This window comes from Anomalospiza imberbis, chromosome 1 (genome assembly GCF_031753505.1).
Source record: "Anomalospiza imberbis isolate Cuckoo-Finch-1a 21T00152 chromosome 1, ASM3175350v1, whole genome shotgun sequence".
In the NCBI taxonomy this organism is placed as follows: Eukaryota; Metazoa; Chordata; class Aves; order Passeriformes; family Viduidae; genus Anomalospiza; species Anomalospiza imberbis.
Genome location: NC_089681.1, coordinates 13,471,375 through 13,593,270, shown reverse-complemented (window position 1 = coordinate 13,593,270; position 121,896 = coordinate 13,471,375). Strand labels below are relative to the sequence as shown.

The following is a 121,896-nucleotide window of genomic DNA, read 5'->3' as shown; positions in this document are numbered from 1 at the left end:
ACTGCCAAGGCGCAGCCCGCACTGGCTGATCGGGCAGCAGTCGCATCTCCTCCCGCGCGGTCGGATCCGCTTCTCCCGGGCTCATTGCTCCTCCGAGCAGCCCGTCCTCCCGGCAGCCCCGCGCGGAAGGGAGGACGCAGGACTCTGCACCCGCGGGAAGGAGCCACGGGCACAGAGCGCTGCGCTCCCCCGTGCGCGGCCGCTTTCTGCCTCCCGGGCCGGGGCTGGCGGGGAGGGCAGCGGCAGCAGCCGCTTGGCTCGCAGCCCCCGGCGGAGAGCCGGCCCCTTCCCGCGGGGGCAGCGCCGACCCTGCCGTGTGACAGCCGGGGGGGGCCGCTGCTGCCTCGGCGAGCCCGGCTGCGGCGCGGCGGCTGCAGCCATGTGTTTCTCCGCCTGCCAGTGACACAATAACACGGGAAGCGGCGGGAGGGATCCGAGCCTGCCGTGGGGAATAGTGACCTGAGGCGCTCAGGTGAGCCGGAGCGGCAGGACGTGGCTGTCGCTGCCCGCCACCCCCGCGAAGAGCTCCGGAGCCGGGCGGGAGGCGCCCCGGAGCTGCCGGCGGGGGCAGCGCGGCCGGGGGGCGGCGAGTCCCGGTCCCCCCTCACCCGGCGGTGCTGTGCACGCAGGTCGGCGGCGATGGAGGAGGGCATGAGCAGCATGCAGCAGAAAGCAGCGGAGCTGGAGCACATGGCCGAGGTCCTGCTCACCGGCGAGCAGCTCCGGTAAGCGGTGCCTTCCTCCCGCTTTGCCGGGGACGCGTACCCGGGGTCAGCAGCAGCCCCGCTGACGGCGGGAGGGGGAAGTTTGGGAAGCGGAGGGCGAGGGTCTGTCCCCGCGGACATTCTTTGCACCGGAGCACCTGCCCTGCTTCCATCGCGGCCCCGGGCTCCGGCCGAGGGCCGCAGCCGGCGCTGCGAGCCCGGGGAGGTGAAGCAGCGCACGGGGGCTTCTGCCGCGGGCACCTCTGCTCCCCTGCGTGGAACACGAGGCGGCTGGGGAGAGGCTGCTGCGTCACTAAAGGCATCGAACGCTGCAGGAGAGCGGCGTCTGTAAAGATAAAAAACCACAAAGAAACCATAAGAGATAAAGTGTCTCAGCACCCCATGGAGAGCCAAGGCGAGCGCAGGGCAGCGCTCCCGCACAGCCCGGCCGGCACTGGCAGCGGCGCCGGGCACTGACCCCGCACTGCTGCGCCTCACTCCAAGGGACTGTTTTTATTTTGCATCAGCTGGTCCCGGCAGATGGAAGGGGATCCCTACTGTCAGTGCCAGCAGCAATTAACAGTGCTGTGTGACTGGAGTTGTGAGCAGCACAGGAGTCTTGAACAAAAATGCCTGTCTCAGTTAATTTTTAATTCTGTGGTGTGTGCTGGCTGTGTATGCTGGCTGTACCTATACAGTACAGAGAAGAAAAAGTAATTTTAATAATGTTGGTTTGATGATGGACCATCTTGTGATTCAGGAAGAAAAATCTCACTATAATGTGTTATATAAGTAACTAGGAGGGGATAGAAAAAATATTTTCCCAGTAGTTTTTCTTGAATTTTTAAAAACTTTTTTCTCAGATGCCAGACAAACATTGAAAAGTGATAGAAATGTTCCCTACTTTGGCAGATGCCATCATTGCTTCTAGTACAGACACTGTTACTGTTTGCATCCACGAAATAAGGAGAAGTGCCGCTTTGTGATGCACACCAGTGATACTCCTGTTTGGCAAGTAAATGTTATTTTGGTGATCTGGCTGCAGTACACACCAGTGCCTCCTTCAAGCTTGAGATTCTGCTTCAAAGTAGCCTTTAGGCTGACAGAGTGCACTGGCACAGGTCCTGCATGGTGGATTTGGTGCAGAGTTGAGCATCCCAAGTGTCAGATAAGATTTCTGTTGTTCCTAATTTATGTTACTGAAAGTTGAAGATTTCAGGCTAATACAAAATTTCTATAAGGATCACATTAATCTTTCTGTATACCTCTTAGTTAAATGTAAAAGCAAAAGCTTTGCAATCTTTCCCGAAGGAGAAACTGAGAAATAGAGTCAGCTCATCTGTGTTGTTATCAAGAATCACATTTGTCATTTTATTTATTAAGGTTTTGAAACACAGTCATCTTTTTGGGCAAGATGATTTGCAGATACAAAATAATTTTTGCCCATCCTGTGAAGTTACCTATGGACATTCCTTCATGACTCTATAAGAAGTGGCTTAGATCTGCTTGGACTGGGAGTTCATGAACAAGTCAGTGTGCACAATGTCTGGCTGCTGCTGAACAGGGAGATCCGCTCTTCTTCTGGCCCTTTTCCTACCACCCAGCAGTGTAGTTCCACCTCCTCTTTGTGCCTGCTCAGGTAACTTCTTGGACTTTTTGAAAGTAGATCCAATGTGGTGATTTGGTGCGTAGGTTAATTTTCTGATCTGCTGACTTCCAGAAGCCACAGAAAATAGGTTGGGAATGTGGAGCCAGGAGGAAGAAATGGGATGTGGTGGAGAAGACACAAAATTTCCATTTGGATAGCAGTGAGCTATTGGGTCAGCTGGAACTGTATTGTGAAACTGCACCCAAAATTGTCTGCTTCCCCCCAGTTTTTTCTTAACTTCATTCTGTTTCTCTGTTGGGATATTCTGTGCAAAGGATTTGTATTCTTCAGTATTCCAGGCAGTAAAAGCCACAAATAAGTGATAGAAGAATGGCTGGCAGACAAGTTTTTGCCAACCCTGCATTTAAAGTTTCCCTTTTCCTGTCCAAGATAAGCGTATAATTGTTAATGCAAAATGAAAATGTGGAGTGTTTTCAGGATCAAAGGCAGTGTATATCAGCAGCCTTTGGGGCAGGCAAACAGATGATAGAAAACCAGCACACACGTGCAGTCAAGGCAGCATACTGTACTCTATTCTTAGGGATGCTTACAACTGCAAGATTCCCCAGTGGGATTGATACAGCCAGACAGGTGATTATGTGTGTATTTGGGTGAAAGTGCATGCAAGATGAGCACATAACTGAGGAGTAAAAGTGTAAAATGAAACTGTGGGCATGGTGTAACTTAACACAAACCCAACCAAGCAGAGGTATTTAAAGCACTCTTGTACTAGACCAAACAGCATGTGTGTTTAAACTCAAATACTTACCAGAGCTGCTTGATTTAAATTCCTTACGAAGTTCCTAGTGCCTGTCTCACTCCGGCCTCATGAGTTGCCTCACAGCTCTCATTCCCATGGGCTGTTGCATGTCTGTCCTTCTCTGGCAGGGATCTGATGCAGTGAGGGTCAAAGTTGTCTGAGCAGCACCTTGGCAAGCCTGTCTTTGCACACTGGCAGTGCCTGTGGTGGGAATGGAAGCCCTGTGCCCTCTTTCACTCCCTAGACAAGTGCACAGTGGCTGGGGGAGGGAAAGGAGTAGGACAAAGAGTTTTATCCTTCTCGTTGTTCCTGTCTCTTGGTTGCTTGTGATGTGTGTTTTGCCTTTGCAAGGTCAGGATCCTCTGCCCTGTTGTGTGCAATGTCAGCTAGCACCCAGGAACTTGGCTGCTGGCACAGCTGTGATGTAAATCCTGGCCCATGGGTGGGGTGATTTATGGAAAAAGAAATGAGAGCTGTATGTTAGATAACATGTATGTTAGATAGATGTAAATTTTTACATTCAGTAGTGTCCTTTGCCTCGATACCCAGTAGCTGTCTGAGCAAATGCCTCTTACTTTTGGTTAATAGAAACATATCTTTTAAAGTGAAGACTTAGAAGTTTGGCTCTTGGCGAGCCTTTAAATTATGAAGCTGACAGCTGTGAAGGAAAGCTGAAGATTTCAGCAGTGTGACACACCAGCACAGACCCTTTGGCAGCTTCTGTTGCCATGCAAGAGATTCACAAGAGCTGGGCGAAAGCTGAGCTGGGCATGACCCGGCTATAAGCTTTGGCGTAGATGGTCCTGCAGAGACAAACTGCAGGCTCTGGCTGCCTCACAGCTCCAGCCACCCAAAATCTCAGCTCTTCCCTTTGTTCTGCTGCAGAGACCCTACAGCTGTTGAGTGGTGAGCTCTCTCGTCTCAGGAGGTTGCAACAGCACTGCCCTTAAAATGCTTGAGAGGATCTCGGGGCCTTCAGATTCCTCAGGAGTGGGAGAGCCCTTGGAGGCCTCCACCCTGCTACATCCCTGCCTGCAAATCCGTGCCTGGGACAGCCCTGGGGAAGTGAATGTCCCTGAGCTTCCTTGGTCTTGCTGGGAGTGCCTGAAGGAAGGTGTCGCATCCATAGTCATTGTTGGAAGCTTAATAATGGCACTACTGAAGTTGTTAAGAATTTTATCAGAAGCAGAGTAATTCCAAGCTCATTTCCCTCACAGCTGAAGGCAACAGGCTGTGCCCATTTCAGCACTGTTTGGCAGAAGGATTAAAGTATTATGTCTGGGTTTGAGCACTGACTTGGATAGAGCTGATCTTGCCCTCTGGCAACAAAAGCAGTTTCAAAGGGCATGTTTTGATATAGATGCTGGTTGCCTGTCTTCCAAGGTAAGGGTGTCTGAAACCTCCTCATCTGCTGATTGTTTCTTGATGCCAGATCGTCACCAAAATCTTGTGTATCTCCCAAGAGTCCCTCATTTCTTGCAGAAAATGTGCCTAGTAATTCAGGAATCCTCAGGCTTCAGTCAACTGAGCAGCAATATTTAAACACCTATTACTGCCATTGTATATGGTGTGCAGTTCTCTCTAGTAGGTGTAACTTCAATGACATTTAATGTCTCTGCAGACTTTTGGATCCCTCTTTGTCACCAGCTTTCACAAGAAACTTCGTATTTCCCTATCCACACTTCTGTTAAATAGTTGGATAAATAAATATGTTTTATTTATGCACACTTCTCTAGATGAGGCAGTGATTTTGATAGAATAGGTTTTATAATCAGCTTCGTCTTTTTTTCTACTTAGATATGAAGCTTGTTTCTTAGAGATTTTTCTTTCTTTTGGAAGAGACAAAAGTTTCAACAGAAATTTATTTCCCTTTTTGTCAGAGTTGGTGTATGAGTTTTGATTCGCAGAGTTAAATGTTTTACATGATAAATAGCTACACATTTTTAAGCTGTAAGACAAAAACAGTTTCACTCATCTTCCACTTTACTTCAGGAACCTTACCAATTTCAGAAGCCATATTTGAGTGCATAACTTTCAGAGTTACTAACTTCTGAAGGGTGGCAGCACCTACAGGTTCATAACTTTTTTTCTTGTTCTAAGCAATAAGCAGTCAACATTTTTTTCATGGGGGTAGGATTGAAAAGTTCATTAGCACTCTAAGGTACAGAAATCCCATGGCACATAACAATGATAGTTTCTAGAGCAATTATATCAAATGACACTTAGTGTTAATGTATTGCTATGATACAGGATTATACACACAGTAGAGTTACAGAATTTATACAATGCTATCACTGTGTTTGAAAGTGTGTTAAGACTCTGGTGTAAGCTTAGACTCTAAAAGGATTTGAGATACGTAATTGTCTAGAGGTCACTTATTCTCAAGTCACATCCCTAGATGTTAAACAAACATCTGTGCCATTTGAAGAACTGACAGATTTTCTTAAAATGAGATTTTGTAATCTGCCTGTTAGAGACAATCCAATTTTGTACTTCCTCCTCAGGGAATGATTGTTTTTCTACCCCTGAACACTTTTCTTGCAACTTCCTTAGTTTTTCACCAGTGTTTGCATTTCCCAAGCACTGATTGGGTTCAAAACTAACCCTGAAAAAATTAGTTTTCAATTGTCTCACTTGAGAAGACCCTTGTATGCTCACTTCTTCAGCATGGATAGAACACAGAGATTATATCATCAGATCTCTGTGGAACAGACTCCTCCAGAATTCTCTGTACAAATAATTTCACTTCCGTCAATTTGTTTTCCAGAATCAAGCACCCAAAAAATTGTCATTTTTTCTTTGTGAGGTTTCACCAGAGTGATACATTGAAAGAAAAAATGTCAAAGTGAAGGTTGGTAAAGCTGCAAAATGAAGTGTTCTGAAATCAGGTTTCCCACTAACTCTACTCTATCCCAACAATTTCAATTACATATTTTTTTTACTATAAATTATTTAAATTTTACAAAAAAAGTGTTTCTCAAATTTATATGGTCATTTTTCCTAGAGTCTTTGATTCTTCGTCCTTTCATGTGTTTCAATCTTGCCTGTTGGTACTAATTCTAATGACAAACCCCATTTTTATATGTATATATGAAATTCCTGGGCCAGGAATTCCAGTTTCTCATGTCCTTCAGTACAATCTGGGCTATTCAACATTTGTAGAAATGAAGATGTAAGGCTTGTTTTCTTATTTCTTTCCTTGTAGCTATGCCTTTTAATAATTCAGTTGTTGCCCTCAGCAGCTTTCCTCAAGTGCAGCTCAGAGATCAAGTAGTTAACAATGCATGTGCAAATAGTGATCATTCTTTCACTATGTACATAAGAAGGCAAATGTTGTATGAGTGGTTTGTGCTGTATATTTTATGTATTCCATTCCAGATGGAGTCAATCATTAACTTTTGTCTCAGGTTAGCAGAGATTGGCAGGCATCCTGGCAGAGCATACTTGTGGAAGTCCTTTTGCTAACTCAAAGATACTTTTTTCCTGTGTTCAAGGCCAGTCATCTCCTCAGAATAAATTTAAGTGTGAAGAGGTTAAACTGATGAAGAGCTGGCAAAGGGGATGAAAGACTGGGGAAGAAGCAAGAGCTAATCAGGTTTGGTTTGTGTATCTGGTCTTTGAAGAAGAACTGTGTTGAGGCTCTGAAGGTTAATAAAGACAGAAGTGTAAAGCTTGAAGTTTCAGCAGAACCACTGGGATTTGTTGAGGGAAGGATGCATTTCATATGTTAATCATGGGTTGTTGGTTTTATTCTTAAGCAAGATCAGGACACGTAAACCATGTATTTTAAACAATTTTAATGTATAAACCACTGGAATTAAATAGGTGTTCTTGCCTTCTGGTTCCCTTCTCTGTGTTTCGCAGTTCTTTGGACTGGCTTAAGCACCTCTGGAGCATCACCATATAGTGACCTGCAGTGGGGAGTGATCAACAGAGCTTTTGGAATGCTGGTATTTCAGTTGGGTCAGTTTTACAAACCAGTTTACCACATGACCACAAAAAACTTTCTCTGAAGAAGTTCAGGGGGAGAAATGGGTTCTGGCTTTCCCCATGTACGGTTTGAGGCTGTGGTTTACTGATAGAGCAGATCCAACTGCAGGCTGCTACTGCCCCACTCTTATCACTTCCCTTGCACTTTGCACTGGTGTTTGTCTGGGATCAGAAGTTCAGGGAACTGAAGCAGCTGAAGCCAAATAAGAAAAAATTAACTTTCTGAACAGGTTTGGCATGAAATCAGACCAGTGCCAACACTGGGGTGAAGGAGAGAGTGGAAACACATGGTCAAGTACATGGGAGAGGGAGTGGTGGCAGCATCCACTGCTGAGTTTGCCTGACCACTCCCTCAGGGCTTAATTTGCTGAATTCCCATTAAAAAAATTCAGACTCCTGTAGAAGACATTGTAAAAATGGTGTTGAGTTTAAAATACCCAGTGTACATGCTGTTATTGGACAGGAACAGAGACTAAGTTTGACAATGGTTTTTTCTTTCAAGGCTTTTACCTTTACTTCTGCACTCTTGTCACAGTATTGTACATGAATGGACGTTCAAATACTGACATTTCATGTGTTTTGAAATTTGTACTGTGCAATTTGCATGACCAGCTTATCACCAGTGTGACAGCACTGCTTCAGAAGGCAACCCTGACCTTAATTATCAGCCTTTTACAGTTTTCATAGTTTGCATCTTAGCAGTGCCTCAATCTAGTAAATACATTCAGACCTCAAAGGTGCAGTTGCAAATAATTAAAAAATGTTTCTGATTGCATTTGCTAATTCAGAGTGAATATAGAAGCACGTTTTCACATCACAAGGCTGTAATTCTCCATTTCCTTGCAATTGTGTAGTTGGGTACATGGGCTACCACAGCTGTGTCACAGGGATTTGCAGACAGATGAGAGTTTTCTGGTTTCTGTGAGGAACCAGGGGAAGGTCATGCTGTGGGTTTTATAGGATTGTTGATTCAATCTGTCTGGCTACTGCTGCAGAAAGGAGCAGCCCAATTCCCTTGGACTGGGGATTCTGCTGCATGACTGGTGCAGTGCATTGGTGCATATCTGAGCCCATGGTGAACAGTCTGTGGGGCTTGGCCAGGGTATCAGCCTGTCAAACTAGCACTAGTGACCATGTAAAGGCTAAGATCAGTTGGCCTGAGGTCAGGGGATGGGGACCCCTCAGAGAGATTGTCTTCTCAGGGAATCAGTTCTTAAAAGTACAGCTCTGTCAGTCCAGGAGCCCCTTCTCACCCCTGTTCTTGCCCTGCTCGACCCTCATTTACATGTCAGGTTTTTGGTAGAGATCATAGTAATGCTAGACAGGATTTGGGTGACTCCATCCAAATGGATCTGTGGCTGTTTGGATGGAGTTGCCGTCTCTTTTAAGGCAGAAAGTACAGTGATGCTCACTTGAAGGTAAAAAATCAAATTACAAACTGTTACTAAATGGCTGATCAGAGCAAAAGCCAACACACCTAAGAGATGGTGATAGCAAAGATGTGAGCTTGAAAGTCAAGTATGGTAATACTGTTTGGTGTGACAGAAGAGGAGAAGGCAGTGGAAGGAATCCAGGAGATGGACACTGTTATTCTCAAGAGCTGTGGCAGCTATATTTCCAAGCTGTAATGCTAGATAAGATTCAAACAAGGTCATGTTTGTTGAGGACAGTGCATAGAAGACTTGAGGTGGAAAATAATAGGGAAGAAGAGCTTGAAACAGAACTTAAACTTTCTGGGGGAGTGGTATAGCTGTCCTGAAAGGGACACAAGGAATCTGCACAAGGAATCTGCAGGGACCAAAGTTCTGCTGATGCAGCACTATGATATTTATCCTGTTTGAATCTTATATGCTGTGCCTGGTTTGGGAAGATTCTCCCACCCCCAGCAACACAGGGGCCATCCAGCACAACAGCCTTTGACTGCATATTAGGGAGGTTTGTGTGGGTTTGCTTCCTTGCTTCTCACACTAAGTACTGTTGGGTGTTTTTCTGTAGTGTTTCTGTTGGTGTCCAGCTGAACAGCTGTACAACTCAGCTCTGTGGGTCCGTGTCTGCACCTCTCACCTGCCTATTGGGCCAAATGGGTTTATTGGCAGTTAAAAAGAAGTGTTTGTATGTCATGTCTGTTGCTTTTCACATTGTGACTTGTGTCTTCAAGGCATTGTGGCTGTTTAAAGCAGGCCTGCCTGTCCCTTTGTGTTTGTAGAAGCCAGTCTTGGCCCTGATTTAAGAGGCAAAGCGAATGCAAGACATAATTACAATAAGGTTAGTAAAAACAATGATTTTTTTATTTAATTCCAATGAGTATTGCAAAATATTCATAGGAAGCTGAATTTTTGAGGGTTTATCTGAAGAATCAGTCCAACATTTATGCTCATCCTCTCTGGAAGGAGAATCTGACAACACACAGCCAACACATCACTCAGGATTGCAAATAATGGAAATTACTTCTGAAAAGATATTAGCTAGGCATTATTTATATCACTGATTGTCAGCAATAGAACAATTTCCTTTCATTTTTTTCTGAAAAGATCCTTGTCTTGATAATCATGCATCCTTTTCTGCAGTAGCATATAATTGTATAGCTTAGAAATTAGGGTGATGTAATAGAAAGCTGTTAATTGTTTCCTGATACTCAGGATATAATTAACTTACACTTTCCTCTAGCTGAAATTAATTTATTTTTACTAAGATGTAGAAAAAGTAACTCTTAGCTTAAACTGCTATTTTGCTGGTTGTTCAGTGCAAACAGAGGGAGATTGTCACGGGAAGAAACTCAAAGTAGAATTATCATGTATAAATCCCAAAAGGCATTGTATAAATACCATTTTGAGAGTGTCTTAAAGACTTGCCTTGGACACTTATTTTCAAAACTCTTAGCATGTTAGACAAACTCACACCTTTCAAGTCTTTGGGGAAATGGTAGAAATAGGTGAGATTAAATGAGGTTAATAAATAGATCTCAGTGACAAGAAAAATGGTCCATAATAGGAGCCATTGGTATCATGTTACTACATGTCTAATTAGACAAGGGATGAAAATGGGCTCTTAAAAACACACTGAACAAAAGAAATAAAATAAGGTTTATTAAAAGCTTTATTTTATTTTAATACACTTTATTTATTTATCTTTAATTTAAGAAAAATTATGCAACTCTAAATAGACTGCAAAAAGTTGTCTTTGTACAAGACTCAAGCCCCAAGGAGAGCTGGCTCTCAGGCTGGGGTTGGGTCAGGGCATGTGATATACAAGGAGGTGCTGAGGGCTGGGTCTGCTCAGCCTAGAGAAGAAAGGCCTGGGGGATTCTCTGGTTGCAGCTACTAAAATGAGACGATGTAGGGAAGAGGGGAGAGAATTTTCCAGAGTGCACAGGAATGGTACAAGAGGCAGCAGTCAAAATTTGCAAGGGACTTTCTAATCAGATATCTAGAAAGAATTATTGTCTGTGAGGCTAAGTAAAAAACTGAAATAGGAGTCCAGAGAAGCTCTGAAATGTTAAAATCTTGCCTGGACATGACCCTGAGCAACTTGTACTAACTGGTTATGCTTTCAGTGTAGGTTGGACCAGATGACCTCCAAAGATCCCTTCCAACTGAATATTTTATGAAGGCATAGTACGTTGTCTTCTTTAAGTTGTGATGGCTGATATTATCAGCTTTTTCTTATTGGCTGGTAACCAGAGAAAATTATCCACTCAGTGGCACTGGTGGGAGGGCTTCTAAGAATGCCTCCTAACCTACTCCAGTGCAAAATTAGCTGAGTTAGTTTGTACCACTGCTCTTACATTGTCCAGCTTTACAAGCAAATTTAAGGATGAGAAGTGTATCCATTTCCAAATGAATCCAAAGAACTTTTGAAATCTCTCCATTTCAACTGAGATTTTCAGGAAGATGTAAAGGTGACAACCTGGCTTCCTTGACCTCAGTGTCTTAAGTTAGGCTAGGATTTTACCTCAGATCATGTGAGATTCATCAAATGCCAACATCACAACTCTTCCCTCCATCAGATTTCTTTCCAAGATGTTTGTGTTCTGTAGATTCATGTCTCAAGAGCTTGGGGTACAGAAACTAGAGCACACGTATTTGGGACATGCTGGTTTTGTAGCAACCCTTGAAGAGTGAGAATAGGGAAAAGATTGGAGACAGTGTGGAGAGTAGTATGTGCTGTGAGGCCAGTAGGTCACGGTGCCAGAAATGCTGCTGGCTGTGCTGTGTTGGCATTACAGGAGGAACAGTAATCTCAGGGCCAGCCACCTGCTCCTCTTTCCCGCTGCCTGCATGACATTCTCAGATCCCCTCACACTGTGCACAAAGGAAGGACCAGTTTGGGCATTTGTTTGTGTGCACACTGTGTGCACAGGTTCCTGTGTATAGTCCTGCAGCTCCAACTTTGCTTGTAGAAATAGGATTTTCATTCACAGATTGAGGGAGGAAGGTATTTGAACTATTAAAATTTTCTTCCCTTGGAGAGGCACATCTCATCCTGTAGTCTGTCCTGCAATCAAAGACATGCTTATATCAAGCCTGTGTCCTACCATTATGCCACCTATTTAAAAATAATAATATTTCTTTCAACACACACAAAACAATGAGATTTTTGCTTTCTATATATACCATTGTGCTTTATCTCAAAGTTGCAAGGCCTAGGTCCTTTAAAAATATTTCCTCATGGGGGAAAATCCAATCTCCTTAGTTTTCTATAAAGTGGTAGTTTTTCCAAGTGCTATGCTTTGGGCCTACTGTGTCAAACACCAGTGGTTGAAAGATAATTGCTTGCATTCACTTTGTTGGGCTACAGAGGGGCTAGAGCTGCTCCAAACTAATGTATTAACAACTTCATCTTACTTTTTTTGTTTGAATCTGTAAATCAACACCAGCTGAAACAGTGTTTCCTACATAATTTCACACAAAATATGTTGCTTGCTTTTCTGATGAATATGGGACATCTAAGTTTAGATAGGGCCAGTGACAACAGTACTCTTGGGAAAGATATTATAGGACCAAAGGAGGAAAAAAGAAAGGATTGCATAAACAGTTCAGGAGAAGCACAATAAAATGGAGAAAAGAATTTATTTAAACATATAGTGGATAAGGAAAAGTTCCAGTGGTGTGGAAATTGTGAAATTTTGTTTGCAGGCAGAAAATTACACAGGACTTCTTTTTATGTGAAATATCAGTATTCCCTCTCAGAAAATGAAAAACCTGTCGTAAAAGGCACAGAAAGGCATTGGCCACTTGATCAATGGTTTCATGTCTTCAGGGGCTACAAACCTATTGCAATTTCAGCAGTTCATGTCTGCACAGCCTAGTTACATATGGACTGAAATGTTGCATATCGTTATCTACTATCTGGACGAGGGGATCAAGGGCACCCTCAGCAGCTTTGCAGATGATACCAAGTTGTGTGGGAGTGTTGATCTGCTGGAGGGCACGAGGGCTTTGCAGAGGTGTTTGGACCGGATGGATCAGTGTGCTGAGGCCAATTTTATGAGATACAGCAAGGCCAAGTGTCAGGTCCTGCATTCTGTTCACAACCTCATACAAGGCTCCAGTTGGAGTTGAGTGGCTGGAAAGGTGCTCCTTGGAAAAGGACCTGAGGATGCTTGTCAACAGCTGCTGAACATGAGCCAGTGTGTGCCTAGGTGGCCAAGAAGGTCAATGGCATCCTGGCCTGGAGCAGATACAGTGTGGCCAGCAGGACTGGGGCAGGGATTGTCCCCCTGTACTTGGCACTGATGAGGCCACACCTCGAGTGCTGTGTCCCTCACTGCACGAAGGACATTGAGGGGCTGGAACACGTCTAGAGAAGGGCAGTGGAGCTGGGGAAGGGTCTGGAGCACAAGTCTGATGAAGAGCAGCTGAGGGAGCTGGGGGTGTTTAGCCTGCAGAAAAGGAGGCTCAGAGTAGACTTTTTCAATCCTTACAACTCCCTGAAAGGAGGCTGTAGCTGGGGTGGGTTGGTTTCTTCTCCCAGGTGACAAGCAGTAGGACAAGAAGTAATGGCCTTAGGTTGAACCAGAGGAGGTTTAGATTGAACATTATGAAAAATTTCTTCACTGAAGTGGTTGTCAAGCACTCTTAACAGGCTGCCCAGGGAAGTGGTGGAATCATCATCCCTGGAGGAATTTAAAAGATATGGCACTTAGGAACCTGGTTTAGTGGTGGACTTGCCAGGCTTAAGGTTTGGACTTGATGATCTTGAAAATATTTTCAGCATAAACATTTCTATGATTCTGTGATTCTCTCATTCAACTGGTTTTGGTTACATTCAAATGAAGACCTAATGAACACTGTACTGTGCTTTGATAGCCAGCACAGATAAAGGACTAAACCTTGCTACATGCTCTAGCCATGCTCCATGTGCCTGGGTAGCTGCAACAAGAAGTGCCTCTGGTCTGTCTGCCCAACTGTAGTTGTCCAAACCATCTGAAGAGCAACCATAGCCAAGCTCCAACAGACCTTCCTTTCTTCAGGCAGGTGATATCATGGCTGGTCTTGAGATGATGAATTGGAATAACACACAGTATTGGGCCATTTACAGCAGTGATAGGTGAATATCTGAGTTTGTGTAAAGGCACTGTGCAGGCCTGAACCACTCAGCTCCTCTGTTGCCCATCTAAAGTCTATCTCTAACTGTCTGTGCAACATTTGTTTTGGATTCTAGTTGAGGCCCAAGACGAAGTTTGGGGTATGCTGTAAACAACCATGTTGTTATAATCTAAATCCAGCAGCATTCTACTGGGGCTGATGAATGTGTAAAGGTGATACTGTTACTTGGTGAATAAGGGTCAGGAGTCATGGTCTGAGTTATTAAAGCAGTAAGAAGTCACATTTTGAATTTATTGTCAGAGCACATAAATACCTGTTCATTGAGCTTTCTGCATGTGTGGAGAGAGAATATTGCTTACAAGGAGAAACGGCAAACACATGGCCCAGAAATGGGAGCAAGCTGTTCAGTAGAGCAGCAGAACTTCTCTGGACTCCTTAGGGATTTATTTACTACTTTAAAGGAAAACTTCCATTTAATCTTAAGAGGAGAGGAAGAATGCTTCTGTAATATTAATCTTTTCAAAGCTTATATACTTGTGAGCTTTTGACAAGGCCTAATCAAACAAGACAAGATCCTTGATAGCGTCCGGACAGAAGGAACTATTCATAAAGAGTGGTTGTGCCACAGCTGTGTATCCGTTCATATCATAACATATGATACATAGAAAAATGCTGAACTAATCAAATAAAACACTCTCCAGGCTAGATTTTTGCAAAAGGAAAATATTTTAAATAGATTCAGTATTTAACTATGATTTTTAATAATAGATTTTCCCTAATGATGAAGTTCTTTATTAGTCTACCAGAATTTAGGCAGTGAGTAAATTCATCCCATTAAATAATCCCCTTAAATTCACATACCATAATTCTTGCTGTTACGTGTTTGCATGACCTAGATAGAGATTTAAAGCAGATAGGATGGGTTTTTGCCATTAAAACATTTGTGTCAGAGAGCAGTCTTTTCTGTGTTTAAAAAAATAAATGCAGTAGTGTTATGTGGCAAAACTGTTGAGTAAAATCATTGTTACCATTGGCATGCATTCATTTGTAGCTCAGTGTAGTCTGGGGCAGTCAGTAGATTTCCGAGACATTTTTCATTTTTTCATCTGCACATGGTGGTTTATTTTTTCTTTTTCTTTTGGCAGTGAGACATTATTGAATGCTGCAGGATTTTCTGTAAGAAGAAAATGTATAAATGAGCAGAATGTTAATTAGGATTATGCTACTTTGTTGCCTCCAGCTGACTGGAAAGGTCATACTGGCTTATATTTTACTCTCAAAGACAAGACAACTTAAGGGAACTCGAAAATGCTGTAACACCATTTGATTCACACTTCTAACCTATTTTGATTTATTCACTTTAATAATTACGTACTCTATATTATTTCAATAAATAAAATAAAATTATGTGCCACTATATAGACACACATATTAGACACTAATATAGACACTATATTAGACAAATTCCAGGCTAAGACCAAGCTGACTATAACTATATAGACATGTTCTTTGCAGTAACTTCACAAGATCCCAGGTTAGAGGCTGGAGGTCCCTGCAAACCTGGTGGTCTGGATCTCAAGAGGATGAGTGAGTGCATGCTCTATGCATGCTGCTACCAAGCTGATGGGTTTCCTCACAGCAGATCCCCAGCTCTGTCCTGACACAGTTGTATGCCACAAAGGTTTCCTTCAGATGCTGGAGGAGAACATGGCACTAGTTTGGTGTTGGCTGGCCAGTTAAATCCCCATCCTTCCAATCAGCCAGGTAAGGACTATTAGATGCTTGCACAGTAGAAATGGAAACCAGGGAACACCTTGTGGCAAAAACAGGGAAACATTTCCACAAAATGGGGTCATCTCTTGTACTTACAGCTCCTGAGCTTTGGCAAACACACAAAGAATGTCTCTATATCTGTATATACACTTGTAATAAAAGCTTTGATATAAACAGCAAGTGTCTGAATATAGGTAGCATTTGAACTTTCCTTTTTTGCTGCTGACATGAACCAGACTTTAAAAAGGCTGAATCCTGGTATAGTGCATTCAAAGGTCAGCCTCTGATATTCTTCCACCTTACACTATTCCCAAGGTTGTTTGGAGATAGCAGTGTAAATCATGTAATTATAAACCACAGGACTGGAAGGTCATCTGAAGAATATCACAATACATAATCCTTTTATATATTTATAATTATTACTCTTGCCTTAAGTAAGAATTAGAAATCTTTTCTCCAAAACTTTGTCTAATTCTTACGTTAGGATCCTTCAGCATTACTTAAATAGCTTTTCTTGCTCTCTGCTTTCAACTCACCTGAAAGATTATAGACAGCAATTCTGCTCTTCTCAGTTTTTGTCTAGGTGAGGCCAGACTCCCAGTCCGGTATCTTTTTCTCTCTGCTGATGAGACTGGCTCGTCACTTCTCATACCAGAGTAGAGCTACGTCATTGCATCTCTGAGCTGCTCATTCTTGAATGAGATGTCATGAACAAAGCACAGTACTTAGATGATGTTCTGTAGTATCAGATACAATGACATAAGCAATTGGTTTTCCCATAATTTCTGGAAACATCTCTGTTAGTAGAATGTGAGGTTCCTCTTGGTTTTTGCATGGTCTCAGCCAGTACCCAGTGAAAGTTTCACTACTGCATATTAAGCTACTTCTTATTCTGTTGCTTTTAAAAGCCTCTGAGTTCCCAGTTTTCAGCAGAGCATTTTGTTGTTAGAGCAGAGCCTTACAGTTTATAGTTTTACCTGTTCCTCCATGTCTATTTATGAACTGTGAAGGTCATCCTCTAACAATTTAATTGCCTCTAGGCTATCCAGTCAAATGGATCATTACCTTCAGTGTTTAAAAATATGCAGCAGTTTTCCAGCTTTGTTTTACAGTTTAGTAGTCAACCACTGAATTTCAATAGACTTCTGGAAGACACTGGAAAGAACTCCCTTGAATCATGTCTTTGGTCAGTGTAGCATCCTGCATATTGTGGTGCTGCCAGGTGGAGGAGGTAAAAAAGCATGTATCAGTGTCAAAACATGGCAGATTTTTTTTTTTAATTAAAAAAATTCAGTGCAATTTTCCTTTTCTAGTGAGTACTTTTGCACTTACTGCTATCACAGCTTCCTTCAAAATAAAGATAAATCCTAGAAATGCAGTTATAATTAACATGAAAGAAAGGAAGCTATTCATTTAGAATGTGAACAGATAAACAAAGTTTGATGGTTTTAATACAACATATTGTATATTGAAATAATATTTCATCTCTATTCATTTTAAGATGGATCTACATATTTTTTGGAAGTGAATAAAAAAATTTGAGTCATAGCCCCAGTACAAAATCAAATTTGTTAACAATTGTACGTAACAGTAAGCATTTTAATACTCATTATCTTACCTGTTAGTTACTGGATATTTATGCTTAATGATTCAGTCATTATTCAGCACTGTATTTGGGTAAGAATTTTGTGTGGAGGTGGAAAACAATTGTGAAAAGCAGTTGAGATATTACTGCAGTATGATGCTTTATTAATGATGAAGGCAGATTTTTTATTCTTGTGTTCAGCAGGGTTGCCAAGAACCACTGAAAGAAGTCCAAACAGTTGATGCTTCTCTGAGAAGTGCAGAATATCAGGGAGAAAATCTCCTGCAGGTCTGTGGTTCTCAGGCTGAGAGCAGCCATTCCTGGAAGGACTTTGAGCTCAGAGTTACCCATATAATGTCCCAGCAAAACTATTTGTCACTTTTTGACAGGGTGGGAGAAATACCAAACTGTGCTCAAGATTAGGCACTTGACTGATTTCAGTTCTCCCGTGGATTTCTTGGATTATCTCTGGCACATAACAATCCCTTTTACTGTTTGCACTCCAGGCTTGTTCAGTACTGTGCTGCATTCTGGGTGTTACAGATCTGCTCTTCCCCAGATGTGCTGAGAGATGGGTGTTTCTTGTTTCTCAGCTGGTCTGAAACTTGCTGCACACAGTGCAAGTGCCCACCCAGGTTAAAGTCAGCTTTGCCGTCTGGGTAAAAGATATGTCACCCTTGCTGCATAAGGGACCTCAGTCTGTAACTTTTTTGGTTCCCCTACCCCCATGGCATGCCAGATGCATCCAGGAGAGGGGTTCTCACACAGCAGGGCTTTCTGCTACCCACACCTGTTTGTGTCCTTGGTGCAGCCCCTCTTCTTGACTCCAGTGATGAAGGCCTGTAGCTGAGCATCCTATTTCCTACCTGCTGGTCTGTCTCTCCAGGTTCCTGAATGGCAGTGCTAGCAGGAATATCTGTAGCAGTAGAATTTGGGCTCTCTGACCTTATTTTCTCTGTTTAGCCAATTTAGCATTTCAAAAGAACATTCTCTTCTTCCAGCCATGTTACTGAGATAGGAGGCCTGCATTCCCTGACACAAATTTAATTGATTTTCACTGGCCTCCCTTGGGACCTCACTGCATCTCCCTGAGTTTGCTATCCATAAAATAATTCCTTTATTGAGAGGCATTTTTTCATAAGTCAACAAGAGCTGATGAGCTTATTACCATGCTAATCCAGCCATAGGATCTCTGTAATAACAATTCTGCTACGGTTTCTGGTCTGTACTTTGAAATTTTGGTGGTCTTCAGTTTAGATTTGGGAAAATATCGTTGCAAAAATATTATCCTCACAGTACACATTGATTTAATAAGTCTAAGAATATCCGTGCAATGGAGACACAGAAAATTAATGTGGATACAAAACCTAGCTAATTGATATTAACAAAGATGGCTTATTTTTGAGTGAAAAGTACATCAGTTCTTTTGGGGATCCACACAGTAGTATCCCATAGACTTTGACCTGCATACATTTGTCCCATGGTGCATCCCAGCTCATTCATAACTGAGTGAGAAGCACAATTATGTCTGACTTCCATTTAGAGAGGGAGGGCTGTGATTTGCTGAGTTCTGACTGCTTCAGCCCAAAAAGTGCCTGACTGAGACGGGCAGGCTTCCACTTTCCTTATATGACTAGGGGCAGGTGAAATAAAAACTTGACTGTATTCTGTGTTTTCCTATTTATAAAACCCAGTTTTATGCTTTCCAGCAAGACAGAATCTCTCAAGGTTCAAGTGCACAGGCAGTTAGATATATTATTCGTGTTTGAACACATTTTACTTTAAATTGATATGCAAGTGAAATGGCTTGGCAGGCAGGGAGATTAGTCACTTCACAGCTTCTTTAGGTTTTATAGGGATCTCTAGTTTTATGACAGATCAATACAAACATACAGATTTAATTTCTTCTGCAGTCTGGGGTACTATGGAGGCTGTGGCTCTGAATTTCTGGCCTGAATTTGTGGGCTGAAAGAGAGTCTCTGAGAGACATCATGTTGATTTCATCCCAGACCCTGAGCAATGCCTGTGTCTGTTCCCTAGAGTTTGCTTTGATCCCTGACAGTGTTAGTAAGATGTTAAGAGTATTGGGGATGTCCTTGAGCACCTTTGGGTGCAGGTTTAGTGGCCTTAGTACTTTCTGAATGTATAAAAAAAGACTTCATAAAAGAGGCAGCCACAATATTTTATTTAAAGCCACAGGGACACTGGTGAACTGTCATTTCTTTGGAAGCTTTAGGATTTCCTCTGCAGTGCACCAAGAGATGGTTTATGGCTCAATGTTCTGGCATCTCCTCACTTTGACTACATACATGGCTGTGGGCAAAAAAGGGGAGATTGTCACAGTGATGAGAACTGCTATCAGGAGCTGCTTTGAAGACACTCTTTTTAACTGTATTTGAAATGGCAGAATTCCTGCTCTGCTACAGCTACCAAAACAAAAATATCTTCATCCTATTTCCAGTTCGACCCCATGTTTTAAAGGGTAATTTAGCTCCTGTGAATATCAAGTAACAGAACGAAGTGATTGCGGAGCTGAAGCATAAATAGAAAGAGGAACAGGCAGCAGTGAAATGCTGACACTTCAGCTGAGACTTGGCAAGCCCAGCTGGAAATGCTTGTCCCAGCAACACACACTGGATTCACAGAGTACCTTCACGATTGCTTCTGTGTACAAAGTTCATATCCTCACTGACCTATTTTACTTTTTTGCTGACAGTGCAAAAGTTTAGTATAAAGGACATTTTAAGTGGTTTTTTTCCTGGGTGTGTATATATACATAAATGCCACCTTATACTCATTTATTTTGTAATGAATCAGGTGTGTAACTGACTTGTAAGTTTTAAATTTCAGTGGGACTTCTGCTTCTAAGTCACTGAGACACTTTGGAAAATGTGATCTTTTAGTAAGATGCCCATCTACCATCCTGTAGACAGGTCATATGCTTATGTTAGAATCACCAAACTTTGTGGCCTCTGGGAGGATACAGAACTGTTCTATTTCAAACAGAAAGGGGCAAATCTACCTACCAGTGGAGGATGTAGGATGTCCCTTGAGAAGAGGTGTGAAAAATCTGTCCTCTTTGGCCACCATGAATTGTCCTTATCTTTGGCAAGATGCTTCTTTTGTCCATGCATGTTTCTCACAAAGGACATCATGACTTGTTTTCCTTGGAAATAAGTAAATCCTTCTCTTATAGAAGTTCCATAAATACATGAAACTTGTGAAAGAATTTTAAGATGGCAGAAACCACCTGCAGGGCTTTGCCTCTCTGCATATAGCTGCTAATTTTCAAGGGAACTAATACAGTTTTGTTCAGTTTACCCAAATTTGATAAAATTGCAGTGGTTCAATGAGTGCTGCCTGGCAGTGCTCTGGGATAGTCACTGCAACCAAGGGTGCTATGCAGGGTGTAACACATGAGCAGTAACCCATGAGCATGCCAGAACTCCTCAGCAGCAGTTGAGCATGCTGAGGCAGGACATGCATTGTGCTGTGACTAATTACATCATCAGTGTGTATTGTTCAATAATTAGTGAATTCTGATAGGGATTTCTGTTTTAAGTGATCTCTTCACTGGTGTTTTGTTCTTCCATTAAAAAACACATTGTTTCATCCAAAGCATTTCAGACAGCAGATTGAGGGAATTGGTTCTGCCCCTCTACTGCGCTCTGATGAGACCCCACTATAGTGCCGTGTCCAGCTGTGGAGTCCTCAGCACAGGAAGGACATGGACCTGTTGGAGCAGGTCCAGAGAAGAACCCTGAAGATGATTAGAGAAATAAAGCATCCATTGTGAAAACAGAAACACAGGCTGAGAGTGTCAGGGCTGTGCAGCCTGGGGAAAAGACCTTATTGTGGCCTTTCAATACTTAGAGGGGGCTTACAAGAATGATGGGGACCAACTTTTTAGTAGGGCCTGTTGCAATAGGACAGGGGTAATGGTTTAAATTAAAAGAGGTAAATTCAGACTAGATATAAGGAAGACATTTTTCACAATGAGGGTGGTGAAATACTGGAACAGGTTGCCCACAGAGGTGGCAGATGCCTCATCCCTGGAAACATTCAAGGTCAGTGTGGAATGGCTCTGAGCAACTTGATAATAATGGAAGATGTCTCTACTCATGTTGGACTAGATGACCTTCAAAAAGGTCCTTTTCAACCCAAACTGTTTGTGTGTTTGTGATTCTGTGGTTCTATTATATGTACATTTAATTTGTGTGTGTGATTGTCTCAGGAAGGCTAAAAGAGGTAAAAGGTTGGAACACATTATGAAAGTCTTCATACCATGTTGTTTATTTAGTGTCAGGGACCAACATGTTCCTTGCACATTTTTTTGAGCCTTGCTAGGATAAGCATAGGGACTATATAGGATGTAGGAACTGACAGATTAATTATTCAGAAAATTACCAGGAAGAGCAGGAGGTTGTTTTTTTTCTTTTTCTCATTCATAGAACTCAAGATTGGATAATGCTTTTTAAGATCTATGTTAGCCAAGCACAATCTACTAGACTTAATAGAGGGAAGTAGCTGGGTAAGATATTTGGACTGTGGTTCAGTTAATGATATGTATTCATCCAGCATGTTGGCCTTTTCTGGGGTTGGAAAGGAAAGCCAATTGTGCAGGCACTGTCCCATAAACCCTTACCCACTGGTTTAGAAAAGAGACAAGGAACTTCAGAATGCATAATGTCCCCGGTGGAAATAAAAATGTCCCCATTGATGAAAACCAAAATGCAAGTTTCATGTAGCTGCAAGAGCAATTTCATCCCAAGTTAGTGCCTGATTCTTAATTTCTGGGCAAAAATTTAGATGTTTCCATTATCATGAAAGTGCCTAATGGCATCTCAACAAATGACATTGTTCTCAAAAGCTCTGAAAACATTTACTGCAAAGTAGGAGCAATGTGTTCCAAGTTATCTTGTTCCATGCTATGTAGGAGGAAAACACTTCTGTTTGGAGCAAGTGTCCCTACATATTATCAATTAGGAGCAACTCCTGTTTAGACAAACCCCCAGGAAAACTATTCTGGCGTGCATGCTTGCAAATACAGCCTTTATTTGTTGTAAGCATGAGTAAGGGCCATGGATATAATTTTGTAAATATTAAAGGCTTGCATATGCCTGTTGAGCTTCACAGGCAATTGCTCAAATGCTCCTGATCTCGCTCACAATGTTTTCCTCAGGTAGGGCAGACTGTGGCCTCACATGCAAAATCTGTCAGGTGATCTTGACTAATATATGGAATTATAGATGGGTGAGGTAGTGGTACACACAAAATTGTTTTCTGGTGTTAAGCTATTAAGTTGCAGAAAGTGGGTCAGTGTTTCAAAGGCTTGTTGAATCAAGGTGGCCCTCTATCACCACTTCTTGTTTGCCTATCTTCTCCCCCTTCTCCTCTCGAACTGGTCAGGATTTGTCAGTCAGCTAATTCTCTTGAACAGCTCTTGAGAAAAACTTCTTCTAGTGAGGAAAATGTGTTTGATGCTAAGTTAGGTGTTTTCCAGTCATCATGCAGACTAGCTGACATAGAGTGATTCACATTACTTAAAGGGAAAACATCAAGGACTTTGGGTGAGAAGCCTACTTCTCAATGCCAAGGGATAAAGAATTTACCACTTCACTTGAGTATTGGTTCCAGTGTATAATTGTATTCACTGGTACATCTTATTCCTTTTTGTTCCATTTAACTTGGCTTCTGATAAGTACTTCTGAGCACAGATGCATTTTTTGAATTCCTGCCTGAACCTTTGATTAGCACACTGCAATATAGACTCAATAACTTTACCTGAGGCTTCTATATTTGTAATTTAAACTATGTGCAGTGTCAATTTATTGAGCTACTTCTCCTCCATAGAGTTTGATTTTTAGCAGATTTGTAGAGTTGAGGGAGCATTGACAAAGAGAACAGCATACACTACCAAAGAGAAAATCTGAATATCTTTTGTTTGTTATTCCAAATAAATAAGCCTGGACATAATTCAGTATGGACATAATTGGCATAGACTGCAGAAGAAATTCACACATTCATGTGGAAATTCAGGTTTGTTAAGGATTATGTGGTCATGTTTTCTTTCACTTAATGATTTTGTATCCTCTTAGGAATTTTGGATCCACTTAAATGAGTGGAAATAATTCAGATTATGAAATACCTGTGAGTTTTATAAATATAGAAAAAGAGGTATACAGAGAGACCCTTTTTCTGAGTGAGCCAAAATATTGTAGTGGGAACCTGTGTCTTTTGACATGACAGAGGAATTGAAATACTTATAAGCCCACCAACTGCAGGAAAGGCTGAAGTTGGAATTTAAGAAATAAATGCTCATTTCTGGGGCTCTTGACTACTGGCTTGTTTGTGAAATGTCAGACCAGTCCTGTTATGCTCCTATGGAACATGTGGACAAAGAATTTTGTAGAAGGGGTTTTTCCTCTTGTGTCAGATGAACTCCATCCAGTTAGACTTACACTGCTGACTGAAAGCTGGATTGAGCTGTCTGCCTTTGTATGATAAACTTTCTGTAGTTTTGTTCTTGCAGGTTATTTTGTGACATAAGACCAGATGAACATTAACAAAACCTGGAATGTACTTTAATTGTAAAGCTCCATCAGACATATTGATAATTGCATGTTTTGTAATAAAAACTGTGAATGCTTTTCTTTCTAAGCATAGTGACAGCTGTTAAAGCACATCTGGAAAATATGCTTTAAGCAAAAATATTTTAGCACAGAGATTTTCACAATCTGTGGGCTATTTATCAGCATTTTTTTACAGAATACTAATCTGATTTATCAGTATTTTTAATATTAAAGTCTTGCTTTTTTAAAAAAATGATGTTTACAAATCTGGTTTTGAATTCACATCATAGACTGGCAATTCCAGTGTACTTCAAGGCTAAATGCTGTAGAACAAAGCATTGCTTTGCTACTATTTTTAGGTAGAAGCCTATATAAGTCTTGTCTGATGCCCTCATAAATTTCCTTTATTGATTTCAGCCAAATATTTTCCCTTTTTATGATTTTAAAGAGAAATTATTTTTTTTATACTGGAATTTCATTGAGAAGAAAATTTCTCATACACCTGCTCTGTGCTTCTTGAGGCTCATGTCATGTGCTATTACCCTTGTACCATCTACAATTATTATAGCATTACACATGACTCGTTGCAGTCAGTGAGAGTGTTTACAAAATAGGACCCTGGCCACTTGGAAACGAACAGCAATGTTTCTGTTTTTGATAGAAGCCCAAGCATTGTCATTTCTTTACTTTCCTCAGAACTGTCATATGAGCATTACAAAACCAAATTTTCTGATATGATTCATTAAAATGGAACAAGAAAGCGTAAAACTTCAAGCAACTTTAAAACGTCTAACTGCTACTTCATTGCTATTGTTGCTTATTTTTTTTATTTGGAAAAAAAGGACTAAATATAAAGAGGCGGAACCTTAAAACATCAAGGTATTACTTTAATCAGGATCTTGCATTCTGACCCAAGCATCTCAACCAACTTGCTTTCAGGATGATGAGGGCAATTTTGCGGAGAGCATTTGTCAACAGATGCCTAAGTGAGAAATCAGTTTCCTTTATTTGGAGTAGGAGGCAACTTTTTAATGATAGATTACACTGTGTTGGAGCAGCTTCACACCTGAATTTTAAATCATAAGTGCTGTTCTTGTGCAGTTGGAGGAAAAATGCAGTTACGCAACCAAGTGAGAAGCTACAGCTGCAAAAACGAATGAGATTAAAAAAAAAAATCTACAGCAGCGATACTATAAAATAATATGGAACACATTAGTGGTAATATGGGAAAATTAATTCCAAATTATTGACAGTTTAATTGACCTACAGGAAGTATTTTAATGGACATAATATGCTGTTCTGTTTTTCAGTTTTTTAAACTTTTCCACTGAGAAGAAAACAAGTTTTTCCAATTATGGGGTTTAAAGTTGTAACAAATGGTTGCTGTGGGTTCCCTGGTTGTGAGATGGCAGCACTGGATGTGTGACTTTTCTGCCCAGCACCTGCAAAGCCCATCCTGTGAGCAGGCCGTGGGTGCCACTGCTGCGCTCTCATCCTAAACTTGCTGTCACAGAGGCTCTTTGCAAATGGTACTCACTGATTTGACCCCCAGGCTCCGGCTGCACGAAGAAAAGGTCATTAAGGATCGGCGACACCACCTCAAAACGTACCCGAACTGCTTCGTCGCCAAAGAGCTGATTGACTGGCTGATCGACCGCAAAGAGGCCTCCGACAGGGAGACAGCCATTAAACTGGTGCAGAAATTACTGGATCACAGCATTATCCACCATGGTAAGTGCAGTATCACCTGCTAAAAACTTCTAAGCTGAATTTATTGACTGCTGTGAGACAAAGGGAAATCCCACTCCTGTTCTTCAGCCAAGGATAGGACAGGTAGGATTCTTTCTCTGCCAGATATGGAGCATCTCTTGAACTGTGCTGCTATGCAAGGTCACCTGTGTCCTGAAGGAGATGAGATCCTGAAAAGGTGTGGAGTGATGTTCCCCATGGCAGGGGGGAAACTTACTGGAGAGTGTGATGGTGCTTCTCTGTCTCCAGAGCAGCCTCAGCTGGATCGTGTTCCCGTGTTCCCCCTCACCCTGCAGCCTTCATTTCCCTGCTCCTAAAAGCACTGTTCTCCATCTGAAAAAGCCATCTGAAAAATCAGCCAGCAAAAAAAAAAAAAAAAAAAAAAAAAAATATTTCTCACGTGGATTAATTCCCTGGCCCTGGCCCTCACAGCAGCTGCACAAACATTAGTGCTGGTACAGCTGCAAGAAAGTTAGTGGTCTGGCTGTGCCCTGATTAATTTTCTCCTAAACTTGTTGTCTATTTGAGATCTGCTCCTTTCAGCTTCTTGAATAAGAATTCATGCTGATGAAAAGACTTCCAATTCACTGGTAGCATTTAGTTGCCTTTTGGGGCACAAAGAGGCTGGGAGGCACACGAGCAAAGAAGATCCAAGGCCTCAATTTCAAGCTTTTAGTATTGCCCATTTCAGGATGGCAAATGTACCATTTGTTTCCTTTTAAAGAGAAAACTGAGTGATTATGAACAGACAAATGTTGACTTTATGCAGAGGTCATTGTATGTGCAGCAATGCTGCTGCTGCTGTCTGCAGTACATTAACAACACCTTAATTAAAGTCAGAAATGCACATATTGAATGAATGCCACTTTTACAGCTTCTGCTTGGCTATTAAATGAAAATTCTGCGTTGTTATGGAAACTGGGACTCACGGTAGATAGTTAAAGAATAAAGTAAATTATAGGGTATTCAAATCTGTCTACTTAATCCTTTATTGAGAAAATGTCAGTGAAGAGTTGCGTGCATGCCTGTGTGACTTAATTTAATTGAGCAATAGAGATTTTATTGCTGAATGCTTGTTGAAAGCTCTAACAGCCTTCAAGTATTTTCTACCCTACCATCCAATTGAAAACAGTAGAAGAAATTTTATATATATGTGTGAAGATATTAGAAATGGAACAGGTGTTTCTTGAAAATGTTCATGTATTGCACTCTAATAAAATACTTTGTGAAGTGAGCTTGGGCAGGTGAATTCAGAGAGGTTCTGTCAGGTTCTGCAGGATGCTTAGTACATTCTTTCAAGTGCCATGTCAAGTAAAAGGGACACCAGTTCCCGCTTCCTACTTCGGTGCAGAAGTTCCCCCATGTATGTGGGTTGACAGCTGTGTTAGGAGCACCTTGCTTGGGATAGCTTTCCCATCAGTTTATGCCCTTGATGGGGTTTGTGCTGCATTTAAAAGAGCCCATGATCAGCTGCTCTTCTACAAACCTAATCTGGCATTTCTCGGTGTGCTCATGTTGTACCTGCCATTTGCTAGCTGGCATGGCAGAGCAATTGAGACAGTTTTAAGAAGGCAGAATGCTTTGGTTTTATCTCTTTCTTTAGGAACTCTCAGGTTTCCTACAGCACGGTGAACTGGTATGAATAACTTTAGGAAGTTTGGCAAACCTTAAATTATTGGGCATTCTACTCTGGTGGCCTTTTAAACAAACAAGACAACAGACTGTTTTCATCAAAAGGTTTTCTGGGTATGTAGTGGATGGATGCTTTTTTGCTCTTTATGTTTGCAGTAATACTTACAAAACTGATGGACACTTCTCCCCCTCACCAAGAAATTTGGTTACCTCTCAATGTTTTCTCCAGCCTTTCATTAAAACGGAGCAAAACTGTGTGCTGAGAAATACAGGGGTTAGACTCTACACATGCTTGCTTTGAAGCTCAGCGGTGGTACCTGCTAAATGGGTCCTCAGCTACTTAACATGTGTGTGAATTTTTTTTTGTTTAATTATTTTATGTTTCAGTCTGTGATGAGCATAAAGAATTCAAGGATGTCAAACTGTTCTACCGCTTCAGAAAAGATGACGGGACGTTTCCACTGGACAATGAGGTGAAGGTGTTCATGAGAGGACAAAGACTGTATGAAAAGTATGTTGCATTCAGTATTTGTTATATGTTGACAACAGTGCCATGTGAGGCAAATAATACTTGTTAATCTATTTCTGAATCACCACAGGCTTTCAATTCATGCAGGAATGGATCTGGGCAATTCCATTACTTCAGCTGGGAGTCCTTCCCTCTCCTATTTTTCTTTTGCTTTTCTACCATATTCACTTGAGGCATTTTATTTAAAATCTGATGCCCCAGATTGTAAATACATCCTATATGAGAATTCAGTGTGAATTGAAGCCCTTGAAATCTATTCTTTAAAAATAATTACAGATTTATTTGTCAAAATAATTCAAATAATTACAGAATTATTTTATATGTAAAAGCATAATTATAATTCCTAAAACATTATTGAAAAAGCAGCCACATGTCTGTGAAGACTCCATATCTACAGCTTCACAGAGAGGCACAATTTTAAATCATCTGTGAGATGAATCTTCAATGTTCCAGCCTGCAAAGTTTCAACATCAGAAAAGTTATGTTAAAAGCAATTTCAAAAAAAACCACCAAACTAACCAAGAGCATCTGATTATCTGATTTAAACAGATTACTATACTGAGATACTAAATATCCCACTGGATTACTTGCATCAAGTAACTAGGTATCTTAACAATGCTTCCTAATATTAAATTAAAGACATTTTTATTCAGGATGTAGAGATTTTGACATGGTACTTTCAAGCAGAGAGAAGAAAATGCATGTTAGCATATGCTACAAATTAATGCAAAAGTTGTGATGCGTTGTTTACCAAAAAGCTTGGAGTATTGCTCTAGACTGAATACCACCCACTTTCCTGCTTGTTTGGAGCAGAAGCGTGCAGCAGCCAGGAGAGATGCTGCATTTTCTCAATGAAGGAAATTTGTTTCCTTCTGAGAAGAAAGCACTCAGGAAACTCACAAGTTTAAAAGCTGATAATAAATATTATTTTCAAGGTTAGTTGGCTCTGAAGATCAGTTTGGTGAAAGAGCAGTGGACCCAAAATATAAACAAATGCTTGTAAATGCCACTCCTTTTGTTACACCCATCATATAAAATTCCCCAAGACACAGTGGCTGTGACTATTTAAAGTAAAAATATAATAAATTGTATAAGACATAAGAAAATGCATCACTGGAGAAAATCCTCCATTCTATGCACTGGGACAGGTGAAATGAATCAGCTACCTTCAAACTCCTCTGTGCCTTACTAAGCACAGCATTTGCTCTTTAGACTTAGTAAACATGCAGTGTCTACAAGCCTGACCCATACTCTGAAAAGCAGATTAGAGTGTCTACAGTGCTTTTTTTTGTCTATATTTCTATTGAAATTATCCATAAGAAAAATATTTTTTGTTGGCAAGGCTGATGTCAATCTTCTGCATGAAAGGAGCCATAGTAGAAAGAACTGTGTTCTAATAGTGTCTGTTTCCATCACCATTTCTCTGAATGGAGAACTATCCCCAAACCAATGTCTGTGATCCACTTTGTCTAACTTTGTAGTAGCAGAAAAACATTCATAGCTGTAGAGAGTGTTCCTATCTTGGCAAAGGAGTTAATGCCAAAAGCAGCATCCCTATCTGAATATAACTGCATTCTTAAGAGGTGTTTGCTCCTAGGCAACGTATTTGAAGGGTTCAGAAACTTTTAAAAACAGCCCTGAGTGCTAAATATAGTATAAATTAAAAATACCTGTCATTTCAAAACCAGTATGTGACAGTCAAAGGTAGTCAAAATTCTCCATGGATCATCGGAAGTATTTTATATTCTTGGGAGATTATAAGGCATACCTGGGCTATCTGGGCTTCACTTTGTTTATTTTAGCAAACCTCCTGTGCAGAGATTTCAGACTTTGTTAGTTTCCTTGCCTATTCACCTTTATTAGCAACACCTTCACAATTTCTTTGGATAACCTTTAAACTCAAAATCTAATGCTGAAAGTCAGGAAGAGCTCTACAGTGAAATGTGTGATTGTGTAATATATCTGTTGTATCAGTTTGCTAATAGTCTTAAGAAAGAAAATATTAATTCAGTGCTATTAAAATAATTACTAAATGGCAGCAACCAGAGAAAAGTATTCATGCACAAACATTAAGTCATTTACCACCATATTCAACTTGTTTATCAAAATGCCTATGGGCCTGGTTGCAACAGAAATGCAGCTATGCCAAAGGAAATCTATCCAAATCCAACACATTTTGAAAATCTGTGACTAATTTTGTAGAGTTTGCTGATCTTCACTAGGCTTTGCTAATTCAAGATAGACATTACAATTATTTCCTGCTCTTTTCCATTCTCTGATTGGGGCTGGAGTACCACTAGGTTCAGAAGCCAAGGTAATTTACACTTGCCAAAATTGCAGACATTACCCAGCACCAGTCCATGCAGTTCTGTACCCTCAGTGGGTAAAATGAGCAAAATGCTTTAGGAGGATCAACAGGTTGTTGCATGGGTGTCTCAGGCAGGTTCCTTACATTCAGACAGCTGTTTCGGGTAAATGCCTTGTTCTGTGCCCTGGGACATGGGGACATCAGGGCTGTCCCTCTGCTGAGGAGCTCCCTTTCCCGTCTCTCTTCTGCATGACCACGAAGCTCCTCATAACCGGAACTCTCCTCTCTTGTGTATTACCCCCTTCACCCACTGTGGGCATCTTTGGTGGCTGTACCTGTGGGATTAGAAGATTTAAAATCAGTCTCTGATTGTATTCTCCCTTCATTTGCACTGAAAATCATGAATCAGTTCAGATTCCCAGCACATTGTTGGAAACTTGGGTAATCCTTTCTGTGAACATGCTTTGAGGCTTAGGTTTATAACTAGAGATGAAAACTGCTGGATTTCCTAGAATCTTGTCTGAAATTGTTGAATAGTTTATAAGATCTAAGGTTGGTATCAGCTTTCAAGCTCTACAGGACTGCCCAGATAGGATGAATGAGATAAACATGTTTTCTGTTCAACAAAACTCTCCCTGCAAATCTTTTATAAATCCAGTACAGACCTTTTGTAGCTTAAAAAAAAATCAAATTGTTGCAGGCACCTTATTTTTATTATGTTTGCTATTCTCAGTAGGGTTTGGTCAGACACATAAGATTGTTTTTTCTGGTGCAGTCATACATAGGAGCTATAAGTCATTTCATGATGCTGACATCAACTGAGACTTTTGAACCAGATTTCACTGTGAAAGAAGTGCAGATTTATGGTTTTAATGTCAGGAAATCTTTCAGATAATTTTGAGACTGCATTCTTGGCATCATTTTTGGTTTAACTCATCAGCGGTTGAGTTGCTTTTATCCTCTGGCGCAGTTATTTTGATAAAAACAAGGTTAAAGATTTCTTTTGAAAAGGAGTTTGAATTTCAGTGCTTGGATAAATACGTTCCTTTAATGCAGGACAACACCAGTTTTAGCAAATAATGCGTTTTGGCATTAACAGCCTCGTTTTTTTTGAACAAGGAGAAAATGGAAGAGTAAAAGGAAGTTTCCAGTTCTGCCTAACAAAAGGCCAGGTTTTTGATTGATGTAAATTGGTACAGTTTTGTTGACAGCCATGGAGCTACAGTGATTTACTTCAGTGAGTGACGTGAGTCCATGGATTGCTGTGTCTGGGCTTCTTAAACTGGCAATTTGTCGTGTCTGTTTGTTCACAAGTCCAAATCCTTTGCAGTGCTATTCTGGGCTTATGCAGAAGGGTGTGAAATGTCAAACTGAGTGTTTTTCCACTTGGTATTTTTCCAGATTTCTTTTGTGTCTCTGTAAAAATCTAACCATTAGCACTGCCTTTTCAAGGACCTTTCTATCTGCGATTTCAATGAGGCGGTCAACTAATTATAGACTCATCAAAGAACAATTAACACAATCCTAAAGATTTTTTATTTGGTGCCTGCAGAGCCTGGGTAACCAGTTCTGGGTAGCCATGTAGCAGATGGTAGGAAAAGACACAAGCTTTGGGTTTGCATTTTTTTTTCTGAGGGGGAAAAAGCCTGGTGAACGAGACACATTTAAAGATAGCCCCTTGGAGCATAGTAGGTCTGTATTAGAGGTGGTGAGTGTGGGACAAAATGCTGTGGGACAAGATGCTTGTAAATCAAAATATTAAAAAAGAATGAAGTCTGCAAGAATTCTGGAGTCAATACATTATCCTCAGCTAATTTGGCTTTCTCAGTTCTTACTCAGCTCAGAGGTGCTGGCAATGACACACCATCTAAACAAGCAGTTCATTGTGCTACCACCGACACACAGCTGTGGCTGAGCAGCCTTGGCCTGGTTTGATGATCTGCTACCTGGTGGTCAGATCCAGTAGGTTCAGGCCTCAGGTTAGTGCTCATTAAAATCAAGAGAAGAGTCTTTTAGGTGAAATAACAGAGGTTGGACCATGTCAAACCTCTTCACTGTAATTTCAAATGAAACTTCTCTCTGGGTTCTTATGGCACAGATTTTTTTGATGCTTCCCAAAGGAGATGAAGTTATATTCCATAATCTCTGGACGTGCTGTCAGTTTAAGAAGCAGATGGCTTGTGTATGGATTTACTTGAATTTCAATTTCTTTATCAGAAGGGCAAAGATTCAGCACTGCCAGAATATGACTGTTGTAGTTCAGTTGTGCCCTCATTTCCAAATAGTTGGTGAAAGAAAGGGACCTGTTACTCTTACCTGGAAAAAGCATCTTTTGAACTATTTCTCTGAAAGTCTTACCACTAGTCCTATTATTAGCCTATAATAAATAATATAGTTATGAAAAAAATTAAGTTAATAAGGATGCTATGGTGCTCAGTTTCCTCCCAAAAAGTGGAATTCTGTATTACAAAGAAATTATTCTCATTTATTCTTTAAAACTGCCTTTTGCATCAACAAAATATTGAGGCTTTTTTTTTTAAGACCATGTAATTTGCATAGGTATCTTGAATAGAGAAGAGTTTCATTAGTATCCTTCAGCTACTCCCATGCCAGTTGCTAGGAGATTTTGGGACATCTCATGGTGTTCCTCTGGCTGGTGTTACAGAGAGCCAGCTAAGGCACAGAGAACTGTGAGCCTCAGATGTTAAAATGTGCTCAGGTTCATGTGCAATTCGCTAACTGCAGCTGCATCATCAAATGTTGGATGCACAATATTTATCTGCCTCCAAACCACGGGACTACCTTTTTTCCTCCTCTTGAATTTTTCTGCAGCTGTTTTAGAGCTTATGGAAAGAATTTTCAAAGTCATCTAAATGACTTTGGGGCATAGTCCTGCTAACAGTAAATATTAATTAGGAAGCTTTGAACACATTAGTCACATTCTGGTGCTTTTAGGCTAATTTTTTTCAAAGCTGATTATACAGTAACTTTTAGAGAATGTTAAACACTAAATAGGGGAAATGCAAAACCTAAAAATCTAATTTTCTTTCAGGGAAAAAAGAAGAAAGCATTAACTTCACACAGGGATATAAAGTCTAAATTTGTTTACTCTGCAGTTTTCATTCACTTCCTAAGTAGATTGATAGCTTGAGGAAAGATTTAGTAAGTCAGTGAAAGCTTCATATGCATTTGCTTGATATAAATGAGATTTGCCAGAATAGATCTGGAACTGCTTTTCTGAAGAACCATTTTCCCTACCAATTTTCCCCCCCACCACACCAGGCTGATGAGTTCTGAAAATACCCTTCTGCAAGCCAGGGAAGAGGAAGGAGTCAAGTACGAGCGGACCTTTGTGGCGTCAGAGTTCATTGACTGGCTGATCCAGGAGGGAGAGGCCGCGACACGAAGCGAAGCGGAGCAGCTCGGCCGCAGGCTTTTGGAGCACGGCATTATACAGCACGGTGAGAAATCTACTGCCAAGCAGTAAAAGCTACACCTACTGTAGCACTTTCTTCAGCTCAAATCACGTGGAGAGGCCCTTGTCTTCCTGATCACAGTATATTTAGGTTCTAAATTATTTCAGACAGGAGTCTAAGTAACTTTGTTTAGTAGAAGGGTGGCTTTTTCAAAAGTGCATTGTATTAGCTCTGAAAATGCTTCCTCAAATGCAGAGTCTGGCTGGAATTTGAAACTATAATAACAACTTAAGGATGTGGATGAAAGTCAGTATTCCTACACTTGTAGTAATTAACTTGTAGAACTTGCTATCTGCAATGTGTGTAATTGAGGTAAATAGATTTGTAAGGATCAAATAGGGATTAGAACCTTAAATTAGCTAAATTCTGTGTGCAAGATAAAAATTTCAGGGTCTATATATGTTCCTACTTGTAGGCAGAACAGAGCATAGTCTGATGCCAGAAAAGCAGCTTTTCCTCTTGGGCATGTAACAGAGTTCTAGTATGTTTGGGCAGGAAGGAGGATGTCACTTTTGGTTGAAGTGTTACTTTATTTGTCCTGGTGGTATAACTTTGAGGCAGGAATCAAATATTTCTTCATGGTCCAGTATAATGTGTCTGGCAAATACACCTTCATCAAGAAGCTCCTTCACTTAAGGGTGGAGGAGACAGAGTTTTCTCTCTCTATTGCCCAGAGGGTGAAGAAATTAACACCCCTGGCCCCATTTTACATGTTGTCATTATCTGTTCTCAGTGCATGTTGCCCTTCTGTGACCAGGCATTTCCCACCATAGAAGTGGCAGTGCCTCTGGGAGCAATGAAGGGGTGCAAAGAGATGACAACAGAATGGCAGAAGTTGTTACCTACATTACTTAGTGCACAATGGGAAAATAATCATATCCTGGTGGTCCAAGTGTTGTTGCATCAAACCTAATTCTGGCAGAGAACAAAGAGATTATATCAGCATGTTGTTAGTACACAAGGTGCTAGATTGACTAGGTTGCTTGTTACTTCACAAGAAAACCTAGCTTTAATGAATAGAGAAAAGTGGGCATGAAAGTGATCTGCACAGTTCTGTCATGGTTCTAATCATGTTCACATTAACTTGCAATTACTAGGAGCTACTTCTGAATGTTTACAGTGATCAACTTCCAGTTCTATAATTACTCCTGTACTTCCTATGATTTATAGAGTGCCAACTGCTCAGAGCTTGATGGACAGGAAAGGTATGCCACCCCTCCTCTTTACAGCAGCAATGATTTCATTCCTATTTTTACTTGAACATTTTCTGTGTATTACATATGTGGTAAATTTTCCTTACTATCCTGTGGTCCCAAACCAGGACACTTACAAAAAAAAAAATTAAAAAATGTGGGATTTATGCTGATACAGATGTTTTTTGCAGAGAAAATAGTCAGGATTTAATATTTGGTGCAAAGCTGGTTTTCTTAGATACTGAGATCTTTGCAGAGCTAAGAAAGTCAGGATGTGGCTTTTCTTGCAGATCAACCATTGTTTCATTAACTAAGGCAAATGCTCAGCAGGGCACGTTTGCAGGGAAATAATTTTGCCCCTGTCAAGCCAGGTTTCAAGGGTCATTCCTGAGTGACACTGGCCCTGCTCCTCTATGCATAGGCCTGGCCATTCTGCAGGTTTATCCCCTGCCCATCGTTTTCTTGTAGTCAAGAGCATGTACAAAGTGCACTCTAGGAAAGAGATTTGAAATTCATGAAGTAAAGACAGGGTTCTGGGAATTAGTTGATTGCTGAGGAAGTTGTCTTCTCACTTGTCCATACCAGGTCATTGCTGCAACGTACTGTCATCTTCCTCACCCAGTTTTTAATAAAACAAACATAACTGAGTGGGGATTTCACAAGGACTTGATGGCGATGCTGGGAGTAAAGTAAAACTGAATGGTGTCCTTGAGATTTGTCTTCTATGAGTGAACATGCTTTGTGCACACTTTCTCCTTTGTGAAAGGAGATTTCACTGCAACAATTTGTCTAGACAGTGTCAGGAATATTGATGAAAGTACTGGCAGAATTAACATGGAGCTGGTTTGGGGTTCATTTTAGCAACTGGATATGATCTGTGCACATTGAAGGTTCTTGGAAATCTGGCTTCCTCTGAGAAGGGAGCTCGAAATGAGAACTACTGGTACAGAATTAGGGATATAAACTGGAAAAGAGCAGGAAAGGTATTCTCTCCCCAACACCCTCCCACCCATCTTACAGAGTTCTAGATCCAGTTAAAAAACAAAAGAAAGCTATTTTTCTGTGTCTTAGTACCATGAATTCATTTCACCATACTGTGCTTCCATTGTTTTGTCTCTCATCAGCAATACCAAAATTTTACTGGACACTAATTGGCATCCTTGTTGGCAGAACCAGCAGAAAGATTCTTGACTGAACAGCAGTGGAGAATAAAACATTTCCTGTCCTATAGGCAATCATTTTCTAGCAGTATTGTTTGATATACACAATATGGAATAAAATAAAACCTGCTGTATTATTTTTATTAAGTATTTCTTACCCCACCTAATGTGATGGGATGTAATAGAAATAGTTGCATCAAGTTGCCAATCTCAGTGGTAATTTTCCAGCCACAACTGAATTACGCAATGTCTTTTTACTGACTTTCATTTCAATTACTCAGAGAAGCTGTATTCTGCAACTGAGGCACTGTATTCAAAATGGCTTCCTGACACATTTTTCTTCACTTTAATTGGTCAGATGCAAACCAGGTTTCACACAGGAAACAAACACCAATGCTAATTTTAAAAAGGAAAACAGTGGTTTAAGAGGAATTGTATAAATGCTGCAAAAGCATCAAATTCTCAGTTTTAAAATAATCTTCCTGATCTCTTTGGACATATGTAACCATACACATTTCCCCTGCCATGCATGAAAATGATGAAATGTGCTTAAGTGCTGAATTGCTTCCTGCCAAAATCTCACTGGCCTACACAAATCACCGAGATTCGCTCCATTGGTTGAAGCGTGGTGCTAATAATGCAGAGTGGGTTTGATCCCCATATGGGCCATTCACATAAGAGTTGGACTCAATGATTCTTGTGGGTCCCTTCCAACTCAGAATATTCTGTGATTCTGTGAAATCATAATCCACAAAACATCATTACCACCATTTTCACAAATAGGACCCAGATTGCCTTTGCTATGTATTGGTACCCCATGTAATATGGAATAAAGCCCCCATAAGTAGCAGGGAATTGTGCATTTTTAATTTCTTGAAGGCTGGTGTTGGGATTGTAGTTGCCAGTAGTTACTTGGCATTTGTGAACACTGATGGCCTTCATCCAGAATGTAGCAATAAAGACTGTAGGAAAATTTATAAGTTTGGTGATGCACATAAAATAAAGGCAGGGACAAAAGGTGTGCAGAACACATTTCTCAGCTGTAGAAAAGCCCATAAGAGCTTGGTGTTGTTAATAGATAAAACTTCCCTCCAGGACACTGGATCTTTTTTAGTTCTTCTTCATATGGGCATGGTGGGACAGATTAGCTACTGTGGTCAGAATTCACATGCAGCAGGAGAAGTTGTTCTCTGCCAACTGCCAGCTCCCAGGTAGATCAGGCCAAAGCAAGGATGGTCGGGGGGCAGGCAGAGGACAGTGTGATCATCCACACATAGTCACAGCCCTTCCTCAGTCTGGAAAACAGAGATACTGAGATGACCAAGGACAAAAGAGGGTATTCACAGAGCTCTTTATGGAGTTGTTTTTGGCTCATACTTGCTTATAGCCCTTTCTGAAGAGCTTACCCTGCACCTGCAGCCACAACAACAGAGAACTGCTGACATGACAGGCAGAATCTTCTTGTCCTCCTCCAAAGACTCATTCAGTATGAAAGCTTGAGGGATGGAGAAACATCTGCCTGCCTTGCAGAAACTTTTAAAGTCTGGAATCTCCAGTGATAAATATGTTAAATTTAAATCTGGTTAATACTGTTAAGAGAAACCAGTGCTGTCCTAGTATAGCACCTACAACTTGCAAGATGAATATTTGCATTTCTTCCATGGCAGCAACCATGGCAGCAAACCATAGCTTACTTATGAATACTTTTCAATATATTGTGGGATGCAAACACACAGGGATTGCCTTGTACCACAGATGGTACCGGTACTGTGTGTGCTGACAGTTGAGCCTGCGAGAAATGGGGGTCCTGGGCAGCCGAACTCATCTCATGCCACATCACATTCTGTCTGTTTTGTTGTTGTGGCTTCCCAAGCTGCTGCTGACCTTCACGTCCATGTGCTTGGTGTGATTCTTCCCTGACATGCCCCCAGAATCTTACCTGAGCAGTGACCACAGCACAGTTCAGCATGAGGCATTTTGCAATGGCTGTCCATTCTATTCCAGAGGGTTGGGATGTGGATTCCCAGGCTCAGACCAGCAGCAGAATAGGTGTGGTGAGGCTTTGCTTTCCTGAATGATTGAGGGGTGTAAGAGTCTCTTTTAGAGATGACAGCCTAGCAGTTGTCTTCTTTGGAACATATAGTCTGCCTGGACTTCATTAAAGTCTGTGATACTGTTTCCTGTGATGTTCTTCAGAATCTGTATTCCCATGCTGTGGATGGGTGCACTCTTCACAGGGCCAAAACTTGGCCTGGAGTATCCCCCAGGGCTCAGTATTGGGGACAGGACTCATTACTGGGGCCAGCCCTCTTAATTATCTTTATTAAGGAGATCTTTATCCAGGGATCAAGGGCAGCAAAGGTGACTTTGTGGATGACACAAAGTTGGTTGGGAGTATTGATCTTTTGGAAGGTAGTAGAGCTCCACAGAGGGATCTGGACAGTCTGGAGTGATGGGTCAAGGCCAGTGGTGTGAGGTTCAACAAGGCCAAGTGCTGGGTCCTGCACTCAGGTCATAACAACTCCAGGCAAGGAACCCCATCCAACACTCCAGGCTTGGAGATGACTGGCTGGAAAGGTACCCATTGGAAAAGGAGCTGGGATGCTGGTTAACAGCAGCTGAACATGAGCCAGCAGTGAGCCCAGGTGGCCAAGAAGGTCAGTGGCATCCTGGCTTGTATCCTCAACAGTGTGGCCAGCAGGACAAGGGCAGAGATTGTTCCCCTGTACTCAGCACTGGTGAGGCCACACCTCGAGTGCTGTGTCCGGATCTGGGCCCCTCACTACAAGGACATTGAGGGGCTGGAGCATGTCCAGAGAAGGGCAGTGGAGCTGGGGAAGGGTCTGGAGCACAAATCTGATGAGGAGCAGCTGAGGGAGCTGGGGATGTTTAGCCTGCAGAAAAGGAGAGGGGAGACCTTATCACTCTCTACAACTGCCTGACAGGAGGCTGTAGCCAGGTGGGGGTCAGTCTCTTCTGCCAGGCAACACGTGACAGGGCAAGAGGAAAAGGCCTCAGGTTACACCAGGGCAAGTTTAGGTTGGGTATTAGGAAAAATTTCTTCACTGAAAGGTTTGTCTTGATTTGGAACCGCCCAGGGAAGTGATGGAGTTACCATCCCTAGAAGAATTTAAGATGTGTAGATGTGACACTTAAGGACATGGGTTAGTGGTGAACTTGGCAGTGTCAGGTTAATTGTTGAGTTTCATGACCTTAGAGGTCTTTTCCAACCTAAATGATTATATGATTTTGTCAGTGCTAGGATTTTTTGATGGTAATAAATATGTGATAAGATACTGTAGACATGACATCAGTATCTTTGGCCTCCACCCTCCTTTAAAATACATTTCAACTTTAAAAAGTTTTATTGACAGACTTGCACTTGATCAGACCTGGTGTGTTCAAGGTAAACATGTGTTCTGCTGGCTTAGCACAGAAGCAGGTCCTTATCTCCTTTCAAGAGTTAATCTTTTATCTGTGAACTCCACTGTGCAAATTACTTTCCAAAACGAAAACCAACACTTTGGAGTGACTTAGTGAGAACAGTTAATGTTGACATGTGCTATGTCCCTGTCTCTGCAGGAAAGTCTTATATCTGTGTTTAATTGTCCCTATTCTTTGCAAGGACTCTGTACCTTTATACAGCAGAGTTTCCTTTCCGAAGATGATCAGTGCATTTAGTTTTAAGCATCAAGACACATGATGAAATTGAAAGTTTGTTATAATTGTGGAGGTGGATTAAATATCTAACAAAGTATTATTTCTCTTGCTTTTATTGAAAAGCTTTCCTTCTCTTTTAAAATTGCAGTGAATAATGAAGTATGTGCTGCTATATTTACCTTAGGTGTCCACTGCTTATGGTTAGCTGATTATGATTCACTTACAAAGTGAAAACTTGCCATGTATGTGAAATGTGCTCTTCTTTAATTCAAGATTTCTCTTTGGAGCCCCTTTCTTGGAAATATCAACTGCAGATAGAAGTTTACAAGTGTCATTGAAACATACCATAGATCCTTGACTTAATTGATCATAGGCTTTCTTTTCCAAAATCAACACATATATGTCTAGTTGATCTAAAACCTGAATCACATCAGCCCTTGGATATATCCAAGCTTTCATTATATTAAAAATTTTAAAACATCACATTTTTACAGATGATGCATTGATTTATCTCAGTAAAAACACAAGGCTTCAGTTAGTCTATGATGTCCTGAAATACAACTTTGTTTTTCTAAGTCCTGTTGCCCCCATGCTAATGCCAGGCAGAAGCACTCAGTTGTTCGTGTGGCAGTTCCCATGTGTAGGGACAGTAACCTCACCCACAGTAATTCAGCTGCTTATGCTAAATCTGGAGACCACTCTGCATATTTTTTATGATTTTGCCCTTGCAAGAAGTCAAAGAATAAGAACTTCATATGTAATTGTAAAAACCCCCAGCTCCTTAGTATGTCAGCTTCTCATTGTGCTCTTCATGCAGTTGTCTTTACAGCAGAAATGGATTTGGATTTTGAAAGAGGCACATGCTTTATGTAAATAACATATGAAAAATTCTTTTCATATTGACTATTGAATTTTATTTTTCTGACAGAGAATGGGTTTCAGTTTTTAACAGCTGCAAAAAAAAAAAAAAAAAAAAAAAAAGAGATACCCAGATGGGCCTTTTCATCTTCTGCTTCCCTTGCCACAGACTGTACTTTCCATACTTTATTTGGAAGCAAAGAAAAGCAGTTGGCTATGTTCTGTAAACTTACTAAATTAAAGATGATAAATCCTCATATACAAACCAAAAAGACTGCTGAAATGTGTGTGATTCAACACTGGCTTTTCATGTTAGAGTAAGTAATGTGTATTTGAAAATATACTGCAAATAGATGGCATACTGGCTGGAAAGACAAAATGTATATCGAAACACATATCTGCATTCCTATTTTAAGGCAGCAGAAATAACATATTAATGCACTGATCAGAATATACCACCTTAATAAGAACAGGATACTCTGAATTTCAGTTCCCAAGGAACTTTTGGACAGTTGACTGTAATCCTGATGCTTTAAAGACGGTATAAAAGTTGTCTCGACTTTTGTTGGACTACATGAATATACTACAGTTCATTGAAACAGCTCAGAAAGCCTTCCTTTACTTATAGCTCAGAGAGCTGTAGTTATAGCACAGATTTTTTTTTTTTTTTGGACCTACTTACAGTCACAGGACCTATTTATTTCTGGACATGCTTACTGACTTTACCCTTAGTAGGATGAGCTGGAACAGCTCTCTGGGTTTTGTATTGCAGGGCCAGAATCTGCCCTGCAGTTTTATACAAGGGGATCAATGGAATCAAGAGCAGTTCAAACTTAGATCCATTGTTTGTTCAAAGTGAATTCCTTGTAATCCAAATAAGAAAAAAATACAATTTAGTACAGCTGCACTGCTGAGAGTTTAATGTGATGGTTGAATACATGCACAGGTGGGCTTATCTACAGTCTGTGTAGCATATAAACATTCATAAAAGGTGGAAATGCAAGTGTTGTGTTTATGCAGTGCAGGGAATCCAAGACCCACGATCCAGGGCCCTGTGCTCACTGAACATCTGTGGTCTCTCTCCCTGGATTTGTGGGAGATCCAAGCAGGTGGAATTCATCAATGTGTAGAAGGAAACTAATCTGAATAGGTGCCATGATTAAAATGCATTTGCAGTGCCAGATTAGCAGAAAAACAGGAAGGCTTTGAGAGGAGTGGGAAAAGCATTGTCCAGTGCTGAATAAAGTGCCAGTTCCTCTGCTCCAGCCACACGTGTGTCGGTGCAGGGCAGAGTGGAGAGGGGCAGCACAGCAGTGCCTGGGTGTGTGGCAGAGCTGGGGGCTGGGGGCTGGGGGCTGGCTGAGCCCTGCGCAGCCGCTCTGTGCAGCTCTCAGCAGCCGTCGGTGTTTGCCAAGCCCACGGACTCACCACTGCTTTGTGAAAGCCAAAGTGGACACACACTTCACTGCTTGTCTGGCAAGGGACCAAAACTATGCTAGCCAAAGGCCTGAGGCACAGAGGAGGCTGGCTCAGCAAGCTGTGTGCTATCCACAGACAGAGGCATTTTTTTGAGGAACTCGTATTTTGTTTCCTTCCCTTTTAAACACTGGTTCTGCTTTGGAGAGGGGAGGTAGAAAGCAAAATGACATGGAGTGGGAGCCAGACTCTTCCCTGGGCACACTTTGGGTGCAGGTGGAAGCAGCTCCAGCTGTACTCTCCTCCGGATAGCCCCCCAGCCCCTGCCGGCCCCTGCAGCCTGTCGGCGTGTGTCTCATCATCCTGCATTTGTTCTTGGCATGATGTTGCTCTTTTGGGGTAATATCCTGCCACTCTAGAGGTCAAAACTGATATGGTCATCTGTGACTGGCTGTATGAAGGCACAGACTATTGCAGCCAGTAATAGTGAAGGTCTAGAATGATCTGCAACTTCAAACTGCATTTCACATCATTTTAATAGAGGAAACTACCTCATTAAAAAGATAAAGTGTACTTGTGAATATACTGGGGCTGCTGCCTTGTGCAAAGACTTGGAAATATGTTGTGCACTGTTGGAAAGAGTTCAGTGCTGCTTTTGTCTTTAAGTGGAGGAAGATATGACATATCCACACTGAAAAAATCCATATACTCTGCTCATGTTTTATAGCCTCTTCCTCTTAACCCTAGCACAGGCACACTCACACAAACAAGCACACTCTTCAATGTGTCCTCTGCTCTCTTGAGAAAAGCTGCTCATCTGGCTCCTCGTAACTTTGATCTCCTTCCCACTGCTCCCTCAACATGGAACAGCCATTCCCTGGCTGCAGCCACGAGCTTGCTTGGTGGCAGTGCTGTTTCTGGGGACGTGCAGAGCAGCTGGAATGCCTCACTGGATGTGTCCTACTGGGGACTGCAGCTTTCGGCTGGGAGAAAGCATTAATCACCACGGTGGAGATGTACACAGATTATCAGCGCTAAAAATCATGGGGAATTGAAGTGGTGGGAGGGATGTGGGGGAAAAGCCAGTTATGAAAATGGCCTGATTTTTCAGGCATGAGTCATACCATTTATTAAAATAGGCTTTTGTACTTTCTAAAGCTTCCTTGGTCCTATGTAATCAGTGTAAAGCTAATATTTCTGTCTCTGCTGTTCATCAGCCTCCTTGAAAAAGTGGAAAAGAAAAGGTTGTGAGCTCCATGCCGATCTGGGATTTTATGTCAGAATCAGAAGCTGAAAGAAGATTTGCATGGATGTTACTATTTATATTTTATGTATGTGAACAGAACAGGAACAAGAAGCACCAAAGCTGCAACATTAAATGCTCCCAAAAAATCCAAAATGAATATCCTGATTTTTCTCATCTGAACAGTAACATAAATGGTGAATGACCAGCTAAAATCCTTGGCAATGAAATTTGCAAACTCTAGGGATAGATGAGACAGTAAACAAATAATTGAACTCAATTAAATGGTCATTACCTCAAAAGAGATGGATTTTTTGTATAGCTAATGGTATAAATACAAGGCAATGCGTCTAGGAAATGAGAATACGGGCTCCGCTCATTGCTGTGGAGCAGTGCTGTGCAGGGCACAAATTATTCCCTTTTTATGCTATTTGTGCAGTACAGTGCAGCAGTAATAGTGGGCCTGGGATGTACAAAAAGAACAACACCCAGTTAGAAAAGGGGAGTAAGGCTGTAATTGGGGGCCTGCAGTTCTGAGAAGTGGATTTTTAGGAGAGATAAAGAAGTTCTGAAGAGGACTCCAGGAGGGCTAAAAAAGATCAGAATTTAGGGGGTAGTATTTATTCAGTTGATAAAAGATATGTTTGAGAGTTGGCTTAATCTCTTCACAAATTTCTTTGCAAAGATTTTTGACCAGATTGTACATAACTTTCTAATGAAGGTGTGACAAAATCCAGGGATTAGCAGCTAAAGTTACGCAAACTCAGCTTTGAGCTGAATCGTTATTTTCTGTCAGGGCAAGTGACTGAAGGCTTGTATAGCTTGTAAAAGGAAGAGTAAAGTGGTCAATAAATGCTTTAAAGTATGAGTAAACCAAATTTTTTGTAAGATTAAAAGATAATTGTTAAATTCTGTTTCTGGGAGAAATTTTGTGGCCTGTGTATGTGGGAGATTAGACTGGTGGGTTATGACTCTACCTCCAAAGTTTGACATTGGTGAGTATATATTAGTGTTGGTGCCTTTCCTTCCAGGACAATAAATACTCTTGTATACTTTGATGGTTTTGGAGGTTTTCAGTTGCCATATTTTTACTTTACTCCCTTTGGTGCATTTCTTTCTGTTGCATAAGGTGCACATTGTAACATGAACATGTTGCCACCTGAACAGCCATGAATTAAATTGGAGCAAGAAACATGAAGTCACCCCACCTTGCTTTTTGCATCACCCTCATAATGTACAAATGCAGGTCCTGACACTCATCAGCCATGGCTTGACTGTAAAAGACAAACTGAAATGGGTGCCAGTTTGCTTTCCCATGCTGCACTATGGAGGGCAGTGAACTAATTCAGAAGTAGTAATGTTAATCCCTTTCTAGAATAGCAACTTGCATGAGAGGTACCTGGAGCAAGAACTTTGTCAGCTGCCACAAGTTTATCTGCTACTGCCTCTGAGTCAACACCCAGAGGTAACAACCTCTAAATTACCTTTAAAGAAACTGCTCCTGGGCAAGTCTGTGCAACACTCTCAGCACTGTGCCATTGGTTTGGAAAAGCTTTTCACTCGCACTTTTCTCTGCTGCTTGCAGCAAAGTGTGCGCTGCTAAAGCAGCTGGGCTGAGCCCCATGACTGCACCTGTAGCTGTCACCCAGCAGCTGCCAGTGTAACAAACCCAACCTTCTATGTGTGCTCTGCATCCAGCATTCCCAGAACTGTGATTTACCAAGGACAAGGGCATGTGTCCCTTCTCCTGGCTCTTGCTTAAAGCCAGCCACTGCACCTGAGGTGTGCTTTCAGCGGCAGCCAGCACCCACATCTGCCTCCCCTTCCTCAACTTCTTCCTTCTGATCTGTGGTGTGGAAATTCCTTTTTCCACACCTTTCCAGATACACTCTTCCTTAAGCAGAGTCACAGCTCAGACATTTAATCACAAATCATGAATAACTCAGAAGATTTAACAAAAAACAAAAAAAAAAACACAAAAAAAACCAAAACAAAACAAAAGCCTTACGAAGCACAGTAATAGTTTTGGTGAGAGACTTTATTTGAAGATGTATGTACAAGGAGAGAGTCTGAGCTATATTGCTCCTATTTCTATTTTTAGTTTATTTTTAAATATGTAAAAAATTACATGATGTTACAAGCACATGATATGTGAACTGTCCTTAAAAATGAGGAGGTTAAAATATGAAAGTCAAGGAGCATGCCAAATTCTATACTGATGCTACATGTCCTAAGCATTTTGGCTACAAATCCTTTGTTGTGTAAATCATATACAAATATTCTCCAACACACAGTCATTGGACTTAGCATTTCCACTTGCACTCATCTATTGTATAAAAAATTTACTCTTCTATAGACTGAAACAATTACAGCAGAGATTAATGACTTAAGTGGGAAACCTAAGCCTTGCTGGTTTAAATATATAAATATGACAATATTTAATTCAAAACTATCTTAATTCAAAACATTAAAATATGTTCAGTATCATGGCATAAAATGTTTACATTATCTAGTTTCATGGTCAGTAATTCTTGAATTTCAGAGTGCTTGACAATGTCTGCAGCATGAGAGTGTGTTTATCTCTGATTATCATAATTTCTGAGTACTGTCAGAGCACTTCAGTTAATGACACAAACAACAGAATAATTTTTGTTAAAAACAGTGGCGTCATAATATTTAACTTGACTCAGAAACCCTACTGATATTTCTTACATTGTGAATGGTTGGCCACAGCAGTTATATTTCCAAGGAAACATTTATGGAGCCCTCTTTCATTTAAGATTATGAATCTCAATAGTGCTGAATAAGTAGAGCTTGCCTTTTTAAGATTGAGTTTGAGATGGCCTCAAATTTTTTTTCTGTCTTTAAATTAGGTTATTCTAATAATGTGGTAAGATATTGATAGATATTGCTACTTTTACTTATCATGTCAGGGATCTTAAAATGAAACTGGTAGCTGCAAACACCTACGTACTAACTCTGCCTCTGATAGCAAATCCTTTGGGGGATGTAGGCAGATTGCCAAATCTCTCCTCCTCTACTTCCGTTCTTCAAAAATAGTGGTTGTTAGTAAGTGTTGTTTAATAGTATTGCATATGATATGTATCCAAAATGGGGAGCACAGCAGCAGCGTGTGCCTGCAATATTTAATGTGTCAGAACACAGTAACGAGGTACTTGTGATGCTAAATTTGACTTAACAATGCCATTTTGCATCCCTGAGGACCCAAGAGATTCAGCATCAAAAGGAAGCAGACAAAAGCCAAATTGCACTGGCTCTTCCAAAAATCTTTGACAGAGCGGGGCAACCTAAGGGATGCCTTAGAACCTGTGCCATGCGACTCTGGGGCAGATGGTCTGTGTGGCAGCTTGGGCACCAGCATGAGCAGTTCAGAAAGCTCCTGTGTGCTGATTATTCCTTGTGTCCCAAAGGTAGAAGTCCATTTGTACCGACAGTGGTCTCTCTGACAGTGACCCAGGCAGGCAAGGGAAATGCTTCTTCACAAGATGGTCTGACTTCATAAGGCAGTTTCTGCATCCACATAGAAGACAGTGCCCTCAGGATCATATCTAGGACTGGCATCTTCCTTATTGTCTGGGTGACTTGACATCCCTGGAGGTGACTGGACCAGATTTTTTCCTCTTTGAGGTTACTTCTTCAGCTCACAAACATCACATGACTTACTGGCAGTTTATATATAAATACAGCCTATTTTGCAAGGTTGTCATGTGTGGTATAGTTCTATAGTTCCGTGAAGAGTAACCTGAGACACAGGGAGTATTCAAAAGGGATGAGAGCAAGAAAGACTGTGTTAGGGATGAAATGAAAGGAAATCAGCCAGCAGGGCTCCAGGCTCTGGATCTTGTGCAGCACCTTGGACTCTGCTGGTTTTTGGACCCTGTGTACTGGGCAGAACAAAGAGCAAGGCAAAAGTTCTGTGTCTGCAGCAGGAGGCCAAGTGACTGAGACGTAATCATAGACTTGACTGACCTCAATGCATACCTGTGTTGTTCTTTACACTTTACACATAAATATCTATAGCCCACCAGTTCTTACAATTCAGCTTTGCAAGAAATGCAATTTATGAACTAGGAAAATCCAGAAGCTGGATTCTTCATTGAAAAGGTCAAATGTGGGAAATTATTTCTGCAGAATGTTGTCGCAGAAGCTGGGTAAAAATGGAGGAAAATGCTGCCAAACACCTACTGCAGCTATTTTACATGCAGAGTACTCCAGAGAGATTTCCTGCAATCAGGACCTGCACTTTCAGGACCTGGCACAGAGCTCCATCCAGCTACTGCATTTTTCATCACAGCGTTGTGGCAGTGAAGACGTAGATGTTACAGCGATGTTGCACTTTGGGGATAGGCTTGGTGCTCCTGCTCTGACACCAGCAGCCTGGGATTTGCTCTCAGTGTCAATACAGGTCGCAATTAAGATTTTTCTTCATTATGTAAGAAATGATTTTTGGCCAGGTGCCTGTTCCCAAACCTTGTGTATCCGTGCAAAGCAGGGAAGTGGCCTGCAGGAAATGTCTGGGACACAGTGTCTGTGGTGAACAAGACAGAGGAAATACACAGGTCTTGATTCTTTGCTGCCCTGTAACTCTGGACAAGGTAGTTGGACAGAGCTTCGAGGGCTGCCCTAGACTGATGAATTTACACAAAACTTGACGTAAGGAGCTAAGTTTGGTCTCTGGGGCCAGCAGCAGCAAGGCTTACAGAGGAATCGTGCACAGAGATGGGCCATTATGCAACCTGTCACAGAGAGGTAAAGTACTTCTATTTCCACTGGGCAATAAAGAGTGCATATCATTAATCAAAGTAATGTAAAAGATTCTTCTCAGCATTTGCCACTACAGTTCCTAGTTTGCTATTGCTGCTATAAAGGGTGTCTATTGAAACCACCTGTGTGAAGTTGGCCACCTTCCTCCTCTTTCTGAGGCTGCACAAGGGAAGAGGAGAGCTCTGAGCATTGCATCCTTACAACAAGGTCTGTATTGCACAAGTTGCACATTGGCAGGCTTGGATTTCTTTCTGTGCCTACCAGGCATAGACTTTGTATCCATTTCTTTTCCTAGTGTCCAACAAGCACCATTTTTTGGACAGCAACTTGCTCTACCAGTGCAGAATGAATTTCCGCCGGCGGCGGCGATTAATGGAGCTCCTCACTGAGAAATCTCGCTTGATGCCAGAAAGCCATGACAGCCCGTTCTGCCTGCGCAAGCAGAACCATGACAACAGGAAGCACACCAGTTTTCTCTCAGGTGACTCATTAATTATACTGCTGTTTGTAGAGTGACTCCATGGAGTATTAAAAAATTGATTTTGGACAAAGGGTTTCAGTGTTAGAAACAAATGCAGGGTTGAGTATTATATGTCCCTGTTCATAGGGAATTGTCCATTCACTCATTTTACTAAACCCACAGCTCCCTGGAGTGTATCTGTATCAACAGCATTTCAGATACTGGTCAAAGTTTGGGATCCATGTTCAAATTGAACTGGTTAAAGTCCCCCAAAGTCAAAGTAATTTGTCATACATTCTATGGGGAGTTTTCAAGAAGATTAAAAGTGAGGGGAAGAGGCCCTGCAGAATTTGTGAACGGAAATATCTAGTAAGAACTGAAAGAAGGGAAAGGAAAACTGGAAAAATGTAGTTCCCCATATTGGAATGCCTCTTAGGAGACACTGCAATGGGAGTTCAGCCATACTCTTAGTTACAGCATTACTGTCATGCAATGACTCTTCTAACAATGTAGGACATACTAACCCATTCCCAGTGTTGACAGTGAAAGCACAGCTTGTTGCTGGTTTTTTTTTGTTTTGTTTTGTTTTGTTTTGTTTTTTAAGAAATAGGGAAATGGCTTAATAACTGGTACCTGCTCCCTTTCTCTCTTTGTTTTCTCTCTGCTTGCAGTGAGTCCCACCAAGGAGATAAAGATCGTGTCGGCAGTGCGGAGGAGCAGCATGAGCAGCTGTGGCAGCAGCGGGTACTTCAGCAGTAGCCCCACGCTCAGCAGCAGTCCCCCCGTGCTCTGCAACCCCAAATCTGGTGAGCACCAGCATGGCTTATGATGCACAGCAGCCAGGGTGCGGACATCTCTGTGGGGAGAAGGCGACGTGAAGAACGCCTATCATCATGCCTAAGCCTCTATTTCCAAGAATGCATTAAAAATTCACAGTTTTTGTAGGCCAGAGGGAACTATTATCATCTTCTAGCCTGAAGTCCTGTTGAACACAAGCCAGACGTCTGCCTCCAGTAATCTCTGCGTCAAGTCCATAATTGTGGTTTGAGCCGCAGTTTATCTCTTAGGACTACATGCAGTCAGAGGCCTAGATTTGCCTCTTCACTGCCAAGCTCTGAACCAGTTCAAATCTCCTCCTAGAGACATTCCTTTGGTGCAAGTCAGAGGAGAGTTTAACTATCCAGTGACTGCTTGAGCTGCTACGGAGTAACACCCCTCAGAAAACAGCAGGCTCTAAAAAAAAACGGAGGCAGCATTGTTTCAGCCTGTCAGGACCATTTGAACATTTTAATTTGTTTTAAGTTTTACACTGGTCTGTTTCAGAAGGTAGAAGTAGTATTGAAGGTTATTTTCCTTTTGAAAGGATTTCCTATCCCATGCCGGAAGGTAAACACACCCATTCTTCCACAGTTCACTTAAAATTGTTTCTTACTGTACATCTGGGAAGGGAAAAACAGACTGATAGATATTGTTTCAGCCTCTCTGTTTCCCTCAGAAATAGCCCTGAATATCAAACAGGGCCCCTGCTGTCCTTTGAGTTCCTTATTATTTGAAATTCACCAAGTCCCTGCCAGTGGTGTGGGGAGTACTGTACAACAGGGTTAGGCTTCAGTGGATATGTGTAATCTTTGCTTTCAGAAGGATGCTGGCATTTGAAGTGATTACAGGAGAGTGCCTCAAGCACTAGGTGAATGCTGTTCAAAACACTGACCATTTACTCTGGAGATGAGTGAACTAAAGTGTGTTTCATTCCTGCTGTGCAGAGTGGCCATCAAAAAGGGAAGGATATTTTCCCTCTCTTTCCTTTTAGCACATTTCCTTCCCTCTTCTTAAGCTCTGCTGGGAATTCAGTATGCAGCTCTGAACTAAAATAATTAGAAGGACTCAGTAGGATTATATGCTCAGAAGCCATAACCCCCTCCAGCAGACCTGCTGCCCAGCAGAGGAAATGCTGGCAGTTCTAGTGGCCATTGCATCCTTGGAGTGTGTTACTGTTGGGTGTTCAGCACCACCTTCCAGTATGCTCATCCCTTCATGCAAGGGGCTTGCCCCTAGATAAAGGGTGCTACAGTATCATGTTTTGGCAGAATATCTCTCAGGTATACTTTCCAGAACTGCTCTGGTAGCTTGTGTATGGGGAGCTCTTTGTCCCCAGTACATTAATTACATCCTGGAAAAATTTTCTAGGACAGATAAAACAGCATTCATGTGCTATCCATAAATGTGTGTGTTATCTAAAGTATGCCAACAATTCCGTTCATTTATGGTTCTGATTTTATATGAAGTGTCAGCCCATGAGTAGTGAGAACAAGTTTATTTTAATGCAGCTGATTACACAATACTGGAAGAAAAAGAATAGGCTGATGTTGCGCTTGCATAAATTTTTTAGAAGAAAGTCTTTCCCTTAGGACTAGTTTTCAAACTGTGAATAACTTTAACAGACTCATATTTGAAAGAAGACAGCAGTGGGCTTATAAACAGCCTGATTTTTAAGAATTATACAATTACTGGCAATGTAGGGTTACTTCTCCCAGAACACAAGTACAGATCCACATGTCAGCTTGCATAGGTTAACATAAGGCTGTCAGATGGAAATGTTATGAGAAGTTCTTAATCTTCTGCTCACTATAAGGAGACTTTGTTCACAAGTAGCTTCCTGCTATCCAGACCCAGAGTGTGTTGCTGAACTACGTGCTGATAAACACAAGGCAGAGGTGTATTTGTTGTCAGATGAGCTCTCTTGCAGGCAAGCATTAAAAAACACCCAGGTCATGACTTGACCAACCATGTAGAAAAACAATCATCAAACAAAAAACAAATTCTGGAAATATGATGAAGAGAGGCACATAAGAGAGCTCTGCATGGATGATTTACCAGATTCTGACTTGTCAAATGAGCACAATCATTCAGTTTTTTCACATTGACCAGACATGCTCTGCAAAGAAAAAACACTGTTCATCAAAATGCATGGGAAGGTTAAAAAAAAAGAAACAAGTATTGGTTTGTCTGCTAGAATTCTCCCTGCTCTCATGAATGTCATTAAGAAACTCAAGAACATCTTCAAATACCATCTGTGAGAAATTTTGTCTCCCACTTGTGACTGAAAAGACAGACACCATCAAAATTATTTATAACTAAAAGAAAAACAGCCATAATATTAAGGGTGAAGCAGCAAATGGGGTGAACAGCATATATCTTTATGTTGTCCTTTGTCTTTGAAGCATTTATGGACAGATAAAAAGTGGTACACAGGATGGTATTGATTTGATCTGGCAGAACTTAAAATTTAATTTGTTCAGAGGAAAATTATGCCATTACATGGGAAGGCAATGGGGACCTGCAGAAATTTACTGGTATTGCCTTTCATTTAAAATCCCAGACAGCTGTAGGTTGCCTTGTCTGTCCCTGGATAAGATGGGAGTTATAGGTCTGTGCCTACAGTTGCAGAAGTCTCTTGAGATAATTCCTTACCCAAGCAAGATTTTCTTGCTGTTCAATTCTGTGATTCAAACCCAACTCAGATGAAATAGCAGAGAGCACCCAACAAGCACACAGTGAACTGTGAAGGAAAGATGCTCTGTGCCAGGAAGGTTGGTCACTTGTTTCAACACTGGACAAAGGAAAAGCCACTTCTGAGTTTTTTGATAATGTTTAGGGGATTTTGGTTGCAGACAACAAAGTCTGTTGGCTAAATGCCCCAGTTTTCCAAAGATCTCAGCATTTATACTCAGTGTTATTCTGCAGGCTTTTCCTTGGTTCTCTTGCTGCTTTCAAGCAAGTTTGCAAGAATTTAAAGCATGTATGGGAAGTGGGGCCAAAAAGATGTATCCCAACACTGTATCTTATTTATTAGAAGAAACTCCAAAGGATTGTTTTTATTGAATATTCATTTCTGTACCTCCACAGTATTAAAGAGACCTGTGACTGCTGATGAGCTCTTGATGCCTGGAGCCCCATATGTTAGAAAAACTTTTACGGTATGTCTCCAGTATTTTTCTTTATTTTCTGCATGTTATATGCATATGGGCAATCCAAACAGAATTTTTTATGGGATAATTAGAGCTTATTTGTATTTGCTGAGGTTTATACTGCAAAATCCCAAACTCCATTATCAGTACTTCCACAAATTACAGGTCTGATTCAGCACGTGTTTATTCTGTCTTTATGGCAGTATGATACTTAAAAGGGGTGTAAAATGACATAAAGCCAATAACATTTGTATTATACAAACTCATCCAGACTCGGCGCTCCTGCTCTACAGGAGTGGATCACCTACCCAAATGGAAGTTTTCTAGCAGAGTCTTTCTACATGATGGGACAGAAAATTTGACTAACATACATTATTAGAGTCCTTCTTTAAAAACGTTCTTGAACCTAGTCATTGGAAGCATTGCTTTTACAGCCTCCTAGTTCAACAAAGAAACTTCATTAAAAGTGAGAGGAATCATTTGGATAGAGCCTTTCCATGAGTGACATAGCAGCCTGTACTCTACTATGTGTTAGAAGTACAGACATGTTGAAATTACATCTTGGACCATTTAGAAGTTGCCCCCTTGAATTTTTGTGGAGCTACTTGAAAGTGATCATGTCCTTTCCTCTTTCCAGATTGTTGGTGATGCTGTGGGCTGGGGCTTTGTGGTGCGGGGGAGCAAACCCTGCCACATCCAGGCTGTGGACCCCAGTGGGCCAGCGGCCGCAGCTGGGATGAAGGTGGGTTCTCAAAATGGGATGATTTCCCAGGGAAATTTGTGCTGCTCAGTGAAGGTCTTGGGCTGCCTGCATTTGGGGAGGGAGAGGTGCTTTTTTTTCCAGTGTGCCTTTGTCTCCGTTTCAGGCATTTGTGCATGGTGAGTTCTGTTGTCTTTAAGCCCCCTCCTGTTTCTTTTCTTCTGTCCTTGAGATTCTTGAAGTCTCTTTTTCACGAGACTCAATTATTCTTTCCAAGTTGCTCTTTTGACCTTTTTTGCGGTGGGTTTTCATTCATGTGGTTGGCTGGTTTTGGTGGTGGTGGTCTTATTTTTGATGGAATTTTTTTTAATTGCAATGTTTTTTTCAACTCTGCACAATTTTGGCTTCCCTCTTTACTTTACAATTTATGTGACTGCTGGTATGCACCTTCTGGACTTTGCCTTTATAGGAACAGGCAAAGTCAGACATACCTAGTGAGAGTGAAGCTAGCAAAACCCATTGTTCAGTGTAAAGCAGTTAAGATTCAAGACAGTTTGGAAAGAACAATGGATGATGCTTTCATAAAGAGCTGAAATAGCTTCATAAGTGATTTAAGAATCAATAAATACACGTTCCACTTTTAGCTTTTGCACTGCAGTGCAGAGCCCATTGACTTACCTGTGGGCTTGGATCACATCCTGCATATATTTGTGAACTAATCTTTTCCTTGAAAAAGAGAAAAATAAAGTCAAAGTATTATGTTAAGTACAGATAAAAGCAAGAAAATTAAGTTAGCTGCTACACCTACTCCAATGGCCAGAAAGATTAAACTACCCATTTATGCCATGCTTTACTGTATAGCAGCAACACAAATGAAGGTTTCAGGTGTATTCCACATGTACCCCATTTTGCCATGAATTTTGTCCAGCCTTCTAATTCATGTCTCTTTTCCATCACACTCATCCCAGTTGCCTGTCACCTGTCTATTCACACCCACCAAGCTGGAGGCCACAGCTCCAGGGACGGACATCCTGGACATCCTGCTGCATGGTGCCAGACCTGCCATGGGACCCTCCTTAGCAAGTGCAGGACAGGGCTTTCTGCTCTCTGGCTGCTGATTTTTTTTTTTAATGGAACTTTCAAGCACATGCTGTCTTTGAAACTTTTTTTTAGTACAGGTAGGCAAAACCCTTGGGACAGGGAATGGCAGCTGCAGAGCTTGTTGGTGCATGCAGCGCCCAGACACATCCTGCTGGCAAACAAGCTTGAGTTCCGAGGGAGCTGGAAGTTTTTGAATATAATATACATTTACAATTTTTATATGAAGAGTATAATTTTCAAATAATGACCCTGCCTAAAATGTAAAGGGCCTAAGTTTAAAAATAATTTATTAATTCATGTGTGTATTCTAAATCCTGAACTTGGGAGCTTAGTATTTTACAGCAGTTTTATTCTCTAAATATAGAAGCTAGCAGTACAGTGGAGCAATTCTGAAACCTGACTTGTAAAAACAACACTCTGGTGTCATATGTGTCATCCTATGGGGTTGCAGAGGTCTACCTGAACCATTCAAGACTGAAGAATGCAAAATAGTTCACTGTCCTGAGAGGAACAAACAGTGTTGTAAAACTGGGATATATTGCCTTGATTTTACACAAGGACAGATGTGATTATTTTCAAAGCTGTTATCTTTATATGAAAGGGTTTTTCAGAGCAGAATTGCACATAAAAATTTATAGCTGTATATGAGATGAGCCTCTCTTTAGACACAAAAATTGTTGCCCCATTTTTGGAAATGCTGAATACCTTTAGCCTAGTGAAGAGATGGTGTTTTTCTTTGAAAATAAGGGCTTTTGTTAGATGTTCCCATGGCAATAAGTATGTAAATCATAGTGCAGTATTTCAAATTAAAAAAAAAAATCTATGTCACTTAATCCATCTGTTTACAGAACTCCTCAATCTGTCAAATTTAAAGAAATCAAATGACACGCTTTTTAGATGACAGCTCCTTGAAATGAAACATTCTCCTGTGTGGAAGCTGCAGGAAAGGCACTTTGAAAACAGGCTGTTGGGCATGGTAACTTCTGGTGGGCTGGTGCAAGAGGCTTTTGTCTGCGTAAAGAGTGCTACACCAAAGAAGCGCTAACAAGGAAAGTTGGCTATGATGAAAAGGCCAAGAATTTGAAGAAGAGCCAAGCCTTGGCGTTGCAGTTTGTAGAAAAGTTCTTGGCAGTAGTAGCAGGGATTTTCCTCCTAAGGAGATGCATCCACTGTAATTGTTTTTAGAATGTCTTTATTTGTAAAGCTTGAGATTTTGCACTTGCCTGCTTTGGAGAGAACTATTTCCCTGTCTTTGCATTATGCTGGACATAGTGTTGAGAGAGGACTGCTGCCTACAATGTCATTGTAGGACCTTGGTTTGTGCATTTAAAATTCTACCACGTATCACAGAAAGCAGTAAACATTGCAGGCTCAACCTTACCTGCTGGACTTAGTGGGGACTTGCTTTCAGTTTGAGCTTGTGTGGGCTCTTGGCCTGCTCCAAAATGCTGTGAGTTGGGAGTCTGAGTAGAAAACTCAATGAGCTCGGGACAGAGCTCTGACCACCCGCAGTGGCTGTGCCTGGGCACGGCGTGAGGGGATGGGACACGTGGGCTCTGTCACACACGTGCACCTCAGCGTGGCAGCCTTGCCATCTGCTTATGTGTGACATCCTCTTCTGGGGGAATTTTCAGACAATTTATTTCTGACAAAATCCCTACTAGCATGATCTGCTGAAGACGTGTGAGAGGCTACAAGCTTTAGGATTTAATCTCTCTTCTGGGGCTGGTAAATAGGATTACCACTCACAGTCTGAAATTTCAGGTGTGAAGCTGAGAAAATAATTCAACAAATATCTAGTCAATTAGCTTTATTAAAGTATTTTTGGACCTGGTTTGCTGGAGTGTGTTTGCCCGTGACAGCGTTGTGAGGAGAGTGGTTGCTGCAAGTGCATTAGCAAGTGGGAGCTGGAGGCGACACGAGGCTATGAAAGGAGTCAGTGTTGCGATGCATTCTTCTACGTTATTTGCAGCTCTGTACAGCTGTTTGCTGTTGTCAGCAGTGCAGACTGGAACAGCAGGATTTTGATGTTCCCAGGTTGCTTTAATATTCATTGTTGACTGGCTGAAAAATCTGGTTCTCTGCAGATGACACTGCTAAATATTGCCAGCTGTTGTCAGTAAAACTCTTTTTCTCTTTTTTTAGTGATTTATTCTGTAAGTTCATTTCTGCTTTTAAGGTGCAAGTATTTCTTGAAAAGTTACAACTTGACTTCAAACTGGTGACTTAAATTATGCATCACATAACAATGTGATTTAGTGTGACATAACTGCAACAGAGTGTGATGGAACAAGCAGACCTAGCTAAGTATGAGGCTTGTGAGAGAGACAAATTTATCACTGATGTTGCTGGTCATCTGTTCTTCCCACTGGCAGGAGAGATCAATGCCCTACTCAAACTGTTAAAAGAAAGCTATCTAATTCCTTAAACTGTTTCTTAGCAAATTAGTATTTATAGCTGTGACACCTAAGGTCTTCAAATCATACAAGTTGCCAGTGGCTGTTTAAGCTTTTCAAGCCTAGTTCTTCATTTCAGCAGCAGGGAGTCAGCAGCAGGGAGTTTGAAGGACCACGTGTTGTCACTGGTATCAACACCTTCTGTTTGGAGCTCAGCTTGGGAACTGTAATGTACAGCCAGGACCCTTTCAGCATGGTTCTGCTCTCCTGGTCTCTAAAAACTGGCACAGGGAGGAGATCAGCTTTATATATTTTCTGCCTGTGCATTTGTCTTCTGCATTCACAAATTATTATTTCAGGTCCAGTTTCTCTAATGATTTCACTAGCAGAATAAGAACCAACTCTCAAGTGTAATTGAGTTGCCATTGTGTCAAGAAGCCAATGGATGTCACTTCATCAAGGTCATCAAGCCCATTTCATGCAGTCAAAGGAACATCTGTACTATCTGATTAGTCCGAAGAATTCAAGTACTGCCACAAAAACAACATATTACAGACTTGTAACGTGGAAGACTAAAAGGCACACATTATAAATGTCCAGCAGGGTGCAAACCAACCCAAAACCATGTGATGTCAGAGGAATTGCCAATGCCTTATGTTCCTGCAATTGGAAGAAATTTGAACAGTGAGATTCTCGTGAAGTTGAACGTACTTCAAGCTACAGAGAAACACAAAACCCATTTGATGGTCCTTGCCAACCTGACCTCAAACATGTGGATTGCATAACTGTTTGGCAAGCAAGATAAATCAGCCTAAAAATCCTTAAAAAACCCCTTCCCCCAGGAAAAAGTATCCCAAGTCCAATTTCCAGTCTTTTACAGGATAATGGGAAAGGTAGAGAAGCATTGATATTGTAGGTGAGAAACTTCTTTTTAATTCCTAGAGGCACCCTAGTGGGAGCTTGAAAACTGGGATTTATATTGTATCAATAAGGCACAAGGTACATGCCTCTATTTAACTCTCTCGGTAAAGTTTAGGAAAGAGAAGATACCTCAGTGTTTGGTGCTGGGCCCTCTAGCCCTTCAAAGCGCTCCAGGAATGCTTCAGTGCTAATTGAAGCTATCTGAAGGGTACTTTCCTTTCTTTCATGGAATTGAGCTTTAAATGAGAAGATGGAGTAGGCTTGGATAAATATTTATGCTGTGCACTAGCATATGGTGTTGTTGAAGCAGATGCAATTCAGTCTTAGAATTCTTATCTTATACCAACATGTTACTGATTGTAGAAAAGCATAAATTACACGAGTTGCCATCTGTTTTCAATTACAGCATGAAAACACTGAGGCAGGTTGGGATTTTCCTTTAGCTGTGTTATCAGCTCACTGCTGAATTCGATAATTACATTAGAGTGAGTTGAGAATGGATGTATTTGGTAATGTGAACACTCAGAAAAAGTTGCTGACAAACTGCTTTCATAGCTTGTCCATAAATAGAGAAGCAGCAGAGCTAAACATGCACTAGTACTACCCACAATGAATGCCACTGTTGTAGGGCTTGAATATAAATGTATATATATAAGTTTCAAACACATCTCTGTAAGTGCTTCATTTTCTGATAGTATTTATTTATAAATTACAAGATAAAGGTCCATTCTCCTCCACAGAAATGTGGAAGCTGTATTTAAGCATCTATGATTTTAGAAAAATCTAATTTTAAGAAAAGCTGATTTTTTACTATAAAATCAGTCTGCTTTTGCAAAACCAAAGAAAATCCAAAGATGTTTTGACTCCGTCTTTCACTTTATGCAGCAGTAACCAGGGCTTCAGATTTTATCTGCTATTATCTATCACGGAGATTGGAGAGTGAACCGACAAGGCTAGCATTAGCCTAAAACATCACTGAGATCATGCTTGAGAAGAGTGGATGTTACATTACAGAATCAAAGAATGGGTCATGTTAGAAGGGACCACAGCAGGTCATCTGGTCCAGCCTCCCAGCTCAAGCAGGGTCATCCTACACTGCACAGGACTGGGCCCATCCAGTAAGGAGGATTCCACAGCCTCCCTGGTCAATCTGTTCCAGTGCATGATCACTGCACAGTAAAGAAGTCCTTCCTTGTGTTCAAATGGAGCTTCTTGTGCTTCAGTTTTTGCATGTTGCCTCTTGTCCTGTTCTTGGAATCACTGCTGAGACCCTGGCTCATCCTTTTGGTACCCTCCATTTAGCTAGACATTAATGAGGTTCATCAGTCATCTCTTCTTGAGGCTTAACAGGCCCAGCTCCCTCAACCTTTCATTGTAAGAGACATTATCCAGACCCTTGACTGACTTTGTAGCCCTCCCTGGACCCACTCCATTTTTTCCATGTCTCTCTTGTTCCGAGGAGCCCAGAACAGGACACAGCACTCCAGATGTGCCTCACTAGGGTGGAGTAGAGAGGCAGGATTGACCTGCTGGTAATGCTTTTCCTAATGCACCCCAGGATACCACTGGCCTTCTTGGCCACAAGGACATGCTGCTGGCTCATGGACAGTTTGTTGTCCACTGGGACCCCCAGGTCCTTCCCTGCAGAGCTGCTTTCCAGCAGGTTGGTCCCCACCCTGTACTGCATGGGGTTGTTCCTTCCCAGGTGCAGGACCAGGACATTAGGACATGTTAAGAGCATAGCAATGGTGAACATAATGTTGAACAGTTTGATGAACACTTTGGATGGTTTTTTCATTATTATTTATTCAATCCTTAGTGGAAAACTTTCTAAAAGACTCTAAAGAAAAAATCAGTAGGGTTGTACTAGTCAGTAGCATAATGATTCAACAGAAGTTGGAAGAGATCAAATATTTGTGAATGTAAAAATACTTACATCAAAAATGAGTTCTTGACTGGTTGTGCTTGACAACTTTTTAACATGTATAGCACTCACCATGCTTTCCTGATCAGTGAATGAATCTGTGCCTGGATGTTGCTGCTCTGTCTGCTTTCTCTTCTTGGTCTGTGGTCAACATTTGCTCAAGTAGTTTGCTGATGAGCTGTGGTGATGCATCCCTAACTGTCCCAGGTTTTCCAGTTTCCCTGTGTGTATTTAATTAAACTCAATGAGTAGTTCCCAAATTTTTAGAGTGAATCTTTTTTAGCACTTCTACACAGGTTGGACCTTCCTTAAAAACCATGTTACTATTACAATACTGGGATTAATGCCATGAAAATTATCACAGTAACATGGTTCTGTGAGGACTGGGCAGAAAATTGCATTGCACCCACCTCCTCTTTTCTGGGAGTTCTGTGAATTCAGCCCTCTCATCAAAGTAGAGGCTTCTCTAGCTGAAGAAGAACGTGGTTTTGAAAGCTGCATTGTGTGTCACTGCCAGAACTTTGTTTAGTTGCCAGAAGGAGACAAGGTTTGGCAAATTTGTCCTTTGCTTTCATTTCAGACTGCTACAAGTGCAACAACAGAGTCTTTATGTCCTTGACCGTCCTTTGCATTAGCACAGTGTCTTTAGGTTAATTGATGTAATCAAAGTTTTTTCCTCAGTATTGTGAATCCCAGTGCAGAATCGGATATCTCTCTTCTGCCCCTTCACTTCACCAGCTACTCTGTCCATTTTATTCCTTCTCTATTTTGGAAGCCCTGCCATTGTTGAACCTTCATGTCAGGAGGCTCTTAGAGACACTGTTCCACTGGGCTACTGGTGGACCTGCCCCATGGTGGCCACAAGGAAGTCACAGTTTGGATTTGGAGTCTTCTCTTATTCCTCTCACAAACCCTCTGTGCAATACTGACCATTTCCCTCTAGAATTCTTGTAAAGTGGTATGGATTTAAATAGAGATGGAAAATTTCAGAAAATCTGACATATTCTCTAACATAACCAAAACATTTGATTAGCAGATCTGTTTTGGCAGCTGTACAGATGAGATTGCTAAAGTTTCTTTTTTCCCTTGTGGGACCCGTGGTTCACAGCATAAGGTCCAGGTTTTCCAGACTCGGAGCAGAGAATTTGCAGACTGAGCCCAATGACTCCCATGCAGCAAGGTTACAGCTCCCCAGGTTTCAAATGTCAGTTTGTACAGTTCTCCTCTTTCTAAGCTATCCTTCTCCCTCTCCTGAAATTTGTGTTTGTATTAACTCCAGATACTTTGTTTGTGACATCCCACCCTGCCACCCCTGCCCAGGTTATAACTACTCTGCAGACAGACACTTTCTATTTCCAGTGTTACCATATTCCAGTCTCTGCTGATCTTTATGAAAATTCTCCTGTTTTGTTCCATTTTTCACTAATAAATCATTAGACTCTTAATTGTGGAACTTTAGTTCTTTAAAAGCCATTATAAAGTTCCTGTTATCTTCTGACATGTCAGAATTTCATCCTACATTCCTACTCTTTTTGGTGGATCTCCATTTTTTTGTGCTTGTTTCCTTGGTTTGCCTTGTTTCTGTGTCCACAGAGTTGTATAAGGATAAGTTTGTTTTGAAGAAATCTCTTCTGAGGCTGCAGAACTTCTGAAGCTGTTTTAGGTTAAGTGAGCCCCACCCTTGTGCGCAAGCCTCAGAGCGCACAGCCACCACTAGGTCGCTGGGACTGTGCTTGCTTCAGTGGATCATGAGCCTCTGTTCTTCTGAGCCAGTGGACATAAAATTGACTAAAACATCAGTCACCTTTATCTTGTACTAGAGACCAGGTGCTTGCTGTGACTATCTAGAACTGTTCTATGATGAAGAAATCAAAACTTGGCCTGTGAAAAGTATGAGGGGAAAGCCCCCCACCATGCAGTTGGGAACATTGACGCAAGCGTCATGCCAGCAGGATGTGAGCTACAAACTGCACACACAAAAGAAAACAGAGAAAAATTATTTTTATGATTGTCAGACCTGGTTTTGAACAACAGGATCCACGTTGCTCACTATAGAGAAAAGAATCAAGACAGTGGGAATTTCCAGGTGAAATATAAAAATAGTGAGTTCAACTTTTTGAGTCTAAATTTCTCCTTTAAAATTTTCCCCCCCACCAAACTTACAGGACACAGTTTTAACAAGGTTTTACTTGCTTATCCCAGACCCAAATTTTGGCCTGCAGAGCAGTATTAGGTTTCCAATGCCTCTGTGTGATTTTTCCTAAAGACTCTTTTAACAGAGAGAGTTTTACTGGGCAATAAAATAACTTTTTTCCTCTTTACAACAACTGAAACCTTATGTGAGTACAGCAAATTTCATAATATCTCAGTGGTCTTTTTTCTGCATTCCCAGTGGTGTGGTTGACTTTAGAATTGAACTTGTTTGTAGGCCAGTCACCTAAAATGCTGCTGGGCAACAAGTGACCCACTGTACTTGTGTCTGTATGTTGGCTCCTTCTCATCAATAGGAAGTACAAATCCAAAACACAAAAATTCTGCAGCTTCATTATTGGAGATCAGTGGATTTTCTAAATTCAGTCACATTATTTTAATAAATTATAGTTTTAAAAATTCTTTTCAAGTAAGCAGTGCTTTATGATGGAATAACCCTGGTATCTGAACACCCTTTGTGAAAGTGTTTTCTTGATTTTTTCTGGAGTCTTACAGCTGTAACCATTTTGAAAGAGAGAGAGCAGCACTGTAAAACAGGGCTGTGCTTGTGTTTTGATACAACTTCCAAGTTCCTGTTTGGCCTATGGGCCATTGAATGGTGAGATCTAGTGCCTGATGGAGCAGCTGGGATCTCCCCCATGCTCCAGCCCTCATAGGCTATTGCAGGTCACTCCCAGGTGACAGTCCAGGCTCTCTAAAGAGACTGTCATCTGAAAAACTGATCTGCAGGGTGCCTGAAATCTTGAAAAGGTTATCCTAAGTTCTGTAAAAAAGACATAGAATTAAAGGTCAGTTCAGCAAAAAGCTGTTATTTTGACCTACCTTTGCTCTCAGCTGAGGATGAAAAGCATTTTGTATTATTTGGTTTATTTGCAATACTCTTTTCACTTGATTCCTTAGAGAGTTCCTCAGATGCTGTTGGTTTTACAAGTCCGTGGTTGTCTCAGCTCTCTGCCCTGAGCACTTCAAGGATGCTGCTGCTCCGCAGCTGCTGCTCTAAAGACTCTTGCTGCACTTCTCCCTCTGTCTCTTTTCTTGTTGCTGCTCAAGACACAAAGTGGCTTCCTTTCATGGTATAAGCGAATGATTTGGGAAGCATGTTGCATTAAAGCCAAGGCTCTGTTTAGCTAGCCAAACACATGGAAAAACAATTGCACTTTTGTCTGTGCAAACAGAGAGCAGCTGTTAGTCTCAAACAGCGCAGACTGTTCCTGCTCATGACACGCTGGATACCAGAGGGTGTTGAGGGTGCCTTGCATGAATCTGTCTGCCCTTGTAATTCCCTTGCTTGCACTTCATGACTGTTTTTAACCAATATGGGACTTGCATGAACTACAGTTCAGCATAATTATATTTGGCCATGTAAGTAAATTGATACATAGTTTTAAAGCTCTTTATTCATTATGTGTGTTTTGTTTTAGCAAATATAGTTTAGTTACAGATATACCAGGAAAAAAAAAAACAAAACACCACAGAAAGGTCAATCCAAGCATTAAAAGACGTCATTTCTAAGCTTAAACTCTGTGTTCTTCTGACACTGATGTAGTATTTTACCCAGAGCCATCTTTAGCCATGTGAGTTATTTAACATTTTCAGAACTGTTCTGTGGTAGGTATCAAATTGCACTATACAATAAAAATGCTTATAAAGTTAGACATGCAGTCACTGGCTTGCTTTCCTGATGTTGCCCAGCCTGGTCCAGCTTTACCTGTGGGTATTTCTCACTGGGACTCACATTAAGTCAGTGATTTTACACACCAATTCCCAATCAGGGCCGTGGAAAGCAGTGACCTATATTCCCCTACTCCATATTTATGGATGGTTTGTGTTTCAGGGTATTATGTTCTTATGTTATTACTCTCCAGATATGTACAGATAGCATTAATTTACCTTTGTGAATAATTCCTGCTTGGTTGATCTGTCAGCAAAACTCCACCGCTTGCAAAGCTGAGACTTGTGCAGCCCAAGAGACTCGTGCTCCAAAGCAAGAGTTGTTCTCATGAGCTCTTAGGTCAGCTCTTTTCCTTCTCTAATTTATCCACTCTGTGGAGTTTGCTCAGCAATGGTTTAATTCTCTTCCTGATGAAGAAAAAAGGACTAGAATTCCCACAGATTCCCATCATTTGGAAGGGAGGAATGTAGGGAGAGGCTGTCTGAACCAATGATGAAGCCCTTGAGAATCTATGACTTTTTTTTATATTATGTGACTTACCATATTATGTTATAAAATAGATTTTATTTTATTACATGCAATTTTTTGTATTATGCAGTTTATAGATTGTGTTGTTTAATTCACATTGGGTTTTTTTCAGTTGGAGACCAATTTGATTGGAATACCATAAAAAAATTCAGCCTCTTTTTTAAAAGTGAAAGAAATATGTAATTATATATGTAATGTGTGTAATGGAGCCTTGGTCAGGCAAACCATTCACACCACTCTGCAGTCACAGACCAAGATGGAGCACAAGAATTATGAACTTATATTTTAATTCTGTAAATGGAGTTCATTTTCTCTGCTATGAGTTGTACTGTGCTCTGCAGGTACTCAGTTTCTAGCCCCCTGACGGAGCAGTGGGTCAGCTTCACACTGCTGTAAAGAATGAACAAGAAACACATCTCTCTCAAGAGACAAAATCTTTTTTATGCAAATCCTGGATACTTGCCTACTCCCACACCACCCACTGTACAGCCAATTACACTTTTGCTAGAGATATTTACAGAACTGAACACACATCTGCAATTTATTCTGTTCCATCCAGTAACCTCAGTTATGGAGGAAAGGCCATGGTATGATTTTTTAACCTTCTGGCTACATGCAGTTGGTTGTGAATTGTGAGGTTCCAGCTTTACTTTACTAATCCTATCAAGATTGCATGAACTCTTTAAAAAAAATACAAAAGATAAAAATCTAACTGGAAACATAACTTTTAGGACCTCTGATTTTCATCTCTTTTCCTCATTCCATTGTGACAGTGTAAACCTTAGTAGAGTGAGAGCAAAAAATTCAGTGCTGCCTGTGTTTGCTTTTATGTAGAAGTTAGTCTTAGGTCTAAGGCTCTTCTGTGGCACCACATTCAGCATCTCTGTAGCCTGGCCTCTTTGCTGAGCATGGGGATTCCTTTGCTTTATGGCTATGGGTGACCTATTAAAATAGAAGAAATCCTGTATCAGCATAAATGCAGGCTGTGTGTGTAAGTGTGTAAAAGCAGCTGAGCTCTGTGCTCTCTCTCCTCCACTGTTGCTCTCCTGCCTCCATACACTTGTTCTTGGTACCATAACATACATCTTGCCATTGATTTCACTGGGACATTAGTTATCTGAAAACATAAAGCTGTACTTTACTGGTCTGTGTAAGCTCTGCCAGGAAGGTTGATCCTATTTTACTTCCTTTTCATCTCCCTCTTTCCCTTTGCCTTCAACCAGATATGTATCTCCTTCCTCCATCATGTCAGGCACATCAAGGAACGTACTTTGCCTGCAGAAAAATCCTCTGATTTATTTATTTTTGCTGGCATGGGATGAAAAGGATGAAAAGGGAGCGGTGCCTGCCTTTGGTGTGCTGCTGTCTGAGCCAGCACAAAGGGACAGGAGCATCTCTTGGGACTGCAGGCACCAAGTCCTGCTATGAACCTTCCTCCCCTTTGAAAGAGGTTTGACATCTGAATCCACAGACTCCTTGGCAACTCAGGTTGAGTGTATCTCTTTCTGTGAGCAGAAAGAGTTGTGAGGTCCCAAATCAGATTACTGATCCAGCTTTTAATAAGCAAACACTTTTTACCACATTTCTTTTAAAAGTAAAATTATCTTTTTACCCTCTAAAGAGAGGGAAACCTCATTGTCACTAAGGGTGTTGTCACTAAGGGATTTGTATACAAACCCGTGATGTGGTATGTGAGGTAGAAGGTGATGATGTGGTAATTGGCTGGGAAGATTTATTCAAGAGATCTAACAACTGGCAAGGCAAACCTGTGTGGTTTTCCACTTGTAAATAGCTCCTTTCTAGTTGGTAACAGCAATGAAAAGTACAAATGGTGTAGTTCTTTTTTTTCCTTTGTGACAAAACAACAGCCTTAAATGGAATTTTTTACTTTCACTCATTTCCCAATTCCTTCACATTTCATATTTAAATTACATTTTTTAAAATGACACCTTGATTTCCATCTGTTTGCTTGCAGGGTAGTGGTGCTTGGGAGGCAGGAGTGGGAGGAATGTTTCCCAGCATCTGCAGAGAAGCAAGGGGGGTGCAAGGGGGAAAGGATCCCATTGGAAAGATACCTCTTCTTTCAAAATGTTGGAGGCTTGGATGTCCCCTTCCTCCTTTCAGAAAGCTGGAAAGCTGTGTTTCAGATGTTATATTCTTGTAGCACCTAAGCCTTGCCCAAATTTTGCTGAAATCTGTCAGCAAGACAGGAAAAGCAGCTGTATTGACTCTTGAAACAAGCAATGGTAAAGGCTGTATTTTCTTTTTTTTTTTCCTTTGCATTTTCCTTCTCAGTTTCAGGAATTTAGTAACCTTCCCAGGTGAGAGCTGTGGCCTTACCACAGGAGTCAACGAGTAAGTTTTAAATTTTAGAACTGGCTCAGGGCTTTCAAAAGTATCTAAAGTGTGAAAAGTTTGATTTATTTGGTATCCTGCTGATGACATCTCCAGGTCACTGACAATTGCAAAATGTTAACCCTTCAGCCCTGATTTCATGGGTGCCCATAAGGAAGGGCTCTTACTGAGAGCATGGCCTGATATCTAATAGAAATCACGATCTTATGGGTCTCTCATGCACATAGAAAACAGATGGGTTTGCTGGCCACATAAGGAGGACTTTCCTCTGGAAGATCACAGTGAATTTCAGAATACCGTAATGAAACAATTATGATTTTGAACTATTCAAACCTCCCAACTGATTCTTGTCCCTGCTGGATTAGTAGGACATGAAAAAAGCATTTATTTATAATTATTGAGGGTATCTATATAACAGAAATATAAGAAGGCTGTCTCTGTAATAGATTTAATTTTAGTTTTCATTAGCAAGAAGAAAAGCAAAAATATTACCACTGGGATATGCTTTCCTTTTTGAAATAGTTATATTGTCAATTCTGGTATGAATTCTACTCTATAAAATAGTCAAAATACACTTTTGTTTGAACAGCTCTGAAAGAAGCTATACTTAGAAGATTTTATTTTTGTTCTTAGGAAAATTATTAAAGAACTTTCCAAGGTTGAAAATAACTCCTACATTTGCCTAATTCATAATTTTTACTTGATGCTAATAAGTTGTTTTTTTTTTTAAGAGACTAAAAACAATACATTTTTTCATGCATTTTGGGAATGATATGTCTTAAAGTAAAAATTGTCTTGTGACTTTGGCTTCACATCAGATGATAAGAAGAAATAGTACTCAAGGAAGTATGTTCCAAACTATCCAAGTGTATGTAAGTCACTGTGGATACAAATGATGAACAGAGCAAGGGGTTCAATCCAGTCTGTCTTATGCTGGATGACTGAATCTGCCTCGTTTCAGACACAACTTTCCCAATGAGGATGACTTTTTTCTGTGCAATGTGCTAATAACTTCTGAATTACCTTGGTCTCAAAGGGGTCTGATTTGCTGCAGAACGTGGGCCTGCTTTGTGCTGTCAGCTGCTAGAAATCTGTTTTGGATCCACACTGTTTTGAGTCCAGGAGTGAAATCCTGGCTCCTCCAGAGTGAAAAGATTAGTGCAAGACTGGATTTCACCCTCTCTCCAGCATTTTAAAATATTTTCCTTCATACAGTTGCCATGTGTACAGCAATAGTCACACTTCCAGTGGAAATTAATTGGTGGCAGTATTTTCAACATCTCTTTATGCTGTTAATTGCTGATGCCAGAGCTGCTATCAGTTCCAAAGAGCCCATCAAACCTTTTTGTTTGGTTGACCTTGTTGCTGTTGAAGGAGAAAACTCGGGTGTACTGGCATTGTGTTTTGCAGTTTTAGACCGTGAATATTCCCATTGCTGCCTAGATAATGGGGTAAATTATCAGTATTGCTGAAAAGCAGTATTTTTGCCACTGTTTTTACTGTGTCATTTCATAATCTAGCTTTGAATTTGAGAACTTCAAGCCCGCATTATATTTGGTAACATTGATTGCTTTGGTACCTATTTGATCTGAAATTTTAGTAGTGTTTGTACTTTCTTAAAGAGTAATTAACAAACAAACAAAACACCAAAAAACCACTAAAACTCCACAGTCAATCAATCAAACAAGCAAGCAAAAAAAGCAGAGTGGATTCCAGACACTGATACTGGCACAGAAATGTAAATGATAAATCCTTTGAGAAGGAGAACCTCGCCCCCCTCAGCTGCTGGAGTGGGGCGCACACATTTGCTGCTGTGGACAGTCCCCCACCACCCCCAGCCACACTGCCTCATGGCAGCTGTATTCCTCTTAATCTGGAGAGGTTTTTTTAACATTTATCTCAAATTAAGGTGTCGACATAATCATGGTCTTATCCTACTGTTTTGAGATATATTATCTATTGACTGTGCATGGTTGCTACTTGCTTTGTACCAGAGATGAACAGTTGGACTCACTGCATCCATAAATTTAAATGCCTTTTTAGGGCTGTCCCAAACAGTAATGATCACTTAAGTCAAAGTCTGCAGTAGGAATTTCCAGCTCTTCATAAACTTTCACAACATCTTTCAAAAACGTGTGCCTAGAAAAAGAAAGAACATTTTAAAAGGATTTTTAAATATATCGCATTAAAAAGTCCAGCAAGCAAGGCTTGGCTCCGCAGGGAAAGCTAACTAAAGCTCACAGCATCTGACTATCCAAGGATCTAGGCTAGCTGCCTATCCTCTAAGAACATTCCTGTAGCATTTATACATATTAAGGTCATCCTGAGGCAGAACTAACAAAGAATTAGTGACAGGTATGCAATGTTTTTAATGATTGGCTTTAAGGCAGTTGCACAATTCCACACCCATGCCTGCAGCCAGTCTCTGACATCCCCTAGAAGGATCCCACAGTCAACCTCAGCTCAGCTCCTCATCAACACCAGCTCAGCTGTCCAGCCCTGGTGCAGGCAGCCCCCTGCGAGGGAAGGGGCCTTGGTTTGGCCAGCAGGCAGTTGTCCCAGCAGGAAAATCAAGGGGTGTGGATGTACATCTGCAGGGCAGCTTGGCAAGACCGAGGTGGGGCAGGCAGCCAAAGATTGCCGTGGAGGAAAGAGCAATTACCAGTGAGGGGGAGGAAGGGTTGTACGGTTCCAAGTACAGCACAATCCTGATTTTGGCCAGTAAATGTTACGGTAACAAATTATTCTCCCCTCTTCTTGCCATCTTCAGTCCGATGGTAAATGGCATGACGAATCTTTGCTAACTTCTTTAAACTGCAGGTTCCCAGATCCTTTTTGTTCAAATGTAAGCCTGAACTTGAAGTTTATCTTTTTATGGGGACACCTGGATTTGTTTAAACCTTCTGTATGCATCATGGAAAACCCACAGAAAGGCAGAGGTGCTTTGTCTGCCATCCCTGCTTCCATGTGCTGCTGTTTCCAATGGCGGGAAATTGAAATACTCAACAAAAAATGCTTATTGCTGGAATATTTAAATACTTGAAATCTGTTAAAGCAGGGTTTTTTTCACTGAGTGTTGCTTTATTTAACTATTATTAGTTCTGTGGTTTTAGATCACCACATCCTGACCAACAAAATGGTCGGAATTTATTCTGGGCTGTGTAATTTCTTAAAGTCTGAGGGATAAAAAGGGATGGTTATCTCTTGTCAGTCTCCTTGGAGAGCAATGAGGAAATGAGCAATAAAAGGTTCTTTGAGGCTCTTTTAACTGTAGTTTATGATCTATTATAGTTACTGATGTGTGGAAACCAACAGAAATAATTTACATGTTTGTAGTTACAAAGCCTTAACAGCTGCAGCTATGAGCTGAGCACTTATAGCTCTTTGAAATGTGTTTTTATAAATGTAACATTAAATCATTGTGTTTTTGTAAACCAGTCTCCTTAAGAAAATTCCTGAGATAATAACATATGGGTTGACATACTCAGTCAGGGCTGGTGAGTGAGTGCTCACTTGCTTTTGCTTGTTTTCTAACTTCAATAAAGCAATGCACACTATGAGCATTTTTGGGGAAGGATTGATGATGACTAAAATGCACAAAGCAGCGCTGCATTTCATTTCCCCTTGCTGGATGCACTGCTGGATGGGAAATCAGGGTAGGAAGAGAAAACTGAGTGAGTTGAGGGTAGTCAGCGCAACAAAGGGCTCAGGACTGTGCAAACCTCTTTCTCCTCACCAGGATTGCAGCACACAGCAAATGGCTCCACATTTCTTCGTGAGGGAGCCAGGGGTTTTCAGAGACTCAGCCCTCAGGAGCACTGGTCAAGCAATTACTACCCCCAGGGCAGTTGGCTCTGGGGGTAGCCAGAAAGCACTCCTGAGAGTGCTTTCTACCCCCAGGGCAGTTGGCTCTTTATTACCATCTCCTGTTCCTCATGGGTCTTTTCCTGCAGTTTTAGGATGGGATTGTGCTCTTCTGTGTATTGCCCTCCTCTCTGCATTTCTCTTCTCATATGGCCTGGGTGGACTTCTTGCATCTAATCCTCTCCACTGGGAATGATGAAGCTAATAAGCCATGTGGATCCACTGCAAAGGAGGGCATGAAGGGGGCTGTACTCAGCCGTACGCATTGCTGGTTAATCGTACCGCCAAGGGCATGTGATAAAACAAACACACTGAGAATGCAGACGTGTCAGCTCTTGTCTTCCACAAGAAATTCACTCTTTGGCATCCAGATTGCTGTTCACATTGTGCCTGTACCATCTGCATTTACACCATTGCAGCCCTACTGTGTGTTCCTCTAGCAGGGGTGTTCCCCAAAGGCTCCTGAATGCTTGTGCCATGATCCAGCATGCAGATTTATCCATTGAACCTGGCCAAACACGAGTCCCATGCGTTGGAATTCCAGTAACTCAAGAAGTCTGAGAATATGCAACAGTAAAACAAAGATCAGCCATTCAACTTCCAAAAATTGCTTTAAGCCAGAAGAGACAATGTTTCTGCTGGTCTGTTTTAAATCAACCCAAATATTATTTTAGAGCCAGTGCTATAATTTAGTAGAACTTGATACAATCTTGGAAAGCCATAGAAAGTATTAGGAAATATCACTGGAAGTTGACACCTACAGATACTGCAATAATCTGCATTTTAAACTAAATAGACATGCCAGTTAAATACTAATTGGACACACTGCAGAAGATGACGGGTAACCTTTTCAACAAAAATCCTTAAAATTTAGAAGGATTTGTCTGCATGCAAAAACTGAAGCATTTTCCCAATGCTACTTGCAGCTGTAATATTCTTATATAGGAAAGATTACTGCCATGGAAGTTTACTCAGTTGTATCACTGATTGCCATACTTTGGTGATCATTTAGGCTACCAGTTAGGCTGCTTCCAGGATCTTCAGCTCTGCAGGGGAGTTCTGAGGGTAAGGAGTAAGATGCAAGAGTCTACCATACATTCAAGAGCTGCTGCTGCCTCTCTTCCTGTGCAAAGGCTCTAAATAGCAGAGATTAAAGACATTGGTGATATTTTTTATGAAATGTTACATTTTTGGATTGGGTTTGCTTCCTCTATAATTTTTCTTAAATTGATAGCTACATTCTGTCCATTTTGCAGAAATACAAATTGCGTTTCACCGCACGTTTTACTTGAGAGGGAAGTTACTGGCACACAAATGTTAAGTGACTTGGCACGTGAGAAAATCTCCTTTAGAGCTAGCACTGGAGGATGCTAGAGCTGCTTCCCACTTCTCCCACATCCATTTCTATCTTGTGCTTCTGCCTAAATAGGAAAAGTGAAAAATCATAGACGGATAGAATTATTACTCTTGGAAAAGACTGGTTGGTGTAATAGAATCAAGCCCAGCCATCACCCTGACACTGCCGTGTTCACCACTAAACCATGTTCCCAGGTGCCACGTCCACACGGGGTTTTTAACACTTGCGAGGATGGTGGTTCTATCACTTCTCTGGGCAGCCTGTTCCAATGTCTGACCACCTGTTCTGTGAAGGAATTTTTTCTCATATCACAGAATCAAATAGGTTGGAAAAGACCACTGAGATCATCAGGTCAAAGCTATGACCGAACGCCATCATGTCAACTAGACCTGTCACTAACGCTTCCCTGGTTCAACCTGAGGCTGTTTGCTCTTGTCCTGTCACTTGTCACCTGGTAGAAGAGACTGACCCCTACATGAGTACAGCCTCCTTCCAAGGAGTTGTAGAGAGTGATAAGATCTCCCCTGAGCCTCCTTTTCTCCAGGCTAAACATCCCCAGCTCCCTCAGCTGCTCCTCATCTTGTGCTCCAGACCCTTCCCCAGCTCTGTTGCCCATCTCTAGATATACTCCAGCCCCTCAATGTCCTTCTTGTAGTGAGGGGCCCAGAACTGGACACAGCACTCGAGGTGTGGCTCACCAGTGCTGAGCACAGAGGAACAATCCCTGCCCTGGTCCCGCTGTCCACACTGTTTCTGATCCACGCCAGGATGCCATTTACCTTCTTGGCCACCTGGGCACACACTGGCTCATGTTCAGTCCCTCTTGACCAGCAGCCCCAGGTCCTTTTCAATGGGCACCTTTCCAGCCACTGTTCCCCAGCCTATAGGACTGCATTGGGTTATTGTGACCCAAGTGCAGGACCTAGGACCTGGCCTTGTTGAACCTCATAAAATTGACCCCACAATTGATCCAGAGTGTCCATATAAAATAAAGCATGAAAATTTCTGGCAATACTTTTTTCATAGCTTCTTTCTTACAGACTCAGGCTGACTTATGGGTAAGATAGCCTTATAGTGAATGTATTATTTCCATTGAAACATCAGGACAATATTATTATTCACTTAGGCTCCATATTTTTATAATTAAAAATACAGATCTAGACACTACACGCACTTTTTGACCTTTTTGCTAAACACTGTAATGTTATGATTAGATACAGACAAATCTTAATGTCTTTGAGGAATCAGTATTATCTTTCTTTTCCTGCATTTTTTACAATGTTGATGTGACTTTTTCTCTGTGTGTTTCAAGATATACAGAGATGTTGGTCAGTATATTTCTAGCAAGAATATTTTGCTTGAAAATATCCTATGATCATACAAAACCTCCAATGTTTGTATTTGTTATAGCTTTTACAAACAAAATACTAGCATATTTGAAATTAATTAATAAGCCATACTTGGTGATGGAAATTAAAATCAATCACATCGCAGTAACATTTTAATCTGTCCTAGTACTGATTTCATCTTCCATGATATTATTTCTTAAAATTTGGATCCATTTGATTCATGTTATACTGCTGGAGGTTTTGGCACTGAATCTAGTGAAGTCATCATCCAGACCTTGCCCTGAGCCTGGAACATGGTGCATATTTTTACTGTGATTACCAAGAGCTGACTAAAATGATTTCTAAGTGTTTAAGAGAAACTAAAGATAACAGACTGCAATAGCCAGAGCTGCCTTCATAGAATCATAGAATGGTTTGGGTTGGAAGGGAACTTAAAGACCATCTCGTTCCCACCCCTGCTGTCAGTGGGGACACCAGCAGGGACAAGCTCCATCCAACCTGGCCTTAAACAGTTCCAGGGATGGGGCATCCACAGCTTCTCTGAGCAGCCTGTGCCAGTGCCTCACTATACTCACAGTAAAGTATTTCTTCCTGATATTTAATCAAAACCAACTCTATTCCAGCTTAAAGTCTTTTCCCCTTGACCTGTTACTCCAGGCCCTTGTAGAAATAGTCCCTCTCTGTTTTCCTTCTAGGCTCCTTTTAGGTACTGGAAGGCCACGATAAGGTCACCCAGAAATCTCATCTTTTCCAGGTTGAACAAAACTAATTCCCTTAGCCTTAGTTCCTTATAGAAGAAGTGCTGCATCCTTCTAATCATCTTTGTGGCCTCCTTTGGACTTGCTCCAACAGTTGTCCTTCCTGTGCTGGGGACCCCTTAGCTGGATGCCATATTGCAAAGCACTATTTGCATATTTGCAAAGCACTGTTGATACCATAAAATATCACCGATACGCGAAAAAATAACATTACTGTTAGAAAAACTGATTGATATTGATAAATTATTGATGAGCCTCAAAAGTTCAAAGATTGGAAAGTTGAATTCCACCAATTTGAAAGTTGAAGTGATGTTTCAAAAAAAAAAAAAGGAAAATTAACTTGCCAGATTAATTTTAAGAAATATGGTGTCTTTTAAGAGTACCAAATGAGATGATGTGAAGAGTTCTGGAGGTTTTGTCTGCCCAGGAGTTGATAGTACATCTGTGTAATTAACCTAACAAAATAAAGTCTAATGCATAACTCGTTTTGCTGCTTGCTTTCTCCTCAGGTTTGCCAATTTGTTGTGTCTGTCAATGGCCTCAATGTTCTCCATGTGGATTACAGGACAGTAAGCAACCTCATCCTGACCGGCCCTCGAACAATTGTGATGGAAGTGATGGAAGAAATAGAGGCCTGAGAAAGCACAAAATCCCTATTACTGGATATTTTTGTGAGACAAATAGCAGCAGCCATGGAGTGTCATGACACGAGGCAGCAGAATGTTGCTGTGTCTAAACACATGATTTTGCTTTTAGGGGAGGAGGCTCTCTTTCCTTTAATAATAGCACTGGTGATTATGCTAAGATGTGAACAATAGCTACCAGCTTATTTTCACTATGGACTTCTCTGTGCCCAACAGAGACAAGACCAGGGCCTTTGGGTGGTCTGTCCAGCCATAGCTGCATCGGTCAGAATGGGTTCCAGCCTAAGAGGCTGTGCATATTTCCTCACAGTCCACTGCTGGATCAAAGCACTTCAGGAGGTGAAAGAGCCAAGCACTATGGGTTTGGGGTGTCACAGATGGTTTCCATGAGATATTGACATGGATAAACATTGTCCTAATGTCCAGCTTTGTCCCTGGAGCACGTGCAGTCACATTTGCTCTCTTCTTGGGCTGAGGGACAGCTGACTAAATCCTGGCTTGATTACAGTCAAACACAAATGAACTGCAAATGCATGAGAAAAGGTGTCTGTGCTCTGTAGAGGATAGTCTGATATGAATGTCTGGGCCTTACTGATTACATGGGTTAGTCTAGAAAGAAAATGGAAAAACGTGTGGTCTTTTACAAAATCTGCCCTTGGAAATTGGTCTTTTGGTTTCAATGCTTATGTGCTGGATTCGGTGCTTGAGTATAAAATATTGATTTTGAGTTTTTTTCCATACCTGTAAAGGAAAGGTGCCTCAGTCTTACTATTCAGCACTTCGGAGAAGAACCTTAATTCCCAGAAGAAGAATATTTGGCAGGTTGTAGTGGGAAATTTACAGTGTTAGCATAAGGAATGATACATCCAGATTCTCCTGTAGCAAAAGCAGACTTCAAATTGAAACAATGTACTTGAATGTACATGAAGCTTATGAGCACTTTCCAATCAGCTTATGTTTTGCAAAGAACCAAATTCCCTCATGAGCTGCATTTGACACTGTTACAAACAAAACATTGTATTTAACTGACTCTTATTGTTTCTCATACAGTAGGATTTTTTCATTGATGATTTCATGAAAGAAGTATTTTTTAAAAACATATATAAAAATTCTGTATTCTGCAGCTAGATGACTCTTCAACTCAGTGTTAGGGGACTGCATTGGTTTTCTTTGATCTTTGAACTGAATGAATATATCCTGCTCCACAAAATTATACACTTTGCAGACTTTCTCTGCTGTCTGAATTTTACAATTAAAGCTTGACTTTCTTTATGCACATACCACAGATCATCCAATTCTGGGGCGGGGAAAGTATTTTTCCTCAAATAATTTTGAAACATGTTTTGTATTAAAAGTTGTTCTCACTAAAAAATTGCTCTTTCAGTATGTTTTTCATTCACTCAAACACTTTTACTTCAGAGATACAGCAAGTCTTCAAACTCATGTATTCCTGCAGCTTTGTAGGAAGAAGTCCTTGAGTTCTTTGTTTCTGGTTTTATATATCTGTGATTGTATTTTCACCAAGGAAACTTCTCATATTCCACTAATATGCAGCAGTGCAGGGAGGTAAAAAACTGCAGCTGCTTACTCAGTACTAACCAGGCACCAGAGTGTTTGGAGGGTTTGTTCAAGCTGTCTTCTATGACAGTTCTGAATCCCGATTGGGCTCCCCAAAATTTTGGTACACATGTATACTCTACAGTGGGTTACATTTTACAGGTCATCCAAAATAAATAGCTGGGCACACAATGTTATATTAGATTGTAATAACTGTCCATGGTATCCACTCAGAACAGTTGGAAACAATCTTGTTGTTCCAGAAATGTTTCAGTATGCTATAAGTATTTTGCGTTTGTGAATCGAGGAATGCTTCTCCAAATATTTCTATTTAATGACTATTTTTTTTTAATTTTCTTTTTTTTTTCTTCCTTTTTTCCCCCTAGGTTGTTTTGGTGGCTTAGCCCCTTTAAAATATAAATTCTGCATGTTAGACTAAGTAAAATATTACAATTGAAGGATTTTCTTAGCAAATTGCTGATGATTCACTCTAATGCCATCATGGGTTCATCTGTATTACATCTCTTGCCTTATTTAATATTCTGCTAGAAGTTCTCTGTAGCTTACAGATAATTAAGAAACTGGGTCAGAATTTGGCTTAATAATGCATTACAGAGTGCACTTCAGACTGGAGCAAAAAGGGTGGGAATGGGGGCAGGGAGAAATCTGTGCATTTCATTATGTTACAGATTGGAGATGGCATCTTGATTCACAAGATACATTACTCTCTATCACAATTTGAGCACAGCTACTTGCCTTCTGTTTAACAGAGATTTCCATATTGTGTTCTCATCTTGACTGACAATCTGGGATTTAATTAATTCTTTCCCTCTTCAGTGTGACAAAGGTATTCAAATTGTGTCTGCAATGAAATTTTGTATTTTGGAAGAAAGTAAACAATTAAGCTATGAAATGTACAATTTCCAATTAAATTGCAGTTTGTCTGCACACAGTGCTGCATATGCTGAGACATCCCACAGCAGTCAGTGTCAAACTCTCATGCACTTCAGAGGGCACAGAATTTTAAATATAACAGAGCACCTTGCTTCCTGCAAAGTGCCAGAGGAAATGTAAAATTATTCACGGAAATGAGGCATTTCAAGAGATATCTTGAATGAATAGCATGAATATCACAGTGTAGAATGAAGCAAGAATCCAGAAATTAAAAAACTAACTCTGGCATCAGCAGAAATAGCTTCATTAAAAAGACAAGCATTTTTGTAAGACTTACTCTCTTCTGTGATCTCATTTTGGATACTGTAGATCTTGCAAGATCCTCTAATAAATCTTTAAGCCTTAATCACTCAAATTAGTGCCATTCCTCTGTACATGTACATTTGCAAATTAATTATGGACATCTTCAAGCAATGTAATATTTAATTAAATTCAAGTAGCAGTTAAGCTAATTGGAGCATTAAATCAGTGCAATATTTATAATATTTTTTCCTGTCATATTTCCCTAAAGATAAATTATTTTCATTATCTTTTTCAAGATCAAAAACCATGTGTATGGTATTGAACACAACTGGTTCCACAACTAGTCCCATGGAAGGCATTTCATTCACACAATGATGCAATAATCCACTTCAGGTATATCAGTACTTAATTGTCTGCATAGAAGCTGAAAATAAAACCTTCAGAATTAAAAAGACATTGTGTCATAGCAGCATCTGAAATATGAGTGGGTGTGGCCTGCTGTACCTTCTTCTATGAGATTACATTCAGGACGAGGTTTGGAATGAAAAGGTCATGCAGTAGGACTGTTTTTTAAAGTGTTTTTCTTCTTTTCTCTATTTTCTGATCATACCCTCACTAATGACTAGAGTGCTAGGGATGTGTCAAATGCTGTCCAAGAATTACTGGTTTAATGGTCAGCTTGTTCCCTTAGCATGGTCTGGATCTCTGAGAAAATTGCCCCAGTGTAGTTCAGAGAATAACATGAGATCTGAATTTGGTGCCTCTTGGCCTTCAGACCAGAGACAATCTCTGTACTGACTTGATGTACTAACATAGACATAAACGAATGAGAATAGTCTGAAGTTTAGGAAGAAGAGGCAATTGACTCCCATCTTCTGTGCTGATAGTTATAACGCATGGGGGTTTCCTTTTTCTTATAAAATTATAGAGTAATGCTCTGATAATTTCAGATAATTCTGGGAATCAAATACTAATTTTTAATGTTAATTTTTTAAGATATTATTTTAATTTTAGATACAGGAGAAACTGAAAGAATATGTCTTGAAAAAGTGTTTGTCTAATGCAAGACAGACTGAGAAATCAAGTGTTGCAATTATGAGTGTTTTCTTCCCAGTGTGTAATTGGAACTAGACTGCCTGTGTAAGTGAAAAATCACGTGTATGTCACATACATAAATACAGTTAGACCACACCACTCTTCAAATAAAGTGAACTAACCTTTTACAATAAAATTATCATTAAAGGTTTTCATAGATCACCATTTTTAAATGTCTTTGGTGAGTGATGTGGCTTTTATTTTTCACTTATATGTGTTACTTACAAAACCAGAAATAGTACCTGCCAATTCAGTAATTCCCTTTGTATACTCACAGTGCAGATAAAAATATCATTAATGTTCCAGAGAGTCTGAGTGATTTTAAGCCATTAGATGTCTCTCCAAACTTGTACATAAATAAATATTTCTAGCTTAATTTTTAAAAGAAGCCACTAATGCAAGAGACAATTTAAGAATGTCAAAGGATGTCACAGGAATCAATGATACAATTAATTTATACTATAAAGACAGTGTTTCATGTATAGCAACCTAATCTTTGTACTTGCAATTCCTCAGGAAAATTCTGAAATATTCAGAAGGGAGTAGCTATAACTGTCAAACTGAATGTCCTCTAGCTGTTGTTTTGCAGTTAGGTATCCACTCTCATATTGGCCATGGGAGCTGTGAATTTCCAGTACTGTTGAAACTCAAGTTTAATAAGCACACACTGAAAATGCAATGCTTAGCTTTAAAAGCAGGGGTTGAAGCAGACACTGTACTTTAGGTAGCACAAATTGTTGTAGTGCCTCTTCTACAAAGAAGCTGCCATATGCCGATAGGTTTCCCATCCTGTGCCACTATAGCTCTCCTTGAACTTATAGTACAGCAGTCTCCTACTGGCTTTTGTATGGCCTTGTCAAATAATAATCACAATTTTTTTCCAGAATTTGCAGGTGATTTGCAGAGGAAAATTCTCTTTTATCTGCAACCTCTTGCTTCTGTTCCAAAGGTGCTTCTACATAGAGACGTCTACAAACTGCTCCCTAGATTAGAGTGCATAGACAGCTAGTGGTATTCTGAGCACTTCAAACAGTCATTTCCATCATGCCTGAGCAGATGAACTCCTCCTCTCCAGGGAAATGCTCCCATCCAGCAGCTCCTGCTGCTGCTGCATGCACCCAAGCAGGCCAAGCTGGGGAACACTGGTCACAAGGACAGCCCACACTCACCAGACTGTTTTGCCTTTACCAGTGATTTATAGATATATTTAATTTTCTTTCCTATTTTACTTATTTTGCTGCATAGTTGACATTGGTCCTACTTTATTCTTTGAGCTCAAAAGTAATTTCTGGAAGATCTTGATGGTCCTGCTTCTTTGTATTTTTATTAGTCTGATTTTGAGAGCCTCTTTACCATGATCACCATCACTAGCTTTTCATAAATTAGCAGTGCTTATTTAGCAAGCCTAATATTTCAGGAAAACAGGTGAATTGGATCCTGCTTTACAATTAAATGTTAGTTAATGTATAAACAAAGCCTCAAGGCAAGAGAACAAACTAAGAAAAGGTTACCATAAGTGATGGAATAAAATTCATTTTAATATAAAATTATGTCACATCTACTCTTAAAAAAGCTGTGTATGATTCTTAACACAGATGGGCCACAGCTTTCATGGACTTTCTCAGGTTATGGAGACAAAAGAGGAGACCTCCACAGAGTGGTGTTTCCTTTGGGCCTCTGGGTGGGCTACCCTCCCTCCTGTACCAGCTGGAGCACAGCGTCCCAACCATAGCTGGGCTTGGAACCACGCAAACTCTTATCTTCACTGCTAGCTGTAAATGACTGCAGATTTTTGTAATTACATTTTATTTTCCACTTCAGGTTTTAGAGTTTCTCTTATTAAACAGAAAACCAATTAATTTCTCCATCTATCTGAGAAAGAAGTGCTGCATTTTCCCCCCTTATGTTTGCAGTGGGACATATGATGAACAGAAATACGTTTCAGTTTGAATTCAAGCCTGACTCAGGGAATACTTGTTCTTACCTGCCCTTCTCAAGGCAAACATCCTTTGGGAAAATGTCATGAAAGTTTCATGAAAAACCAAGCAAAACCCATAATATGATGCCTAGTAGATCAGACCTGGAAAATACATAGTATGTTCAAATAATAAAAAAAAAAAAAAAAGAAAAAGAAAAATTAAGATAAGTTAACTTGTTTTAAAATTCTTGTTGATGATTTTAAAATATAAGCAAAATGAATGTAGACCACAGAAGGGAATCTATCAGACAGGTGCAGTGAAGGGATGTAGTATGGAAAGGTTCTGTCATAGAATGATAGAATGGTTTGGGTTGGAAGGGACCTTAAAGATCATCTAGTTCCATTCTCCTGCCATGGGCAGGGACACCTTCCTTCAGCAACACCTGACCAGGTTGCTCAGAGTCCCATTGAACTCAGCCTTGAGCACTGCCAGGGATGAGACAGCCCCATGATGTCCCATTAAATTTCTTAATAACATCACAGAGAGAAAAAGTGTTGTTCTTCTGTGGCTAAATATACAATTTATGTTCTTAACCCTGCCTTTTCAATAAGAGCAAAGTAGTAATTAATGCTTTTACATTTATGAATATTCTATCCTAAAATGCAGTACATAAGAATATAGTAAAGATATGTTTGGCTGAGAAATATCTCCCTTTCAAATATAACAAACTATCCAAAGAAAACATATCATTTAGCAAAATAAGTTCCATTTACATTATGAAGTAACTTAAACTTTTTTCATATCTTCTATTTATAAAGTAGAATGCAAACACTGCATGTATCAACTAAAATTAAATGCACATGCAGGCTTGACTGAACAACTCTTTTGTCAGTGGAGCTATGGGGTTAAACTGAATGCTTCAGGTTTATTAGCAAAAGTTTAATAAAGTGTGATGTTGAGCAAAGCCTGGGAAATATTAAGTGATTACACTCAGAAGTGCTTAGTAGTTCACAGGATCAGGAACCCATTTAATTTCTCGAAGTGCCCTAACAGTCTTGCTTTGCCTGCAAAATATTTCTAGAACCATGATAAGATTTTCTTAAAACTAATTTAAAAATTGCAGATGGGATGTACTAGCTTTTATGGCTTAACTTGGAAAGGAAGAAACAGGAAAGTATTTAAGATCTTAATGTTACATTTTCTCAATGTCTGTTTTGTTTTATAAGCATTTTCAGCTCAAGTGCTTTCTGAAGATAATGTTATGCACCCTTTGTTTATTACTGCAGCTGGGAAGTGTGTGTGTTTAGTTTGTTTTGCCAGAATAAACAAGATCCTGTTGAATATTAAAATATTCAATATTTCATTTTCTATTACACTCCATCAGGAAAATAGTCTATTAAATGCTTAAAAGATGCATTTACAAAAGAGTGCTGAGTTACCCTCTTAATGTTTGATTTTTCGTGATAAAATGTGTGTTATTATGTGTTACATTTTTGTTTCATTTCCCACTGTACATGATTGTATCGTTGTTCTTTCTCCTAAGAAATTATTTTCTGGGGGTTATTGATTCACATTCCTTATAATATTCAGTATTCCATTTAAATATAAATCTCCATGACCATACCTACTATAATTAGAAAAAAAAATCTCTTCTGGTTCAGAAATTTTAATTTGAAAGATGAAGGCAAAAAAAAACGTTTACCTTAACTCTTGCTGATTACTGCTTCTTTCTCAGAAAACAGACAATGCTGTCCTAATGTGCAGAGCTCCAGGAAGTCATGTAATACAAGAATAAAAACTTCATGATTAGGATCAAATTGTCCACATTTTAAAGGCTCTTTAATGATACCCTTTTCGAGTAGTTATCATCATTATCTCCTAACAATGGGCTCGTGATTGCAAAGATGACCTTTGGCACAGGTTAATGCAGTGCTCTTTTCCCAGCACTGCAGATAGTCTGAAGAAACATCACAGCAGGGTGATGGCATCTACTTCTACTTACCTAATTGGAATTGGAGCTCAGAAACGAGGGGCTTGGTTCTGTTGCATACACATAAATGTCAAGTGCCACTGAAGATGCTTTTAGGGTATTTGAGATATTCTGTAGCAGAGAGCAGCTTCAGGGAAGTCTGTGACCCCTCCAAATCACATTTAGAGATTAAGTCCCAGAGGACATCTTAAATATTGTAGGATACTTCAAAATGCTTTAGACACCTACGTGTGAACAACTGAATGACATCCCTAATAATCACCACTTAACATCTGCTGATTCAATTGCCTCACTGCTGGTAATTTTTTGGAGTTACCCAGCTGTATATTCAATTAGCACTGTTGATGGAAAAGAACATCCTGGCTATCCAGCCAATTCTCAGAGAAGCTGCTGCACACTTGTATCGTGCAGAACTGACTGTGATGATGTGGTGTTATTAAATGTCTCAAGAAATGTGTCTCCTTTTCTTTTCCTCATGCTTTTAGTCAAGATACCAAGTGGCCTCTCACCCAAATATACATTTGCTTCTGAATTGTCTATTGGCAGTCAAGGGGACCACAGCCTTTTGTCAGCTAAGCTGTAATCTGTGTCTATACATTATTATGTATAATTACTTCCTGCATATTTCAACAGATACTTCTGCTTTTTGGGTACTTCTGCTTTTTGGGTGCTACTGTTTTTAAGTTGTCCTGAAGAGTACTAATTTCACCCAAGGAGTCACAGCCATTAGAGAAATGGAATCATAAGAAGGAGTAGCAGCTACTGCCGACCCAGCAGATGAGAACAGATGGAGCAGCAGCTGAGTGTTTCCACATAAAGCCAAGTTTTATTGCACTGCTTACAATACGGCAGGTATTGTAGCTCCTGGGAGCCTTGAGGTATTTATGTACCATCCTACACTTCAGTGATGGCTCTCTGCTATGCCCCTTGCACCACAGTCAGTCACATCTCAGTGTTTGACATCTCAGCCTTTGCTACAAGAGGAGCTTCTGCTCACCCCTGTAGCAGAAGAGGGCACAGGCAGCGTCCAAACACATGTGAGGAAATCAAAGTGAAATTTATTGAGAAATTAGGTCCTGACATACAAAGAATCAATTAAAAACTCCTGTTAACTCACACAGGTGTTTAGAAGGCTACTGGGACTGAAGATTTCACCACTAGTTATCTAACATGTTGTGACTGTTGCGTTACTAGCTGGCTTTTACCTCTTCATCGTGTTCATGTTCTTCATGGTTTTACAGGACATCCTCAGAGTCCCCCACTCCCACATCACCGCTCTCCAAGTGTTACCGCATGAGCTCCTAGATCCAATGTACACGATGTAAAATCCATGTCCTGGATATCTAAGCCCATCAAGGAAGCCTGCAGAGGAGCAGAGCTGAAACTCAGTCTCTTAAAACCTTGGCCAGTGTGCAGCCTGCTGGGCGGCCATTCAGTGAGCAAGCAAGGCACACACTGCTGCAAAGACAGCAGTGCCCCATATTGATCGCACCCCACAGGCTCCATAGCTGTGGAAAAATATTTCCCTTTTTTGTATTTTGAATCTTCTGTAGCCTTAAATGTGTTATTTGCAACTCTGTATTTCAATTTTGGCAGACTCTTGTCCCCAGTGTTCCAGTTACCCGTCATGTGCGGTCAACCTACGACCTCGTCAGCTCCACCGTCGTTTTCCAGCTGCTCTCCAGGCTCCTCTTCCTCGCAGGCTGTCCTGGGCAGAGGCTCTGTCTGCAGCCAGCCCCAGTGCCAGCCCTGCTGGCTGAGCCCGCTGAGGGCTGGCCAGGTCCCGGTGCAGCGCGTGGGAGGGCGCAGAGGCCGAGTGTTCCTTGTGTGACCCGAGCCGTGTTTGCCCGGGCAAGGCCACAAAACCAGGCTGCGGTCTGCAGAAGCTGGGCTGAGCACAAAACACTCAGCAGCGTGTGCAGCTCAGCATTGGTCCGGCACACTGCTGCCTGTCACTAAAGGCAAGCATTGGGAAGCCCACAGGTTTTCCAAAGGAATAACTGCATAGGCAAACAATGAGTACTGCTATGGTTCACACAGTATTTTCAGTACAATAACATAAGTGGGAATTTGTAAGTAAATGTGACAGATGTAAAATGTGGTTTTCGTTCTTGCAAAAAGAGAGAGAGTTATGAAGAGTTCAGATATTTAATTTTACCACCATTAATAATTCTGATTTTGTTACTGACAATAATAAAAGCCCTATAAACCTTAAACACTCACTAAGCAAGTGAAAAAAAACTAATGCTAGTTTAACAAATAGTGTTGAAAATTCTTCAAGAATGTAGTTAGGCAAAGGACAATTGTGATTATAAATATTTATGGTGACCTTCTGTTTTTATTTACCTACTGGAAAATCAGAATTAATTCTACTAAGTGCACAAAAATGCTGCCTGACTATAAGATTAGAAGAAAAATCACAGTCTGACTTCTAACTGGCAGGCTGACTTTAACAGCAGAAAGATAAGACAGCTCATATTTAGGAGGTTATTTTTTAAATTTGCACTGCACTTGACCACCAAATGCAGCCTTGGTTTAAAAATAAGTGCTACTCAACATGAGAAGCACAGATTTGACTATGATAATTCTTAAAAAAATAAAAAAGGCCAACAAAAAGGAGACTGGATGCTCCTTGTGCCAGTAAAGAATTAACCTGCTTCAGTGATATTCAGGGTAGTGATTCAGCATCACTAAAGCTCTGGGTGTCATTCAGGCTCTTGTTCTCATAGGCCACCTCCGGTATGGCACACTGAGCTCTCTCCTAAACTTGTGAACACACAAACAAGCCACAGCACTGCATTCTTACTATGTTCCTCTGCTGAGGAACCTTCACCTGCTCTAAGTTTTATGATGAAAAGTTTGGAATATTAACAGAATATATGTAGCAATCTGAACTTATCTTATAATTATACTTTCTGGACATGGCAAATGGCCATGTGGAAGTTTTTACAAAAAGATAACATCATAAGAATGTACTACACTGGAGAAACAAAGCTGGAGAAACAAAACTGTTCTTCACTTCTTTCCAGTTATTTATTTTTTTATTGGTCTGCAGGCAATAAATACCCAAGTTTTTAAAAATATCAGCAGATATAATGCAATGAAAATGAAGTTGAGACTGTACAGAAAGGTAGAAACATGATTTTAGGAAATCTTTATGTACTCACAGTGGATGTCAGTAACAAAATGCCTCATTACTGCCTGTTCCTTTCTCTGACACAGTACAGAAGCATCTAAAGGACAGACATTGGGATGGTTCTGCATCACCTGGAGCAGAACTGCTCAAGGAGAGCTTCTGGGTGTGAGCTGCACCTAAAGATTACAGAATTTTATAAGTGCTTATAGCTTGCTTTGAAATAAGCTGATCCTATCCCCCTTCTTCCCTTTCCAGTGAGTTTTGCTCTTCACCATAACGGAACACAGTCAAATCCCAACCAAGCTGCTTTTATCAGTGCTCTCCTACAGTTTGCATATTTTAGGTCCAGTGCATAATTATTTTACTGAGGAGTTCTCATTGTTCAAATCCACATTCTCCTGTTCAGCTTCCCAGACCTTCCAGACTGGCAGCCTAAACACTGACAGAGCACAGGGAAGATAAGAGGGGGAGTCCTCCAAAGGTTAATATCAGTCAAGTAACAATCTGATTCCTCCCTGGAGAGTGACCTCTGCTACATGGGAGACAGGAAGGCAAGTTATTCCTTTGGCTGGTTTTGGAAAAAAATAATTGATCAGGATGAAAGAAGATTGTGGTGCACCTTGATGTAGTTGGACTGCTGTCTAATTGCCTGTGTATCAGTCTCTTACACAGGCTAATATGAGCTTCAGCAAGCCAGCATCTGCAAAAGCAATGTGAACATAGAGTCTGTTACTACAAGGACTCATACACTCACTTCCTAGTGCAAAAGCATTCAGAGGTTTCAGATTTTAAGGACTAAGTTGTTGGGTTAAACCTTGCTGTTTGAAGGGACAAATTGGCTGATGGGTCAAACATGAGTAACTCCTTTCCATGTGCTGGAAAATAATAATAATAATAACAACAACAACAACAACTGCTTATGATTAACTGCTATTTTTATTACTACAAAAAACAACATTGTGAATTGTCCAGTGGCCTAAAGTAGATGTTTTGACTGTTCTTTCAAGACTGCAAACCTCAGGACAGATACTCTGATTGTATAAGACAGTGAAGAACATCTACTATCCCACCATTATCTCTGAAGATTATGGTGTAAGAAACAAGACATTATTTTTATTATTATTTTATAACCTGTCTGACCTCAAACACTGTGTTAAACAGGCTACAGATAAACTTTTTTCTGTGCACTGTAAGACAACATTACTGTGGCCAGTGCCAATACTATAAGAACATTTAAGCTATCTTTTATGAAAGATGCTAGCAATAAATTAAAGATTACAAAATTAAAGGTCCAAGCAGTGATAATGAAAACGAAACAGCAAAAAAGTGATGATATGGGGATTATGGTACGTGGTCAAGAAGCCTGAGATGAGAAGTCTGTCACTACAGTTTAACAAATACTAGAAATTTATGTAGAGTCATGGATGGAGTGTTGCCAAATATCCTATTTTTACCTATTTTTGTGGAGAACTTGGATTGAGGTTATGGTCAGGGCAAGAACCATATACTCAAAAAAGTTTTTACAACAGCATAAAATAGAGTCTCTAAGTGTTGAGAGTTAAGGAAAAAAAAAAGGCCAACCCAAAAGCTTTTGAGGTGTTATCTGCTTTTTGTGGTTGTAGACTATTGCCTCTCCTTTTTTCCGCTTCTCATTCTTTGTCACAATACCCTATAATTCTTTAAATCGTCAGATCACTTTGAGGCACAGTTTCTGCTGGCTCTTTGTTTAAGGCTAGAGTATACACTTGCTTTCCTCCTGTGTAATTTCCTGTTATTTTTGACTTTATATTTTAAGTGCTTAATCGTATTCAGTGGGAAGTGTATGCACTTCCTGGGTGCATGCACAACACAGAGCTGAGTCTGCAATAGATGCAGAGCAGAAACAAATCAGCCTCCTCTTTATCACAGCAATTCTTGGTAAAGCAAATGATATGAGTCTCAGGGAGAGCTCAAAGACCACAGGCACAGGAACTCTTGCAGTGCGAGTACCACTGTCTGACCTCAGCCATCACCCTGAGCAGCACCGCAGTCCATCCCACGGCAGCAGCTTTTCCCCCACGAGGAGCTTCAGTGGGTTGGCCTTGCCTCAGTGGAACCTTTCTGCACAGAAGGGGAGTAATCCAGGTCTGTACAACTGATAATTTCTTGACTCTTATAATGTAGATCAAAACCTGTGTTCTACCAGACACAGTACTTGAATTTGGATCTGCAGAAGCACAAGACAGAGGTTTGTGAATACACAGAAGAGATGTTTATCCAAGACTGCCCCCCTCTGTTATTGCTTCACAGCTAAAAAAAGAAAAATATTTCAAACTGCTGTAAATTCTTTTCATACCTAATAAAACGAGATTCCTAGTATACTGATTTTTAGTATTAGTATTAAATGGAAAAATAAAACACAAATAAAATAAAACATAAATAAAAAATTAAATACTCCTGAAATATAAATTTGGAAAGCATACTGAATTTCTTCAGTGACTGTTTAAGTAGGGGTGATTTTATTGAGCTGTTTGCACCAAATAAAAAAAATTAAAATATCTCCTGGTTTTTCTCTGTTCACATTTTTGTATAAAATCAAATACAGCTAAAGTACAGGCTAAGATTTTTTACAAAAAAATGTTACAATTTTTTTTTTTCTTTTTCTTTGGCAAAGACAAATCTCAGGACCATTTCTCTTTCTTAAGGTTTCCACTAAGGTCAAGTCACTATTTTATTTATGGAAAGATAACTTTATATGTTTAACATATGCTTAAATAAATATAGGAAAACTAAGTCTATTCCTGAAAATTCTAACTGTAATGCTTAAAAATGAGTAGGGGAACAAAGTACCCACATCTGATTCTCATCATCCACTTCAAACCCCTTAAAACAAAAGCAAAGAGAACCAGGCTGTTGAAAACTGTTTGAATGAAACAGTTTAATGAATAAAAAATTTGGGAAATATAAAATACTATCTTAAAGGCAAGTTTGATTTGTGTGTTTATTCAGTGGCATAAAAATGCTCTGTGATATTATTCTAGGAGACGACTATAATTATTTTTAGAGTCTAATGAACAGATGCTTTTCTTAAAATTGCAAATTGGAAAAACTGAAGATTCAGTTTTTCAGTAATCTACAAAATGCAAAACCAGATCATCATGTGTACAACATTTAATAAATCTTGTTCCTCGTGTAAAACTTGTACTAGAAAATGTTTAGAGTAGAGTGAGGCAGACCAGAGGTGCATAATTACAGTGTTCAAGGGTGTTCAGTGTAGGAACTCAGTGCAGAAGCTCAGTAGGAGAAAGACAAGAAGCTCTGTTTCTTTTAGGTAATAGCTTAAGATATATGTTATTTGGAAAGGAATTCTTTCTTGTTCTTTTGCATTCATAACTTATGGTATTTATTTAGAGACCACCACAGTCTTGCTTCCAGCTCTTACTGGTTTAAATATACATTTCAGCCAGGATTTCATTCCAAAGAAAATTATTTCTTGCACACACAGCCAGAATCTGTAACTCTTACGCTTATTCAGTAAAATATGGGGGATCCTTCCCTCACTGTGTTGAGTTGTACCATTGATGGTCTGCAAATCAATCTGCACTGAAGCTTAATCCAGTGAAACCTTTTGCCAGGCCAATATTGCTTTGACTCTTCATTACTGGACGGGTCAAAGGTGGAAAGTGCACCTTGAACAAGTTCACAGATAGCAAAAAAGCTGGGAGGAGTGACTGAGCCATAAGATGGTTCTGCTACCATCTATTGCACCCTCACCAGGCTGGAGAAAGGTAAAATAGGAACATTATGAAGTTCAGCAAAAGAATGTGCAAGCTCCTGCCCTTCAGGAGGAATAACCTCAGACACCAGTACACACTGGTGGCTGACTTTGCAGAAAAAGCCCTTGAGTGGGGGGCACTAAGCTGATTCCATCTGAACACAAGAAAACATTTGTGTTGTGGCAAGTTTTTTCCCCTTCATTGTGAAGGTGGTCAAACACTGGAGTAGGTCACCCAGGGAAGATGTGGAGTCTCCGTTCTTGGAGATACTCATAACTCAACTTGACATGGCCCTGGGAATCCAATCTAGGTGACCCTCATTTAACAGTGTGGAGTTGTGCTGCAGTTCTTTAAGGAATGGTATCTCCCTGCAGCAGACCCCCACAGATAGGAATGTTAGAATGACCCTTAAACCCTAGAGGGAACCTATTGGCCAAAGGCCAGATGGTCCCAACCCCCCCGAACCTAGATAAAAACCCACTCCGCCATTGTTCGGTCTCTTTTTCCTCCTTCTCCCCTGAAAATAAACACATGGAAACTGAGTCTCTCTCTCCTGGCTTCTGAAACTCTGCTCCTCGGCCGTCCCCCAAGACTGAGCTAGCATAACAATTCAGGGGGGCAGTCAGAGGGGATTGCTTCAGAGTTGGAATTGATGTTCTCCACAGATGCCTTCCAAAGACTCTGTGATCCTGTATAATGCTGCTGAGTCCAGAACATTGCCAGCAACAGACAAGGAAACCCCTCCTTCTTGCTGCAGCCTGAGGGAGAAAGAGCACACTAGAGCCCTCCCTGTCCAGTGAGGTAAGATGGCTCCTGCCCTGTGAGCATGTCAGAGAGGATAACATCACTTCTCTGATGCTCTGCCCTTTCACTGCATCTATGAGGAGGCTGTAGGTGCAGGAATTTGCACCTTCAGGATCACAGCAAGCTGAACTCAGCCTCCCTGCTGCTCATGGACTTTACCAAGTGACTGAGCTCTCTCCCTAAATTGATCTGATAAGCTGCACTTGTCAGAGGCTCAGAAGGATGCAAGTAGCTCCTGACCATGTTGCCAGACCCATACAACTATATTTATTCCTCAAACCTGGCTAGAGAAAGGCTCAGAAACTGGCTGAGATGTGGAAATGTAAACACACAGCAGATAACCTCACCTCCGAAATATAAAGAGGTCTAAGTTGACTGCAGAATGAAAAGCCAGCTTTACGAAACACCAACCTTGTAATTCTTGCCATTACCTTCTTCATACTGAGAAGAGAACAGAAAAATACATGATTGAATAATATTTTGGGTTTTTTTTTTCCATTTCCCTATGGTCCTTTTGCCAAGTTTTGCTCTCTTTCCTGCATGTTTCGAGGAGCAGGACCAACTCTAAACATGAACTTTTACACTTCGATGGCCATGGCATCAATCTGGTTTCTTCTGCATCCCTTTCACTTACCTCATTATGTGTAATAAGCTTCAGATGAATAGACCTAGCAGCTCAATAAAATGCTGACAGCACTGAAAGTATCAAGGAAAAAAAGTATCAAGGAAATTAAAATAACTCATCAGACAAATCAACAAATAAAAAAGCAAAGTTGGACTATTTTGACTGTTCCTGCCTAAAAACAGAGATGTAGAAAGCCATATTTGTGGGCTTGATATCAGAGAAACAGTTGTAGCACAAAGAAGACACTGAAAAAAAATTTTACAAAAGATATCCAACTTTTTAAAAAGTCATTTCACTGTATATTCACATCACAAAACAATTGTCTTAAATAATTGTCTTAACTAATGAAGAGAAAAATTAAAAAGTAAGCATGCATGGCCAATATGTTAAAGAAGGTACATCACAATTAAAATATTTTCTCTCTATTTTAATTTGGGCAGAATACAGTCCTAAGTCCTTCTACTCTCTCAGTGCAAGGCTTGCTTCAGAGATCACCTAGTTACTGCAAGTGTTGACAGACTGATCTTGGCAAACCACTTTTCAAAGAGTATTGCATGTTCCATTATATTTAACAAAATGTTAAGCAAAAGTCAGTTATACCTCACCTCAAGTATTATCTCTGTCTCTGTGTCATGGAGTTCTTTTAATAGCAAAAAAAAAAAAAAAAAAAAAAAAAAAAAAAAAAAAAAAAAGAAAAGTCTATGCATTGTTGTTAGGCCTAGGGAATAGTTTGAGTCATTCAAACAGATGTGTCATTGTCAAGATCTTTGAATGTGATGGGAACTTTTGGATGCTGGAGGAGAAAGGGCATTTAAAAATGTATATTTCTTTGTAAGGAAAGGAAAGGAAACCATATTTTAGTTTAGGAGTTAAAAACGCTAGTTAGCTTTAAAAAAAAAAAAAAAAAGCTAGTTAGCTTTCTTGTATTTTAATAAAGGAATAAAAGAATCATTTTAATAAAAGCATACAAGACCTGGTTAGTTTTTGATTATTTGCCATTTGAAAATATCCCACAAACTTGATATTCTCCTTTCTAAAATCTTGTGAAAAATGGTAAACATTGCATTCATTAATATATGAAAAAAGAGAAATATTCTAAGTGTACCCTAAAAAACAGGGGATATGGGGGAAAAAAAAGGATTGATGATTACAGTGCCGTTCTGCCCCACAATGACCAAAACCATCCATTATTTTGGTTTCTGTTCAGTTTGCACAAGTACTGCTGCTGGTGATCCATTGCTTGGTTTAATCAGATCATGAGATAGTCAGCCAGCTCACTCTGAGGTCGTGAGCCTGCACTAATTCTGTTCTTGCAATGGATTAATTGTTTCCAGCTGTATTTCCAACATCATTGCCATGTAATCCTATTTATAGAAATTTTGTGTAATCTACACTAGCCAAGCAAAAGATGGTCCATATCTTGCTGATGTGAATACTTTTAAAATGTAGTGGATTTAAATAGTTGTTCTTTTGAAATCACTGAGTCTTGGCCAATTCAAAATAGTGGAAAGTTAATTTCTGGGACAATTTCACAATCAGTAAATTCATTCTTAAAATTCAAAGGTTTCTTGCTTGTTTGTGTGCTTGCTTTTAATGGAAGACAAGAAGGAAACATTGGTGAATCATTTGTACATTAATACTAAGCACAGTGTGCTCTTACCCTATTTCCAGATGTGCACGTTATACAAACTCTTTCAAGGAACCTTACCTTTTAAGTTTTACCTTGAACTTGTGAACAGCAGTTATTCCTTAGAATAATGCAAAGAGATCTATTGTGCCCTCCAGAGAAGGCTGAGTTAACTCAATGGTACTAAGCGTCATTAGCTCTAAAAGTAGTCAAATTATATTAAAATAAAGTTATAAATGAGGAAAATAATATGATAATAATAAAATCAACCAAGTTACACTTGAAAATACACAGTTTGCATAATCTTAAAATATTAATTTCAATTCCGATTCAAACAGACAAATAAAGATTGAAGTATAAAGACATTTGAAGGCTACAAGGAGTTACAGAATCTATTCACCCATCAGTGGGATCCTCAAGACCGGTCTTGTTTGAATCACAATTTTCCAACTAGCTGCAGCCACAGGATGGTGCTCATGGGCTTTGGATACTACATTACAAATCTGGGAAGAGGGAGGAAAAAAAAAGAGAGAAAGAGAGGGAGTCAGACTCTCCCCTTGGCAGGCTCTTCCTTGTCCTAGCCTGAAATACATGAGCCAGCAAGCAATCGTGGATTGGGTTGATTTGCCCCTCTACATTTACTGAACCTTCAGGGGCACTGCAAATAGACTGATCCATCTAGGGAAGTCCTAAATGTAATCTTTTTTGACTTTATCAGAGCTTTGATACTGACTCTCACAGAATCATTCTGGATTGTCCGGCACACAGCTGGATAACTGAGTTACATGATAGGTAAGTTACTGCCTCACAGGTCAGGCAAAAAGAGTTCTAGTGAATGGGGTGTCATCAGGTTGGTGACTGTCACTAGTGGGGTTCCATCCTTGACACAGTTCTCTTCAACATCTTCATTAACGACCTGGATGCAGGACTTGTGGAAATACTGAATAAGTTTGCTGAAGACACTGAATTGGGAGGAGCTGTCGACTCCTTAGAGGGCAGAGGCCCTGCAGAGAGACCTCGACAAATTAAAGGACTGTGCAGTCACCAGCTGTGAAGTTTAACAAGGGCAAGTGCTGGATTCTGCACCTGGGATGGGGCAGCCCTGGCTGTGTGCATAGACTGGGGAATGAGAGGCTGGAGAACAGTTCCATAGAAAGGAACCTGGGGGTCCTGGTTGATGTCAAGTTGAACATGAGCCGGCAGCCAGGAGGGCCAACCCTGTCCTGGGGTCATCAGGGACAGCATCACCAGCTGGGCAAGGGAGGGGATTGTCCTGCTCTGCTCTGCACTGGGGTGGCCTCACCTCGAGTGCTGGGGGCAGTTTTGGTCACCACAATGTAAAAAAGATATTAAGCTAGTAGAGAGTGCAATAAAGGAGGGCCATGAGGATGGTGAAGGGTCTGGAGGGAAAGCCATATGAGGAACTGCTGAGGTCACTTGGTTTGTTCTGTCTGGAGAAAAGGCGATTGAGGGGAGACCTCATTGCTGTTACAACTTCCTTGTGAGGATAAGTGAAGGGTCAAGTAATCATGTTTTCACTCTTGTGACCAGTGACAGGACCCAAGGAAATGGCCTGGAGTTGAGTCAGGAACAGTTTAATTTGGATATCAGGAAAAGGTTTTTTACCTGGAGGGTGACTGGGCACTGCAACACGCTCCCCAAGGAAGTCATCACAGCAGCAAGTCTCATAGAGTTCAATACGTGTTTGGACAACTCTCTTGGGTACATAGTGTGAGTCTTGAGGAGTCCTGCACAGGGCCAGGAGATGGACTTGATGATCCTGATGGGCCCCTTCCAACTCAGCATATTCTATAATTCTATTATTCTATGAGCCGTTTCATGTTCTTCTGGGTATTACTGTTTAGCTAAATACATAAATTGGGGACTGAAAGAGGTACAAACTGTATCATGTTTAACATCAATGACCTGAACATCTTTCTGCTTCAGAGGAATTGTTATCCTGCAAGCTACTCTTCTTGACTGGTATGTGTGTTGGCTGTTGCACACAGCTGACAGTGCAGTAGAATAACTGCAGGTGACAGGATCTAAGAATCTAGTAGATGCTTTCTAGAGCTAAGAATGCTTTTGAACCTTTGCTGTAGAAAACAACTGAACTTATAAAGTTCCTTTAAAGCTCAAACACTTCTGCAGTTTAACTGGAAAGGTATCCATACACTATGAATTTGGACAAGAATCTGCAGGACTAGGAATCCTACTCAGCAACAGAAGGTCCTGCTTTACATTTAGTCACAGTCATCTCCCTGTGACTCACTGCCTTCTCCTTCCCTAGAAGGGACCTCTACTTACATTAAGAAAGTATGCACATCTCTGTATCACCTATGACTGATTCTTAACTTCTTCAGTGATTTCATTTGTAATTTTATACAGATGACCAGTCATGTTGTAATGAATTTTTTCATTCACCTCTTAAATTCTCAGGACTTACAGACTTTGTGAATAGTAGCCTTAATTGTAAATTGAGTAGGATATACTGCAGGGCAACTCATATTTATATGGAAATACAGAATATAGATTCTGCAATTGCATGTACCATTAAAGTGTCTATCCATATGGCAAAAAATGTAGGGATGTACTACAACACATTTAATCAAGGTTTATACTAAGCCAGAAAAGTGTTGGAACACTTTTATATAAATATTTCCCCAATGAGTCACTAATCCACACATCTCAATAGCTGGCGTGGGGAATACTTGCATTCCAAGCCGTACTGCGAAGTAGGCAGCTTCTAAATAATTTACAAATAAAGTGAATAAGGAACTTTGGAGAGAGGAAAATGAGTTAACAGATAGCAAACTCAGAATACCGAGGACACTGGCAAGCCCAGCACCTGCCCGTAGAACGCCTTCCACACACCTGGCCGCGCCCCCGCCGCGGGGGTCGGGCTCGGGGGCGGAGGGTGGGATCTCAGGCATCGTTTATGCCTCTTCCCTCCCCCCTTCTTTCCACCTTCTGCTCTATAATTGCCCGCCTCCTTTCTCTACCCTTTTGCCTTATCAGATGCGGAGTGGCCAGCGGAGAGGGAAGCGGATCTCCCGCAGCCGGCTCAGCACCCGCAGCCCCGCGTGAAAAGGAGCGGCCGCTCCCCGCCGGCCGCTCCCCGGCTGATGCCCGCACAGGTCGGTGTGCGCTGCGCTTCGTCCCCCTCGGGGGCAGGGGCCAGGCGGGGCGGGGGGGTCGAGGCAGGACCGGAGCTTAGGCTAGAACGGGGAAAGCTCTTTAGAAAACCCCCTGCCACGGCCTTACTTTGATAGCTGATAGTAATTAAAACCCAATCAGTCTCCCTGTTGGTGTGGCGGAGGCCCTGGCTGCTGCCCGGGTCCCGCCGCGGGTGCCTCCTCGCTCCCTCCCTCGGTGCCGCTCTGTGTCGCTCGGGCAGTCGCTCCGCCCCGGCCCCGCACGGCGCTTTCTTCGCGGAGCTGCCCGGGCTGGCCAGCACGTCCCTGCCTCGTCCCTGCTGCCTGCCGGCAGCCCCTGGCTCTCACGGGCTCCATTCCCCGCCTCAGCTCCTCCCTTAATTGGGGCGGGGGGCACTCGGTTTCACACGGCTGGGTGCTGCTGTTGGGGAGCCCCCGAAGAGGAGTCGGGGGTCAGGAGTAGAGATTGTGAGCCGCGGCCCCCTGGCCAGGCTGGGGCCGGGCTGCGGGGCTGTGGAGAGCGAGCGGGAGATCGCGGTCCCGGTCCCCTCCGCCGCCTCCCTCTGCGGGGCCGGGCCAGGTCGCGCTCCGGCTTGGCCGCGGGACGTCAAACGTGAGCGTGTTCCCGGGCAGCGCGGCCGCGCCGCTCCGCAACGAGACACCGAGACGGGGGAAATCCCCGGCTGACCTGCCCGTCCCGGGGACTGCGCCAGGGCTGCGCGGAGCCGGCTCAGCCTCCTCCCCTGGGCTGGCTGCGCGGAGCCGGGGCAGGGCGGCGCACGAAGGTGTGTGCCGCCTTTGTCCCGCTGGGAGCTCTCGAGGGTGCGTCCTTCCCTCAGGAGAAGGTGCCCTGTCGCCAGGTCCGTGCCAGGAGTCCTGGAGTCCAGCTGGGAGGGATGCTCCGGGGAGCGGGGCTCACCTCATGGCAGGGTTCATGGATTGCTTGGTGTCTGCTCCTAGCGCTAGTCTGGCAGATAACTTATTTACCGCATACTTACTAAAAGGTGAAATATATAAAAAGCAGAAGGAATAGGATATTTCTTTTTAGTCCCACACGATGTTAGCCACGAGGTGGCTGCAGACGGGGTTTCTTTTCCTGGTTAAGTGAACCCTGACTAAGTGCGGATCATTGTAGAGGTGAACTTGTGTGTAGTTGATCCAGCACCAGTTATGGCTATTCCAATAAATCTCATTTCTCTGGCTTTTCTCTAAAAGCAGCAGTAGAGAATGTTTCTAACACAGGATTATGGGTCAGCTAGTATTTATAGCTCTTGCTTTGAAGGAGGGTTTATATCAAATGTAGCAGATGGGGAATTTAGCCACCACTGTAAGTGGATATTTTAATGTCTGGGTTATTATGGGAGGGAATCCACACATCATCAGTGGTAACTGCCTGGAAGAATGAATTGCTTGCTGTTGTTTGAGGAGTCTGTATTTACTTGATTCCAAGTTGTGTTCCTGAGTAAGGAGAGAAGCATCAGCACCCATCATGAGATACACAAGAGGTGGATTTCAGCTTGTTTTGAGATACTCTCGGTTCTTCCTATTGCCTGTCACTAGGCAACTGTCTGCTGACTTTGGTCCTTGGGTGTTTGACACTTTGGCTCATGTAGTAGGAAACTTGGGAACTTTGCACAGGTTTCTGAATTCTATCTGGAGAATGGGTCTAAGAACTCTACATGGCAATATATAAGTCCTGGTGCACATCTTTGATTTGGGATCTAGGTATTTTTCTGTGTCTTGAGAAATTTATACTATGAGAGATGGATTGAAAATATATGTTTAAATAATGTGAAATTTGTTGATAATATGGTTAAAACTTTGATAACCTCCTTTGGAGATGGAATTTACAATGTATATATTTCTTCTATATGTTTCTAGGAGTCGTATCAAGCATTCATGACTGGTATTTGTGACAGTAGACCTACCAACTATAGGACTATAGTTGTCCTACTGGGACAGCTATAGCAGGTTGCAAATACTCAGAGAGAGAAGGGGATGTAGGTCTTATTCTCTTCTGTTTAATAATGACTGAGGTACTCCAGTCTGCTTTTCATATTAGATAGTGGATGAACCACTTGCCATGTGCCTTCAAGACAAGGAAAACATGGAAGGCAAATACAATGATGGTACCTTAGAAATATTAGAGAAAATGACAGAGGAGGTAAATGTGAGAAAGCTGCAAAACAGAAATACATAAACCAAAATTTACCCAAGTAAACCTTCAAATCCTCTTTGCTGACCGCAAGGAATCTATTATGAATTATCTTAATTTGTTTCTCCTGTAGAATTTTAACAGGCAAGGACAACAAGAAATCTTCTTTTTGGCCCAGAAAATTGACTAAAACTAGTGCAGTAAAGTTGAGTGAAAGAGAAATCTTTATAAGTATGGTGCTAGGTATATGTTGATGTATCTTGAGGTTGGTACTGTTTATAAGCTAACTTCTGTGGTCTGTAAATTGCTCATTCTGAAACTTGCTCTTTGGAACCAGAATTATTTCCTGTAACCCATCTAGTTCACCTAGGACTACCTTTAGTGTTCATACACTTCTGCATTCTAAAGTGTTGATTTCTCCCAAGTGGTTAAGTTAGTGTAAATGGTTTTGACCATGATAGTACCTACTGTAGGTGCAGACAGTACAACAGAGAGCACAGGATAAGCTGAATAAAATAGAAAAAGGAAAATGGACAATGGGAAGTGGATGTGAGTTCCTTCAGAACAAAGTCCTGCCTTTTTAAAAAAGCTTCAGAGTTCTTTGCCACAGATATCTTGATAAGGTTCTTACAAAACTGGATTGTATAGAACTACATGCTGTACTTTGTTATTATCTATAGCTTACTCTATTTCCAATGCTTGTGTATGATTAGCAAAGAATATACAGTTCCTTTTTATGTGGGCCAAGTTTTCAAAACTGTTGAGTAGCCCAATGGGGTTCTTTGTCCCTTTCAGGTAAAATGTGCTTTGTTCATAAAACTGCTGCCAGGAAAATTTGTCTCCACTGATGTCTGTGGGAAATTCCGTGTTATTTGTTTGTTTTGTTTGTTTTAATCAAATCCAGATTCTCCTCACAATTTTCATTAAAGTGGATGCCTTCTCTTTGCCTGATTAGTAAGTCTTTTTGTTCCATGTGTTTTCAGACCTGCTGATACTGTGTGTATTGAGGGGAAGAAGATGCTGTGCCGATACGAGATACAGAGCTGTTTTCTCTTGGCTTTCCTAGCTGTCACAACTTTTTTCATCAGTGATGTCCAGGGTCAAGGTAAGTCACAAATAAGAAGATGGATTTTTTTCACTCTGATGTGCAGAAATAGACTTTTTATTCCAAATGCAAGTGTTACTTCCTCCTTAGTAGGATGTGAATCCAATAATACTGAAGGAAACAGGAGCTGAGCTTGGGGAGCAGGTGGAAGTAGAATTACATGTTCATGTGTGCTCTTTGAACCCAGTATCTCAAATAGCATAAATATTTGTGCAAATTCATGTGTCTCAAAGTGAATTATACACAACATGTCTTTACTTCTATTTACATGAAAGTACTTATCAGAAATTGCTCTTATTGTCCTCTACGTGATCAAGCAAGTTTGAAGGATCAGCTATGATGTGAAGCTTGTATGGAATATTTGTTTTTTCTCTTTTGGAATAGTAGCTGTTGTAGTGCTTAGATCATTCCATATTGCATAGATCTGTTAAATGTCACAGACTACTTATGCAGCTTTTAAAATGAAAATCTCCTTTGTGAGTATTAAAGGATACTACTGGGATTGTTAGGCTTACTTACTTGTTGGATTGTATTGACAGTGGCTTGACTGCTAGAGAAAATTTATCCTATTGCTTGGGGAAGGAGGGAGAAAGAATACCAATGAGTTTTTATGATTTCTAAAGAAAGGCATTTCTCTCAACTTTAGATTTATGTAATCCCTTTGATATGAGTTTGCATGGGCATAACCAGGAGCAGAATTGCATCCTGGGGTCTTTTAAAGCGTTTTGTATAATGTATTATTCATGAGCACATTTGGAAACTATTGGCAACGTGAGGCTTTCAAAATCCTGATAGTGCAAGTGGCAGTGTTGTCCAGTCTGCGTGGCACTTGATGGTATGCTGGGGAAGCATACCTTCTTGGATGTTTGGAAATCTGTGAGCATTTTACAAGCTTCTCCCAGAACTTAGGGATGCATGTAAACTGTAATATATGATGTTGGTGATGTGAGGTGAATCAATAAATGCATGTTCCCAATGTTCAGTGCATCATTCTGGTCAGAAATTAGGTCCAGAATGCTTGTGACTTAATGAGCCAAAAAAGCAAAGCATATGGTTAGTCTTTTCTCTGTATTTCAGTCCTAATACATATGGTTAAGATTTGCAAAACAGGTTCGGGGATTGAGATCCATCTGCAGAAAGTTTTGCAAAATTCCTTGATCTTGGAAAACTATATTCTTCTCCACTTTTTTAAAACTTCTATTCCATCAGTTATAGCTGGAGAGTGTTCTCCCTTTAATACCAATACAATGAAATGGAGGTCAGAGAGGTTTTTTTTCCACAGTAATCACACTAGCAGAAGCTAGAGTTGGTGTACTTGATGAATAAAGAACAATACTTCCCTTGTTCGTAGACTCTTTCAGCGAGCATCAGCTATGGAATGCTGTCAGCAGTGTGATATTAAGCTAAGTGGACCATTGCCTTAGCCCAACATGACTGTTATTCTATTGAATTAGGTGATATGAAGTCTATTCCATGTTCACAGAAAAAATACCTCTTGGTACACTAAAAGTAATAAAATGTTTCTCAAATTATTTATTTTCTCAAGGTTGCCACCTCTTGAAGTAAGCTCTTCATGCAGCTGGCAAACTATTTACAATTTAATACCATTTGTTTGTCTGTTTTAATCAACTGTACACTCTGCCAACGTGTAGGAAGAGCTGGCATTAGTTCCAGCTTGTGTTTCCTTCCTTTGGCAAAGATGCTCATGTAAAGGTGTGTAATGTGACTTCTTGGAAAGGAGAATATGTTTGTGAGACTGAAGCCAACATGCCTGAATCTACAAATTACCTCTTCAGAGGAGCTGTGTGGTTGTATCTCACTGCCTTATAAACCACATAGCACTGTTTGCTTTTGACTCAACAACAATTATTTTTTCAGCACTGCTGTTTCTTCCCCATTCAATATAATGTATAAATAACATCTTTTGTCTACTTATGTTCTTATATAGTACATGAAAATAGTGCTGGGCAAGAAAAACAGTTGAGAATTTTTCATTTATCCATAAAGTAACTTGCTTTGAGAGTTTTTCTGTATTTCAAAATGGAAACTTTTCTTTGTGTAGCAATAATTTTCATGAGTTAGTACTGTAATTGCAGTGCATATTATCTTATTCAATTCTTATGACAACAGTAAATTGAAGGCCACAGTATTTAGTTAGTATCCAAATTTAGACTATTGGATATCTTGGAGAACTGTCCATAAGCAATTTATTGTAATTTTCCTTTTCAGTAAGAGTTGAAAACATTCTTTCCCTAGTTGTCCATAAGAATTATGTGTTTGGAGTGCTAATTTACCTGGTGGCATAAACGAAAGCCTTGAACTTGTCAGTTTTCTTTTGGGTGACTGCTCTAATGTTGCTGACAGCCATTCTCTTTTGCATTCCTGTAAAACCACTTAACGAGATCTAGCTACTGATTTTTATCAGTTAACTGACTCAGCTTGGATTGATTTTTTTTCCCTTTCTGCAAGAAGTGAGATTTTGTTCCACAGACAATAAAGACCCAAAGAAATAAAGATATCCTCTTCAGGTTGGTGTATGCATAGTAATTCCCATCAATATTTTGTTGTCTGTTTGAGTGCTAGATTTTTAACTTCCTTAGCTATATGTACTTTTCTATGCCAGAACGTTAGTCTTTGCACAACTAAGACTCAGTTAATTGTCTGCCTAGTGAATAATTATTTTCTTATTTATGGTTTATTGCTGTGTGCGAATGTCCTTTCCACTGCACTGCTTCCTTTAATACAAAAAGAACCCAGTGAAAATTGGCCTGTTTTGTAAAGACTATTCTGGCACAACTTTTCTAGTCTTTCACATTGTAACTCTGTAGTATACAGAAAAACTTCTGGTGATTGTGTCCTTCTTTGCTTGTAAGGTCTGTGATTGTTTTTTTTTTTTTGGGTTCATATATTTACCTGTTTTGGTGATGGCTAATAGCAGTTAGGCCAGAACTATGCTTCTTTGTTAGAAGGTGCTTTCATAAACTGTCATAAAGTTGAAAGTAGGATGGAAAGAAATGATGGGAAAGGAAGATGGCAGACAAAGTGAGCTCTGAAATTCTAAGACATGATTGGAGTTTTTTTGGTCAATCTTTGATGTTACTTTGTTGCTCTCTGCTCTGCTTCTTAATCCCCATATGAATTTACTACTTAATCCCAGTAAAATCTGCAGCATTTTCACACTTGCATGCAGCCATTATTTAAAAATTTATTTTCTATTCCTGAGGCAAAATAATAAAAAGAATTGTATTTTTGCAAACTTCTAGGTATGATTTCTCACTCTTGTTCATTCAGCACCAATTTGTGATTTATGTATAGCTCAAAGACACAATGAATCTTGAGAATGAATTAAAAGCTGTAATCCATAATTACAGTCTGCTTGGCTTTAAAAACTTTTTGCCATAGTCTCTGTCATGTTTTTACAATTATAGCATGCTGAATGTTCTTGCAGAAACCTGCCTAACAAAACATTTTACAGTATGAGGGCCAAATTTTCAAAGAGCTCATGTTGTATTTGCAGCAATTCCTGCACATGATCTTGCTCGCAGCCTCTTTCTTTCTAAACTTCAGGGAGGTGACAGGCTGAAGATGCGGTCTGACAAGATTGTGCCCAACAACTAAGGAAATGCTTGGGTTGGGTGTGAGCCCAGTGCTGCCAATCAGAACAGCTTTGAGTGTGTAGAGTTCATCTGCTGCCTACTGTTTCTGTCCCCTTGCCTCTCTTCTTGAGTTTGCTCTGTGAGATCGTTGAGAATGCATAGGTGTTGATAAGCTGTTCTTGGTACTTATGTACTCTCTTTTCTGTGTTTTGGTGTTAAGTCCCTCAAGGAAGACAACTGCAGAACCTGCCCTTGGTATGACAAAACTGCCACTTAGGGAATGAGAGACTGGATGCAAGGGAATATATCTCTTGTATTAAACCACAAGATTCTTCCTTCTAAGATCCAAAATGTATTTAATAGTAGATGACATAAAAAAACATGCACCTCCAAATATCAAAAAACTACAGCCTGCCTTTTTCCTTCTTTCTTCCCCCAAGCTCCTGGAAAAAAATAGCATGTAGGAAAAAGTTACTGGTTCAGGACAGGTCTTTGACTGCTGCTGGTGCCAGAGCTGCATTGGCTATAGCAGGTCAAATGGAGAGGCCAGAAATTGTTGGCCAGCACGTTCTGCCCGTTGACTCAGATGCTCCATGTACTGTAATCCCTATATCTCAGAAATATCATGAGATTGTTGGTTTATTATATCTAAAGGACCAACAAACTGTGAGCATGAGCCTAGTCAATTAAGAGCAATCTTAGCCCTGGGGAAAAGAAATTGCCACTTGCCTGCTTCAGATTAATTTCCTTGATTTCTTAGACTTACTAACAGAAACGGTAAGATTAGTGGCAAAGGCACCAAGGGTTTGGAAAATGAAGGAGACTGTTCAGGGGGCTGTGGGGACAATGGGAAGAGGAGGAGTAAGGTTGGAGGTGTCAAAGGTTCTCTAGCCCTTCTGTCGTTCAGCCTCTAAGTAGCTTCCCTGGCTGCCTTTCCCTGTAGATCAGTTTGTTGTCTGTGAGTCAAATTCTCAAGTTCAAATGTATGAAGATTTCCCCTTGTTGACAGCCCTGGATACCCTAGGCTGCACTGCCAGGTGCTCTGCTGCAGTTCTTCAGTGAAGAAGGGATGTCCCTCCCCAAAGCAGAGTGGAAAAGTTTTGTAGAGTGTGGTCAGTGGTGTTTGACTGAGCAGTGGGATGCAAAACTGAAAAACTCCTTTATGCGCAGAGACACAAAGTTGCTGATAGTATGGCAACAACCTGGTGCAGTTTTTCCATTTGCTCTTGTGTGAGTTGCTTCACTGATATATTGCCTCTTCTTCAATCATTTCATGCTTTTATTCATTTCACCTGCTGCTTCAGTTTGAAACCTAGGTGATGGCACCATATAAATAGAAGCCAAATTTTACTTACTATCCAGATTGCCCCTAAGTCTTGACTGGCCTGTGCATGCCTGCTTGTCTTGATGAGACTGAAGCAGTGTTTGCAGCTGCAAAGCTTTGTGCTGCTTTAGCCAGGTTTCCAGATTGGGCAGCTGATATTCCCTTTGCCTGTCTTTTCTCTTGGTTATTCTCTCCTCACAAAGATTTGAAAATTTGGCCCTGGGTGACATTAAATGTGGGGAAATGCCCACAGTAATGAGAGGTAAAGGAGTGTAGGTCATGCATATTGTCATTGTAAACAAGAGAGCAATTTTAATTCCCATATATTAACAAAGAGCATTTTTATTGCCAGCTTTGCCTGCTAAACTAGTGTCTTAACATCTAACATTGTTTGTCTTTGTCCTCTGCTGTTAGGTTGTTTAGTTTGTTTTGTAAAGAGAGAAATAAAAGGTCTGTCTGAGGGAAGTAGTGCACTTGGGGATGTCATTTTACAAACTAATAAACTGATGTATGTGACATTTTAAATAACTTGCATCCTTTACCATTAAAACTTTGTGTTGTCTTCCTATATGTGTTTATTTTTGTTTGTTTAAAATTGGTTAGTGTTTATTTGAATTTAAAATGTTGTTTTCTTTCCGAACTTGCAGTGTCCCCACCAACAAGACTAAGATATAGTGTAGTGAGTCCTGACAGTGTACAGATCTCTTGGAAAGCCCCCAAAGGGCAATTCACTGGATATAAACTTCTTGTGACTCCAAGTTCAGGTAAAAGTCTGTATGTTCTCTTTTAATGTGAAAGAACTGTCTTTCTTAGGCATTAAAGGTTTTCAGAGTTTAGTGTCATTCTCCACAATGAAGAAATTGTGAGCAAGCTTTGGGTAATGAAATACTGGCTGGTCAACAGAAGAGAGATTGATTTCACTAGAGGGTGGTCAGGCACAGAAAATGGGAATTGAATGCTTGAGGTAGCAGAGGTGGGTCAATGCTAGTTATGCTTCATGTGTAGTCTTTGGGAATTGTCATTGATCATCTGTCTTTACCTTTCTTCCAGTGGTGTGTAAGGAAGTCTAGGAATTGTTCAAGGGAAAGTATTGGAATCCTAATTCAGTCAAACTTTAAGGTGGATCTCCTTGTCCCTTATCCCTTAGTGAGCTGTCTGGAAAAGAATTAAGAAAACAAGTAATCTTTAAAAGTTTTTTGAATAAAAACTTGAAAAGGTAGACAACAAAGTGGCTGTATAGAGCTTTAGAGGTCCTAGTTCTGTACATTTAAAATTAAATTTAGATACAGAAACAGTTTTAACATCCAGCTAAAATACATCTTTATATATATTGGCATGCAATCTTTAGATGTAAATGGACATAGAAATGTTAAATATTTGTATTTATACATGAGATTTTCCTAGCCTAAAGAATGTTGGCAAAGCAAATACTCGGAGGTGATGTGGGTATGACAGGGTCTGAACCGGCAGCCAATCACAGAGGGGAAGTCTGTTGGTATGATGTTACCAAACTTGACAGATTTTTGGAAATTGTTTCTCTTTCTTAATGATTTTGTTGGACACCATGTCTGTTTCATGAGGCCCAGATACAAATGCTGATCTTAAGAGTGCTTCTGTTTAAGAAAACTGGCTAGACTGCCTATCTTGTTGCTTTGCTGGGATGTTCTCTGGCCTGGCTGTATGGATAGTCCCAAAAGTGGGAAAAGTGGGAATGCTTAGGTCATGGCTTGAGGTATTTTGAAGTCATTATGTTTACTGTGCTATAAGAAAAGCTAACAAAGTTATGTATTTGTTGGATTTTTTTGGTCTTTTCTCCTGTAGGTGGAAAAACAAATCAATTAATTCTTCAAAATACTGCAACCAAAGCAATTATTCAGGGTCTCATTCCAGATCAAAATTATGCCCTTCAGATCATTGCATTCAGTGAAGACAAGGAGAGTAAGCCAGCACAAGGCCAGTTCAGAAGTAAGTGTCTCTTTATGGCTGACATACAGAATGTATCAGATACTTAATGTAAATTCTGAAACGGTAACAAATCTTACACAAAGAGGAATGATGGAAAACCAGTTTTTTCTGTGGTGGAAGGAAAATCAAAGCCATGTATTTTAACTGGTGTAAGTATAGGTGGAGGCCTGAATTAATTGCATAGTATGTTCTTGCATTGGGCTCTTTGTTTTCATTGGGTTGGCATCCCTTTCTTCCTCGTTTCATTAGGAAATTAGCTGGTATTTCATGGAAAGAATCTACAGTGAATAGAAATAAAGTGCTATGTTCTGATACTTTAAAAATTTCCTTTTTATTAAAACAATGTTATAGCTGTGCCAACTGGCAACTAGATGCTAGTTCAGTAGTATGAAGGGCTGATTTCTTAGTGGTCTTCAGAGGTCAAATGTGTTTACAAATTTAATTTTTTATATGATCAAGACATGTTCTTAATGTCTATATCATAGGGATATATACACATCCTATCTGATTAATCTTGATCTTCATGTTTAACGTGTTAAATATGATTAGTGGAGATTTGGTTAATAATGTGGCAGTGCAGGAGTACAGTTGAAAGCCTGATGAATTCTCTAACACTAAATTTTCCCTATTGTCTTTGCTAAACTACCATTCTCTTAAAACCAGCACAAGATAAAATATGCTGAGTACTTGATGTGGTGTGTATCCAAGTCCTTTTAGTGTTTCACCACAACAACTGTGTATTTACTACCTTAAGTTCTGTCCTGGTTAGGAAACCCACAAAACCACAGATTACTTTAGCATTGAAGAGAAGCCCACAGAAGGCTACAGCAAAATCTATAATATTAGGTGTAGCTGTTTTTGAAATGGCATTTAGGAAAAGTAGAGCTGGCAACTTGATTTAAGAATATGGGGATTATCTTCTATTTAGTATACTCTCTTTGCTGCACTTAAGGCTGGAGTTTTATTTAAAAGCATGATGCCTTTCATGAGTAAAGAATACAGATACAGCACATATACAGATCCTTTTTTTGATCTCCTGTATTATAGGTTTTTTTTCCCCTTGTACTCTGACATATGGCCACTAATTCTTGAGATTAAAAAAGGTCAAATATATAAAGAGTTTTGAGAATATCATCTGGTTTAGTGCATTGGAAGTATGGTTTTAATGCTGTAGAGTTGCAACTGATGTACTAAGAATTCTCAAGCTTACAATAAAATTTTATTGTCAAAAGAGTATTTCTCTTTATATAGTGAGGTATAAATTCTTATTCTAATACATAGTGTTTAATGAATTAAGATCAATGGGGATTTTTTCCCTTTGAAAATGCAGATGTAAAATCACGTGCTAGATAAAATCTTTGTGTAAATATTGGACTAACACTGTCTTGTCTCTTTCTATGTGGTTAGAATTTTGACAGTTCCCAAATCCAGAAATTTCTGTCAGGATGTGACCGACTTGTCTCCTTTGAACATTTTCAGACTTCTGTACCATTTTCTCTGGAGACTTACCCCTCAATAGCACCAGCATTAGAGAAGGCCAGCTAATTGGCTTTGCTCTTGGACTTTTTTCAAAGGAATGCTCCTAGAAGGATAAGCAGCAGCATCCTTTTTGGCCCATATTATTCTGGTATTTCACCTCTCATTTTTGTCAGAGTCTTGTTCAGTTAAGGATTAAATGCAGACTTCTGACCTGCTGTCGTGGCATTATCTGTAGCCCAGCTAATAACCAAGATCTGTCTTGGTAAAAGCTGGCTCCTCAGCAAGCTTGTGAACATGAATTTGCTCCCAAATGAGTTACACAAGTGTTTGCTAAAGGTGGAGGTGATATACAGTCACACATGCTCTCTTAGTAAGAAGAGAAGTGAAAGTTTCAGGTTTTTTGTTCTCATCTCTGTAGCTGGAGTGTGAGCACTGTAGGTTCTGTGAAGGGTTGTCATACTGAGGAAATCACATTCAGATGTTTGTCAGCTCGTTGTCTTCCTCAGAACTTAGTTTTGTGATTGGATTTTGGATTGGAACTTGGAACACTCCTGGTTGATTGATATTCCACATACTATTGGGTAAATTAGTGAAGTCCACTTGACTTTGGTTCCACTAATGTACAACAGAATATTTGCATTGTCTCTTACACAGCCAAGAGACAGATCCTCCTTTCATGCCCTCACAGTGTTTTTTTGAACGATGTAGCACAGAGAGACTTTGGTCCTGGCTGAGGATCAGTGCCTGCTTGGATGAATGTCAGTCATAATCCAATTTTACATAAACTAAGAAGTGTAATTGGAGTAGAATTTTATTTTTCTCTGGAAGATATTCTCAACTTCTTTGTTTTAAGCTTTACCTGGCTGTTGCAGACAGATGGAGTGTGGATACCAATTAGCATTCCAAGAAAATTCTGGAAGGGCTTTTTCTTCCCAATACGTGACTTTAGCAATGACTTTGTCAGAACATCTCAGACTATTAGTAGAGCACTAATGGCTATTAATGTAATATTAGGAATTGCTAATCAAATTGGGTTCTGCTTGGCTGCTGTGAGAGATTTGAGATATATTAAGGGAGGTATCCCACCCACTTGAGGAACAGGAAGCTGTCAAAGTCTTAGCTCTGGAGCAACCTTGCACTCCCGGGAGTATTTGGTGCCCTGACTACAGATTTGGGCATGGTATCTAAGCTGATTCTGTAAAGAGGACAATGTAACAGCTGGCTTATGTGCTTTTGTGTTGACTGACTTGGAGTGGAACTTTGCAATACTGGACTTTCCCCAGCTAGCTTTGCCAATTTTCTGGACTATATTTCCAGTGAGGGATCTTGTCTGCATGGGCTTAGGTGCTGACGTCACTGTTTGGACTCTCCTGTGTGAAGAGAGTCAGTTTTGAGAGCTTTAATGATGATAGAATGGGGGAAGATACATAAAAATAATAAATACAAAGGGAGGGTGGGAAAACACAGAAACAGTAACTCATTACCTATACATATCTTCAGATACTCTGTGCACTCTTACTTTACCAGGAAGAAGAAAATTACATGCTTCTAACTGTGTTGTTTCTAGATTAATTGTTTTCCCCCCTTACTTTACAGTTAAAGACATAGAGAGAAGAAAAGACACAAGTAAATCCAAGGTGAAGGATCCAGAAAAAACAAATGCGAGTAAACCAGCTCCAGAAGGTCAGATCATAACACATATGACTTATGTGATATTCTGAATATAATCAGCTTCTTTATTTATCTTGGCCACTGTAGAGATTTTCTGTAAGTCAGTACTTTAAATCTGGTTCCCAGGGTTAACTTAAATAGAGGGGAAAAAAACCAGTATTTTCAGAAATATTGGAGAGTTGCTACAGAGGTATTGCTTTTATTTCTGTGTTTTGCTTTGCTTTTTTATAAAGTCCTAAATGCCATCATTAATAGATATACATTATTAAAAATAATTTTAGATTATAAAATTATTAAAAACTGCTTGTACTTTTCCACTGGGTGCACTTTGAGTAGTGAAAGATTCATGCAGGTGTGTGTGTATGTAATAACTTCTTCTTATCTTGGCTGTAAGACAGACTGGCAGTATTAATTCCCACCTAAAGTCAAATTAATACTATTTTGTAATTAGCCACATAATAACTTGATAAGTCTGTCCTAGTGTAGGTTGTATATATGAAAACATTTAAAACATTTTGAGGGAGGGGAAATAAAAGGAGTTAATTTTGTCCTGTTGCAAGGAGCCAATCTTCTGATGAAATGTGATGCTGCTTGCCATGAGAAGTTTGTCTACTATGGATGAAAATCTATTTCAAGCTTAATATACAGCTCTATTTCCTGTTATTTTAAAATTCAGAGAGCATCTTCTTTATGAAGTAACCCCAACAGTAATTATTCCCTTCAGTGGTTATTTATGGTATACAGAACAAGAAGAGCTTGGTATGACCTTAAATAGTCTCTCTGTGAATAAACTGGACAGTTTCAAGGATCCCATTTTCCCCTTCCATATAAATCTGTCTCCAGTAATGCAAGTGTCAAAGACCTCACCCAAAGCTCCTTGAAGCCCACAGGAATTTTTCTTTGGTGGGTTTTTATTCTTACCACACATTTTTGTGTCATGTTGTATTTATTAACACTAGCAAGTTTGTTTCCATACAGCATTTCTCAAACCAAAGCACCCTTGGATTCCACTGGGTGCATTGGAAGAATTTTTGCTAGTGTTTGCAACACTAAAGAGACAAGTTGTACCTGCTAGTGCATGACAGGGTAGTGGATAGGTGATTTTCCTACATCATGTCTAGAGAAAGGCTGAGCTGGAAGAAATTACAGAACCAAGAAGGAAAATGTGATTTGCTTTCTTAATGAAGGACAATTGATAAAAGTTGAAGGGGAGAAAACTGGGTCTGTACTTGGAAAATGTTGATTAAATACAGACAGAGGAATGTGTCTGCCAGACGGCGGGAGAGAATTTATGCTTTTTTCATGGAGTAAGGGCAAAACTACAATTGGCAAGAGGAGCTTGGATCTGCAGTCTGTCCCTTTTTGGGATTCATGTTTACTTTTGAAGCCTTTAGTCACCTTTCTCATCCCTACACCACTTTTTACTCATCTGAGCTTCTTCAGTTGTATCAGGGGGGTTTGTAACAGGACAAAATACATCTCCATCCAGCACTTGTGAAAAGATATTGCTTTATGCTTATTAGCAGGTTTTACTAGAAAACTGGGATATGTGTTTAAAACTCAGGCAAAACTTACAAACTTTTCGATCAGCAAACCTGATCATAAAGAAAAAATATTATGCTAATCTGTAAGAATTCTTGAATTTGTTTAGCCCTATTTCCAACTCAGCTATATATTGTAAAGCAGCAGACCTTTTTCCTCTAGTCTAACTTTTGCATATTTCTCTGCTTTGTGCAATATAATGATTATTCAGAGTGATGGTGATTACAACTAAATGACTTCAGTGGGAGTAGGGTGAGATTCCAAGTGAAAACACTGGGCAAAAATAACAGCATCAGCAAAAAATGTGTGACTGGGGTAGAATTAAATTCAGAATGGATACACAGACAGTAATGGTATCAAAACGTTCCTAGTTTAATATATAAAGACTGTTCCACCTCAAATTGAAATAGAATCAAAGAAATAAGGAAAAGTCTGAAAGAAATGGATTAAAGAAATAAGTGCAAATTTTTACAGCAAACCCATGAATAATAACTTGATCCTCTGCAGATGTTTGACAGGAAATTATTTAAGTCCAACCAAATGAATTCAGGCCAGCAGTTAATTGGTTTCATAACCATTTAGTGTATGGCTAAATTTGATGGGTTTAATAGCAACCCTTCTGCATTCTGTGTCTGTGTTTATATCTTTGGTCAAGTTGGCTAGACCTTGGGAGTTAACACTAGAGAAGCAATTATTAGAATCTTAAAAACATTAAGGCTGGAAAAAATGTGCAAGATCATAAATTTGACCTAATACCACCATGTCCACAAAAACATCTCATGAAGTGCCACATCCATTCAGTTGTTGAAATCTTCCATGGATGGTGATGGCACCACTTCCCTGGGGAGCCTGTTCCAATGTTTACCCTCTCTCACAGTGATGAAATTTTTCATAATATCCAATCTGAATCTCCCCTGGTTCAACCTGAGGCCATTTCTCCTTGTCTCTCCCTTGGTAACTGGCAGAAGAGACAACCCCCACCTGGCTACAGCTTCCTTTCAGGCAGTTGTAGAGAGTAGTAAGGTCTCCCCTGAGCCTCCTTTTCTCCAGGCTAAACATCCCCAGCTCCCTCAGCTGCTCCTCATCTTGTGCTTCAGACCCTTCCCCAGCTCTGTTGCCCATCTCTAGATATGCTCCAGCCCCTCAATGTCCTTCTTGTAGTGAGGGGCCCAGAACTGGACACAGCACTCGAGGTGTGGCTCACCAGTGCTGAGTACAGGGGAACAATCCCTGCCCTGGTCCTGCCGACCACACTGTTTCTGATCCACGCCAGGATGCCATTGACCTTCGTGGCCATCTGTGCACACACTGGCTCATGTTCAGTCCCTGCTGACCAGCAGCCCCAGGTCCTTTTCCGAGGGCAGCTTTCCAGCCACTGTTCCCCAGCCTGTAGGACTGCATGGGGTTGTTGTAACCCAAGTGCAGGATCCAGAACTTGGCCTTGTAGAACCTCACACCACTGGCCTTGGGCCACTGATCCAGCCTGCCCAGATATCTCTGCAGCGCCCTCCTACCCTCCAGCAGATCAACACTCATGCCCAGCTTGGTGTTGTCTGTGAACTTATTGAGGGTGTTATTAATCTGTTTGTATAAACTTTTAAAAATCTTTTGTGATGACAGCCAGATTGAGTTAGGTATCTCACCTGAGAACAAGAGCAATCTTTGCCTGTAACCCAAATTGAAAACAGCCATTGTCCAGGCTACTGTTGTCAGTGGTTGTGGCTTCTGCTCTTGTCTTGAGTGAAGAAGAAGCATAATTCCCCAGTGCTTAGTATCAAGTTTTGATACAAAGAGGCACCTTCTGTGAACATCTGCACTGCTTTTTACAGAATGATTTTTACTGGCATTACTAAACCAGAAAATCCAAAATCATTGTTTTGGGGCAAAACTACTAAAGCACATCAATGTACTTGCTGGTGAGTATGAAAAAGAGTAAGAACTCTTTCAATATTACAAGCTCCAGTTTGTGCATTATGATAAGTCATGTATCCTGCTGATTTTCCTGAAAGGAACTACATTATTGTATGAACTTGTTGTTTATAAATACTTAGCTAATATACCACCTTCGGGGTCACACAATAAACCCCAGAAATTTGTCTTTCCATTTCAATGGGACAAAGACTTCAGCATAACCCTTCTGCTCCTAGAAACCAGCTCTTTGCTAACAAATGCAACATGTAAATACCTGTACTCATGATTCTAGGTAGTTCCAGAGCATTTCACTCTTATTTTCATCTGTGGTTTGGAGGACTGTTTATGTAGTACTGACCACTATTTAATTATCATCTGTCTAAGGCTCTGAGCAGTGCTGGGAGATCTAAATTCCTTTTCTGAACTCCCAAATCTACTTTCTTCTTCTGTTCCTAAATTAAATTGTTGTGAGAGTTTTCCTCTGTCTTTATGGAAGTCTGTCAACAGCTTGTATGGCTTGCTAGTAAAGCAGCTTCAGCAACCTAGATTAAAATTTTCCATCTATTCTGTCCTATTCATTCAAATAGTTTAAAAAGATTTACTCCTTTTCTGCTGTAAATACTGTGCTCTTATCACAAGCAAACCTCCTGTGTATATCCAGTAATGTCATGGTGCCAAATTAATTCAGGCTTAATGTCTAGCATTCCTCCATCAAATGTTCACTTTATATTTGATTTCCAGAAACTTTTTGTAATTCTTCTGCATTACCACTTTCAAGTTTTGAATCTCCTTTCTTTATTTTTGAGAACCTGTCATTTTCCAGCTTAGAGATTTATCACTGCTATGCACACTCAAATGAATAATGTCAGAAGCCTTTTCTCTGTCTGTCTGTTGAGAAAAAGCTCACAGATGCAGCTTCTTTCAGCACACACTGATATTTGAGTGCTTGTACCCTGGCTTCTCTCCAGCTCCCTCATGTACAAAGCTCTTTTCTGTACAGTGACAGGGGTTAATACATTCTGTGCCTTCTCAGATGTTTTACAGTTTCTCAGAGAGCTTCTATGACTGATTCTCTAATCAAATCCCTTTGGGAAGGGGAGAATCAGTGCTTTGACTACATCCTCTGGCAAATATATGACTATATCTTTTTCTGCAGAATATTTCTCCATGTATCTGAACTGGGTTTAACTACCCATTTCAATATAAACAACAAAACACTGAGGCCAGTTTTATCTGCATTCAGGTTGATTTGATTGGGGATTTTTAGTTGAGAGGTGTGGTGCTTTAGTATAGGCTTGCAGCCAAACTCCCACCTAGCTGCTTGCTCATTCCTCTCCCCCGCAGGATGGGAGAGAAAAAAGGAAAAACAGGAATGAAAGAGTTCATAGGCTTAGATAAAGACAGGGAGACTGCTTACCAGTTACCATGGTAGGAAAACAGAGTCAAGTGAGGGAAGATTTGCTTAATTTATTGCCAGTTAAAAAATTTGCTAATGTGGGTAGTGGGAAACAAAAGAGACAAACATTAAAACAACAGCTCTCCTTTCCATTTTCCCAGGCTCAGCTTGACCTCCTCCCAGACTCCTTTCCTCCTCCCTTGTTATCACTGCAAGTTACACTTGGTCCAAGTCCTTCAGAGAGGAAGCCAGTGGTGCAAAAGGGGTGTTGAGAGATTGTGATCAGGGCGTAGTGGTGTCCCTCTTCCATTCCTTTCTTCTCATACCTCTCTTCTCCATGTACGTCATCTGCAGGCTGCAGAGAGTATCTGCTCTGCCATGGAGCACACTCTCCTCTGACCTTGGGGTTCTCTCTACTGTTTCTCACTCTTTCTAACTTCACTCTTTGCTGGGCATTTTTTTTCCCTTTATTAAATATGTTTTCCCAGAAGTGCCACCACCTGTCCATGGACACTTGGCCTCTTTTCAAAAGGCCACCCCTGCAATCTCCCTCCTGCCAAACCCGGCCACAAACACCCAATACCAAAGGTGCTTCATTAGTGCTTTACTAGAGTAAAGAATTTACACAGTCTTTAACCTGTCATGTTTGGAAATTCCCTTATGCAGTTCTCAAATCAAGATGGTTTAGAACAGCATAAAGCATGTATGGGGCAGATTTTTCTTCTGAATCAGGTGTTGCAGGATAAGCCTTACACAGTCTGTAGATATTCAAACAATGAGAAATAAGCTCCCATAAAAGACTGTGATTTGTGTATCACAATGTTAGTAACTTTCTCATTGTAAAATGCATGTAATAGAGTCATACAGTAAGTATGACTGGTTAGGGAGGTCAGGGATCTTCACTGCACAGCACACAACACAGCAGTTTGTCCAGCCTTCCAGAATCAAAATTGTGTTTCACCCCAGACCAAGTCCACTAGGGGCAGGAGTGGTTTTTTAACTGATTTCTATGAAAATCTAGTGATGTGGTGCTGAGTTTAAATACCTGGGGGAGCTGAGCTTTTTCAATCCCTTAAGTGCCTCTTTCTGATGACAGTCACCTTTACCATATGCCAGGAGCAAAACTGGAGCTGGAACATTAGCTGACCTCTCTGAGCTGGTGGGGAGCCAACTGAAAGCTCTGAGAAAATGGATGTTGCCACCCAGCTCCTTGCCCAAATGGAAAATAGAGGAAGCTCTAGGAGAAATTGATTGACAATAAAAGCTAGATCTGAGTTTCCACGTTGTGGATGACTGGGACAAGCAGGTAGACATTTAGGACAGAGAATTTATAACTAATCTATTGTCAGTGAGAATAAAATGGACAACCTGGCAATGGAAAATTTAGGTGATGGGTGAGTGAAAAACAGCATAAAAATAATAGTGGGCTTTAGAGATAGAAAAGCAGAAGCTCTATATAATGAGCTGTGTAATGCCATACCTTGGCATCAGGTGCAGATGTCAGGTTACATTATCTGTATGTAAGTAATATAACCTGAACTAATGTTAATAACAGTGAATAGTGGCTTCATGTGTCTTGATCAATAGTCCTGCACTGTATATTAATTTAAATTAAAAGTTTTTGAGGAAGAGGTAAAAATTACCTGTAAGGAGAAACAAAGGTTTCCTTTGAAAGAATTTAATATTATTAGTGATCTTTAATGAATTTAAAATTGTTACTGATATTATCAATATGATTGTGATTATTTACACAGATATATATATATATGCAAGTTATAAATACAACTAAGAATAGCTGCTCATTTAGTGACAGCTACCTCTGACTCATGCTGTTTCTACTCTCCTTTTTTTCTTTTTTCTTCACTACTCAGTGATGCTCAGAGAAGAGATTTTGGTTATACTGTAATAAATTTTGAGTTTTTAGTACTTTCAGGGTTTAGTATCATAAAGTGTTCTGGAAAGAGGCCTGAAGCCATCTGTCATGTGATACCTACCTGCTAAGTAGTAATAAGTATGTCTGCAGGTTCTTTTGGGTGAGTGTGATCTGCCTGTGCTCAGTTGCCTGTAAAAACTGTGTAGACATATCCAAAGTTATTATGTTTTGTGGTGGGATAGTTTTTGATAATTTTTTTGAACTTCCCAATGTGTTGTACATTATTAGTGATATTATTATTTACATTACTTCTAAAATCTTTCAATGTAAATGTTTCTGACTGATTTTTTTTTCATAATGTGTTTTTCATTCAGTGCTATGCACCTATCAGACAATGCAAAAGGCATATCCTTCATCAAAATGCTATGGTATAATTGTCTGAGGTTTCTATTTTAATTGCTCTCGGAGTGAGGTGGAATCAGTCTTCCAATAGTGATGGAAATGAGAGGTGTGGTAAGCTTAGAAAATATACTGATTTGCATTCTTCTTTCAACATTTCTATACATTTGATGCAAATGAGATTTGACATTTGTACTTTTATAGCTGTTGAATGGCACTATTTAAGTAGGGTAGGAAAAATCCACAGAGAGGTATATTAAGGTACTTCAGCAGAAGACTCTAATTATCTAATTTATTAACTTGTCTGTTTAGTTAATGTCAGATGCTTCAGTAAGTATTACTAGATAGTGTGAAATGAGTGCTGCGAAGTATTTGACTAAGCCACAGGAATTAATACCTTCTGAACTTCTGCTTCATTGGCAGAGTTTCATAGTTTTACTCACTTCATCCTGGCTAATGTAACTGCAAATATTGGTTTTAGTCATGATTTTTTTTTATTACTTGCTGAACTCCTGGGCTATGGAACTCATTAACTATGTCTTTACACAAAGGATAATTTGATTTACTAGCAAGGTTTCCTTGATCTTTCTGGAGGACACTTTAGGCCTTGATTATGAGCAGCAGAAAAAAGAAATGATAACTATGCTGTGTGGGCATTTCCCCCCAGAGCCATTATGTTCTTCCTAAACAGTCTTTGTCTTTTCTCAGCTCTTGCACATTTTTCTGCTTCTGCAATCTGAGGGTAGAAGCAAAGTTTGTTGGAAAGTACTTAGCTTTTCCAATACTATTTTTTTGTCTTGCTTTGGGGGCGACTGAACCCTTTAGCCCAGTGCTCCAGCCAGTAGCAGGACTGAGCACATAGTCCCAGTAGGTCTGGGGTGATCAAGCACAGGGCTTGGCCAAGCAAGTACTAATCAGCCATTTTTGCAGATGGAACTGGTCCCCTTGATACCTTTGTGGCTCTATTTTCCCATATGTATTCTTCTCCAAACTACCTTTCAATGTTTTTGGATCTTCTCCTGAACATATCCTATTAGATCTTGCACAATCCCTAGATACTGGTTCCTGTATCCCCTGTCTCACCCACCAGTCTGAGCCATACAGACCATGTTATGAAGTAAGAACAAGTTATCCAAACGTGTTGCTGATCTCAGAAGATGCAAGCAGGATGAAACCTGTGTACTTATTGCTTAGTTTCCGGGTCTGTGCTGGAATTACACAAGAGGCAAACACAAAGTTTCTGCACACCTTTTGTTTTTCTTTGTTCCAGTGCAGTGCAATATAATACTGAAGGGTCACTTGAAATAGATGCAACCAATTTCACTCCAAAACTAATAGCAGTGCAACAATCCTGTTCAGTACAGCACACTCCCTGGTGAAGGCACTTCTCTGCTCAGAACTAGCTAGCTCAACATCTTCTACCTTATCCTCCATTCCAAAGTGTGGAGATAACCGTGGCCATTAGTCTTAAGCATCAGTTTCTTCATGCTGAAAAATGGGAACATTGCCTACTTTGGGGATATGTTAGGTTATTTAAACATTGTGGAGTACTTCTATATGATAGGTTTCATTTTTAGACTTTTGTAAATGAAAGTCTGCATCAGAAAATATAGTGAAGTTTAGAACTCTTGATTGCATTTGTCTAAATTCTAGGCTACTGCTTACATTTTCCTAAAAGATGTCTATGCATAATACTGAGGCTAATATCTCACCTTTGCAGTGTCTGTAGGGAGTATGGGGATGCATTACCTTGTCATGGATGAAACAGGATGCACAACTACTGTCATTATCTGCCTCACCCCTGAGGACATGTGCTCTGTATAGGCTGTTACTTCAGGATTTTTTTTTTTTTGGTTTACTTTTCAGTTCTGTGCTTGCCGTCTTGACAAATATGTTTGTAGTCTTTAGCAAAAGCTGCCTTTCAGCACTGAGTGGCATGCAGTGACCTTTGCAGTGACATGCAGTCCTTTGACCTGATTGTCAATAGCTCTTGTGTGTGGTGTATACCTGCTTGTTCTAGCATTTACAAATCAACTAAAAGTAATACGAACATAGAAATGAATCTATTTTCTATGCTTCTTGAAGGGGAGTGGCCCCAGATTTCTATGCCTCTCTTGAGAAGTCTGGGTAATGCTTGGACCATGCTTCAGCATTATTAGAACATTTTGGACCATCACAAAACTTTGGCAAGCATTTATTATGTTCCCACCATGTTCCCACCATTTATTATGTTCCCCTCACCATGCTCTTCTGGTCACTCTGAGGTTGCATAGCCCAGACATTATTTTGTAGACCTGATTGTGGTTTCAGACTCAGTCACCTTGGCTTTGGACTCAGTTGGCTTTGTTCTGCCCAACCTTAACCCAAACAGAGAATCTATGATGTCTCCTATCTCAGCTTTCTCTAGTGAAAGCAGCACCTGACCATCTGAACCTTGCCAATAGGGCTTTCATTAAAATGCCTACAGGCAGTAGTCTCAGTGGTTTCAGTGGTGGTTAGATCACCATCCTGATGTGTGGTGAAAGATGTCTGCACTGGACCCCGTGCAGAATCTGCCCAGCAATCGTGTTCCCATCCATGTTAGGTCAACAGAGCATGCGTTTTTTTTACAGTGATTGTTTTTTAATTTGTGCCAAATGTCATGGCTTTCCATTCTTCTCTGGAATTTCTCATTTTCTCTCTCAACTTTAGGTGATGAAAATATTTGTTATAATAAGGAGATGAAGTAGACTTGTCAGAATGTACCATTGCTCTCTTTAATATGGGAACTTAGGATGCTGCTCCCTGGCCATCTTGGTTTCTGTACTTTTCAGAAGAAAATTGATGAATTAGAATTTGATGAGAGGCATCCATTAGGTTTCCAAGCTATACTATAAACCTGTGAGCTGCCATGCAGAGCTTTGTATGTTAGAAATTCATTGTTAAATACTGGAGGACTTACAGGAGGACTCTGACACAAGGAAGCTCTTGTGTAAACTCCTCTTTACTGCCCAGAAAGTTTAGCTCATTGTGCTGTGGATGATCAATGCTTGTTCCAAGAATTCATCCTAAGGATTTCTCTGGAGGAAACAGCTTTTGCATCCTTTGAGTACTACTTACAACTTAGATTTAATTCTGCAATGGCAGTACTTCTATGGACCTGCCTAAGGTAATTTGGAAGACTCCTTCCTGGCTCTCATGACTGAAAAATGTGATGGGAAGTATCAGCACTGACATGGACAGAATTCTTAAGTGCTTTTCCTTTGCCATAATTTAGTAGTTGCTTTGGAGAAAATGAAGCAAGCTACATTTAGAGATTGCAGCATTTGCATCTGCCATCTGGCCAAATTAAATAGCACACACGTGTTCACATAATCTGAATAAGAGAAAAATGTACTTTTGAGAGACAGCAAGCTTGAAACTGAACACCTGGAAATTACTGTGAAGTCTGGAACTGGGAAAGAGTTCATGTTGAGTTGTACACTTTGATCCTGACAGAAGAAATCCCAGGGAAGAGAGAGAAAGAGAGATTGGGAGCAAGAGGTTGATTTTAACCTAAAGAAGTCTCCCTTATGTGTTTGTAACTGCCTTGTCTGTTCTGGATAGGTGTAAAATTTTATTTAATTGCATTAGCCTAGGTTGAGAGTGAGTATTAATTTGGAGGTTGCTGGATGTCTTCTTCAATTTGTATATTCCAGATGACAAACCCTTGCTTTATTCTGAAAATCAAAAGCTTGGCATTAGGAATGATGACCAGTCTTCATTCTTACCCAGGGATTCCACTTGCTTAACTCCTGGCTCTGCTTTTCTGTAGGAGGGAATGCATTTCTTCCTGTCAGTATATTAATATCTGGTTAAGGTTGGATATTACCTCTCATAAATTTTCCTGCTTAAGTAGAAGCTGGGCACTGGAGAGATTGCCTTTCTGTCATCCAGAATGTCACTCCCTAGGAACTCTCCTTGCATGCATCCACTTTATTGAAGTGTAGACACTGTGTTGGCATCAATATCTAGAGAATCTGCAGTTTGGGAAAAGAAAAACTTTCTAGCTCTCTTTCTACTCTCTGAGTAGAAAAAAAAGACTTGGCCTATCTTGGACCTAATTGGAAGTTTCATTTTTTGCATAAAGTGATCCACCTCCTGATATTAGAACCACTCAGATTGACAACCTGAGTTAAAAGATGCTTATCCTCATATCCATAACCTTTGATTTATGTTTCTCCTCATATCTCTGCACAGTATATATGTATAATGCTTCATAAATCTGAACTATTACCAACTGAAAACTTGTCTGGCCTCTTTTTTCCCTTTGGTAGCTTTCCCCTAAGGCACTGACCTTTTTTGTGCAATTTATTCTTAGTTGAAGTGGGAGGCTGCTATTCGCATTCTTGAATGATGGATTAATAGAGGCTCAGCTGAATGAATGGTCTTTCATTATCCTCAGACTGATTTTCATCTCTTCAAGTCATTAGCTCTTGAGTATCCATCCAATCAACAGTGCACTGGCATGGCTGGATTCTGCTGGCAGCAAGAGATGTTCCCATAAGTCAGATTCAGGGTCCATGTTGGCATGTTTCATAATTGAAACACTTTCATTACTACCCTGCTGAGACATTCCTTAACAGTTCTTCATCCTCTGGCAGCATGAATTCACACAGTCTGAAGTCTTTAGGCTTGCTCAGGACTACGTATATTCTAGGTAAACATTTTGGTATGTCATGAGTGATGCTTGTCTTTGATATAACATGGAAGCCACGTAGTAACAAGTTGAAACTCTGGGCCAGTTTTTTAAACTTGTGTGGCAACCTTGAAAGAAGAACCAAAAAAAAACTTTGTGGAGGTGGTAGCAGACAGATATATTATTAAAGACTGAAGTGCAAGACCAAGAACCTCTTGTAGGAATGTGTAATCATAAAGGATTGATGCATTCATCAGCAAAGTCATCATGGATTTGCATACCCTGATGAAGAATCTTCTTTGCTTTATGCTATAGTCAGCAAAATGGGAGAGAAAGGTTAAAGTTTTGGTGTCTGTTTTCAGGGACTTTGAGATGGCCTTGTCTTGAATACAGCTATAAGATACCCAATTTTTGGGTTTTAGTTTTCTGCCGAACAAGTTCTCTTTCAAGGCTGCTCTTTACTCTTCCCCATTTGAGGAGTCTTGTTTCATAGTCTGTCTCATTCATCTGTTGTTAAACAGCAAGCATGAGCTTGTACTGAGGAGAGATGATTTCAGGGTAATTTCCACCCTCACTGCGTGGTCTGAGGTCTTCATATCCATTCTGGGTCTGATGGTGCAGGACTCTGGTTCTGGTCTCATGGTCAGCACCCTTTTCCTCGTGCCCTGTGTGCTGAGTAAGCCTTGGTGTTAGAGCTGAAATATGTCCCTTGGTTAAAAGGTGCCAGGTTGTAGCTAAAATGGAATTTACATGGCTGTGGGGACCACATTTTCTACCTCAGAGGTGTTCTCACCTGTCTGGTTGGCTGTACTGGTAATACTGCTCTGCATGTTGTGAGGGAGTTCTGTTTGCTTCTCTGACTGCTGAGTTTGGTATGTGTGTCTTTGGCTCATTATTCTCCAGAGCTGTGTATTCTTGTACTCTGCCTTTCTGGAATACTCAAAGGAGCTTCTGTGGAATACCAAAACCAGCTTGGTGCCCGAGTATATTTAGTTTCCATTTATGCAGGAAAGTTAGCAGAATTAGGGCTGCATAGTGGTGCAGACAGCTATTTCAGAAATAAAACTCATGTCAGCAGGGTCTTTGCTTGGATTGGATTTGTTTATGTGGTTAGAAATGTGAGCTAAAATTTCTGGTCTTTTGCATTGATGTTTCAAGTATGATAAAGGAAAGGAAAACTGTAAATTTTGAGCACAGGGATGGTGGCTCCTTTGGCCTGGAAAATACCTCTCATATCTCCTCTCTCCGTACCTTAAGACCTTTCAAACTCAACATCCAAATTTTGCTCAGTGCATAGGCAGGGTGGTGGTGTCAAACAGTGCCAGATCAGCAAGGGGAAGCAGAGTCCTGCCCCAGGCAGGAATAACCCCAGGCACCAGCACATGGCTGGCATGGCGCTTGGCAGAAGAAGCCCTGGGAGTCGGGTGACCCTGAGCCAGCACAGACACATGTCACTAGGGAGGCAAGCACAGACACATGTCACAAAGGAGCCTCCAGCGCTACACTGGGAAGGAAGCTGCTGTTAGCAGATTGATGGAGGTGATTTTTCCCCTCAGCCCAGCCTCGGTGAAGCCACATGTGGAATTCTGTGTCTGTTGCTGGGCTGACTCCCCAGTAGAAAAAAGACATGGACTTACTGAAAAGAGTCCATTGAAAGGCCATGGAGATGATTGAAGGTTTGGGGCATCTTTCATAAATGGAGAGGCTGAGACAGTTGGAGTGTTCAACTTGGAGGACAGCAAGCTTGAGAGATATCTTTCCACTGTGTAAAAATACACTCTGGAATGAGTAAAGAAGGCAGGGATTCTTCTTAGTGGTGTCCAGACAAAGGACAAGAGGCAGTGGACACAAACTAAAGTAACTGTAAATTATATTTGACCAAAGAAAACAATTATTTTGCTATGAGGACAGTAAAACACTGGAGGGGGTTACTCAGGTTATGGAGTCTTGGAGACTCTTTAACCTGACTGGATGTGGCCCAGAGCAATCTGCTGTTGCTGCCCCTGCTTTGATTAGGGCAGTTTGACTAAACTCAAGAGGTCCCTTCCTACCTCCAGTACCCTGTGATTCTGGGAGTTGAGATTTCTCAGAGTTAAGTATTTACTCAGACATCTCTGCTAGCTAGAGAATGGAAGAATTGCTACATTCAAGAGGACACAAATTTCA

General features: G+C 40.6%; 2 protein-coding genes and 2 long non-coding RNA genes across 8 annotated transcripts in view; all 4 read left to right on the top strand.

Annotated features, from left to right (window-relative positions):
• The first annotated feature begins 247 nt into the window (after nt 1–247).
• Nucleotides 248–75,169, top strand: DEPTOR (DEP domain containing MTOR interacting protein). Its single transcript, XM_068182302.1, has 10 exons — nt 248–472; nt 630–725; nt 25,133–25,311; nt 27,349–27,472; nt 33,081–33,259; nt 47,885–48,070; nt 48,721–48,855; nt 51,956–52,026; nt 52,655–52,759; nt 73,663–75,169. The coding sequence occupies exons 2-10, from the start codon at nt 640–642 to the stop codon at nt 73,789–73,791; spliced, it is 1,194 nt and encodes a 397-aa protein (XP_068038403.1). The 5' UTR covers nt 248–472; nt 630–639; the 3' UTR covers nt 73,792–75,169.
• Nucleotides 75,170–83,397: 8,228 nt separating this feature from the next.
• Nucleotides 83,398–84,932, top strand: LOC137475582 (uncharacterized). The gene is made up of 2 exons (XR_010999971.1): nt 83,398–83,627; nt 84,783–84,932. It is a non-coding gene; the product is annotated as an uncharacterized lncRNA (long non-coding RNA).
• A 9,683-nt stretch (nt 84,933–94,615) lies between these two features.
• Nucleotides 94,616–121,896, top strand: part of COL14A1 (collagen type XIV alpha 1 chain) — a 113,628-nt gene continuing 86,347 nt past the window's right edge. For 4 of the 5 annotated variants that reach the window (XM_068182136.1, XM_068182131.1, XM_068182150.1 and 1 more), the window contains exons 1-5: nt 94,616–94,639; nt 97,796–97,917; nt 103,485–103,601; nt 104,659–104,802; nt 107,878–107,964. In XM_068182136.1, coding sequence (XP_068038237.1) covers nt 97,830–97,917; nt 103,485–103,601; nt 104,659–104,802; nt 107,878–107,964 — 436 coding nt within the window. In that variant the 5' untranslated portion in view covers nt 94,616–94,639; nt 97,796–97,829. The remainder of the gene's footprint in view (nt 94,640–97,795; nt 97,918–103,484; nt 103,602–104,658; nt 104,803–107,877; nt 107,965–121,896) is intronic. The other variant, XM_068182159.1, reaches the window with a different exon arrangement.
• LOC137469477 (uncharacterized) overlaps nt 121,148–121,896 on the top strand; it is a 2,649-nt gene continuing 1,900 nt past the window's right edge. Inside the window, exon 1 of the long non-coding RNA XR_010996553.1 lies at nt 121,148–121,406. This is a non-coding gene — a long non-coding RNA (uncharacterized lncRNA). The remainder of the gene's footprint in view (nt 121,407–121,896) is intronic.

Bases quoted from the DNA above. Each gene is read 5' to 3' on its own strand.
- DEPTOR (XM_068182302.1), top strand. From the start codon at position 640: ATGGAGGAGGGCATGAGCAGCATGCAGCAGAAAGCAGCGGAGCTGGAG. The intron at 48,071-48,720 runs GTGACTCATTAA...CTCTGCTTGCAG, and splicing joins GCACACCAGTTTTCTCTCAG to TGAGTCCCACCAAGGAGATA. The intron at 48,856-51,955 runs GTGAGCACCAGC...GTACCTCCACAG, and splicing joins GCTCTGCAACCCCAAATCTG to TATTAAAGAGACCTGTGACT.